Here is a 144,179-nt window from a genome sequence, read left to right as displayed (position 1 = left end):
AGTTTCCTCGGGGAGAGCTGCTTTGGGAGGGTTGCTAGCGAATGCTGTACTGGGCCCTGCATTTCACCCTGCTGCTCTCTCCTTCCCAGCCCAGAGCTGCAGCAGTGTGGTTTAAAATGAGACGTCCCGCCAGCTGACCAGCACCGCTAGCAGCACAGTGGGCACTTGTCCCGATAGCTGGCTTCGGGATAGCGCCTAAGGTCAACGCCCAGCTTGCGGCTGTAAGCGTCGCCTTGTGCAGGGCCAGATCAGGTAGAAGCTGCGGCCAGCAGAATGAGAGGGCCGACTCCAACTGCAGTTTTATCCAGGTTTTAATGACTCCAGGGGAACCAGCAGGAGAAAACAGGGAAGGATGGGATTACACTTAAAGGGCGGAGAAGCTAAGGGAAGTGCCAGACCTAGGACCAATAGGAACAGAGTAGGGAGTGGGATCCGAAGGACTGACACAGAGAGAACACCAATGGGGACAATACGGAGGAGGGGCCCCGGTCCCTGGACCAATCATCCAACTCGCTAGCTAGAAACTTCTAGCAATAAAGGTGGGGATGGAGGGTGACTGGCAGGGCACCGGGGAGGGGTTGAGAAAGGGATACATTACTAACTGGGGTGGAGTCAGGGTGACAGACATTACAGAAATGGGAGGGAGAACAGGGGCAGAACCATTGTCAAACAAAAGGGGGGAACAGAACAATCCAACTTTAACCGAACACAATGCAACATCTCCCCCTTTTTCGTTTTAAAAAAAGAAAAATAGGTGAAGGCCGAACAGGAATCAAACTGTTCTTGATAGTCAAGTCCCGAGTCGGCATAGAGGTCGCTAAACCAGGGGTGGTTCATCGGGACTGCTGCCCACTGTTCTTCTTCAGCATCTTGTAGCTCAGCTGACTGTCCATCTTCTAAAGCCATCACTTGATTGATGTGTGGGGAGGATGCCAACTTAATAACAAGTCTCTTAACTAACTTCCAAATAATGGACACAGCAACTGAGACTACAAATAAAATTAAAAGAACTAACAGAACTGTCCTTAAGATTGAACCAACCCAACCCGAAAGGCCCCAGTTTTTGAAAATGTCCCCCAGCCAGTCTGATGTTTCCAGCTTGATATCGTGGACGAGATCTTGCATCTTTTTGATGGAGGTTCTCGTGTCCTCAGACTTTGACGATAGGTTCAAACAGCAGAGGCCCTCGAACTCTTCACAGCGATGGTTGTGAAGGAGCAGTAGGAAGTCAATCGCTGTTCTATTCTATTTGCTACGCTTTCAGGGGGGTTTTATTGCCACACAGCATTGTGAGAAGCATCCCTGCAGTGTCCTTTGTGTGGTGAGAGCACAGACATTCCTCGGTGCCCGGGTCTGTGCCAGCCCGGCACAGGGCGCTGCTCTGCGGCAATGGGGACACGGGGAAGCGGTGCCCGCCGTGTGTGCCCCGTGTGTTGCCGTGTGTGCCCCCATGTCCCCCTGTGCTCCCCCGGCCAGGCAGCTGCTCTGGCCCGGGATGGCCGGGCCCAGCCGCCGGGCCTCGCCGGCAGCGGGCAGGAGCCGGCCCGGGCTGCGGGACACGGCGGGGGTGCCCGGCTGCAAAGCAGCTCTGGCTGCCGCCAGGGAGCTGTGGGCAAGGGGCTGCAGCCGTGCGCGAGCAAAGCCGCTGGGGCAGCCCCTAACGCTGCCCCGCAGGAAGGAAGGGCAGGAGGAAGCTGACGAATGAGCCGCGAATGTGGCAGTGCAGACATGAAGGGACAAGTGCCCTTGGGGGCCGGGGCCAGCCCTCGGGCACGGCTCCGAGCGGCTCCTGAGCCGGCCTAAGGGCCGCCTGGAAGGATTGCAGGCGGCAGCCGAGAGCAGCAGCACCGGCAGTGCCAGCCGGGCCCCACGGCCTTCTGGCCGTGCCTTGGCAGCCCGTGAGGGCCGCGGGCTCTGCAGCGCTGCTCCCGCTCCCACAGCCGGCCCGGCGCCTCAGGGCTGCCCCGCAGGCGCCGCGGCAGCAGCCGCGGCCTCAGGGCCCGGCCCGGGGCCCGATCTGCTCAGCCCGGGGCCAGAGCCACAGCAGGGCAGAAGGGGCTGAAGGAGCACCAGGGAGCCCGGCGAGAGAGACAGGCTGTCAGACAAGGCCTTGTCTGATTGGAACAGTTTTTATTCAACTAATACCACTAAATTACTATATCCAAATAAAAAGCCAAGTCCTTTATCACATTGTCACAGCCGCTTCTCGATTGTGGCCAGATGTCCCAGGTCGAGCACTGGGCGCTGAGTGCTCTCCAGCTGGCCGGGGTCCGTTGGTGTCTGGCAGGGTGGGACAGGCTGGATGAGCCCTCGTGCCCAGGAGACGAGCCTGGGAGCTGTGACTGGCCGGTGCTGTCGAGAAGCGGCAGGACCTGGGGAGGAAGCGAGGGTGAGCCCCACCTTCCCAGGGGCAGCCACTGGCTGGAGCAACTCTGCTGGCCCAGCACGCGCCAGCATGAGTGTCACCTGCCTAGTGACAGGCCGTCAGAGATCCAAGCTCAGTTGCCCCATGAGCCAGTCCTTCTCCATTCCGCTTCTGCCCCATCCAAAGCAGTCCAGAACCCAAATGCCCATCCCAGCCTCCCCGGCTGTGTACACAGAGCCCTACTCATCCTCCAGCCTGTACCTAGCAGACAATCAGCCCCCTATCCTCGTTAACGCCCATGCCCTAACAGGGCCATACCTGACGCATCCCGGGTCCTGATCACTGCACGATGCTGGTCATTACAGACCCTTGACACATGTCCCTCACCGTGCTGCAGCAGGGTCACACTGGGCTGAGGAGGAGAGGGCAGCTCGCTGCAATGCAGGGCCCAATCCAGCATCCCCCAATAATCCTCCCAACCCAGGTCTCCCTGGGGACTGAAGGCACAGATTGCCCATGGATAGTCAGCAATGCCATCAAGCCTCAGTCACCATTCTGTGTCCCCTCCTTCATCATATCTACCTTTTTCTGGGTTGTGGAGAAGGTCTGTGCCTGACCACTTCTCTGCAGGGAAGCCTTGATGTTCTGCATCGTGGAGCTGCTGCTCTGATGGTCCCCAGAGCGCTGTGGCACACGGGGGACACTGGCACGGTCCAGTGGCCCCCTGTGGGATGGGGCAGAGGACACTCAGTGCCCAGCCCTGTGGCATGCAGAGCATCACCCTGCTATGCCAGGGAGGGCACTGGCAGTGCTGCTTGCAGGGGCACGTCCCTGCCAGCTCCTGTCCACCTGCTGCAGGAGCCCCAAGCAGAAAGCCAAAGCCCATTCCACTCAGGGAAAAGCCCTCCTTGCTGTGTCAGGGCTACCCTGCTCCCCCAGGCGCTGGGGATGTGTCCTCAGGGCCCTTACCTTTGGCTGGGCAGTGGCTCCTTGCTGGGGGGCATTGGCTGCAAATACGGGAGTGTCTCGGGGTACCTGGGGAGGGCAGGAGTCACAGGTGTGTGACAGGGGACAAAGAACCTGTTCCTGTGGGAGGCAGCAGCCCCAAAGCCATGGGATTGTAGCCCATGGCATCCTGCTGCCTGTAGCCCTTGGGATGAGCCCCCACAGGCCCTGCTGATGGGCAGGGCTGCAGAGGGGGCTCCCCACATCAGCCCCTCCCAAGCAGACACTGTCCCCCTGTGCCCAGCACAGCGGGTCACTGCTGGCACCCATCTCCCCCCATGCCAGCCCCGCTGCCCCCGAGGCACTGGTGCTACTCACTGGCCAGGAACCTGCATGCTGAGCATGCGGTCACAGGACAGGCACGAGAAAGGGACTGGCAGCTGCCTAAGGAGCGGGAGGGAAGAGGGCTGGCTGAGCTCCTGGGCCCACAGCCCTGCTGCAGCAGCCAGGCAGCAGCTCCCTGCAGCAGCCAGCTGCTGGGCAGCTCCCTGCACAGGGCCACGGCCATTGCAGGGTGAACCGTGGGCTCTGGAGCCTGTTTCTCCCCATCCCCAAGGTGCTGGCGGGTGCCAGGTGAAGGGCACAGGCACCCATGCCACCATCCCAAGCAGCCCCTGCAGCGCTTTCAGGGCACGACCCAGCTCTGGGGCACTGCGTGTCACAGCCCTGCCTGGGAGCAGCAGTTGCCATCGCTGTCCCCAAAGCCATCACAATGTCCATTGCACTCACTTCTTGTACCCAGCAGCATTTTCACGCAACAGCCTATTCTCCATTTCCTCCATGTTCCTGTTCCATGTCTCCTCCATCTTGTTACTGAAAGTCTTCAGCTCCAGGCGATCCAGCTGTGAACAGGTGCACAGCCTCAGCCAGCTGCTCCAGGATGTGACATGGAGCTCTCCAGGGAAAAACCTGGAGGGGCATCCTCAGAAGGATGCTGCCTCAGGCTGCCAAGTCCCAAAGGTGCCAGATCCTCATGGTGGGGATGAGGTACCCCTCACCTTCTTCTCCTCCACAAGGCCGAGCTGCTGCTGCGTATTGTTCCAGTGCTGCTCCTGGCCTGAAATCTGGCTCTGCAACTCCTGCATCCTCTCATCCAGACGCTCCATATTTGCCTCAAATTGGCTGTGATTGACTTTGCTGCCCAAGGCAGCTTTGTCCGCCTTCTAGCAGAGGAGAAGGGCAGGAGAGCGGTGGGGAAAGGGATGAGCAACGCCAGGCAGGGCCAGCGTGTGAGGAAGGGCAGAGGGAGGAGTGCTTCCTGCAGGCCATCATGCCCCTTTCAGGCTGCTGTGGCCCCATTTGCCCCATCACCCTGGTGAGCCTGGTCCCACCCTGTGAAGGATGAGGGACCCCATGAGCTCGGGAAATTGTCCCTCCCCAGAGCAGTTCTGCCACCCAGCCCCCAAGGGACAAGGGGCATTTGTCACCCTGCCCGGGAAGCCCTGGGCTGGCACAGAGGCCCCCAAGGGACTGTACCACGTCCATCACTGCCAACATGTCCAGGTGATCTACTTTCTCCTTCTGCAGCTTCTCCAGAGACTGGAACAGCATCTTTCAGCACGGAAAGGAAGCCACATGATTACACCACAGCAAGGTTGAGGCTGCATCCTGGCCAGTAGAACACACCCCTCTCCCCCTGCCTAAAAACCTCAAGGAAAGGCACTTGGGACCAGCACAGGGCTGAAAAGGTTGGCAGGAGGACATTTTGGTGATCCCTGCCTGGAATCACAAGGAAAGCCTGGAGGATGATCTGACACCACAGGAGTTTCAGCCACACACCTCGATTGCTTTCTGCTTTTGTTCAGTGTCTTTCTGCAGGTTTCCAGAAACAAAGCTGAGCTTCTCACAGTCTCCTTTCATCTGTACAACTGTAGCCTCCACGTAGTGCAGCCGCTCCTGCTCATTCTCCAGCTCCTTGGAAGGAAAAAGCATGCACTGAGCAAAAGGGAGTCGGCTGCTCCACAGGGGCAGAGCCACATTGCTCAGCCAGTGGCCATGAGCTCTCAGTGCCAGCAGGACGTTTGCATCAAGGCTTTAATTTCTGTCCATGCTGCTGACTGGCCCAGGCCACTCTGGGGCAGTTTGGGTCGACCGCAGGGGATGTCCTCAGTCCCCCATGCTGCCAGCTGCCTACCTGGACATATTTCCTCATCATTTTGTTGCACTTTCCCATGGCCACCTGCTGAGACTCCAGGGATTCCACCTGCTCCTGGAGGTTCTCACAGCGCTTGAGGAGCTTCACTACACACTCTCTGATGTTGAAGGTGCAACAGTCTCCAGTCCCCTCTTCCTGCTCCTCTAGGCCCTCAGTTTCTTTTAGGCCAAGCTGCAGGAAAGGCAGAATTAATTGGCTCAGAGATGGGATGAATGGAACCAACATTTCTGGGTGGCCCCAGCCAGTTGGGGAATATGGCTGGGAAGCCCACCAGGGCTACTGCACCAAGCCAGGAGTGGTGGGAGTGCTCCCCCAGAACCTCACCTGCTCGTTCACTTTGTTGACTGTCGCAGTCACCAGCTCCTCCAGCATGGCACACCTCATCTCCTGCTGCTCTTCCATCTTGTGCAGCTCCTGCTTTGTCTCCTGCCGCAAAGCCCTGGCCAGAGAGATGGGGGCAAGGGCAGGGTTACCCCTGCAGGGCTGCTCGGGCACTGTCCCGTGCCCACAAGCCTGGATGCTGCCAGAGCCCCTGGGCTCCCTTGCAGCCTCACAGGGTATAAAACCCACTCCTGTCCCCTTACTCAAGTTGCTGAGAGATCTCGTTGCTGCTCTCTTCTTTCCACTTGGCTGCATCCTCCCTCAGCTGATTAAGGTCCTCTCCCATCTTCTTAATCTGGGAAGACCAGTGACGGTAGAGTCAGGGCACACAGACATCATGAGGGCCTTTCAGAAACACAGAAAGCTCCAGGGCCCCAGCCCAGTCCTGAGAGCCTGACCCCAAACCCTGCTCTTGGAGTCACACGGAAGTTCCCCATGAGAGCCCAAAGATTACACGACCCAACTCAGCTCACTAAGGCAGGGGTCTCCTTAAGCATCTTTACGTCTCCTTCCATGCGGATCTGCGTTGTCTTTATCCTGTCAATCTCCTCACGCAGATCCATGTCCTAGGAGAGAGCAGTGGTGGCAGTGAGCCTCTGGGAGGGTCAATGGGGACCCGCAGGCCCTTGGGCCCTGCTGTGGTTTGTGGAGCCCTGGGGACAGGGCAGGGCCGGGCTCAACCAGGCTGGCAGGGCTCTGCAGGCAGCACTGTCCGTGCATGGAGCAGGGCCAAGGGTGCTGAGCCTCCAGCCAGCAGAGCAGAGGGCACGGGCTGCGGTCTCAGACCCAAAACTTGCTCCCAGCAGCAGTTCACCTGGTCCTGGATCTTCCTGATTTCCTCTGTCATGTAGGACTGTAGGAGAAAGTGGTATCAGAGACAAGGAGGGGAGGCCACATGACATGCAGCACCACACTGGTGTGCACAAACCTGGGCCCTCTGCATCTTCCTAACATCCTCTGAGAGGTGGGAAAGTTCTGCCTTTATGCCACCAATCACATCATGAACAACCTGTGAAACATTCCCAGACACAGGGATGTCAGAGGTGATGGCCAGGGCAGCAACACCCCAAAGAGCCCCACCCTGGCACGGGCAGCCCGTGGCACAGCCAGGTGAGCAGGGAGAGTCCTGGTGCCACCTGCCCCAGGTGGGCTCAGTGCCAGAGCACTGAAGCCCAGCCAGAGAGCAAAGAGCCCCTGCCAGTGGCCCTGCCAGGGCAGTGAGGGCAGAGCCAAGCACGGCTGTCTGAGCAAGTGGGGAGGGGCTGTCTGCTGGGGGAGTGCCCAGGGGCCGGGAAGAGCTTGTACCTCGGACATCTGTTTCTTGTAGTCCTCCATCTCCTTCTTCATCTTCTCCATGCTAGTGGCCACATCAGCAAGTGAGGGGCCACTCAGGTGGCCTGGCCACGGCTCCTCACTTGTCAGGTACTGCATGTCCAGGTGCTCCAGCATGGCCTGCAGCAGTTTTCGCATGGCTGCAAAGTGAACAGTCCCCTCCTGGGGCATGCCGATGGCAAGATCCAGCATCTGGGAGAGGCTGAGTGTGTCCAGGGATGTTGCCATGTCTGCACACACTCTGTCCCTGATTTGTCACAAGCCTTCTGCAAGCCTTCTGCCCCTTCTGGACGGTCTGCCAGGGATGAGCAAAATGGATGACAAGCAAGCTGAACAAAAGGGTTGATAGTAACAATGAGCAAAAGTGACGATAAAAAGGACGAGTAGGCAGCAGGCTCCTTCTCCTTCTGAATCCCTTGCAGGACTGAGGCCGGCTCTGCTGATGCCTCTCCTCAACACAACTCCTGCTGCCAGGCAACGCACCCCACTCCACTCCTGGGAGCCAGTGGAGTCCCATGAAGTCATAGATTAATGGATTCTTGGAATGGCCTGGGCTGGAAGGGATCTAAAAGATCATCTCGTTTCACCTCCTGTCAGGGACAGGATAAGGAACATTTTCCACTAGACCAGGTTGCTCCAAGATCCCTTCTCACCTGGTCTTGGACACTTCCAGCAATGGGGCAGACTCTGTCAAGGCATCAGCATGCTCACAGGGAAGAATTTCTTCCCAATATCCCACCTATCTCTCCCCTCTCTCATTGAGCAGCCATTCCCATGCCCTTGTGCAAAGTCCACCTCCAGCCCTTCTATAGTCCTTTTATTTCCCAAAAAGTGCTCAAAGTTCTGCCAGCAGAGTACAGCCTCATTGTTTTTCTTTTGAGCAGTTTAAGATGTGTGTTACATGTGAGCCAGTTCCTCCACTGCTGCAAACCCACGGCCTGCTTTGGAGCATCCATTGGGATCAGCCTTTGGCAGGGGTGCTGTGCATGAGCCCGTGGCTGAGCTATGGGGTTGTTGGGGCACAGACTCCTTTCTCCTCAGGAGTTCATGGCAACGAGTCTCTGTGGCTGAAGCCTTTGTACATTTTCCTCCAAGTCAGGTTTTAAGTCAGCTTGACAGTCCATAAAGAAGACAATGAAATAATTTCTACTGCCAGTATCCCCAAGAGTGTTGGGGAAGACAAACCAAGTTCTTCCCTTCAATACCTGCCATTTACTATAAGTTCTACTTTAGGTGTCCACAGAGCCCCATAATTACCTTGGGCCGCCTCGATTTGTTACTGAGCTCTCAAGGTAGCAGTGACTATTCCATTAACTGCCACCTTTGCAAAATTTTCTATGCTTTCAGGGGGGTTTTATTGCCACACAGCCTTGTGAGAAGCATCCCTGCAGTGTCCTTTGTGTGGTGAGAGCACAGACATTCCTCGGTGCCCGGGTCTGTGCCAGCCCCGCACAGGGCGCTGCTCTGTGGCAATGGGGACACGGGGAAGCGGTGCCCGCCGTGTGTGCCCCGTGTGTTGCCGTGTGTGCCCCCATGTCCCCCTGTGCTCCCCCGGCCAGGCAGCTGCTCTGGCCCGGGATGGCCGGGCCCAGCCGCCGGGCCTCGCCGGCAGCGGGCAGGAGCCGGCCCGGGCTGCGGGACACGGCGGGGGTGCCCGGCTGCAAAGCAGCTCTGGCTGCCGCCAGGGAGCTGTGGGCAAGGGGCTGCAGCCGTGCGCGAGCAAAGCCGCTGGGGCAGCCCCTAACGCTGCCCCGCAGGAAGGAAGGGCAGGAGGAAGCTGACGAATGAGCCGCGAATGTGGCAGTGCAGACATGAAGGGACAAGTGCCCTTGGGGGCCGGGGGTCGGGGCCAGCCCTCGGGCACGGCTCCGAGCGGCTCCTGAGCCGGCCTAAGGGCCGCCTGGAAGGATTGCAGGCGGCAGCCGAGAGCAGCAGCGCCGGCAGTGCCAGCCGGGCCCCACGGCCACCTGCCCGTGCCTTCGCAGCCCGTGAGGGCCGCGGGCTCTGCAGCGCTGCTCCCGCTCCCACAGCCGGCCCGGCGCCTCAGGGCTGCCCCGCAGGCGCCGCGGCAGCAGCAGCGGCCTCAGGGCCCGGCCTGGGGCTCGATCTGCTCAGCCCGGGGCCAGAGCCACAGCAGGGCAGAAGGGGCTGAAGGAGCACCAGGGAGCCCGGCGAGAGAGACAGGCTGTCAAGACAAGGCCTTGTCTGTAATTGAACAGTTTTTATTCACCTAATACAACTAAATTACTATATCCAAATAAAAAGCCAAGTTCTTTATCACATTGTCACAGCCGCTTCTCGATTGTGGCCAGATGTCCCAGGTCGAGCACTGGGCGCTGAGTGCTCTCCAGCTGGCCGGGGTCCGTCGGCGTCTGGCAGGGTGGGACAGGCTGGATGAGCCCTCGTGCCCAGGAGACGAGCCTGGGAGCTGTGACTGGCCGGTGCTGTCGAGAAGCGGCAGGACCTGGGGAGGAAGCGAGGGTGAGCCCCACCTTCCCAGGGGCAGCCACTGGCTGGAGCAACTCTGCTGGCCCAGCACGGGCCAGCATGAGTGTCACCTGCCTAGTGACAGGCCGTCAGAGATCCAAGCTCAGTTGCCCCATGAGCCAGTCCTTCTCCATTCCGCTTCTGCCCCTTCCAAAGCAGTCCAGAACCCAAATGCCCATCCCAGCCTGCCCAGCTGTGTACACAGAGCCCTACTCATCCTCCAGCCTGTACCTAGCAGACAATCAGCCCCCTATCCTCGTTAACGCCCATGCCCTAACAGGGCCATACCTGACGCATCCCGGGTCCTGATCACTGCACGATGCTGGTCATTACAGACCCTTGACACATGTCCCTCACCATGCTGCAGCAGGGTCACACTGGGCTGAGGAGGAGAGGGCAGCTCGCTGCAATGCAGGGCCCAATCCAGCATCCCCCAATAATCCTCCCAACCCAGGTCTCCCTGGGGACTGAAGGCACAGATTGCCCATGGATAGTCAGCAATGCCATCAAGCCTCAGTCACCATTCTGTGTCCCCTCCTTCATCATATCTACCTTTTTCTGGGTTGTGGAGAAGGTCTGTGCCTGACCACTTCTCTGCAGGGAAGCCTTGATGTTCTGCATCGTGGAGCTGCTGCTCTGATGGTCCCCAGAGCGCTGTGGCACACGGGGGACACTGGCACGGTCCAGTGGCCCCCTGTGGGATGGGGCAGAGGACACTCAGTGCCCAGCCCTGTGGCATGCAGAGCATCACCCTGCTATGCCAGGGAGGGCACTGGCAGTGCTGCCTGCAGGGGCACGTCCCTGCCAGCTCCTGTCCACCTGCTGCAGGAGCCCCAAGCAGAAAGCCAAAGCCCATTCCACTCAGGGAAAAGCCCTCCTTGCTGTGTCAGGGCTACCCTGCTCCCCCCGGTGCTGGGGATGTGTCCTCAGGGCCCTTACCTTTGGCTGGGCAGTGGCTCCTTGCTGGGGGGCATTGGCTGCAAATACGGGAGCGTCTCGGGGTACCTGGGCAGGGCAGGAGTCACAGGTGTGTGACAGGGGACAAAGAACCTGTTCCTGTGGGAGGCAGCAGCCCCAAAGCCATGGGATTGTAGCCCATGGCATCCTGCTGCCTGTAGCCCTTGGGATGAGCCCCCACAGGCCCTGCTGATGGGCAGGGCTGCAGAGGGGGCTCCCCACATCAGCCCCTCCCAAGCAGACACTGTCCCCCTGTGCCCAGCACAGCGGGTCACTGCTGGCACCCATCTCCCCCCATGCCAGCCCCGCTGCCCCCGAGGCACTGGTGCTACTCACTGGCCAGGAACCTGCACGCTGAGCATGCGGTCACAGGACAGGCACGAGAAAGGGACTGGCAGCTGCCTAAGGAGCGGGAGGGAAGAGGGCTGGCTGAGCTCCTGGGCCCACAGCCCTGCTGCAGCAGCCAGGCAGCAGCTCCCTGCAGCAGCCAGCTGCTGGGCAGCTCCCTGCACAGGGCCACGGCCATTGCAGGGTGAACCGTGGGCTCTGGAGCCTGTTTCTCCCCATCCCCAAGGTGCTGGCGGGTGCCAGGTGAAGGGCACAGGCACCCATGCCACCATCCCAAGCAGCCCCTGCAGCGCTTTCAGGGCACGACCCAGCTCTGGGGCACTGCGTGTCACAGCCCTGCCTGGGAGCAGCAGTTGCCATCGCTGTCCCCAAAGCCATCACAATGTCCATTGCACTCACTTCTTGTACCCAGCAGCATTTTCACGCAACAGCCTATTCTCCATTTCCTCCATGTTCCTGTTCCATGTCTCCTCCATCTTGTTACTGAAAGTCTTCAGCTCCAGGCGATCCAGCTGTGAACAGGTGCACAGCCTCAGCCAGCTGCTCCAGGATGTGACATGGAGCTCTCCAGGGAAAAACCTGGAGGGGCATCCTCAGAAGGATGCTGCCTCAGGCTGCCAAGTCCCAAAGGTGCCAGTTCCTCGTGGTGGGGATGGGGTACCCCTCACCTTCTTCTCCTCCACAAGGCCGAGCTGCTGCTGCGTATTGTTCCAGTGCTGCTCCTGGCCTGAAATCTGGCTCTGCAACTCCTGCATCCTCTCATCCAGACGCTCCATATTTGCCTCAAATTGGCTGTGATTGACTTTGCTGCCCAAGGCAGCTTTGTCCGCCTTCTAGCAGAGGAGAAGGGCAGGAGAGCGGTGGGGAAAGGGATGAGCAACGCCAGGCAGGGCCAGCGTGTGAGGAAGGGCAGAGGGAGGAGTGCTTCCTGCAGGCCATCATGCCCCTTTCAGGCTGCTGTGGCCCCATTTGCCCCATCACCCTGGTGAGCCTGGTCCCACCCTGTGAAGGGTGAGGGACCCCATGAGCTCGGGAAATTGTCCCTCCCCAGAGCAGTTCTGCCACCCGGCCCCCAAGGGACAAGGGGCATTTGTCACCCTGCCCGGGAAGCCCTGGGCTGGCACAGAGGCCCCCAAGGGACTGTACCACGTCCATCACTGCCAACATGTCCAGGTGATCTACTTTCTCCTTCTGCAGCTTCTCCAGAGACTGGAACAGCATCTTTCAGCACGGAAAGGAAGCCACATGATTACACCACAGCAAGGTTGAGGCTGCATCCTGGCCAGTAGAACACACCCCTCTCCCCCTGCCTAAAAACCTCAAGGAAAGGCACTTGGGACCAGCACAGGGCTGAAAAGGTTGGCAGGAGGACATTTTGGTGATCCCTGCCTGGAATCACAAGGAAAGCCTGGAGGATGATCTGACACCACAGGAGTTTCAGCCACACACCTCGATTGCTTTCTGCTTTTGTTCAGTGTCTTTCTGCAGGTTTCCAGAAACAAAGCTGAGCTTCTCACAGTCTCCTTTCATCTGTACAACTGTAGCCTCCACGTAGTGCAGCCGCTCCTGCTCATTCTCCAGCTCCTTGGAAGGAAAAAGCATGCACTGAGCAAAAGGGAGTCGGCTGCTCCACAGGGGCAGAGCCACATTGCTCAGCCAGTGGCCATGAGCTCTCAGTGCCAGCAGGACGTTTGCATCAAGGCTTTAATTTCTGTCCATGCTGCTGACTGGCCCAGGCCACTCTGGGGCAGTTTGGGTCGACCGCAGGGGATGTCCTCAGTCCCCCATGCTGCCAGCTGCCTACCTGGACATATTTCCTCATCATTTTGTTGCACTTTCCCATGGCCACCTGCTGAGACTCCAGGGATTCCACCTGCTCCTGGAGGTTCTCACAGCGCTTGAGGAGCTTCACTACACACTCTCTGATGTTGAAGGTGCAACAGTCTCCAGTCCCCTCTTCCTGCTCCTCTAGGCCCTCAGTTTCTTTTAGGCCAAGCTGCAGGAAAGGCAGAATTAATTGGCTCAGAGATGGGATGAATGGAACCAACATTTCTGGGTGGCCCCAGCCAGTTGGGGAATATGGCTGGGAAGCCCACCAGGGCTACTGCACCAAGCCAGGAGTGGTGGGAGTGCTCCCCCAGAACCTCACCTGCTCGTTCACTTTGTTGACTGTCGCAGTCACCAGCTCCTCCAGCATGGCACACCTCATCTCCTGCTGCTCTTCCATCTTGTGCAGCTCCTGCTTTGTCTCCTGCCGCAAAGCCCTGGCCAGAGAGATGGGGGCAAGGGCAGGGTTACCCCTGCAGGGCTGCTCGGGCACTGTCCCGTGCCCACAATCCTGGATGCTGCCAGAGCCCCTGGGCTCCCTTGCAGCCTCACAGGGTATAAAACCCACTCCTGTCCCCTTACTCAAGTTGCTGAGAGATCTCGTTGCTGCTCTCTTCTTTCCACTTGGCTGCATCCTCCCTCAGCTGATTAAGGTCCTCTCCCATCTTCTTAATCTGGGAAGACCAGTGACGGTAGAGTCAGGGCACACAGACATCATGAGGGCCTTTCAGAAACACAGAAAGCTCCAGGGCCCCAGCCCAGTCCTGAGAGCCTGACCCCAAACCCTGCTCTTGGAGTCACACGGAAGTTCCCCATGAGAGCCCAAAGATTACACGACCCAACTCAGCTCACTAAGGCAGGGGTCTCCTTAAGCATCTTTACGTCTCCTTCCATGCGGATCTGCGTTGTCTTTATCCTGTCAATCTCCTCACGCAGATCCATGTCCTAGGAGAGAGCAGTGGTGGCAGTGAGCCTCTGGGAGGGTCAATGGGGACCCGCAAGCCCTTGGCCCCTGCTGTGGTTTGTAGAGCCCTGGGGACAGGGCAGGGCCGGGCTCAACCAGGCTGGCAGGGCTCTGCAGGCAGCACTGTCCGTGCATGGAGCAGGGCCAAGGGTGCTGCGCCTCCAGCCAGCAGAGCAGAGGGCACGGGCTGCGGTCTCAGACCCAAAACTTGCTCCCAGCAGCAGTTCACCTGGTCCTGGATCTTCCTGATTTCCTCTGTCATGTAGGACTGTAGGAGAAAGTGGTATCAGAGACAAGGAGGGGAGGCCACATGACATGCAGCACCACACTGGTGTGCACAAACCTGGGCCCTCTGCATCTTCCTAACATCCTCTGAGAGGTGGGAAAGTTCTGCCTTTATGCCACCAATCACATCATGAACAACCTGTGAAACATTCCCAGACACAGGGATGTCAGAGGTGATGGCCAGGGCAGCAACACCCCAAAGAGCCCCACCCTGGCACGGGCAGCCCGTGGCACAGCCAGGTGAGCAGGGAGAGTCCCGGTGCCACCTGCCCCAGGTGGGCTCAGTGCCAGAGCACTGAAGCCCTTCCAGAGAGCAAAGAGCCCCTGCCAGCGGCCCTGCCAGGGCACTGAGGGCAGAGCCAAGCACGGCTGTCTGAGCAAGTGGGGAGGGGCTGTCTGCTGGGGGAGTGCCCAGGGGCTGGGAAGAGCTTGTACCTCGGACATCTGTTTCTTGTAATCCTCCATCTCCTTCTTCATCTTCTCCATGCTAGTGGCCACATCAGCAAGTGAGGGGCCACTCAGGTGGCCTGGCCACGGCTCCTCACTTGTCAGGTACTGCATGTCCAGGTGCTCCAGCATGGCCTGCAGCAGTTTTCGCATGGCTGCAAAGTGAACAGTCCCCTCCTGGGGCATGCCGATGGCAAGATCCAGCATCTGGGAGAGGCTGAGTGTGTCCAGGGATGTTGCCATGTCTGCACACACTCTGTCCCTGATTTGTCACAAGCCTTCTGCAAGCCTTCTGCCCCTTCTGGACGGTCTGCCAGGGATGAGCAAAATGGATGACAAGCAAGCTGAACAAAAGGGTTGATAGTAACAATGAGCAAAAGTGACGATAAAAAGGACGAGTAGGCAGCAGGCTCCTTCTCCTTCTGAATCCCTTGCAGGACTGAGGCCGGCTCTGCTGATGCCTCTCCTCAACACAACTCCTGCTGCCAGGCAACGCACCCCACTCCACTCCTGGGAGCCAGTGGAGTCCCATGAAGTCATAGATTAATGGATTCTTGGAATGGCCTGGGCTGGAAGGGATCTAAAAGATCATCTCGTTTCACCTCCTGTCAGGGACAGGATAAGGAACATTTTCCACTAGACCAGGTTGCTGCAAGATCCCATCTCACCTGGTCTTGGACACTTCCAGCAATGGGGCAGACTCTGTCAAGGCATCAGCGTGCTCACAGGGAAGAATTTCTTCCCAATATCCCACCTATCTCTCCCCTCTCTCATTGAGCAGCCATTCCCATGCCAGGCCCTTGTGCAAAGTCCACCTCCAGCCCTTCTATAGGCCTTTTATTTCCCAAAATGTGCTCAAAGTTCTGCCAGCAGAGTACAGCCTCATTGTTTTTCTTTTGAGCAGTTTAAGATGTGTGTTACATGTGAGCCAGTTCCTCCACTGCTGCAAACCCACGGCCTGCTTTGGAGCATCCATTGGGATCAGCCTTTGCCAGGGGTGCTGTGCATGAGCCCGTGGCTGAGCTATGGGGTTGTTGGGGCACAGACTCCTTTCTCCTCAGGAGTTCATGGCAACGAGTCTCTGTGGCTGAAGCCTTTGTACATTTTCCTCCAAGTCAGGTTTTAAGTCAGCTTGACAGTCCATAAAGAAGACAATGAAATAATTTTTCCTGACAATGTCCCCAAGACTGTTGGGGAAGACAAACCAAGTTCTTCCCTTCAATACCTGCCATTTACTATAAGTTCTACTTTAGGTGTCCACAGAGCCCCATAATTACCTTGGGCCGCCTCGATTTGTTACTGAGCTCTCAAGGTAGCAGTGACTGTTCCATTAACTGCCACCTTTGCAAAATTTTCTATGCTTTCAGGGGGGTTTTATTGCCACACAGCCTTGTGAGAAGCATCCCTGCAGTGTCCTTTGTGTGGTGAGAGCACAGACATTCCTCGGTGCCCGGGTCCGTGCCAGCCCCGCACAGGGCGCTGCTCTGCGGCAATGGGGACACGGGGAAGCGGTGCCCGCCGTGTGTGCCCCGTGTGTTGCCGTGTGTGCCCCCATGTCCCCCTGTGCTCCCCCGGCCAGGCAGCTGCTCTGGCCCGGGATGGCCGGGCCCAGCCGCCGGGCCTCGCCGGCAGCGGGCAGGAGCCGGCCCGGGCTGCGGGACACGGCGGGGGTGCCCGGCTGCAAAGCAGCTCTGGCTGCCGCCAGGGAGCTGTGGGCAAGGGGCTGCAGCCGTGCGCGAGCAAAGCCGCTGGGGCAGCCCCTAACGCTGCCCCGCAGGAAGGAAGGGCAGGAGGAAGCTGACGAATGAGCCGCGAATGTGGCAGTGCAGACATGAAGGGACAAGTGCCCTTGGGGGCCGGGGCCAGCCCTCGGGCACGGCTCGGAGCGGCTCCTGAGCCGGCCTAAGGGCCGCCTGGAAGGATTGCAGGCGGCAGCCGAGAGCAGCAGCGCCGGCAGTGCCAGCCGGGCCCCACGGCCACCTGCCCGTGCCTTGGCAGCCCGTGAGGGCCGCGGGCTCTGCAGCGCTGCTCCCGCTCCCACAGCCGGCCCGGCGCCTCAGGGCTGCCCCGCAGGCGCCGCGGCAGCAGCCGCGGCCTCAGGGCCCGGCCCGGGGCTCCATCTGCTCAGCCCGGGGCCAGAGCCACAGCAGGGCAGAAGGGGCTGAAGGAGCACCAGGGAGCCCGGCGAGAGAGACAGGCTGTCAGACAAGGCCTTGTCTGTAATTGGGACAGTTTTTATTCAACTAATAACTATATACAACTAACTAAATAACTATATACAAGGAAAAAGTCAATTTTCTGATGACATCACAGCCGCTTCTCGATTCTGGCGAGATGTCCCAGGTCTTGCGTTGGGCGCTGAGTGCTCTCCAGCTGGCCGGGGGCTGTTGATGTCTGCCGGGGCTGGAGAGGCTGCTTGAGCCCTGGGGCCCATGACACCTTTTGAGCAGCTGTGCCTGGCCGGTGCTCTCCTGAGGCAGCAGGGCCTGGGCGGTGAAGGGCAAGGGTGAGCTGCCATAGGTGCTGGCCCCAGCGCACGAGGACTCAAGCTCTTGTCCCACACTGGGCATGGCCATTCTCCCACGTTACTCCAGCTCCAAGCTCAGTTGCCCCATGTGCCAGTCCTCCTGCTCCATTCTGCCCCTTCCTTCTTACTCCAGACGCAAAATACCCATGCCACATTACCCAGCTCTGTGCACAGAGCCCTACTCATCCCCCAGCCGGTAACCCTGCAGACAATCAGCCCCCTGTCCTCATTAACGCCCATGCCCTAACAGGGCCATACCTGACGAATCCCGGGTCCTGATCACTGCACGATGCTGGTCATTACAGACCCTTGACACATGTCCCTCACCGTGCTGCAGCAGGGTCACACTGGGCTGAGGGGGAGAGGGCAGCTGGCTGCAATGCAGGGCCCAATCCAACATCCCCCAATAATCCTCCCAACCCAGGTCTCCCTGGGGACTGAAGGCACAGATTCCCCATGGATAGTCAGCAATGCCATCAAGCCTTAATCACCATTCTGTGTCCGAACCTTCATCACCCCTACCTTGTTGTGGTGAACCAGGAGACTCTGCAGCTGTGCACTTGTATGTGGGGAAGCCTTGATGTTTGGCATCATGGAGCTTCTGCTCTGATGGTCCCCAGAGCTCTGTGGCACACGGGGGACACTGGCACGGACCAGTGGCCTCCTGTGGGATGGGGCAGAGGACACTCAGTGCCCAGCCCTGTGGCATGCAGGGCATCATCCAGCTGTGCCAGGGAGGGCACTGGCAGTGCTGCCTGCAGGGGCACGTCCCTGCCAGCTCCTGTCCACCTGCTGCAGGAGCCCCAAGCAGAAAGCCAAAGCCCATTCCACTCAGGGAAAAGCCCTCCTTGCTGTGTCAGGGCTGCTCTGCACCCCAGGCTCTGGGGATGTGTCCTCAGGGCCCTTACCTTTGGCTGGGAGGTGGCTCCTTGCTGGGGGGCATCGGCTGCAAATACGGGAGTGTCTCGGGGTACCTGGGCAGGGCAGGAGTCACAGGTGTGTGACAGGGGACAAAGAACCTGTTCTTGTGGGAGGCAGCAGCCCCAAAGCCATGGGATTGTAGCCCATGGCATCCTGCTGCCTGTAGCCCTTGGGATGAGCCCCCACAGGCCCTGCTGATGGGCAGGGCTGCAGAGGGGGCTCCCCACATCAGCCCCTCCCAAGCAGACACTGTCCCCCTGTGCCCAGCACAGCGGGTCACTGCTGGCACCCATCTCCCCCCATGCCAGCCCCGCTGCCCCCGAGGCACTGGTGCTACTCACTGGCCAGGAACCTGCACGCTGAGCATGCGGTCACAGGACAGGCACGAGAAAGGGACTGGCAGCTGCCTAAGGAGCGGGAGGGAAGAGGGCTGGCTGAGCTCCTGGGCCCACAGCCCTGCTGCAGCAGCCAGGCAGCAGCTCCCTGCAGCAGCCAGCTGCTGGGCAGCTCCCTGCACAGGGCCACGGCCATTGCAGGGTGAACCGTGGGCTCTGGAGCCTGTTTCTCCCCATCCCCAAGGTGCTGGCGGGTGCCAGGTGAAGGGCACAGGCACCCATGCCACCATCCCAAGCAGCCCCTGCAGCGCTTTCAGGGCACGACCCAGCTCTGGGGCACTGCGTGTCACAGCCCTGCCTGGGAGCAGCAGTTGCCATCGCTGTCCCCAAAGCCATCACAATGTCCATTGCACTCACTTCTTAATCCCAGCGGCGCTTTCACTCAACAGCCTATTCTCAAGTTCCTCCAGGTTCCGGTTCCAGGACTCCTCCAGGTGTTTTCGGAAAGTTTTCAGCTCCAGGCGATCCAGCTGTGAACAGGTGCACAGCCTCAGCCAGCTGCTCCAGGATGTGACATGGAGCTCTCCAGGGAAAAGCCTGGAGGGGCATCCTCAGAGGGATGCTGCCTCAGGCTGCCAAGTCCCAAAGGTGTCAGTTCCTCATGGTGGGGATGAGGTACCTTGTCTTCCATTGCATCGCTGAACTGCTGCTGCGTATTGTTCCAGTGCTGCTCCTGGCCTGAAATCTGGCTCTGCAACTCCTGCATCCTCTCATCCAGCTCCTCCATGTTCTCTTCAAACTGGCTGTGATTGACTTTGCTGTCCAAGGCAGCTTTGTCCGCCTTCTAGCAGAGGGGAAGGGCAGGAGAGCGGTGGGGAAAGGGATGAGCAACGCCAGGCAGGGCCAGCATGTGAGGAAGGGCAGAGGGAGGAGTGCTTCCTGCAGGCCATCATGCCCCTTTCAGGCTGCTGTGGCCCCATTTGCCCCATCACCCTGGTGAGCCTGCTCCCACCCTGGGAAGGGTGAGGGACCCCATGAGCTCGGGAAATTGTCCCTCCCCAGAGCAGTTCTGCCACCCAGCCCCCAAGGGACAAGGGGCATTTGTCACCCTGCCCGGGAAGCCCTGGGCTGGCACAGAGGCCCCCAAGGGACTGTACCATGTCCATTGCAGCCATCATGTCCTTCTGATCTGCTTTCTCCTTCTGCAGCTTCTCCAGAGACTGGATCAGCATCTTTCAGCAAAGAAAGGAACCCATGACACCACAGCAAGGTTGGGGCACACCCAGGAGCTGGAAGCACACCCCTCTCCCTCTACCCAAAAAACCTCAAGGAAATTCACTTTGGACCAGCACAGGGCTGTGAGGAGGTCATCAGGAGATTCCTTGTGATCCCTCTCCTGGAGTCATCTTGGGGGATGCTCTGATCCAAAAGGGGTTTGAGTCACACACCGTGATATCTTTCTGCTTTTGTTCAGAGTCCTTTTGGATGCTCTTGGAGACAAAGCGGAGTTTGTCATAGTCTCTTTGGATCCCCAAAAACTTGGCTTCCATGTCATGTCTCAGCTGCTGATCCTGCTCCCGGGATGAAAGAACATAAGGTGCTGACCAAAGGAAGTCTGGCTTTTCCACAGGGGCAGACCCACATTACTCAGCCATTGGCCATGAGCCCACCATGTCAAGAGGAAGTTTGCATCAAGGCTTTAATTTCTGTCCATGCTGTTGCCTGATCCAGGCCAATTTGGGCAGTTTGGGTCTCCCAGATGATTACAGCAAAGCACAAGACAGCACGAGGATGTGGCATGGACCTCCAGCAGGACTGAGGCAGGAATGGTGGGAGTGCTGCCCCAGGACCTCACCTGCTCGTTCAGCTGGTCGGCTGTCTCAGTCACCAGCTCCTCCAGCATGGCATTCTTCTTCTCCTGATACTCTCCCATCTTCTTCAGCTGTGACTTTGTCTCCTGCCGCAAAGCCCTGGCCAGAGAGATGGGGGCAAGGGCAGGGTTACCCCTGCAGGGCTTCTCGGGCACTGTCCCATGCCCACAAACCTGGATGCTGCCAGAGCCCCTGGGCTCCCTTGCAGCCTCCCAGGGTATGAACCCACTCCTGTCCCCTTACTCAATTTGTTGAGAGATCTCCTTCCTGCTCTCTTCTTTCCACTTGGCAAAATCCTCCCTCAGCTTTTTAAGCTCCCCCTCCAGCTTCTTCATCTGGAAAGGTCAGTGACGGTACAGTCAGGGCACAGACATCATGTTATTCCAGCATGGGGGCCCTTTAGCTGCATGGGCAGAGCCAGGGTCCTCCACCCAGTCCTGAGAGCCTGATCCCAAAACCCGCTCTTGGAATCACGTTGAAGTTCCCCATGAGAGCCCAAAGATTACACGACCCAACAACTCACTAAGGCAAGGGAGTCCTTAAGTTTCTTTATGTCTTCTTCCATGAGGACTTGGTTTGTCTTTAACTTCTCAACCTCTTCACGGAGATCCTGGGTGAGAACCATGTCCTAGGAGAGAGCAGTGGTGGCAGTGAGCCTCTGGGAGGGTCAATGGGGACCCGCAGGCCCTTGGCCCCTGCTGTGGTTTGTGGAGCCCTGGGGACAGGGCAGGGCCGGGCTCAGCCAGGCTGGCAGGGCTCTGCAGGCAGCACGGTCCGTGCATGGAGCAGGGCCAAGGGTGCTGAGCCTCCAGCCAGCAGAGCAGAGGGCACGGGCTGCGGTCTCAGACCCAAAACTTGCTCCCAGCAGCAGTTCACCTGGTCTCGCGTCATCTGGACCTTGTTCATTTCCCCTGCCATATGACGCTGGCCAGCCTTTAACTTTTCAATCTCCTCAAGATGCTGGGAACTCTCCGCGGTCTAGGAGAAAGCATTGTCAGACACAAGTCTCTGGTGAGGGTGTTTAGGAAACATGACCTTAGAACCACAGTGGCCTGCACAGACCTGGGCCTCCTGGAACTTCTTCAAGTCCTCTGATATGCGGGAAGCTTCTGCCTTTATGGCACCAAACTCCTCGCGAAGAACCTGTGAAACATTCCCAGACACAGGGATGTCAGAGGTGATGGCCAGGGCAACAACACCCCAAAGAGCCCCACCCCGGTACGGGGAGCCCGTGGCACAGCCAGGTGAGCAGTGAGAGTCCTGGTGCCACCTACCCCAGGTGGGCTCAGTGCCAGAGCACTGAAGCCCATCCAGAGAGCAAAGAGCCCCTGGCAGAGGCCCTGCCAGGGCACTGAGGGCAGAGCCAAGCACGGCTGTCTGAGCAAGTGGGGAGGGGCTGTCTGCTGGGGGAGTGCCCAGGGACTGGGAAGAGCCTCTACCTTGGACATCTGTTTCTTATAGTTTTCCATCTCTTTCTTAAATACTTTGACTTCAGAAGTAACGTCTGCAAGTGAGGAGCCACTCAGGTGGCCTGGCCACGGCTCCTGGCTAGTCAGGTACTGCACGTCCAGGTGCTCCAGCATGGCCTGCAGCAGTCTTCGCATGGCTGCAAAGTGAATGGCTCCCTTCTCTGGTGTTCCAATGGCGACATCCAGCATCTGGGAGAGGCTGAGTGTGTCCAGGGATGTTGCCATGTCTGCACACACTCTGTCCCTGATTTTTCACAAGCCTTCTGCCCAGCTGGGTCTCTCAGGGATGAGCAAAATGGATGACTAACAGGGTGAACTAAAGGGTTGATAGAAGCAATGAGCAAAAGCAACAATAAAAAGGACGAGTAGCCAGCAGGCTCCTTCTCCTTCCGAGTCCCTTGCAGGACTGAGGCCGGTATTGCTGATGCCTCTCCTCAACACAACTCCTGCTGCCAGGCAACGCACCCCACTCCACTCCTGGGAGCCACTGGAGTCCCATGAAGTCATAGAATAATGGATTCTTGGAATGGCCTGGGCTGGAAGGGATCTAAAAGATCATCTCGTTTCACCTCCTGACAGGGACAGGATAAGGAACATTTTCCACTAGACCAGGTTGCTGCAAGATCCCATCTCACCTGGTCTTGGACACTTCCAGCAATGGGGCAGACTCTGTCAAGGCATCAGCGTGTTCACAGGGAAGAATTTCTTCCCAATATCCCACCTATCTCTCCCCTCTCTCATTGTGAAGCCATTCCCATGCCAGGCCCTTGTGCAAAGTCCACCTCCAGCCCTTCTATAGGCCTTTTATTTCCCAAAAAGTGCTCAAAGTTCTGCCAGCAGAGTACAGCCTCATTGTTTTTCTTTTGAGCAGTTTAATATTGGTGTTACATCTGAGCCAGTTCCTCCACTGCTGCAAACCCACGGCCTGCTTTGGAGCATCCATTGGGATCAGCCTTTGCCAGGGCTGCTGTGCATGAGCCCCTGGCTGAGCTATGGGGTTGTTGGGGCACAGACTCCTTTCTCCTCAGGAGTTCATGGCAAAGAGTCTCTGTGGCTGAAGCCTTTGTACATTTTCCTCCAAGTCAGGTTTTATGTCAGCTTGACAGTCCATAAGGAAGACCATGAAATCATTTCTCCTTCCAGTATCCCCAAGAGTGTTGGGGAAGACAAAGCAAGTTCTTCCCTTCCAGAGCAGCCATTCACCCACCTCCTCTCCCTTTCCAAAACATGCTATCATCCCTAGTCCTTCCTGCTTCAAAGCTCTTCAGTGGGTTTCGGGGCTTTCAATATATACTTATTATTGATTTTTAAATTAGTCTTTAGCAGTCTAACTTCAATTCATAGCCAGCAGGTAGCTAAACTTCTCTTCAGAGGGTGCTATTATTAGAGTTTCATTGGGAAAATCAGGGAAACTTTCCATTTTGTTAAACTAACCCGTGATAGCTTCAGTGAACCAAGCTGAAAACTCGGCCATTTAGCAGTCCCTGATGGTCGGTGAACCCACAGTCATATCTGACCCCCTGGTGAAATGGTGCTTCTTTGCAAATGAGGAGAAAAGTTGGTATAGCTGGCCAGTCATTTAATTTGTGAAACCATAGATCAATGGTTTGTAGGTTTACTCCCTTCCTTGGTAAGTGTTTATTCTGCTTTTGATAGTGTGGCTCCACCAACTTGGTAAAATGAGCATAGGATGGAGCCCACCAGGAGCAAGCAATCCTTCATCTGGCAACAGCATGAGAATTGAGATATCAAAAAGAAAGAGAAGATAGAATATAAATTAATGAAGAGAAATCTGTAATTTATAGGCAATGAGCATTAATTTCTTTGCTAAAAATATGTAGTGAAAATGCAGTGTAAATATGAAAATGTAGTGAAAAATATGTAGTGTAGTTTAGGTAGTGGGTGAATTGTGAGTGGAGCTATTCCCATGCAGCCCAGTGCTGTTAATAAATTAATGCCTGAGTCCTAATAGTAATATAAGTGTAAGACAGTTTGAGTTATCCCAACATTTTCAGTGATAGTGGAGAAGGACTCTGCCTCTCTTTTCGATTCTTTGAATAAAAAGGTTTTTTTATTCAGCAAACAGAATGAAAATATTAATTTTCTGACAACAATTGTCACAGAGTTTTCTCTCTGCTGACAAGATGTCCCTGGTGGAGCACTCTGTTCTCAGTCCTGTCCAGCTACTTGAGGGCTGTTGAAGTCTCACGGGGCTGGAGTGGCTGGCGGAGTCCTGGTGTCCTGGTGCCTTGCTGGGGGACTGTGCCTGGCCGGTGATCCCGTGAGGTGGCAGGGCCTGGGGGTGAGAGGCAAGGCTGAGCCCCCAGTCCCCGGGGCTGCCCCGTCTGGGTCAGCTCAGCCAGCTCAGAACGGGGCAGCAGGAGGGTCACCTGCTTGGCCAGAGACCCCCAGGGAGCAGGTGCAGACCCAGCAGACAACCAGGCTCTTCTCCCCTGATCCCCGTGCCCTGACAGGGCCACACCTGGCTCATCCAGAGTCCTGATCACCACAGGAAGCTGGTCCCTCAGGATGTGTCCACCCCTGCCCAGCAGCTGGGTCACTCTGGGCTGGGAAGGAGAGAGCAGCAGGTTGAAATGCAGGGCCCAGTACAGCATTCCCTAGCAACCCTCCCAAAGCAGCTCTCCCCGAGGAAACTGAAGGCACAAATTCACCCGGATGCTCAGCATCGCCCTGCCAGCCCCCACTCCACATGCCATGTCCCCACCTTCATCAGCCCTACCTTGTTGGGGAGGGTCACAAGTCCTTGCAGAAATGCACTGGTCCGGGGAGAATCCTCAATTGGTGGCAATTTGAAAGTGCTGCTCTGATGGTCCCCAGAGCTCTGTGGCACATAAGAGCCACCGCCACGGACCAGTGGCCTCCTGTGGGATGGGGCAGAGGACACTCAGTGCCCAGCCCTGTGGCATGCAAGGCATCACCCAGCTGTGCCAGGGAGGGCACTGGCAGTGCTGCCTGCAGGGGCACGTCCCTGCCAGCTCCTGTCCACCTGCTGCAGGAGCCCCAAGCCCATCCCACCAGGCTGGATCTGCTGGCTCTGTCCCCACGGCCAGGTGTGCTGGCCATGGCACCAGGCAGGCCCCTGTGCACAGGGCACCAGCTGACAGGAGCTGGGCTGTCCCAGCTGCAGGGATTGGTTTTGGGGACTCCTTTCACAGGAGGCACACAACTCCCCAGCAAGCCTGAGCTCAGACTGAAAACAGACACAGCTCATCATATGTGCTTTCAGCAACCTTGCAACAGAGAGGTGGGCCAGACAGGGCAGTGCACGGCAAGGTATGAAAACCACCCAGCCCTGGGGCAAGCACTGGCCCTCCACAGCTGCCTTCTGCTCCCCTGCCCTGCCCAGTCCCCCCAGGCTTCTCTGCCCCAGCCCAGGTGCAGAGCCCTCCTTGCTGTGTCAGGGCTACCCTGCTCCCCCCGGCGCTGGGGATGTGTCCTCAGGGCCCTTACCTTTGGCTGGGCGGTGGCTCCTTGCTAGGGGGCATCGGCTGCAAATACGGGAGCGTCTCGGGGTACCTGGGCAGGGCAGGAGTCACAGGTGTGTGACAGGGGACAAAGAACCTGTTCCTGTGGGAGGCAGCAGCCCCAAAGCCATGGGATTGTAGCCCATGGCATCCTGCTGCCTGTAGCCCTTGGGATGAGCCCCCACAGGCCCTGCTGAGGGGCAGGGCTGCAGAGGGGGCTCCCCACATCAGCCCCTCCCAAGCAGACACTGTCCCCCTGTGCCAGCACAGCGGGTCACTGCTGGCACCCATCTCCCCCATGCCAGCCCCGCTGCCCCCGAGGCACTGGTGCTACTCACTGGCCAGGAACCTGCACGCTGAGCATGCGGTCACAGGACAGGCACGAGAAGGGGACTGGCAGCTGCCTAAGGAGCGGGAGGGAAGAGGGCTGGCTGAGCTCCTGGGCCCACAGCCCTGCTGCAGCAGCCAGGCAGCAGCTCCCTGCAGCAGCCAGCTGCTGGGCAGCTCCCTGCACAGGGCCACGGCCATTGCAGGGTGAACCATGGGCTCTGGAGCCTGTTTCTCCCCATCCCCAAGGTGCTGGCGGGTGCCAGGTGAAGGGCACAGGCACCCATGCCACCATCCCAAGCAGCCCCTGCAGCGCTTTCAGGGCACGACCCAGCTCTGGGGCACTGCGTGTCACAGCCCTGCCTGGGAGCAGCAGTTGCCATCGCTGTCCCCAAAGCCATCACAATGTCCATTGCACTCACTTCTTAATCCCAGCGGCGCTTTCACTCAACAGCCTATCCGCGAGTTCCTCCAGGTTCCTGTTCCAGGACTCCTCCAGGTGTTTTCGGAAAGTCTTCAGCTCCAGGCGATCCAGCTGTGAAGAGGGGCACAGCCTCAGCCAGCTGCTCCAGGATGTGACATGGGGCTCTCCAGGGAAAAGCCTGGAGGGGCATCCTCAGAGGGATGCTGCCTCAGGCTGCCAAGTCCCAAAGGTGTCAGTTCCTCATGGTGGGGACGATGTACCCCTCACCTTCTCTTCCATTGCATCGCTGAACTGCTGCTGCATCTTATTCCAGTGCTGCTCCTGGCCTGAAATCTGGCTCTGCAAGTCCTCCATCCTCTCATCCAGCTCCTCCATGTTCTCTTTAAACTGGCTGTGATTGACTTTGCTGTCCAAGGCAGCTTTGTCCGCCTTCTAGCAGAGGGGAAGGGCAGGAGAGCGGTGGGGAAAGGGATGAGCAATGCCAGGCAGGGCCAGCGTGTGAGGAAGGGCAGAGGGAGGAGTGCTTCCTGCAGGCCATCATGCCCCTTTCAGGCTGCTGTGGCCCCATTTGCCCCATCACCCTGGTGAGCCTGGTCCCACCCTGTGAAGGGTGAGGGACCCCATGAGCTCGGGAAATTGTCCCTCCCCAGAGCAGTTCTGCCACCCGGCCCCCAAGGGACAAGGGGCATTTGTCACCCTGCCCGGGAAGCCCTGGGCTGGCACAGAGGCCCCCAAGGGACTGTACCACGTCCATTGCAGCCATCATGTCCTTCTGATCTGCTTTCTCCTTCTGCAGCTTCTCTAGAGACTGGATCAGCATCTTTCAGCAAAGAAAGGAACCCATGACACCACTGCAAGGTTGGAGCACACCCCAGGATGTAGGAGCACACTCCCTTCCCGTCCCCAAAAACCTTGGGGAAATGCACTTGGAACAAGCACAGGGCTGTGAGGAGGTCATCAGGAGATTCCTTGGGTCCCTCTCCTGGAGTCATCTTGGGGGATGCTTTGACACCAAATGGGATGGGTTCCAGCCACACACCTCCATTTCTCTCTGCTTTTGTTGAGAGTCCTTTTGGAGGCTCTTTGAGGAAAAGCTGAGTTTCTCATAGTCTCTTTGAATATCCAAAAACTTGGCTTCCATGTTCTGTCTCAGCTCCCGATCCTGCCCCAGGGATGAGAGAACATAAGGGGGAAGGTCAGACCAAAGGGGGTCTGGCTCCTCCACAGGGGCAGACCCACGTTACTCAGCCATTGGCCATGAGCCCACCATGTCAAGAGGAAGTTTGCATCAAGGCTTTAATTTCTGACCATGCTGGGCAGTTTGGGTCTCCCAGATGATTACAGCAAAGCACAAGACAGCACGAGGATGTGGCATGGACCTCCAGGAGGACTGAGGCAGGAGTGGTGGGAGTGCTGCCCCAGGACCTCACCTGCTCGTTCAGCTGGTCAGCTGTCTCAGTCACCAGCTCCTCCAGCATGGCATTCTTCTTCTCCTGCTGCTCTCCCATCTTCTTCAGCTGTGACTTTGTCTCCTGCCGCAAAGCCCTGGCCAGAGAGATGGGGGCAAGGGCAGGGTTACCCCTGCAGGGCTGCTCGGGCACTGTCCCATGCCCACAAACCTGGATGCTGCCAGAGCCCCTGGGCTCCCTTGCAGCCTCCCAGGGTATGAACCCACTCCTGGTCCCCTTACTCAATTTGTTGAGAGATCTCCTTCCTGCTCTCTTCTTTCCACTTGGCAAAATCCTCCTTCAGCTTTTTAAGCTCCCCCTCCAGCTTCTTCATCTGGAAAGGTCAGTGATGGTACAGTCAGGGCACAGACATCATGTTGTTCCAGCATGGGGGCCCTTTAGCTGCATGGGCAGAGCCAGGGTCCTCCACCCAGTCCTGAGAGCCTGATCCCAAAACCCGCTCTTGGAATCACGTTGAAGTTCCCCATGAGAGCCCAAAGATTACACGACCCAACAACTCACTAAGGCAAGGGAGTCCTTAAGCTTCTTTATGTCGTCTTCCATGACGATCTGTGCTGTCTTTATCCTTTCAACCTCTTCACGGAGATCCTTGATGAGAGCCATGTCCTAGGAGAGAGCAGTGGTGGCAGTGAGCCTCTGGGAGGGTCAATGGGGACCCGCAGGCCCTTGGGCCCTGCTGTGGTTTGTGGAGCCCTGGGGACAGGGCAGGGCCGGGCTCAACCAGGCTGGCAGGGCTCTGCAGGCAGCACTGTCCGTGCATGGAGCAGGGCCAAGGGTGCTGAGCCTCCAGCCAGCAGAGCAGAGGGCACGGGCTGCGGTCTCAGACCCAAAACTTGCTCCCAGCAGCAGTTCACCTCGTCCCGTGACATCAGGACCTTCTTCATTTCCTCTGTCACATGACGCTGGCCAGCCTTTATCTTTTCAATCTCCTCAAGATGCTGGGAACTCTCTGTGGTCTAGGAGAAAGCATTGTCAGACACAAGTCTCTGGTGAGGGTGTTTAGGAAACATGACCTTAGAACCACAGTGGCCTGCACAGACCTGGGCCTCCTGGAACTTCTTCAAGTCCTCTGACATGCGGGAAGCTTCTGCCTTTATGCCACCAATCTCCTCGCGAATAAGCTGTGAAACAGGCCCAGACACAGGGATGTCAGAGGTGATGGCCAGGGCAGCAACACCTCAAAGAGCCCCACCCTGTCACGGGCAGCCCGTGGCACAGCCAGGTGAGCAGTGAGAGTCCCGGTGCCACCTGCCCGGGGTGGGCTCAGTGCCAGAGCACTGAAGCCCTTCCAGAGAGCAAAGAGCCCCTGCCAGCGGCCCTGCCAGGGCACTGAGGGCAGAGCCAAGCACGGCTGTCTGAGCAAGTGGGGAGGGGCTGTCTGCTGGGGGAGTGCCCAGGGGCCAGGAAGAGCCTCTACCTTGGACATCTGTTTCTTGAAGTCTTCATTCTCTTTCTTCATCTTTTTCATGTTAGTGGCCAGATCAGCCAGTGAGGGGCCACTCAGCTGGCCTGGCCACGGCTCCTCACTGGTCAGGTACTGCACGTCCAGGTGCTCCAGCACGGCCTGCAGCAGTCTTCGCATGGCTGCAAAATGGACGGCCCCATTGTTGGGCATCCCGATGGCAAGATCCAGCATCTGGGAGAGGCTGAGTGTGTCCAGGGATGTTGCCATGTCTGCACACACTCAGTCTCTGATTTGTCACAAGCCTTCCTGTCAGTTGGGTCTGTCAGGGGTGAGCAAAATGGATGACAAAAGGGATGAACAAAATGGTTGATGGAAGCACAGAACAAAATTGATAATAAAATGGATGAGAGGCCAACAGGCTCCTTCCTCATCCCTTGCAGGACTGGAGACTGCCCTGCTGATGCCCCTCCTCAACACAACTCTCATTGCCAGGCAACGCTCCCCAGTCCAATCCCAGGAACCAGTGGGTCCCAGACTCATGAAGTCATAGATTAATGGAGTCTTGGAATTATGCGATTTAGAATGGATGACCATTGATTCCTTTGTTTGCTAAATATAGATAACTAAGTCAAAAGTTGTGTGTGTGTGTGTGTGCCTGCAACTATCCCCTCTAAATGCCCTGACCAGAATAAAATAATGCCTAATTCTCTAATACTTGAATGTCAGTGTTTGAGGATTTCATTTATCCTAGTTTTGGTGACAGTTTCTAATGACCCAGATGGGACTTTCCTCCTTCTTTTGCTCCATGGATTCACGGGATCGAGAGGACTCCAGTGCACTCCAGAGATTTTTCAGGGAGATCCTCTGATGCCCTAATGCAGTGAGTTCAAGGCAAAGAGCCCTGGGATTTTAGTAAGGTAGTTTCAGACACACTGTTAACTCCAGGTGCAGGAATTCTGGTAATGGCAAATGTGGGGGAAAAGGCTGAGAGAGGGCATGCTCAGAATGTCAGCAGGGAATGCTGGATCAATCTTTACCTCCTGCACATCCCTGGTGGGAGGAGGTGGAAAACACTGTCACTGTCTTGGTATGGACCAATGGAATTCCAGGGAAATCAAAAGCAGTGGATCCAGTAAGGATTCAGTTGGAGCCTGAGAGAGGACTGGTTAGGCAGAAAAATTATTCATTGAAGTTAGAAGCTAGAAGAGGGTTAGAAGAATGAATTGCTAAAGTTTGCAAGATGGATCACAAAGGGAATATGAGTCCCAATATAGGACTGCTCTCCTGCTGGTAAAGGAAGCACAGACTAAGGAACACAGCCCAGTACAAGATGTCAGAGCTGCCAATGAAATAGTGTGAGACTCAGACCCAGTGGTAGCAAGTCCTTATACAAGTCCTTTTGACACCAGTTAAGGAATCTGATGAGTCCTGATGTGTCTACTGTTGTGGATGTTAAGGATGCTTTTTTCTGCATTGCCCTTGAAACTGAAAGTCAACTCTTGTTTCTTAAATGGAAAGTTCCTTGATAGGCCATGAAACCCAATTGGAGCAGAACGTTCTTCCTCCAGGGTTCAAAAATCACCCCACATTGTTTGAGAAATGCCTCGATTGGAGACAAGTTAGGAGGAAACATCTCCTCTAAAGAAAACAGGTTTGGGCACTCCCTGCCACCCACAGCAAGGAATTTTTTGGAGGAAAGTGAAAAAAGCTGTTTATTTACCACACAGAGTGCAGGCAGGCATGGGAAAAAGAACAAATAATGTTAGATAATCAAACCTTTTGCAGAGAAAGCTGGAGGATTCAGAGCTCTTTCTGTCAGTGTGGCTCAGCTCCTCCCAGCCCGGAGCCAGGTTTGCCATCCCAGGGCCTCCCCTGCGGCCGTGGCGCAGGGCTCCCGGAGATCTTCTGGTGTTTTGGACCAGGGAAAAGCTGCCACAGTCCTGGAAAGACTTCTTGCATTATCAAAGAACAAGAAGCCAGCAAAAAGCCAAGATGTACTCCCTCTGTCTGTGCTGCACAACACAGCTGAGCAAGCCTGGGGGAGGATGGGTGAACACCACACCAAAAGAATTCCACCGCTTTCCACCCCTCTCTCAGACCTAGCTTAAAGTTACGGGACCCATGTCTGGGCATAAAGCAGACTCCTACTGTCACCCCAAGACAAGAACCAATTGGAAAAAGATTTGGAGTTATGGTGTTGCAATTCAAATTTATTTTATCGATGCCTTGTTAAGTGGTTCATCCTGTTGTACCCCCATGTTCTCCCCGAGTTGGTTTACCCCTGGGTTTTACCCTCCCTCAAAGCTGTCCCTCATGCCATTCCCCACCCCTTGTTCCAGCTCTTTCCCTGCCTGTCAAGGTAACCCAGCCCTTGATTCCTGGGCCTTCTCTGCCACTCAAACCTCAGGCCAATCCCAGTCTGCAACGCCCCTTTGGAATTCCCCTACTCCTCGAAGCCCCATTGGCCCATGTGGCCCATCCTCTCCACCCTCCTACCCAAATTGGCCCCAAACACTTGATGGAATCCCCTCCCTCCTCCCCTGAGGATTCCCTATTGGTTAGCTGTTTGTGTCCACCCCTGACTTGTATCTGTATAAAACCCCTGACTCAGGAGTGCCCAGGCCTCTTTGCTTCAGCTCTCTTTGTGTTCCTTGTGGGACATCAAGACAGAAAGCCTCTCCCTGGTCCCTGTTATGTCTGGTATGTGGCACCTTAGAGCAAGGGGTGTAAAGGATCAGCCTCTGGTAAATCCCCATACTGAGGCAGTTCCCCACTCCTGGAGAGGCTCTGGAGTTCAAAGAGCTGGCCAGGGCTGCAGCAGCCAATTCAGTGTGGGAAAAGGAGAATGAGGATATTGTTTTGCTATAGTATGTAAGTGATCTTTTCCTTGATACGGAAACTCAAGGGGATGCACGGAAATAATTCCAAGCTTACTGACCTTTTGGGGGCAAGCCAGTTACAGGGTATCCAAGAAAAGGCCCAGAGTGCCAAAGAGCACGTTACCTATCTGAGGTTCACCATTTCCCAGGGCCAGCAAAGCCTTGGAACCAAAAGGACAGAGCCAAACTCCAGAGCTAAGGTCTGTTTGCAAGTTAAGAACATTTCTAGGAATGGGTGGTTGGTGTGGGCTCTGGATTCCTAATTCTGGCCTATGGGTAAGACCTTTATATGAGGCCCTGAGAATTGCCCAAGGAGGTGCTACAGTGGACTCCAGAATGGCAGAGGCTTTCAGAGACCCCAGGAGAGCTCTAATGTCAGCCCTGCACAGGCATTGCCTGACTTGACCAAGCCTCTTGAGCAGTTTGTTCATGAACACTGGCATGTTGCACTACGGGTGTTGGCTCAGAGGTTATGGACATGGGAAGGGGCCATAGGATATTTTTCCAAACAAGTGGGCAGTGTCAGTTAAGGGATGTCCCTTAACTGCCTTTGACTTGTAGCAGCAACTGCCTTTTAATGCAAGAAGTGCAGAATGGACCATGGGCCAAAAGATGACTGCTCATGTTCCACCCTTGGTCCTCTCAGTTCTAGGACAAAAAGGAGGCCACTGGTTACTCCCAGGTCAAATGCTCAAGTGTCAAGTTGTTGTGCAGGGTGATGTGGAACTGCAAACAACTCCTTTGCCTTGCACCCAGCCACGTTCCTGGGATCTGTACCAGAAAGAGGCCTCACAATGTGGCTGTGTTCATCAGCTTCACTCCAGCAGAGGAGATTCTCTGGGAGAAGATCCAGACTGGGAATTGTCCAGAGATGGGAGCAATTTTGTGAGCAAAGGAAAGCAGCAGTTTGGGTGTGCAGTAGGGCCCAGTCCAAGCCATCCCGTTACCTCTTACCACCCCTGCACACAAGGCTGAGCTGCTCAGTCTATGGCAGCCTGGAATTGTCATAGGGAAGAAGGGGAACATATGGGCTAATTCTAAGTGTGCATTTGGAGCAGTACATGCCCCAAGTTCTTCCCTTCAAGAGCTGCCATCCACCCACCTCCTGCCCCTTTCCAAACTCTGCTTTGTTCACCCTTAGTCCTTCCTGCTTCTTCAGCAGCAATGTTTGGGTGAGGGGAAACAGAGCTGAATTATGAGCCAGAGGAGAAAATAAACCATAGAGGACTCTCAAATCTGCTTTCAAGCATTGGGAAACCTGACAACATGGATAGGAAATATATTTCCTGCGCCTTGACCTTTTCAGCCACTTTCTGCTGTTGCTTTGTCAGACGTGTGAATATGGGAGACTCCAGCAAATCCTCTCTGGCACATCCTCTTAGCTTTAATGTCTCTAATCATTATTGCCTTGGTTTGTTTTTTTTACCTTTTAAGATTTTTTCTTATCCCTAATTTCTTGAGCTTTTTATTGCATACAGTATGAGAAAGAAAACCAGCATCAAAGGCAGCTGTCTGCAGTAGTGATCAATCAAGTTAATTTCCAGTGACATGACAAGGCTCGTAATAAGGAGCTCATCTAGGGAAAACTATAGCAAAGTAAGTTCCTTTCAATGCTGTATTGTTTATTGTCCAAATATGTCTTGCAAGAGATTGGAGGAAGATGAAATAAGAACGATGAAGAAGAACAAGAACAGTAAATGAGCAATTAATCACGAACTTGAAATAAGAACCGTGAATAAAGAACAATGAAATAAGAATAGGAAGTTAGAACAAGAAACTATTTAGAACATTACTACAGAACATGAATGAAGAATGAAGAACATGAATTAAACTGGAGAATGAAGAACATTAATTAAACTGTCTTGTCTGCCTTCTTGACTTTTTTCATTGGAGGCTCCATTCCAGCTGGAGACCTTGGCTGTGGATGTTGTCTTCTGTATGGGTGAAAGAAGAACATGATGAAGTTAATTCAAAACAGTTCCTCTCCCCACTTGTTTTCCTCTGAAATTTGGTTTATGTGTTTTCTTTCCTCTCCATATGCTTGTGTGAAAGCATCTCTCAGCTGCTGCCATAACACTGCTGCCCATGGAAGAACTTGGTGCCATGGAGAAGTTCCTGCTGCCAGGGCAGAAGAGCAGCTACTGTGTGAGTGCAAAACATCCAGGAGGGTCCATCTCTCTCCACTCTTCTGTGCCCAATGAACTTCCAGAGCTATGGGTGGATTTTGGAGACTCTGCATTGCTGCCTCAGGATAGTGGACTTGTCCTGTTCTTGTCCTGCAGTTATTTCCTTGCTTACAGAATCTGGGGTTTTGGGGTGACCTCTGGGATGGATCAGCTACAGAGGCAACACTCCCTGCCCCAAAGGACAGGTGGTGGCCAGAGTGGTGGCTTTGCCACTCAGACATTTCCCCATGGCTTCTCTTGGTCACTTTTGGTCAGTGCAATTAAATCCATACTTACAAATTAATAATTGGGATGGCATATTTCCCACTGGGAGTAAGCATTGCTCCCTTTGTGTTGGGGTCCTTCACCTCCACCATAAAACTCATGGGAATTCCTGAGCTCCTTTTAAGCCTGGGAACAGGGCTGGTAGATGATGATGGAACAGGACCCAAGGGTGGCTTCAGGTCACTGCAAGTTTTTGGGGGTAAAAAAAGAGGAAGGTAGGAATGTGTGTCCCTTGTCAGAACAGATCCCTTGTCAGAGATAAATGTGATTATTCCATGTTCTTCCAAGACCAGCTCTGACCTTACCAACACTTACTTGAGGGGCTCATAGTAACGGCAGGACTGGATCATCATGGCTTTGATCTTGTCCTCCTCTGCAGCATTGGCCTCAGCCAGATTTGGGGTCTGTGTGACAGGGGAGGGTTGGACATACACATGAAGAACACATTTGAGCCTCCACAGCCAAAGACAACAGCCTCCATGCAGCCTAGGAGAGATCAGCCTCTGGAGGTTTTGCTTTCACAGATATTCCTTCACAAAAGCAACCATTTCAGAGATTTAATAAATGGGTGTTTCATTGACACGGTGTTTTTGTACAGGGACATGATCCAGAGCCACCTCTCTGGACTAATGTCCATCAACATTTACAGAAAAATTTGCAGACACTTCACCAATGTGTTTGAACCCAAATGGTTTACAAAACACAACCAAACCCCACCTAGGAATGGACCCAGATTCAAATATGGCACTTTTTACAAAGTAATGATGATACCAAAATCATTTACACTGTCTGCAATCAAACAAAGGAGATTGTGTTATCCACTGTCCCCAGACCCCAATTTATGAACAAGTGCAGCAACCAAAGAATAGATCTATAGCTGTCATGGCCAAAAATTCAAAACTCAAGCCTCACAAGTGTTCTTGTTCCAGAAATGTTTGTTTTGGCTGCTGCAAACCTCCCTGAAATGTCCATAACTTACAGCCAGTTCAATTCTTCTGTACACATTTGTACAACACAAACTGTTAGTTTCCAGTGCAAAACTGATGATACAAAATGGGAAACAGATGCTGAAGTGCTGCTGCTTTGGCTCTTGAAAAGGAGTAATGCTGCAAGATTATGTTGGGGCTGGTAAGGTGCTCTCCTTTCCTTTCTCTTTCTGGGATAGCATCACAACATACATGCATTTTAAACTTAAATAAACACCTTAAGTTATTAAAAATACAGTTTTGATCACATCACCACAATTATCCAGCTGTAGATCACAGTATAAGGTTTAAAAAGACTAAGCAAATGATTTTTTTTTCAAGTATTTGACAAACAATATCTCTATACCTTAATGAGCTGGGCCAGAGAAAGAGGGGCAGAAGAGTCAGAAATCTGTTCACAAAATAATTAAACCATATTCATGTTCAATCTCCAGAAAATTAATGCAAGGCTGCACTGTTCAGCATAAAGTGCAGAGTGTAGGGTAAAGTGTGTAAAGTGTGAGGCTGGGGTTTTACGTACTGCCTTGGATGTTCCCCTCACTGGCTCATTTTGGTTCCTGGCAGAAGAAACAGAGGTGATCAGAACTTAAAATGAAGCATTTGGACCCAGCATCAAGCAGTGAAAACCGACAAGAACACCTGAACCTCAAACCATTATGTTCTCATAGTTGAGTGAATGTGGGAGTTTATTTGTCTTCATAAACTCTTCTCTCTTGGTACCTCCAATGCAACTAAAGCCCCCAAAATCTCATTTCTATTGCCACCAGTTACACAGGAGTGTAGTTTCTTAGCCAGAACAGTGACATGGGCAATGCTCAGGAGTGCAGGTTTCTTACAGTGAAAAATGATCCCTCCTCTGCCAAAGCAATACCAGAACTGCCAGCAGCTCCATCTCCAGAGTGGTGTTTCTCTGTGAGGGCCCTGTGTTCACATCTCTGCCATCCTTAAGCACGACAGAGCCAAGTGCCCAGTGCCTTACAGATGCTACAGTGACTACAAATACTGGTAGAAAGGTCACCTGGAAGCCTTTCCTAGGGGTTGATGCAATTTAGGAGCTCTGTGGGGGAAAAAAAAGAGTCTTAATTGGCAGAATTTCCTTTCAGGTGATCTTGAAAATGCAACAGTATTTTGGGAGCTATTTATTACATTTGCAAACTTGCTGAGATTCCACGCACTCAGAGATCTGTGTCTGATTCAGGTGCTCAGGAACCAGACACACAACCCCTGTGAGAGCAGATCCTCATCCCTCCCACACATCAGCCACTCTGCCAGGTATTTCTGCCTTGTTTCCAGCTGGAGGGACAGAAAGCTCCCCTGCCTGGGAAACTGCCATCACTGCAGCTGCACAGCCATTGTCATCACACACAGGAGCTGATGGGATCTGAGCACTGCCTGCATCCATCCTCCCACTGCAGGGCAGCACCACAACACCAGGGGAGAGCCATCAGCCAAAGGGGAGGATGCTGTGACAGGCCAGCATGAAGCATCCATATTTGCATTAACCCCAAACCAAATGCTTAGAAGCACAACACTGAGGCCTCCAGAATTCTTGGTCTCTCTTCTACAGACATAGTGTAAAAGCCCCAGATTTTGGGTGCAAGATACCTGCCAGATACCCCAGAGTTCCCAAACCCACCTTCCCCAGTGCAAGAAATAGTCAAGTACTGACAACCAGACTCTTCTCAGATGGGAACACATTAAAAGTTTATTTCTAATAATATGTAATTGTTACAGTGTGTACCCGTCATTACTACAAAGCCAATAAAAGCAAACACATAAAATCTGTAATCTCCTCATGCAGAGGAAACAGGATCTGTGACTTGGCTCTCAGCCCAATCATCCCAAGAACAAAAGCAAGAATCACCATAGAATTTACCACTGTTGGAGTTTGAACCCTACATCCCCACAAACCTAACAGAGTGAGTCTGCTTTGGAGCAGACGCATTAAAATCTACCCCATGAAAAAGGAAATTAGCAGCAGCTTTGACCAGATGCAGTCCAAGTGCCTCTGCAAACCCATATCCAGAAAAGAAGTTCACAGCCTGACATCCCTCCCAGGGAATCCAGAGCTTCATGGATACTCACGTGGCTTGAGCTGGGACCCTCTTCACAATCACTGAGACGTTCTTGGGGATCTGTGCATCATCAGAGTATTCTGAGAACAGCACAAATGCAGAACAAGTGTGAGTCAGTTGGGAAGAATGGATATAGACATGGAATTAGATGGCACATCACAGAATCCCTTTAGAGCTGTAAAAGTCAGTTTATATGCACCACTGTGGTTTCCCACCCTGGCTTTTGTCCCCAGGGCAGAGCAGGGCTCCCACAGTCTGTGGCACTGTGTGGCTGATCTGTGCCACTGCCCCTGGGTGTGGTGGTGTTTGAGGGCCCCCAGGGTGAGGGAAGAGATGAGAATCTTGACTCCATGTTTCAGAAGGCTGATTTGTTACTTCATGATCTATATCGTATTAAAATAAAATTATATACTAAAACTATACTAAAGAATAGAGAGAAAGGATTTCATCAGAAGGCTAGAAAGGGAATGAATAATAAAATCTTGTGACTGACCAGAGTCTTGACACAGCTGGACCTGTGATTGGCCATCAAGTAGAAACAATTCACATGAGACCAATCAAAGATGCACCTGTTGGTAAGCAACCTCCAAACCACATTCCAAGCAATCAGATAATAATTGTTTACATTTCATTTCTGAGGCCTCTCAGCTTCCCAGGAGAAAAATCCTAGCAAAAGGATTTTCATAAAATACATCAGTGACACCTGGGTGGCCCCGGTGCCTGAGCCCCACTCACCTTCATTGGTCTCAGCTTTGAGAATCTGCAGGTCACAGTTGGCCACCTTGAGCCTCTCACGGGCCATGATTAGGCGCTTGAGGTCGGCCAGGGAGATGCTGTGGCCATGAAATGTGACCACATCATAGCCCAGCTTGGAGGAGAACTTGTAGTGCACACCCGACATGGCCCTGAGCACCAGCCCCGGCTCCTCGGCACTCGCTGCCCCCCAGCCTGAGCTGCCAGGGCAGCCAGGACAGACCACAGAGCTGACAGAGCACTGGGCACCCAGCCAGAGCATTGTGACCTCGTGGGGTGGTGCTGTGGAGCCATGGAACCCCAGAGCTCTGCTCAAAAGGACCCTCATTATCCTCAGCACACACAGAGAGCAGGCACAGAGCACCAGGGTGGGGCACTGAGGAAGGCTCCCTGTCTGCCTCTGTCACCCTGTTCTTCTAAAGTTCTTCTAAGCCTTCTGATGTTTACATTTTTGTAATGGTATTTTGTGATGGTGTTTGAGTGTCCCCAGGATGAGGGAAGAGATGGGAATCTTGACTCCATGTTTCAGAAGGCTGATTTATTATTTTATGATTACATTATATTAAAAGAAAATTATATACTAAAACTATACTAAAGAAAGAGAAAGGAGACATCAGAAAGCTAGAAAAGAATGAATAATAAAATCCTGTGACTGACCAGAGAGTCTGACACAGCTGGCTGTGATTGGTCATCAAGTAAAAACAATCCATGTGAGACCAATCAAAGATGCACCTGTTGGTAAACCATCTCCAGACCACATCCCACAGCCATCAGATAGTTATTGTCTACATTTCATTTCTGAGGCATCTGAGCTCCTCAGGAGAAAAATCCTAGTGAGAGGATTTTTATAAAATATGTCAGTGACAGTGTTTCTCACACACTTTTCATGTAAATAATGATTGTTTTGCATTCCTTTCTGGAGGAGGAGAGAATTGATAGACTGGTGGTTTAACCAGTGTGGTTGGAGAAGTGGCAATTTCATCCTCCAATCCATGGTCACTTTTAGAATTCTATAAATATCAAAGTCCAGAAATAAACGTGCCTTTTTTACTTTAGACATCTCAGTGTGTGAGTGTCATTCATTTTGTGTTGTATTGTGACATTCCTCAATGGTCCTTTCTGATGAAGGCTGGACGTCCTCCTCACCGTGCCCTTTCCACCTCTCTCCTCCAGGCATGTGCAGCCTCCTTTTGGCTGTTTCAGTGATTTTCTCACTGCTTTCAGCAAACTCTGCCCTTCATTTCTGCAAGTTCTGTTCCCTGTTTCTTGCCATGTTTCATCCTAGGTCTCTAGCTTGTGACTAAAATTTGGTGGCTTCTATATTGGTTACCAGGTATTTTATGCTTTTCCCAGTCTGCCTAGGCACAGTGCCTTTAACCCTTTCAGTGCCAAGACCCTGCACTGCACAGGGTCAGGGAGCTGCTGGAGACACAAGAAGGCCTTACCCACCTTGAAAAAAAAAATAATCAGGTGGTATCAGGGATATCTGCACAGACTCTGTGACAGCTCTGGGATAAGGCTGCATGGACAGGTTTCATGGTGTTGTCATCAGGCACCTGTAATTTTCTTGGGGCTTTGCTCTGGAATAAAAACCAGCATCTGCAAACCTCAGCTGCTCTTGAAAAGAATTTAAAACTTTCAGGCAATCTTGGTAGAAGAGAATTTTATATCCAGGAAAAGCAGGAGCCAGGAAGCAAGGGGAAAATCATTCCAGCTTTTCCCTATATCTTAAGCACTTTTCTATGAAGGAACTACAGCCCCTGGATGCAGGAGAACATGGCAGGAAGAGATGGATGTTCCCTTGCTATATAGGCAGTGCTGAGCCAGGGCACAGGCCACAGGCAGTCAAGGAAATTCCCAGCTGAGAGGTTGTACCATGAAAAAACCACCAAGCCCTGGCATAAATCCATCCAGTCCTGCCTCAGGGGGACAGCAGAACTCTGTGATGCTCAGAGCATCCCCGTGGACATGGGGGGAACAAGGGACAAGAGAGGCAGGGGCTGAGGGGTGGCAGCTCCTCCTGGACTGATTCACTGCCATCCCCATTTCCATGTGCTCTGGAGGGCTGTGCTGGGTGACCTGGAAGGACTGAGGATGATCAATCAGTCTGTGCAAATTGAAGGTGGCACTGCTCAAACACACATGGATCAATGCTGAGGTGCAGGGAGGTGGGTCTGGCACAGCACCCTGCAACTCCTCACCTCAGGGTGTTGTGGAAATGTCAGTGAGGGACTGGGGAGACAGAAAATAATCCTGGATTAATAAATGGCACAACCACTCTGAGGCTTGGGAGACACTCGATGGCAGGAGCTGCCCAGCCAGGAGATGGTGCTGGGCTTCCTGTCCCCACCTCTGGCATGGGGTGCACAAGAGCAAACACCTCTGTGACCAGCTCAGCTCCTCCCAGGACAGCTCTGCAGCCTCCCAGGCACCTGCAGAGCCCAAACACAGATGGCTCCCGGTCACTGCTGGGGCCCAGGGCAGAGGGATCAGTGCCACAGCCCTGTGGCCCCAGCCCCTTCCAGCTCATGACACTTTGTGCTCTGCAGAACACCCTGAACACGCCCCAGCAGCCCCAGGATGCCCAACTTCAGCCACAGAGTTTATTGTTCAGTAGGAGCTCACCACACCAGCAAGCCAGGACAAGGGGGATGGTACATGAATACAGATGTGGAGGAGTTACACAGACAGATTTGTACAGCTTTTGTACAGAGGAAGAAAATGAATCAAATAACAAAATAGACATTAGCAGTCAAACATTTTTTTTTGTCTTTTTTTTTGTATCATACTAACAAAATCTGATAGCCAAAAAATGACTAAGCTACAAAATTGTAATACATACTGTATGGGTAAAAGGTTATCATCCATTTATACATCTAGTATCATCTTTTTTCTGGTAACTTACAGGAAGCCTATAGGATCTTAGTGTATTAATAACTCCCTACAGATAGTGCTGAGCTGCTAAAGCTGCTGAATAACAGAGTATTGGAATTTTCATTAAGACTTTTACAGTGCCATTTTGCATTGTTTTGTTTAATGAAACCCTTATGCATCTCTACTGCAAGTCAGAGGAGCTGCTGGTGGCTGGGGGGAGGCAGGAGCTGTAAGGCCTTGGCTGGCAGCTTGGCACCTGTCATTGCAGAGCTGTGACACCCAGGCAGTTTGGTGCCATCGTTCCACAGGGCGCCAGCACGGTGCTGCCCTTGCTCCAGCTCTCTGGATGCTGCAGGAGGGAAAGCTGACATTCCCAAGCAAGACTCATTCTTTTCCCCTTTGGTCTTGAGAAATAGAGAAGAAATCACTCCATAGTAGGTAGTCTCCATCCCAAGGGCTGTTTTTGCAGTGGGTAAGGGCTCAGCTCCCAGCAGAACAGCAGCACTGACTGTCAGAGCAGTGCCCCTGGCTGTGGGGGCTGCTCCTTCCCTCGGAGCCCAGCTCTGTGTCACCCCCTGCTCCCCACCCTGCACCCCTGCTCAGGACCCACCTGCAGCTGGGAAACCAGCATGGCACTCTCAGGCTGGGAGAAAGGCTGGGGAAAGCACAGCCCTCCCTTAGCAGCTCCCAGGGATCGAGGTAAGAGCAAGGCTGAAGCCAAAGGGGGAGTGAAGGCACAAACAGGAACCAGCCCGGATCAACAACAGGACAAGGGGACATCACCACTGCTCCAGGGCCCCAAAGTCTCCCAAAGCCAGCAGGACCAAGGATTGTGAAGCACTTTATACACCACCACATAGGTAAAAATAGCACTTAAACTTACAAATAAATAGAGGGGATGGGGAATCTCCCCCTTGTCCTTTCCAAGTTTGTCCCTAGTGTGGTCTCTTACCACCTCAGGAGGGCAGCCAGAGGCTGGTGCCCTGGGGAAGCCTGTGCTGATTTTGGACAGGGAGGAAGTGAGTGAGTGCAATCCCTCCTTACACAGGGCTGAGCTGAAGCCCACATGAGCACACAAATATCTGCTGGCATTTTGGATGGTCCTGTTTGGGAGCAGCTCCCATGGACCTGCACCCCAGAGAGGCTCCAACCCTCAGCCCTGCCACACAGTGACCACAGAGCCTGCACAGAGAGCCAAGCAGTGCCAACAGCTCCTGGCTGATCCTCAGGGAGCAGCAGAGTCATTTACAGCCAGAGAAGGCCATCAGCACTGGCTCTGAACCTGCTCTGAACCCCTCTGCTCCTGTGCTGCATTGTCTCCTGAGCTGAACAGGAAAAGCCCCAGGTCAGGGAATGGTGCCTGGGAAGAGGCAGGAGCCAGAGATTCTTCCAGCCTGGCAACTTTGGATCTGATCAACAGAACCAAAAACATGGTCCCCATGGGGACTCCCAGGGGATCCCACTCTGTGCAGAGCCAAAGGGAGGTGGAAAGCAGAGATATCTCTGCTGCAGGTGAAGGCAGCTGGTCACGAGTCACTGGAAGACCCAAACAGGAAAATAAATTACAAACCAGAATGGGGCCTCCCTCTTGCAGGTGCCCAGGGAAGCCCACAGGGTCTGCAGACATGACTTCAGAGACCATCCAGCCAACAGGAGCATTTGGGGAACATCAGCCCTAAATTCTTCAAATCAGCAGTGAGGTATTCACTAATGAGGGCTGTAACAAACAAAAACTCCCTCTGGGACTTTCCAAAATCACTTAGATGATGAATACTCAGCCAGAAGGGTTTTGGAGACCACTCCTACAATCCCTTGGGAAACTGCCAGAGCTAGGCAGAGATGTGGCAATCTTCCTGGTGATTTGTAAGAGCTGAAGAAACACTTCTACAAGGCAGGATGGAATCCTACATGAATTCTTTCCAGCCAGTTCCATCCCACGCTCTGCCTCCTGCTACCATGAGCAGATTGCTGCTGTGATTTCTGACCTGTTTTACTTCCCCTTCCTCTCCCATCGTCCTCTGAAGGACAGGAGATCACCAATCCTGTATCAGGTGAGAAGGGTCAAGTGTTCAATGTCATTCTCTTCATGGCAGAATCACAGTCCTGAAGCTCAAGTCTTTCCCAGGCTGCTCCTGGCTGCCCATCCTTCAAAGAAGGAGTCTGGCAACCCACAAAGAGGAAGTGACACAACTTTGTGGGAAATCAGGGCAAAGAGGAACAGAGCTGATGTGCCCTCGTGTTCACCTGCTGGGGTCTGGCTCACAGCTCCTCTCCCATCTTGTCCTGTCACAGGTGCCCCATCATAGCAGAAGGCTGGAGGAGGTGGCACTAACTGGGAGAAGCCTGGAAAAATATTGCTGTGACTGCTCCCTGTGCTGCTGAAGAGTGACCCTGAGCTGGGCTCTTTCACACCTTTAAGAGCATGTTGTCACCTTCCTCTGCCTTATTATCACTTGGGAGCCATGGTGCAAAGCTGGAGTAAAGCCTTGGGAAGAGGGAACAAGATCCTCTGCTGGTACAGACACAGGAGCTGTGTGGGCTCTGCTCTTGGATTGCCTCTGCTCCAAACACTCACACCCAGGTCATGCACAGAGGATTGCTGAAGCCATCAAAGGCTCACAGCAGCACCTCCAGCTCATCCATCTCGGGCAGCAGGGGCTGGGCATCACACTGGAGAGCCAAGGACAGCTCTGGAAAGCACCAGGCAATCACAGTGAGCTGTTAAATTGCACAGGCAAGGAGGGAACCTTTTGTTCAGAGCATCTGTCCCACACTGAGCGCCCCCAGAATGGAGCTCCAAGGCCAGCAATGCTGGGATCCAGCACCTGTGGAGTCCTGAGCTCAAAACAGAGCCCAGGAACCCCCCAGGAGAGAGGGGGACCAAGCTGGACAGATGGCTCTGGCACAGACTCCAGCAGCCTGCTCAGAGATCCCACTGCAGGAAAAAGGGCCAAGGTGTGCCTGACCCCAGCTCAGAGCCACCACAGCTTCTTCCCCAAATGCCAGGGGAGAAGAAACAAAATAAATACCCCTCTGAAACTGGGTTATTTCCCATGTCATGCTATAATACAAGAACTAAGTGCAGGTTCTGCTCTAAACCAGTGATGTCTTCCAAAAGGGAGGAGGGGAACACGTCCCCAAACCTCACATCATCAGCCCAGCAGGTCTCACTCACTTGTGCAGGTCCTCAGGACACCAGGGAGTGTGGGAGGGAAGGGACAGACCCCGGTGGGAAGGGTGCAGCCTGTGGGCACATGCTTTGAACACCACAGGCAAATCCCTCTGCAGCTCCTGTGGGGTCCCACTGACACCTGAGCCACAGGTCAGGGCAGCTGTCATCCAAACCACGTCAGCTGGTGGGACAAGGGCAGCTCAAACAATACAAATTCCACAGTCAAAACCAATACAAGTAAGAAACCAAACCCAGAGAGGTCCTTCTGCTCCCTCCTGGAACAATGGCTGTCTTGGAAAACTGGACTCTGGGATTGTCCTGATTACATCAGTTAGTTTAGTACATTATAAACATTGTCCTGCTTTAAAGTGAAAATACTGTGTGTGGTCTTTTGGAGGTGCTAAAGCCAGATGTGGTGTTGTTTTTCCTGACTGTGCAGAGGAGCTGATACTGGCGTGAAATGATCCTTTCCACCTCTTCTCTATCAGAGCTTCTCCTGGAAAAAAACAGAACTTGTTAGGCAAAAGCACAGAGGTTTTTTTGGAAGAGGTGTGGAGTAGAATGCCCACTGCTCTGCCCAGTATGGGTAGCTGAAGTCTGCTGTGGGAGGCCAGCACAGCATGTCCCACCAATGTCACCCATGCAGTGGGGACAGCAGAGAGCTGAGGCTGAGCAGGTTCCAGCAGGGGCTGCCAGGGCGAGTGTGACACAGCACTGACCCAGGAGGCTCCCTTTGCACTGCCCCTCTCTGTGTGCCCCTCACCACCACCTTGCCCATGGCTTCAAGGGGTTTCTAGTGAGGTTCCCACCACTCTTGGGAACTGGAGTTGTGCACAGCCTCTTGCTTTTGCTGTGGGAATGACACAGTCAAGCTGTGCTGGCAGAACTACCCCCAGCCAAGTGCTGTCCCCACCACAGCAGGCAAGAAACCACACAAAGCAGATATGGTTTAAAATAACATTCTGCTCAAAACTTACCTCTTGCTTGTGGGATTTATCCTGCTGGTGAATCCCATTAGCAGACCCAGAATTTCCAACAGTCTGCAATGGAAAACAGACAACACTTACTGAAGAGGGACACAGATCCTGGTGGTTTTGCTTACAAGCACTGAAATCTGGCAAGACTGCCCTGTCCTTCCTTAGCTGCCCACTCCACACAAGGAAAGGAGGGAGGAATTATGAGGAGGACTAATTTATTACTTTATTATACTATATTATATTAAATAATACCATACTATACTAAAGAATACTGAATTACAGAATGCTAAAAAGATAATAATGAAAACTTATGACTCTTTCCAGAGTCCTGACACAGCTTGGCCCTGATTGGCCAAAGAGTGAAAACAACTCACAGCAGAATGCAATGGAACAATCACCTGTGGGTAAACAATCTCCAAACACATTCCACAGGAGCACAACACAGGAGAAGCAAATGAGATCAGAATTGTTTTTCTTTTCTCTGAGGCTTCTCAGCTTCCCAGGAGAAAAACCCTGGGTGAAGGAATTTTTCCAGAGAATGGGAATGTCACACACAGGCACAACCTGCTGGCTGCCTTCCTCAAAGCATTATTGATTTTAGCAGCATTAGCTGAACAAATCTGCATTCTGAGACAGGAGAATTTTCTGTGCTCTCTATCCATCAGAGTTTTTGCGTGCCTGCCAAAGGATGGGGAGTTCAGCAAGAGGCTCAAGCACTGGCATGGTGCAATGTGACACCCGATCCTGGCTTCTGGGTGAAGGAACCACGTTCAGAGAATGCAATTGCCACAGATGAGGCTAAGCCACCCAGTTTGCTGACGTACCTGTGTTTTCTCAGAGGAGAGCCTCATGGCTTCCATGAGCTTCTCCATCTGGTGTCCCTGCTCCAGGGCGTTGCGCAGCACGTCCTCGGTGCTGACGAGCCGGTGCTGCAGCCGGATCACCTCGGACTCCGAGGAGGGGTCGATGAGCGAGAACCGCCGCTGCTCCGGTGCCGCCTTCTCCTTGTCCTGGGGCAGCAGAGGGGAGATGGGAGAGTGTAAGAGCCTGAATGAGGGATGGGGGGCTCCAGGCAGTCTCCAAAATGCAGTTTATTGGATCCAAGACATTACAGCAGTCCAGGGTCCTGGGTGACAGAGCTGTGCCCACAGCTGTCAGCTCCAGCTGCAGGCAGGCCTGGAGACCCTGAGTTTAGGTTACAATGCATTATAGACTTTTCTTTTGGTTACAATGCATTATAGACTTTTCTTTTGGTTACAGTGCATTGTAGACTTTTCTTTGCTGAGCATCTTAATGCAGTAGAACCAATCTGTACCTTAACTATTATCTACAGCCTATCATAACTACTGTAATTACCATATTCATGTTAACGTTCTCCAATCACTAAAAGTTGGTACATTACAGTTTAAGCTAGAAGTTGTGTTTCAGTTTTCTCGCAGTGGAAAATTCTAAGACCTTTTTTCTACTGGCAACATTGGCAGACTTGTTTGCCTGGGCTATCCTTTCTGCTTGTTAAAAACATCTTCTTGTTTGGGGTGGGTTTATCCTTTGCTCTAAGCCATACAAACCCCTTCTAACTAACACACCCTTTGCCTCCTTGGTTATCCAGTGAGACTGGCTCAGCAATTCTTTTCTTCTATATCAAAACTTGCTTCCATTTCTATTTTTCTATTCCTTCTTCAGATTCTACATTCAAAAATCTTTCTGCTAAGCACACATATCTGTGAGACTTTCTTGTCAAACTTTCATCCTTCCCAACAGGAGATGTTACAGAAAAACCAAGTATTGCCAGCTGGGGGCTGTGTACAAATCACAAACAGGACAGGACAACAGCTGAGCTGTTTGATTTTCCAGCATCACTCTCATTCCATGGTTATGGCAATGGGAAGATGCCAGCAGCTCACATCCCAGGCAGCAGACCAAGAACTCAATTTTACAACTCACTTTAAAAGTTTTTTGACCAATTGTGGAAACCCAGGGCACTGGGAATGTTTCTCTGCTCTGGGGTGCCCTGACTCCCAGGGCAGCACTGACTTTGACCCTCATCCATGGAGAAAGTTTCCCAGACTTCAAGATAGACTGGAATCCACAAAAGTGTGAAATAGATTGTAGAGAGCAGTGTAGGTGTATCACTTGGTGAGAAATTGAGGTTTTGGGGTTTTTAGTATGTAGTGGATGGAAGCAAGATGGAGGGCACAGGGTGTCATCCTGGGCTTCTTCTTCCTCCTTCTCCATGGGTTTAGGTGACATTTTGTAACTGGGCAGAAAAGTCTGCATTGTGGGCTCTTTGGGATCAGTTATTGGGTTAAAAGGGAAAATAATCCAGGTGTCAGCTCTTAATTGGATAGTTTAGTCTTAAAAGACCTTGTAGCAAGAGATTGTTGGCCATTTTGTGCCTTCTAATGAAAAGCTGCCACACTCACAGTAGTGAGACTGTTTTACTGATACGAAATAATAAACACCTGAGTCTGAACATGAACTATCATCTCAGGTGCCTTCAATCCAGACCCAGAGAAACCCACAGCTGGAACCACCACAACCAATCAACACAAAGCAAAAGCACATTGACAGTAGTTCTATCCAATCACTATAAGCACAGGTACCTTTGGTTAAAACAATGCTTGCTTATTTCAAGTACAATACCTGCTTGTGAGCCCTAAAACTCAATGCACAGAACTCCATTATTAAGTTTAGAACTTCCTAATATCTCCCTAGATAAACTTTTCTGCAGCTTTGGGAGTTATTCTAGACAAGCATTAATACACAGACCATTGTTCTATTTGTCCTTACTTTTCTACTTACATAATTTTTCTGCTGATAAATCTCATGGCTACTGCTTAGCTCTAATCACAGTTCTGCTATCTCTGAGGCCTGCCTTTTGCAGCTTTCCCAAACCCCTCTGCTTTTAAGGATTCCCACAGCAGGAGCTGCAGAAAGTCAAGGTATAAATCCATATAATGCCTAGAACCACGCTGCAATTTCAGCAGCAGATGGATCAAGTCACCAGGAGCAGCTCCAGTTTGTTCCCAGCACTTCAAATCAATTATTCACATCTCAGCCACTGGAGGACGTTAAAGTACACGGGAATTTGAGGACACTGCTTATTCTTGGATCAGACAATCTGTAAAATGTGGGGTGGCTGAACCACCTTCAGTTCCTCCCACAAACTGTAGCCCTATTTAGCCATGGATCTAAAACCTGAGTGAACAGAAGAACACTGGAGGAGGACACAGGAGGCTACAGCTTCCTCATGAGGGGAAGCAGAGAGGCAACACTGACCTGTGCTCTCTGTGACCAGGGACAGGAGCCAGGGAATGGCCAGAGCTGTGCCAGGGGAGGTTGGAGATCAGGGAAAGGTTCTTCCCAGAGGGTGCTGGGCACTGCCCAGGGTCCCCAGGGAATGGGCACGGCCCTGAGGCTGCCAGAGCTCCAGGAGCCTTTGGACAATGCTCCCAGGCAGATGTGATTGTTGGGGTGTCCTGAGCAGGGCCAGGAGTTGGACCTGATGATCCTTCTGGCCTTTCCAACTGGGATACTCTGTGATAAATGACATGGGGATATCTTTGCTGCATAATGAGGTGCTGCTAAGCTCAGTCACTGTCAAGAGAATTCCCATCAGATGCTCAGCAGCACAAAATAAAACACAAAGACCTGGAGGAAGAGTGAAGGACTCAGATCCCCCACTCTGCTCAGCAGTACAGAGCCCTCCAACCCCTAGGCTGTTCCCAGGATTGTAGGAAATAAATTTATAAAAAGTTTTTAAAGTTTAACCAAAGATTATATAAGTTTATACAGAAGGTATATAAGGTTACCTTATATACTCACTATACACAACAAATAATAAACAAAACCATCAAAAAAAGATCTTTCTATCCAAGAGGGAGGGGGAAATGTAGGAATTAAATACTACAAATAAAATGTAATAAAATATAAAACTAATCAAACAAAATATAAAACTAATAAAACAAGCTACAAATAAAACTAAATACTTTAGAAAAATAGAACTACAAAACACACATTGTAGTGTGACCCATGAAAGATAGTTTTAAATAATTTAAACATCTACAGCATGATGTAAGAAAAAACTAATAAACCAAGAAACACTTATAGTGTATTGTAATTAAAAAATAGTTAACTTCTAATTATAACATAACATCTATAGTATCTCACCCTTCTCATAAAACAAAAAATAAAATAAAACTTCTTAAAAACCCCTCTCAGCTACCCCAACTGTGGCTCAGGAAAAGAGCATTATCCAACACAGGATGGGTTTCAGAGCCCTCACCAGCACAACCAGCTTCTCCCGCAGCCCCTTGATGTCGTCCTTGAGCTTCTGCTCCTTCAGCCTCCACTCAGCCTTGTGCACCTCCCGGCTGAGGTCGCGCTCCGGCCCCGGCGAGTGCCGGTTCGCCTCCAGCAGCAGCGCCCGCAGCTCGTTCAGGCTCCTGCCACGGGAGAAACCACAGACTCGGGCTTTAAAATGTTCAAAGTTCAATATGGTTATAAAAATAGTGATACAGATAGAGCAGTAAGAATTTGGGCGATCAGAGTTAGGAGGATAAAAGCAAAGAATTACAAATGTTCGGATGCTTTCCTCTCGAAAACAAAGGATCCTCACTAACAAAGGACTAACCCTTAAGAGCAATAGCCTGTTGCATATTCATACATGATTCAAAAATTCTTTTCAAACAGGGTGTTTTCTGGTTATTGTCAACTTCCCCCTCCTTCATCTTGTAAATAAACCATGGTCAGACTCCGTGGAGTCTGTAAGGAGACTGGTTCTTCACCATCAGGAGGCAGTAATTCCTCTCTTTGAGATCTCAGTGTCTTGTTGCTGTTCTCTATGTGCAAAGAATTTCTTTATTATCACATCCCTTTCTTGAGCTAGTTTTAAAGTATCTTACATAGCATAGTTTCTATTTTAACATTATGTTAAAACTTAAAACTATATTTAAAACACTGCTTAAGAGAATTTATACAGCATAACTTTCTAACATAACACATATAATATTCATTTTAATATTTGCAAAAAGCCAATCATATAATAGACATTTTTCACATGCAAGCAGCAGCAGGAAGAGATGAAAACATTCCCAGAGCCCAACCACCACTGGAGCCCTGCTGTGCTCCCTCCCACCTTTGCTGCAGATCCAAAGAAAGGCCAGTGAGCAAATCTGACCCAGCTCCCACCACTTTTCTTGTCCCACTCTGCCAGCTCTGAGGCTGGCACTGCACAGGCCCTGCTGAGCAGGGCAGCAGCCAGCCTGGCTGGCCTGCAGTGACTTCATTCAGCATCTCCTCTGAGCTCCCTGCAGCTCCTGGCAAGCAGTGAAAGGTCAGTGCCTTTTGAGAATTCACAGCCTCTAATTCCAACCAAATTCACACATCAGCATCTCTAAAGAAAGGGAAAGCTGTGGGCTGGACTTCAGCAGTGCAACCCTACATTTCCTCTGGTGGTCATTACAGTACCCAAAGAAACATGAATATTCATAATAGCTCTGACACTGACCTTTCCTTCTTGAGCAGCTCCTGGCTGATCAGGACCAGCTGCCCTGAGGCATCATGTGTTTTCTTGGTCAAGGCCTCCAGTTCTCCTTCCAACCTCTTCTTTTCTTTGAGCACTGAATCAGCCTTCTTTTCTGCTGTTTTGCATTTGTTTTCCAAAGCTATGAGAAGCAGAGGATTCAAGGGAAGAAAGGTCACTTAGTCCTTTACTTATATCCCTACTTTTTGCCTTTTCCCAATTCCTTCTCCTAAAAGCACAGACATAATTAACCCTTGACTGGTTGTAGCTAAGGGGACACACCCAGCTCTACTGACTTATGCTTCATTAACTTTACACATAAACAAGCCTGAACCCTCCCTCACAGGACACAAATATCTGCTGCAGTTTGTGTTCAGTTCCTGAATTCATTTCTACCAGCAACAGCCATTCAAAAACCAGCAGCATCATGTTTTACCTCAGCCTATTTCAGCTCTGGGCTCTTGTTCAGCACCAGGCTGTGGGACAAGCAGGGAAACATTTCATTCCCACCAACACTGGATTAGGGAAACTTACCACTTACTTGGGCCCTTAGAGTTTCAGTCTGGGTCACCAGGGATGACACCTCTTTGTCTCTTTTACTCAGCTTGTCCTGGAGGTCTGGGGGGGAATGAAAAGACAAGGATGAGAGGGCTGGAAAATGCTTTGTGCAGATTGGGAAGGTGTCAGGAGCACAGCACAGGCCAGGGTGCAGTGGCACCATGGTGGTTCACTGCTGCTGGCAGAGGGACACTGCATCCCAACACTCTGGGAGCTGGGGTGACTCTGGGAGCTTGTGTCAGACAGGGTTAGGAAAGCAACCTCAAAGGAGGAAGAGGGGAAAGGCAATAAAACATTAATTAAAAAAAACCCAACAAACAAAAAGCCAAAAGGAGGAGGGGAAAAAGGCAATAAAACATTAACCAGCACATTTCTTTGTGTCACCTCCTACAGTGGAAGGCAGAGACTGTTTCAAAAGACATGTTTTCTGGAACTGATGCATTTCCATGCTCAGAGCTGCAGATCTGAAGTGTGATGCTTTTGTGGCTCAAATCTGACCTGGGTGTTTTCAGAATATCTTTCTGGGGTTTATTCAGTGTGGAAACAATGCACACCTGGACTGAGTGGCCATTCAGAGCAGTGGCTGCTGGATCTAGTTAAGGCACTAGGCAGGAATTACCTGTCAATCAGCAAGCAATTTAGTGTAGAAACATAGAATAGTTTGGTTTGGAAAGGAACTTAAAGTTCATCTTGTTCCACACCCCTGCTTTGGGCAGGGACAGTTCCACTCTCCCAGGCTGCTCCAAGCCCTGTCCAACCTGTCCCTGGGCACTTCCAGGGATGGGGTAAAACCTCAATGTGTTCTACAGAATCCCATATCTGCAAAGACAGATGAGGCTTCTGGGGAATGCCTGGCTTGCACCGAGGGCAACAGAAATAGGACAAAAATACCTCTGAATCCAGCTCTGCTATTGCTCAGACTCAGTGTTACAGCTCACAGTGAGGGGGCTGAGTGCAGTTCAGGTTGAAATACACTTTATACAAGTTTCCTGAGTGTGTAAGTCTCACATTTTGTTAAAAGGATTGACTTGATTTATAGTGAGCTTAATAAAAAGTATCATTATTTGAAGCCAGTCACATTCATATCTAATAACTCCTCTCCTGTGAGCAAGTAACATTTAATTAAGGTCTGAATTTTACCTGCTGTGAAAATCAGTGATGGGATGGAAATGCACCTATTTCCCCAGATTTGTCTCCAACCTGCACCATCTGCATAGAGAGTCTCTAACACAGGTAAAACCATCCACCCCTGCATATGCTCAGCTTGATTAGAAGGAAAAAACAAATCCAGACAACAAATGTCATTTGTCAAATTTGACAGATGAAATGTCCTCCTAAACCCCTGCCATGCAGCCATCCCTGCAAGAGCAGAAAGCTGGGAGAAGAGAAAGTGTACAAGTCACTAGGACAGAGTAAAAATAAGTTTCATACCTTCCATAGTCTGCTTCATCTTTATCTTTTCTTCTGAAATATCATTAGTCTCAATCATCTGGAATAAATGTAAAATGTAAGACATAAACTAACCCTTTACCCAAAGATAAGCAAAAGTTACCAACCACAAAGCCCCATCCAAAGCAGAAGGTATCCCATGTCCAAGTTAGGATGTTTTACATCCTTCCCAAGAGGGAAATAAAGGTTTTTTTGAGGAGCCACTTGTCCAGCTGGGCACTCCAGAGTGCCCACACACAGCCCCCAGGTGAGCTCACCTGCAGGATTCACCCAGGAGGGAGCAGAGCTCGAGTTTTCCCCACAGGTCCTGGTTCAGCCCTGCACACACAGAGGGATGCAGGAGCTGCTGTCCCCCAGACCAGGCACCTCTGGGCAATCTCAGCAAACACCCAACTGCAAATGCCCTCCAGCATGCAGCTTGACACCTAGCAGTCAGCAAGTTCTCAACTTCTGTAGAACCTAGCTGTGCCCAAAGTTATAAAAACACTGATGAAATATTAATTTATTAGAGAACTAATGCGTTCATAAAAATAATAACGAAGCAAATGCCATGCCCATACAGGGGATTCTGCTTTTTCCCATCCTCTTTTCTATATTGCAGTGAAAATCCAGACACTGCAGAGCTTCCAATGTCAAGCTTTCTGTGGCAGAGGCCACAGCTGAGCCCTTCACACCTCTCCCCATCCAGCAGCCTTTGCTGGGACCTCAGCACAAGCCCAGAGCCAGCAGCTGCTGTGGCCACCACAGTCAAGAGCCCCAAGGTCAGTTCTCTGAACTCTGGGCTGTGGGACAAGTCAAACAGAAGCAGGAGAATCCCCAGAGCAGAAATATTTTTCCTGATGCACTTTTGGTATGGAAAAAAACTATTTAACTGCTCCTGGGAAGCAGTTGTGGCTCTCCCTTGAGGGTCTAGGAAAGGCTGTCACAAGAAACCTTTGCTTGTTTAAAATAACTTGGACAGTGAATACTGCAGTTACTTTAAATTAACTAAGAAAATTTTAAATAGAACTTGCTCCATGATACCCAAAGGCTTTCACCCATGCATTTCTTCCCATATTCTCCTGATTTTAATTGACACATAGCTGAAACAATTACTTCAAGACTTCCCTGGTTTTAATCCAGTACCAATATCCCCCAGAGCCCTTCCATTTATCTAAAGGGCTCTGGAACAAGGCTCCAGCTCCTTCTTTTCCATTCATTCCTGTTTGAATATTGGCTATAATGGGTTACATGTTGTGATAACACTCCTTTTTCCCAGAGTCCTGGCTGTACTTATTGTTCCCAACTGTCCTTACTAGATGAAACATCCTGGAGCAACCCTTCAAACACTATTAATGCTGGGGATTCCTCCTTGGCCTTTGCCTCTGTTGTCCTCTGTGTGCCTGTTTCCAAGGTGTGGAGTTCTGACTTGGACAACATGGAATTCATGGCTTGACTTTGCTCCCTGGAGGTGCAACTGCTTTCAATGGGGCTGCTCATGTTGGGAAATTAAACACAGGCATTGAATTCATTTCATTGGCATCTCTGTCTGGAACAGAAACTACATCACCAGTGAAATTTCAACACAGTATTCTTAAAATGTGCACATTTTACAGCTTATTTTAATTTTCTGCACCCCTACAGGATGTGAATTGGGTTTTTCCTCATTTCTCATGCAAAATCCAAACACAAATAGGGGCCCAGCCCCCCATGAGTAGCAATCTCCCTGCTCACTACAGTGCAGAACCAGCCACAACTCCTTGTGCCACACACAATGGCAGGATGATGCATCCTGTGGCAAATATAAAAAAAACCCAAAACAAACGTGACTTAGGCACAAAGGCCACAATAAACTGACTTCATATTACTGCTCTTATTTCAGCTCTCCCTGGTCTCATATTCAATCAGGCCTTTTATTTCCCCAGCCTGGTGCCATTCTGACCCTTGCTGGCAGTTTTTCCACTCTAACCCTCAATTGCAGCATTTCCCTGCCTCCCACATGAGCTGTGGAGCCCCTGCCCTGCTGCTGACACAGCCCCACCCCATCCCACAGTGCTGCCACTCACTGCACCTCTCTTGCTCCAGGTGCTGAGCAAGGCTGACTCTTTTTCCACTCTGTCCTTCCAGAGCCCCCAAAGAGCCTTGCCCAACAGCACACCAAGGCTGCTGCAGCCCCTTGCAGGAATTTATTAGAGAATAAATTCAACTGCATTGCAGGAGTGATGGTTTTCCAGCTCAGAACACTGCCTGCTCAGCATGGGAGCCCACCCTGACAAACCATGACAGCCCTGGTCTGCTGCCACAACAGCCTCCAAACCCAGGTGTGGCCCCACTTGCTCCTTTTCCTAATTGTCCCACTGTCCCATTGGCTTTCTAGACTGGATTGACACCTTCAGCCTGGACATGCAGGGCACTGTTAATGGAAGAAAAAACATCCAGATATTTGAACCCTCAGGAAACTGCAAAAGGCAGTGACTGAGGAGTTATCAACAGTGATAATAAACAGCAAAATGACCCCAAAGTCATACATTTGCATGCTGAGAAGGATGCAGGGCCTCCATGGACTGCAGCTTGTTCTCTAAGACAAGCACTTTTTCCTGCAATCTTTGGATTTCCTGTTTGCTGTGGGCTTCTGTTTTCTGTAATGTTTCATAGTCCAACATCTTCTTTTCAGCCAAAGATATCTGCTCTTTCAAGAAAGCTATTGCTTCTGTCTGATCTGTGTATTCACCATGAAGTTTCTCCAGTTCATGCACCCTCAGCTCAGCATCTCGACACTTGTCCTTCACATCCTGGAGCTCAAGAAGGTGCTGACTGCTTTTGGTTTCCAGTTGCATTTTCCAGTCGCTGTTGCTTTTTTCCACCTCATCCAAAGCCTCCTGCAGCTTCAGCTTGAGACTCTCTTTCTCCTTTATATGGACAGCTGTCTCGATGTCGTGCTTTGCTTTCAAGTTCTCCAGCTCGAGCTGGTGCTCCAGCTTTATACTCTCCACCACTGCCTTCAGCTCCACAATCTCCTTGTGCTGGGTGTCAGGGCCTGAGTTGAGCGTGGCTTTCAGGTCCTCCAGAGACTTCTGGTGGTCAGAAGCTAACGTGTCCAACTTGGACTTCCAGTTGTCCATGAGCCCCATGTTTTCATTAGTGGCCTGCTGAACTTTATGCTTCAGGTCAACAATCTCCTGCGAGTACTTCTCATTGACAGACTTCAGCTTCTCCATCTCCTGCTGGTACTTCTTCAGTGTCTTCTCATACTTCTCCTTCAGCTGGCTGCTCTCCTTCTGGTGCTCCTTGTTGGCAGAGAGCAGCTGATCCCTCAGCCTCAGGGCCTCGGAGTGCAGTCCCAGGCTGTGCTCGGGGCTCTCTGCCTGCTGCGAGCTCTGCAGGCACTGCCGGAGCTCGTCCACCTCGCTGCGCCTCAGGCTCAGCTCCTCCTCCAGCTGCAGGATCCGGGACTGCTCTGCCACCGTGGTCAGCTGCAACACCACAAACACAAGGTCAGTGCACCCCTCATCGCCACACCTTCCCCCGAGCAAGAGTTCTCCAGTGGAAATAGATCCAAAGTGCATCACTCAAAGTTCAAAGGAAGAGGTGGAGAGCACCTGGTGCCCTCCAGCCTGTTGCCCTGATTTTTTAAGATTTTCTAAGCCTTCTTAGAAAAGGTTGACATTCTTGTAGCGAACTTTCTCACACACTTTCTGTAAATAACTCATTGTTTTGCATTCCTTTATGGAGGAGGAGAAAGCTGATGGACTGCTGGTCTGTCCAGTGTCATTGGAGAGGTGGCACTGTCACCCTCCAATCCACTGTCACTCTTGGAAAACTATAAATGTTGGAGTCAGAAAATAAACCTCCCTTTTTTCTTCACCTTGAGAACAGCGCTGTGAGCTTGTGTTCTTTCATGTCCCATAACGACACCAACCTGAGCACAGTTTTGCACCAGCATAACTGTCACCCTGATTTTTTAAGATTCTCTAAAATCATAGATTCTGATGTTTGCATTCTTGTAACACTTTCTCACACACTTTCTGTAAATAGCTTACTGTTTTGCATTCTCTATGAAGGAGGAGTGTTGTTATAGGACAGGAAACAACACAAGCACACACACTGCTGCTTTTAAGGTGAAGAAAAAGGGAAGTTTATTTTCTGACTCTAACATTTATAGTTTTCCAAAAGTGACAGTGGATTGGAGGGTGACAGTGCCACCTCTCCAATGACACTGGACAAACCAACAGTCTATCAAATTTCTCTTCTTTTATAAAAGAATGCAAAACAGTAAGTTATTTACAGAAAGTGTGTGAGAAAGTTCATTAGAAGGCTTAGAAAATCTTAAAAAATCAGGGTGACAGAGGAGAAATTTGATAGAATGTTAGTTTGTCTAGTGTCATTGGAGAGGTGGCACTTTCACCCTCCAATCCACTGTCACTTTTAAAAATCTATAAATGCTGGAGTCAGAAAATAAACTTCCCTTTTTTCACCCTGAGGGCAGCAGTGTGTGCACGTTGTGTTTCGTGAACTACAGTGACAGGTAACCAGCACTGACAACTCACAGTTATGTCTGTGCCAATTGCAATTTATTTTTCCTAATACAAACCTCACAGAAAACACCTTGGAAATAACCCTTGAAATTCACTAGGGAGCAACAGTGGTTTATGAAAAATAATGTCCTGGAAGGGCATTATGTTTCCAGAGCAGGCATCTTGCCAGATGATGCACAGAGGAGATGTGACTGCACATGCAGGAATTTCACAAGCATCAAAACCAGCATTAAGCATATCATGTTTCCTTTATTGCTCAGCAATCCTCAGCCTGCAGACCTCTCTTCTGTAATGGAATTTGTTTACCCTGGTGTAAAAGGGAAAAGGGATTTTTACACATGAGTACTTGTTAAGAGTTTATTAGCAAAGTCACAATAACAAAGGAGGCTAGAGGATGCAAGACAATAAATCTGGCCATGGTACACATTGAGCTTAAGGGCTATGGATCCATGTTTTGCCATCTGAATGCAACCTGGCAGGGCTGAACTCCCTGCACGTCACAGGGAGTACAGGGTGCTGCCACTATGGATGGGGAAGAGAATGAAACATTAGAAAAAGGCAAAAGAAAGAAGGAAACCGAGCCAAACTCCAAGAGATCAATTTCACTTCATTTCAGTTGCCATTTGCCCAGCAGCCACCAGCCCAGGAGGCTGCTGGTCATTATTTCAGATGGGCACAGGGGGCTTCAGACCATCCAGACCTTTTGGAGACCCTCCCATCTGTGTTTTCTACAGCTCTCAAACCCATTACTGCTCACTGCAGCAAGTTTGCTGCTTCCCACACCACACCAGCATGAAAAAGCCCTCTCCACATCTGGCTGCTTTTAGGATTCCTCTGGGCAACCTGTCCTGCTGCAGGCACAGCCAAGGATCAGAGTGGGCCCACCTGCATCCACCAACACCTTCCCCTTCAGATGGCAGCTCCCACAGCTGGCAGGGGAGACTGGAATGTTGATTGCAATGTTATTTCCTCTTACAGCCTGGGGGGCCTCGAGGCAGAATGAACTGTGCAGGATATTATTGGGATATGTTAATTGAAAAATGAATTGTAGGAGCTCATGTGTCAGATGGTGGCGCGGGGCAGAGAAGCAAGCTCAATCTGAGAAACAAGCTCCCCACAAGAGAAGCAAAGCTAGAAATCATATCATACTACTATTTCTGGGAAAGAGAGCAAACAAAAAACCAAACAAAATCAAGGAAGCTTAAGTTCAAGCCAAAATCAATCAACCCCACAAAAACCAAAAGAAAGAAACCCAAAGCAAGGCATGATGAGCACCAGGGCAGTGCAAGCGCTGTCTGCAGGCAGGGCAGGTGAGGGTGCATTACCCTGGTGTCCTCTAATTCTCTGAGGAGTTTTTCAGCCTGTGCCTTCTCAAACAGCAGGCTCTGCTCGAGCTCCCGAATTCGGGCATGCTCCAACTGCGTCTGAGTCTGCTCACACAGAGAGAAAAAAGAACAGTGGAGAGGGGAGCAGGGGAAGGGAGAGAGAGAGAAAGAGAGGGAGGGAGAGAGAAGGCTGCAATATCATCTCCAGAGAACAAGACAAGGAAAGGCTGTTCACAACAGGAAGAGAATAAAAACCCAGACAGGGAGGGAAAATCCAACCAAACAGGAAACAGTCCCTACGGGATTTTACGTGGTACTGGTAGTGGCTCTTCACAAGAAAAGTGAATTTGTGATGGGAAAACATCCTTCTGCATTAGAAACCTGCCCCAGTATCTTCCTGCATCAGCTGAAGACACTTCCTAAAAAGCAAAGCTCCCACCAGTACAAGGCCCTTGTACACACAGACAATGCAAGGACATTGCAATGATTCTCCACATCTTTCCTCAAGAAGAGTCACAAGGTAGACTGAAAAGAGCTGGAAGTTCCCATCCTCTTTTTGCTCTGGAGACAGTGTGAATCCTACACTAAGTGGGGGAAAATCCCAGGTCATACTGTACATGGCATGTTGTAAAACAAAAAACACTGCACCAAAGAGATCAGGGAATTGAGATCCCCAATCTGTTCTGTAAATCAGTGCTTTCAGTTTGAGCAGCCTGACATGAATTTCAAAGTGACTTCTGTACAGTAGGACTCTGCTAGTAATTTTGGCACAAGAAAACAGAACTTTTTTGGTTGGTTGGTTGGTTTTGGGATTTTTGGTTGGTTGGTTGGTGGTTTGTTTTCAAGGTTGGGGTTTTTTTTGACAAATGATTCAGCTAAGCACAAGAAGTTCATGTTATCTACCCAAATCCAGGAGCACTGGCTCTGGGCATTGCTTCAGTGCCCTTCACTTTTAAAGCTGAAATACCATAAAGCTGCACTTTGTAGCAAAGCTCAGCACGCCACAACCACCACTGTAAAATCATGTAAAATTCCCTATAAATAAAAGAGGGGATGAGACATGGGAAGGTGCATGCACACTCTGGCCTTCACATTTTTTTAGCTTACAAAACCCACATTTTCCTTAGAATTAAACTTAATTAATCTATGAAATTAAAAAATTAATCTAGCAAAAAAAAGCAAACAAACCTGCTCAGGACCATTTTTTACCCTTCATTTTCCATGTAATTATTTGCTTCCCCCCTCTTTCTATTAGAGCCAGTTTTAAGGATTTTCTGCCCTTCCCTACAATAAAGCAAGTTGTATACAAGTTATAGAAACAGAAGTTTTTAATAAATCCATTTTTTATGCTTGCAAAATATAATTGTACATGTATTCATAGATGGTGACATAACTGCCATTTATATTCAGATAGCTCTGTATTTTATGTGCCTTATTTAACCCCTGAAGGAGGGGAGAAAAAGATGTGGATTCAAAAACCCAAATCTTATCAGAACCCCAAATTATATAACTTAAGTGTAGAGGTTGGCTTATTGCATCCTCATTAAAAAAAAGAGGCATTTAATTCATTAAATAAAATTAATTCTGCTCCCTCTAAAGCCCAAAGATTCACATCTTGAGAGGGAGCTTCTGGATTGATTTTACTAAAAAGAATAAATATTCTGTTGATACCAATTAATTTTAACTGGTGGCAGCACATCAGATATTTGTTGACCTATTACAAAACTCATCTCTGACTTCTCACAGAGATTCTCTCCAGGCTCCTGAGGTTAACACAACTGCCCAGTCAAGCTCTCAGTTCCACCTGATATTCTTGCTCAGTATCTATAAATTCTGCTATTTTCCAACTCTGGTAAAATATATGAAAATAGAGGGGGAAAAACCAAACAAAAACCATGGAAAAAATTAGATTATCTGTTACAGTCCTTAAACCTTAGGTTTACAATCAATCCTGTGTTATTTTATGTAAATTGGTTTGCTAGTACTAACCAGTATGAGTCAGAACCTCACATCCAAAGTTTTCTTGCACTTTGAGGAAGCCCAGATATGAATTTCAGATTTATTTGTAGCTATTACCCTTAAATTACTGTTCACAAATTATAAACTGACTTCCCACTGGCATTCAAGGCAGGATGCAGGAGATGAGCATGAGAGAGTTCCTTGATGAGGATAATACTTCCTGTAAACTATGGTTTTCCACCACAAAAAGTCGTTCCTGAAAGCTTTTCCTGCATTAGCTTTTTAACTTTCAAAGCTCTTGAAAGCTTTTCCCGCATTTGTTTTTCATCTCCCAAATCACTACAGGATCAGCTGCCAAGCAGGATCAAAACTGGCTTGAAATCACAACTACATTTCAGGGCTAAATCCACAGCTGCTCTATCAGAGGTCCTAAACCTTGATCTCTCTCTATCTTCAGGCCACCAACACATTTTTTCTCTCAAGTTAATTGCTTGCTTCTGGAAAGCTTAACTGTCTCCACAAACAAGCAGGAAGGTGAGAATGAACTCTAGTGGGTCAATCATTCAGTCTGGACATAGAAATTAGGCAGACAAGATGTAAAATGTGGCCCCAGCCAAGCCCTCTGCCAGAGCCTGTGCTGGGACTGATGCTGGGCTCATGGAGAGCATGCCAGTTCCCTGGATCAGGGGAAATCAAGCATTCCTAAATGATTTGTCCTTTTGTACAGACCAGCATGGAAGTGAGGACAGGACCATAATGTCCTGCTGAAAGCTTGGCCACATCCCCATTGCAAAACAATTCCTTCCCAGCTCAAAGGAAAATTAAATCCAAGACTGTGAGTCCCAAATGGACTGAGAATGGGAGCCCTTACCCATAGCAGCTTATCATCTTGCTAAGCATGGTGGCTTTTTAAAAAAAATAAAAATCAAAATATTCCAACCCTGGTCCCATTGCCATAATTACACAGCCAGGCTTAAACACTTGGAGCTTACAAAGGGACAATTCACTGCTCTCAAAGGGAATGATGCATGCACCAACCACCCTTCTCTAGGGCACTGTGGGAAAGCTGTCAGCTCAGGGATGAACAGAAATCTGATTTTGCTCCCACACAACAGGCAAAAACTGCACTTGTTGTGCTCCCACAAAGGTCTGCTAGCAGTGCACAGCTAATTTAAACCCTGTCAAACATCTCCTTCAGCTTCTGGATGAAGAAGAGAGGTTTATGCCAACAGGATCACAGCCACAGCAACATATCCATTTCCTAGTTCTCCCATTTTCCTGGGCTTTTATTGCTATGAGTGACAGTGAAGCACAGGAGCAGGGCCCTTGACATTTCTGGCTGTTACTAACCTGGCACTGCAGTTAAAGAGACAGAAAACTCCTTTGATTTACATTTGGAGAGCAGAGCCTTGCTTCCACAGAAAGATTTTCTGTTCCCTTTTCCTCATGGAAAAGCCTCCCCCTCAAGGGCCAACATCACTTCATCCCAACATCCCTTCCAGCCTGCACAATGCTCACTGCAACAGCATCCCTGAGCAGCAGCCCTTCCCAGGGGCAGGGTGTCAATCCTGGTGTCAAACCCACACTCCAGGCAGTGAATTCCACATGAGGATACCTCAGCATAAACAGCATTTTGGCTGGAATTAAACAGCATCCAGGCAGGAGACTCCATGTGCCCATGAGCTGCTGAGAGCAGGACACCTCAGGGACAGGAACTGAACTGTCAATTCATTTCTAGGGTGGAAAAAGGTAAGTTCAACACATTCAGACACAGATTTTCACATGGCTTGGCAACTCAGAGTGACAGATGAACTCCAGGCAGCCCCAGGTGTGAGCAGCCATTGGGCACCACACCAAAGAACAATCCTCACAGCTCACAGCAGTAAATCACACAGCACGTCAGTAAAGTATTGTGAGAGGGGAGCAAAAGGTGGCAGAAATTACTCAAGTGAGTAATTTCTACCACATCCAGAGTAATTTTTGCAACTCTGGATCCCACATTTTGGCAAGATCATAAGGAATTACCTCCAGATCCCCTTTTGTAATGGATTCCTCCTCCACACGGAACTGCAGGTCCTCCACTTTCCTGAGGAAAGAAAGGGACAACAGAGCAATCAGAAGGGACACACAGAGCAATCAGAAGAAAAGGGACACACAGAGCAATCAGGAACTCTCAGCTCAGCACCTCTGTCTCAGCAGCCACTGTACTTCAGCCTTTCCATGGTTAACCAAGTTCTATGGATCACTGCAACCATCAATGGAGAGGTCATTGCCAACACATGGAAAAGCTGCCCTAAAAATTACTGATAAGCTTTTATCCACCCAATTAAATTTATAAATTTATTATATAAATAAATAAATAAATAAATAAATACATAAATAAATAAAATTAAAACCACCCACTCAGTATGAAAAAATCACATAATGGCCTGCAGAATCAAAGTCTGAGAGGAATACAGATCACTTTTGGATACAAAAGCTCAGCAGAAACTGAGCTGCAAGCCCCATGGAGCAGTGTTGAGTTTGTGAGGTTTTTAGGATGAGGTGAGAGATGAGGAATTTGATTTTATATTTTTAGAAGGTTGATTTATTATTTTATGGTTATATTATAATATATTACATTATATTAATACTATACTAAAACTATATTAAAGAAAGAGAAGGATATCAACAGAAGGTTTAACAAGAATGAGAATGAAAACTTGTGACTGATTCTTCAGAGTTTGACACAGTTGGACTGTGACTGGTTATTCATTAAAAACAATTTGTATGTTGAATAAACAATTTCTATACTACATTTTAAAGCAGCAAAACACAGGAGAAGTAATTAGATAATTCTCTGAAGCTTCTCAGCTTCTTAGGAGAAAAAAATTTGGTGAAAAGATTTTCCAGAAAATATGACAGTAACAACCCAATATTAAAAAATCACATCATAGCCTGCAGAATCAAAGTCTGAGAGGGATGCAGATCACCTTTGGATAGAAAAGCTCAGTAGAAACTGAGCAGCAAGCTCCATGGAGCAGGACAGTTACAAGCAGCTTTCCACACACAAAGGTGGCCTTTGTGTAAAGTGCATCCCCTCAGACACACAATTACTGTTCTCTGACACAGGATCCTGAAAACAAGCAAAGCACAACCAGGTTTCACTGGATTATTTAAACCTTGTTATCCAAGCACTGGGCAATTCCTGTGCCAAATGCACAGGGTCCATACAGAATGCCCCAAGGGAATGGGATCCTCATTGGCAGAGGGTGGGGAACTCTGAGCTACCCTGGCAGACAGAAGAGCCTTCCCCACAGAGTTCACAGGCCAGTCATGCATAAATGCAATAAAACCACACACACTAACACAGACATGCCAAGGAAAGTCTTCTCTTTTGGAAGACAGAAGCCAGTAAGAATAGAAAGTAATTCCATTTTCTGCTAGAGTCATCCCTCTTTTTACTGATTATAAAGAAAAAGGCTGAGGATGTTTAGTTAGTAGCCAGATGTAAGGACTATGATTCTGTAACAGATAAAAATAGCTGTGAGTGTACATAACTAACTTCATAAACAAGCTTCCTTGTCTAAACCTCCTCTAATTAGAGGAGGGAGGCATCTGTTTATATTTAGAGGAAAACTCAGCTGTCTGGGGTTAAAGGGCCTCCTGGAGCTGGGAAAATCAGCTGGCTACCAGGACTATGGGGAAACTTATGCATAAAGAACATTTCATCCTCAGGAGGGGCATCAATAATTGAAATCAACACTGTTTTCAGTTATTTAATACACAGAAATGTTTTCCTATTCCCACTGAAGAGTTTAATTATACACATGGAGTACCTGGACTCCAAGAATGACATGCAGATCACTCTGATCCACAGGGGAAATGTGCACCAGGAGATTTGCATGGATGGGGGCCTGTGAATCATGGCACTGCAGTAAGGCTGCACTCCAGTTTGGCTTCCCTTCCTCACAAAGAACATCCTCAAGATCAGCCCATCATAAATGGAAGAGAGGAAAGGGACCTCAGCAAATCCAGGCTGTACAGGAGGGTCTGTGATGGCCCAAGGTGCACAGGCCTGTTTATGGCCCAATTTTTGTTTCACACTGTATCCTTAAGGCAAAACCACCCAAAGGCTTCAGCACTGTCCACACATGACTTCACCCCCTCACAGCCATCCACTCCTGCTTTACCTCTTCTCCTCTTCCAGCTGGTTCAGCAGCTCAATCTTCTCCTTCTGCATCCCATCCACCAAGGCTCGTGCTCGCTGCAGGTTTCCTTCTGCCTCCGTGACATACTGGAGCAAAAAATGAGCCCAAGACACAAAGTTAGCCTTGTCTGAAGTAGCACAAAGCTGTTTAAGAAAGGGTCAGAACCAGGGAACAGAAAGTTTTGATGATCTGTTTCAGAGGATGCTCTGGTAAGAGCACATTTTCCAAAGAGCTCAGGATGTAGGGATCAAGACAACAAAAACTGCTCCATCTCCAACAGCTGGAAGGGATCTGTGTTTCAGTCCCTCTCTGACCTGACCCTTTTGGAGACTCCAGCTCTGATTAGAGTTAAGAACTTGAAGCCTGAAAAGTTCTGAAAATCTGGTCAGAGGTTACCAGTGCAACTCAGCCCCAGTCATGAAGCAAAAGAGATATTTCAGACTTCTGTTAATTAAATTGTTACTGATAATTACTGGGAAACACAATGCACAAGAGGAATGTCAGCTTGCAGCTGATTTCCCAATTTCTCCTGCATTTCTGACAGGCAGGTGGGACCCACCACTCAAACATACAGAGCCATCCCTGCTCCTAGGTAGCTCACTTGGCTTTAAAAGCATGAGTAAAGAATTTAGGACAACAGCAGATGATGAAGAGCCATATACTGACAAACAGCACAGACACAACTCTCTTTAAGCATTTTAATACATAAAATATCCTCTGTACAAATGTTTGTGCAAAAAAACCAAACAAACACCAACCTAATATGATCAGCCTGTTTTCCTTCCAGATTTCCTGCCTTTATTAATGTTATTAAAGCATCCTCTCTGGTGGGAAAGCAGTGGCATATGAACTGGGCTGATGCCCTCAGCACCATAAAATCACTGCAATGCAGTCCCAGCCACAGCCAGACTCAGGGGCTGAGGGGAACAAATTTGCATTTCAGCATTGAAATGTATTGATCCACCAGACACAAACTGCCTCTGATCTGGCACAGCCCTTTCCCTGCTCCTGGCTCAGGGCAGAGACAGCACATGTGACACTGGGAGGGTGGAGAAAGAGCCTCCATAGGAATGGGGTTTTTGTTGATGGATTGACAAAACTATTTTTATTCTTTCAAAAAGAAAAGAAGCTCAGAAGTTTCTCTTTTTGATTAAGTGAAAAAGTCACTTTATAGGCCTAGGGGACTTCACTTCAAACTTAAGGATAGCTAATTGGACAGAAGGTAAAACGTCCTGCTTGGGCAATTTACTAGAAAAAGAAGTGAAAAAAGAAACTAATTGCTTTTATGAAGTGTTTTATAAGGATCAAGAATCTTTGGCACTTGGCAAGGGTTTTTTTTTGTTTGTTTGTTATTTTGCCTTTTATTAAACTTTTTGTTTCTAACACTGCAACAAAAGCCATCTTGCTGATTTTTATGCTTCTAAGGGTAGCTAAGCTATCTTGGGTGTGTTATAGACCTCCAAAAGCTTCTAAAAGCTGGCTGAAGGAGGCAACTATAACACACCTCAGCTTAACTCAGCACATTAGAGGCAGAAATTCAGAGCCCCAGTTTCACACAAGTGGTAATGAGACATAAACTTTAAGGAATTTAGAGATTTTAGAGGAGCTGAGATTTTAGTTAGAGATAAGCTTTACTAGAGTTAATTAAAGTAAATGGGTAGGCCTTGATGAAGTTAAGAGTTAGTAGTTAATTAATAATTGATTGCTTGTCAACACAGTGTTTGGTTAGCTGGGTTTATAATGAAGAATATAGAAACTGATAAATGGCTTTTAGGAACATAAGACAATTGTGGCCTCCTCTGTTCTGAAACCAATTGAAGACAGGAATGGGAGTTCTACCAAGGGTTCATTTGTCATATTTGCATTGAGAAGGTAGAAAGGTCAGAATGAGGAAGACTTCCTTTACTTCCTCATTTTGGGACCCCTCCCCATGGAAGGGACCACAGACCCATTTCAAGGAACAAACCACTCATGCTTAATGGCTTTTGAACTAATTACCATACAGAGTGGGGAATGGGATGTACCAAAGTTATGAATATGTATTTGTATTTTGGGTATTCAATGCTTGTATAGATAAAAGGACTCTGTAATCACCTGTAAATTGTGGTGTGTATTTGGGAGTTATCCCACAATAAACATTCACTTTCTAGCTCTAAACTGTTAGAGAGTTTTTATCCATCAGAGTTAGATATCAGTACTAGATCAATATCCATATTTTTTTAATGAATCAGTAACATTATGATCTGACACTTCCAGGGCATATCAAATATTCAGACATTTGAGAGCCATCACCTCCTACCTGCTCGTGCTGGGCCTTCATGATGGCAATCTCCTTCTCCACCTCACAGATGTGGCTGGTGGCCTTGGCCACCTCTGCCCTCTCCAGGTCCCGCTCTGCCAGCAGCTGCTCAATGTGCTGCTGCTTCTCCTTCAGGGCCTCCTGCAGGGCTGTGGTGCCAGAGATCTTCCTGGCATAGCGAGATGAGGTCTCTGTCAGCTGGGAAAGAGTTAAAAAGAGATGGGGTAATGTGGTGGTGTTTGAGGGTCCCCAGGATGAGGGAGGAGATGAGAATCTTGACTCCATGTTTCTGAAGGCTGATTTATTATTTTATGATATATAAGAAAATGATACATTAAAACTATACTAAAGAAAGAAAGGAGACATCAGAAAGCTAGAAAAGAATGAATAATAGAATCTCATGACAGACTCAGAGAGTCCGACACAGCTGGCTGTCATTGGCCATTAATTAAAAACAATTCACATGAGAGCAATCAAAGATGCACCTGTTGGTAAACCATCTCCAGACCACATTCCACAGCCATCAGATAGTTATAGTTTACATTTCTTTTCTGAGGCTTCTCAGCTTCTCAGGAGAAAAATCCTGGCAAAAGGATTTTCATAAAATATGTCAGTGACAGGGTAAAGCCGTGTCCTTTCCAGCCCAGAACAGCTGAAGTCCCCTGTTCAACCTGGGATGCTGCTCACCTAATGATCATTTATTCATCTAAGGAGAGCTGCAGCTCCAGCTCTGGGCCCTACAGGGGAGGGGAAGTCTGAGAAACATCTGGACAATGCTCACAAGCTCAACTGCTCTTCTGCACTGCAGTGAACACAGCATTTCCCAAAGGACACAACATGGGGTGGGAACTGGGTCAGGGAAAATTATCATGCACTCTATCATCTGCCTTCTTAGGTGCATTTTATTGATGGCCTGCACTGATGAAATCCCAAAGATGAGCTCAGCTGGGTAGACTCATCTCAAGTGGAGACCAGTATGGGGTTATTGGATCCACTCCCAGGAATAACACTGCACCCTTTCCCCAGCCAAGAGGGCTGTGGGTGTTCTGCAGCAGCACCACAGCAGAGCCAGAACTTTTAATAGGATCACTGCCTGCTCTGCTTTCTGCCTGCTTGAGCACCTGCCAAAACCCCAGGCATGTGACCGAGGACACTGTCACTCTCCAGAGCAGGAGCTTTGCACAGCTGCTCAGTGGAGCAGCATGGCCATGTGAGACTGGAAGGAATGTCCTTTTTCTGCAGGGATCCCTCACAAACCTGCTCTTGACAGCAGAACTGGGATTCATCCCACTGCAAACTGCACTCCAGCCTCTTCAGTGGTCACAGCTGCTTGGTGTCCCTTACTTGGAGGGAGACTGTCTCAGAGTCTCTGTGGTCAGGACAACCCTGAGATGTGTTACAGAGTCTCATTTTCCAGCCTCGCAGCCAAAGAAGGAGTCAGGATTCTTCTGTTCTGGTTCTCAAGGTTGTTTATTTTCTCTTATATATAAGATTCTTTTTCTGACCCACTGAGGACTGTCCAGCAGGTTGGGTTGTGGCACACTGACACCCTCAGGGCAGTGTTATCTTTTTATACTAAAAACTACGTGTACTTTATTTACAATAATTTTCCAATACCCATCACCTATGTTAGACAGTCTGGCTCTACTCTCAACCAATCCAAAAGTGTCACCATCACAGCAGAAGATGGAGGCTAAGAAGAAGGAGGAGAAGAAGGGCAGGGTACACCCAAATTCCTCCATCTTGCCTCCTGAACCCTCATTCTAAAACCCCCCAAATTCTACATTTTCACCCTGTGACAAATTCACTATCATTCTACTCAAACCCTTCTGGCTTGTAACCCCTCACACAAAGTTGGTAATTGTTTTATCCAAGGGCTAAAATCAAAGGCACAGGTGTTTGTGACTCTGTGCCAAGGTCTCTGAGCCCCCTGTCAGGGTCTTGAGTCCTCCAGGGCAGTCAGAGCAATGTCCTGGGTTCTGACAACTGTGAGGTGGGTGACAGTCCCACACTCCATTCCCCTCACCCCATGAATGGTGAAGGAGCAGCTGCACTGGAAGAAAACCCCAACCCTCCTGTTTTGTGAGGCTGGGTCACAGAGGTGGAGTGAGGAGGAAACCCCCAGCAGGTACTCACCAGGCCACTGCGGCTGGGCCTGCCCCCGACCGAGGAGGCCACGGAGCTGACGGAGCTGATGGAGGAGCTGCTGGGGCTGTGGGTCAGGGCTGACACCCCCATGGCCATCCTCTTGCTCTTCTTTGCCTTGGCAGGGCTGGTTGATGGGAACCCAATCCGGATCACCTTGTGGATGGGAGCAAAGAGGCCAAACTTGGGTGGGCACTGGAAATACCTGGAATACAGGAGATGCACCAAGTGAGGAGTGGCAGAGCAGCCATGTCACCCAAGCCTTGCAGAATGGCACTGCCAAGCAGTACAAAACCCACAGCTCATCTCTGGGTGCTTTGCTGTGGCATTGTTTCATAGAATCACAGAATCACTGGGTTGGGAGAGACCTTCAAGATCACTGAGTCTCACCCAGCCCCAGCACCTCAACTCAACCCTGGCACCCAGTGCCACATCCAGGCTTTGTTAAACCCACCCAGGGATGGGGACTCCACCACCTCCCTGGGCAGCCATTCCAGGACTTTATCACCCTTTCTGTAAAAAACTTCTTCCTAATATCCAACCTGTATTTCCTTTGGCACAGCCTAAGGCTGTGTGCTCTGGTTCTGTCAGTGCTGCCTGGAGAAAGAGCCCAGCCCCAGCTGAGCACAGGCACCTTTCAGGGAGCTGTAGAGTGATAAGGTCACCTCTGAGTCTCCTTTTCTTCAGGTTAAGCAACTGCTTTCCTGTGTACAAGCAGTTGGATTATTCTCCTTTCCTGCTTGTAGCACTGGCAATTTCCATGTTTGCATTTGTGGTGCTTTAGCAGGGGACCCTGAGGTTACTGCCAAGCACCAGCTGCTGTGCACTTTGGTAAGATGCCAGGAAAGACACAGCTGGTAGCCTGGAGAGCACAAATCCCAGAACATAAACACAGCCACAGCACAAGCACTCCTTCCTCACAATCAACCTTCCCAAAACTTGGGTGTGCTCTTTACCCTGCTTTGAGGATGGTGATGTAGTAAAGTGTGTCTGCAGGAGGTGTCAGAAGGTGGACAAAGCTCTATTCTGTGAGCTCAGCAATGAGACAAGAGGCCATGGGCAGGAAGTTCCAGCTAAAAATGAGGAAGAACTTCTTCCCTGTATAGTGACCAAGGCCTGAACAGGCTGCCTAGAGAAAGTGTGGAGATATTCCAGAACCTTCTGGACACAACACCATGCCATGTGCTCTGCAATAACCCTTCCTGAGCAGGAAGGTTGGACTAGATGACCAACTGTGGTCCCTTCCAACCTGACTCACCCCGTGACTCTGTCAAATAAAAAGATCTGAATCACACAGCTCTGTATAAATGTTCACAGGGTAAAAATCTTTCCTCCCAAACCAGGAGAAAACAGCAGTTCAATCCTTTGAAGCTAAAAATACAATTACAGCAAACTCCAGCGTGTGCCACCTCCTTTGGGTGGCAGAGAAACTGTTTCCTATGCCATCAAACTTGGAAAGATGAAAGCATGGAAAAGGGAGGACCAGATAATTACAGTGCATGGTCTCTTCCACAACTGAGCCCAAAGATTCTGTCTCTCCAGAGCCCTCTTCCAGAATAAAAATGAGCCACAATTCAGTGTCAAACCCTGGAAACTCCTTCAGGTCCTTGGCTGAGCAGCAAAGCCAAAGTTCATTTGCTGCTGGCCAGCTGCACTGCAGCAGGAAGAACCAGATCACCTCCAGCACGGTGTCCCCGAGTTCCAGGGGAGCAGCCAACACAAAAAGCTGCTCTAAGAGCTTCCTCACAGGCCTCCCAGCAAGAATAGGGCTAAATACAGGCTCATAAAACAATCTGTCCTATGTTAATATAAAAAAGCAGGTTCTAATGACTAAATTACACAAATCCAGTTTTACTAGCACAAGTTTTCTCTCTCTCCAGATGTGAGCAGCTGTTTCCCCAACTCCCTTTTATTTTTAAGAGCTGGCAGCCATACAGCTGTGTCACAGGCAGACCCCTGTGTGCTTGGGAGGCCAGGGAACAGCCTAATCTCCAGCCAGATGAGAATAAAATTAAATTTTAAACATGAGCTCAGATCCATGTTTTTTCTATAACAAACTTTAAACAACCCCTCTATAACCCCAAATCTCTCAGCCTCCTTGACTTCCTGCCAACACAGGCCCTTGGGTTTTAAAAACCAGCCACACCACAGGCTGACCTCTTGCAAACCTGCCAAAGCCCTGCTCAGCATCATTTTCCCAAATTCCAGTAGGCACAGGCAGGCCAACAGCCCCTTCCACAGCTCTGCCTGCTGTAAGCACAGCCTGGTACTGGGGCTGCACAACAATCCCAAATGTTAATTCCCTTAAAAGCCTCTGACAGCTCTGAGCAAGTTCAAACTTGCATCACTATGTCTGCCCATTTTCTTTCAGTCCAGATTGAAAGTGGTTGCAATTAACTTTTATAATTCAGAAGCAGGAATTGGGTCCAAACCACTTGGCAGAAAAAAAAAAATCTACATGAAAACCAAGAGCTGCTCTCAGTGAGTGTGGAGGAGCTCTGAACTCACATTACAGAGAGGAAATAGGGCAGAAAAGTCATTGCAATGCAAACTGCAGGTGGAAAACAGCACAGGAAATGTTGAAATAGATGGAAAAATCTTCAGTGTCCAAGGCTGACAAACAGTGCAAAAGTAAAAGTTCTGGGGAGTTTAGTGAGCAAGGACTCTGACTGGAGCAGAGAGAGGAGGGAGAACAGTAAAATAAGCAGGTAAATTTAAATTACTAGAGATGAGTGCATGGAACTGGCTTGGCTTTGTGGAACTGACACCAAACCAAACCACACCAGCACCTCTGCAGTCTCCTGTGCAGACAAGAGAGCAGATGCAGCAAAGCTCAGTGCAAATCAGCACCATCTGATGCAAATCTCACCATCTGATGTCCAGAGGGGCTCCCCACAGTGACACCCTGTCCCCTGGGCCACTGCCACTGATGCACAGCCTGCCCTTGGTGCATATCCACACCTGGACCTGCAGGAAAATCAGTGACCCACTGTGGGAATTGAATTTATAGAGAACTCTCCATGCCTGGCAGAAGTCCCACACAGTGTGCATCTGTGTGCAAACCTTGAGATAAGAAATGCTGACTTAGAAATGCCATGGAACAGGACAGACATTGCTGAGAGAAATGAAGGAAGAAAAAAGTTTCAAAGGATGGTTTTACAAATAAGACTAGATACTTTGGAGAAATAGAACTATGAAAGATGCATTGTAGTAAGACCCATGAGGTGTAATTTTAGATTATTGGCTTTAAGGCATTTACAGCATGGTGTGGCAAAAGCTGATAGGCCAAGAAACACTTACAGTGTATTGTAATTAAAATACAGTTGGCATCTGATTGTGATGGTGTGAATTTTCTGTATTGTCCCACCCTTCTCAGGAGACTGAAAATGTTTTAAAACACCTCTCAGTTACCCCACCTCTGGGTCAGAAAAAGATATAATCCAACAAGCCACCCCAAATTTCAGCCAGTTCACCACCAACTCATGTCACCAATGTCACCAAAGGATCCAGGCTACCTCTGCTGCTTCCACCAGCCTCAGTGCCTTGAGCTCCAGCTTTGGGTTTATTCTCCTGCTGCAGCAGGCAGTGCTGGGCTTGCTGGCCAGTGCTCACTAGATGGCAACCATCACCAGAGCACAGCCTCTGCCCAGGCTGATCCTGGCAGGACAAGATCAGCACAGCCTCAAGAATTCCAGGCTGCCAGAGCACACAGGGAAGGCACTCAGGGGTGCCTACATGCACCAAGGGAGTTGGTTTGACTCTGCAAGCTTCTCCACACACTGCTGCTGAATGGGCACCTGCTACAAGAAAATCAAAGGCTGGATGAAGGCTGGACATGGACAGTGCTGCAGCCTTGCTCTGAACAGTGTGAACCAAAGGAGGAGCCTCTGCAGACAGGGCACACACCAGAACAGCCTCAGCCAAGATGCAGCAGTTTCAGAAGACAGATGACTTCCAAAAGCTGGGTTTCCAAACCACAGCAACAGAGGTGTGAGGATGAGAGGCAGACAGCACTGCACCCACATCTGCCTTTCACACCTTCCACATGCACAGAGACAATAAATACTTCCTGAGCATCATGAAGATTAATCTTCCAGATAGTTTGAATTGTATGATAAAGAAAGCAGAGCCTTGCATTCACTCCATGATTTATTCTCTGCCATCCTGGTTCTTTTATTTTGAGAACAGGCTGAAACTCAGCCATCTGCTGCCAATCACTTACTGCTTTCTTGCCCTGACATTGAACAAGACAGCTTTTCTCCTAATTTAAATGAAAGCACATGGCTGCTGGACAAAAAGCTGACCCAACATAAGAAACCTTTATTCCAGAACCTGAGATCTAACAAGGCAGGAACTCTTAGCTCCTCAGTTTCAAAGTTCTGGGTTAGACTTGATGATATCAAAGGTCTTTCCCAACCTAGTTAATTCTGTGAAAGATAAATCTCACCTCCAAAGCCAGACTGCCTTCAGAAGCTCCAAGAAACCAACAGTATTTCCCACTTAAGGAACTTGTGTAGGACAAGGAATCAGTTGCACCTGTATTTGAAGCATGGTCAGAGCTGCTGTGTAATTCAGATTTGAACACCACCAAGCTCAAGATCCAAGGCCTGGGTCATTCCACAACTAAATTCCACAAGAACAGAAAGAGCTTCCCAGCAAGCCTGTGAGATGTCTCTGCCTCGTTTTATAGATACTAACAAGGGCTTTTTTGGAAAATAAAAGAGTGGAGGTGCCTAGGGAGTCAGAGGTGGTAAGATCAATCAGCAGACACCTATCCCACTACAGAATTAGTACAGGGACAGAAAACAACCACCAACTGTTCTTTCAGTTCTCTGGAAATTTGTTCCCAGAAAAAACAGAATAAAACATCAAGTGAGAAGAAAAGAAAGTAAAATCTTTGTCTTTTGCAGTACTGACAGGGTGACATAGCACAAGAAGAAAGTTTATGACAGGAATGTGTGGTAGAAAGCAGAGCTAATACAATCAACAGAATCAGTTTCTTGCAAAAATTAAATCCCACTGTAAGTTATCTTCTCTCCCTACTTTCTCCCGTTTCCTGAAGCCATTCAGGTTCCTCCTTACAGAAGTTATCTGATCCTGCTTTAAAATGGCCCAGTGATGAGGTTTGTATTGATCTCCCTGCAAGGCTATCCAAAAACCTAAAGGACTCAAAATTACTCTTCCTCCCAGTCAACAACATCCAACCAAGCACAGCCCTAACTCTCTGTATGAATGTTGACAGAGTGATCAAATTATCCTTTGTCTCCTTAAAAAAAAAAAGAAAAAAAGCCCAGAAGTTTCTCTTCTCAATTTGGTAAAAAGGACACCTCATAAGACCTTTGAGACTTCACTTCAAACCTAGGGCTACCTAGTTAGACAGAAGACACAAAGTCCCCCCTAAGGAGAAAAAGAAGAGAACAAAAGAAATAATTGCTTTTGTAGAGTGTTTTTAGCAAGAGCAAGAATCTCTTGCCCCTAGCTCAGTTTTTCTCTGTAAGAGCTTTGTTATTTTACCTGTTATTAAAACTTTTCTGTTTCCAGCACTATCTCAGAAGCCATCCTCCTAATTTTATGCCATTCCAAGTAGCTGAGCCATCTCAAGTCTGACAGGTTCCTCTAAGAGCTCGTAAGACCTAACTCAAAGAAAAATACCCAACTCTCCTCCTGGGGCTGATGGCATTTGCCCCCCAGGCACCCCAGGAGCTGTGCAGGGGTTCAGAGCAGCCAGTACCTTGTGCCAGCAACTGCCCCATCGTTCTTGCCCAGGGGCTCATCCAGCTCCACTCCACACCACTCTCCTTTGGCAAAGTCCGTCTCTCCCACGTAGCGCACCACTCCTGTCTTCGTGCCACCGACCTGCAGAGAGAAGATGTTCAGAGAGAAGGGGTTTAGAGAAGATGTTCAGAGAGAAGGGGTTTAGAGAAGATGTTCAGAGAGAAGAGGTTTAGAGATGGCAGCACTTGTAGCATCCCATGAACTCTCCTCCCTTGGTCAATCCCCAAGCCCTCAGCCCTGGAAACATTAATTACTTACCACAGAGTCATCCCTCCCAAAGGGAAAAACAGTCTCCCCATGGACTTGGTGTCACAACTTCCTCTGGTTTCCCCTGTCACTGGCTTGGTACCCCTGGTGGCCATCCCCCCTACCCCTGGTGGCCAGGCCCCTCTGCCCAGCCCTTAGCTCTGCCCCCCACCCCTTCCCCTTTATAAGCTGCCTGCTCCACGTGGGTTTTCTCTTTTCCCCGGGTTGGTCCTTTGGTGACTGTGTTACTCTGCTGGAATAAACCTTGCAAAAGAGCCTTTCCTGCCTCTATTGCTGAGCCAGCTGCAGTGAGTGTTGAGTGGAGGTTTGACTGCATTGCCTGAATGACAACTCAGCCCTGCCTTTGGACAGGAGAGGCTTGCTGGGGACAGGCAGCAGCACCAACCACTGTAACACTGCATTTTTAACTGGCGCCCAACGTGGGGCACACCACTCCTGTCTTTGTGCCACCAACCAGCCAGAGAGAGGATGTTCAGAGAGAAGGGTTTAGAGAAGATGTTCAGAGATAAGAGGATTAGAGATGGCAGCACTGTCGTAGTAACAGGCCCCCCAGTTGGGTAATAATTATTATAGACTCTATGTATAGGAGTGTGCTTTCTGTTGGCAGAGTGACAAAACTATTCTTTATCCTCTTAAAAAGGAAAGAAGCCCAGAAGTTTCTCTCCTCAATTAGGTGAAAAAGCAACCGCATAGGCCCAGGGGACTTCACCTCAAACTTAAGGATAGCTAATTGGACAGAAGCCAAAAAGCCCCACCTGAGCAATTTAGTAGAAAAAAGTGAACAAAGAAACAAATTGCTTTTGTGAGGTGTTTTACCAGGAGTAAGAACCTCTTGCACCTGGCTCGGTTTTTCTCTGTTTGTTATTTTGCCTTTTATTAAACTTTTTTGTTTCTAACACTGCAACAAAAGCCATCTTGCTGATTTTTATGCTTCTAAGGGTAGCTGAGCTATCTTGGGTGTGTTATAGACCTCCAAAGCTTATGAGACCTAGCTCAAAGAGGCTGCTGTAACATCTATGATTCACAGAACGCTGATCAATCTCTGTTTTTATTAAGAAACCCATTGTTTTTATAGACAGTTATGATACAACTGGGCTTGATTGGTCCTTTAATCAAAACACTATCACTAATTAAGAAACCACCTTTTGGTAAACAAATTTTGGTAAACAATAACACATTCCATGTGTTCACATCAACAGGTGCACCAAGCTAAGAATTGTTTCTAATTCTTTTCTCTGATCTTTTCACAGCCTTTTTCCAGCACAATGCCTGGGACAGTTGTGTGTTGGTCAGAGAGCTGCTGCCACACTTCCACTGACACAGGGGGACTGAAGCTGGCACAGGTATTTAGACAGAGGGACAAGACATCTGTATTTTCTTTTTCAGATCTGATGAAATCAAGCAGATAGGTCTCACACTGAGTTCTATCTAATTGTTATAAAAGCAATAACATCTTATATTTTACCAAATATAAAATGTCATTGCTTTTATAGTTGTTTTGGGAAAAACAACAACAACAACCAAGCATAATGCAGCTAAAAGCAGCTCTTTCTGGAAGTTCCAAAAAATGGGAACAATATTGAATAGCTCTCACACCAAGTTCTCCCAGCACTTAAGTTGTCTTTCCAATAACTGCAAAGTGATTTTGGGACTGCCTGCCTAGGAGATATCAGAGTAAATATAATTAAAACTTATTTCAAGGTGTCAACTAATTACACCAAGTTACTTGTGAGGCCACAAAGGAGTTGAAGCCCTGCAGGCACGGCTCATACCTGCCTTGCCTGAAGAGCCATGACCTGCACTGCCAGGTTTTCCAACAGTTCTGGGCAATACTGGGACATGACAGCAAGAGCACAGCAGATCCAGGAAAGCATTCCCTGCTCCTCAGCTTGCTCCCAGGATGTAGAAACTGCTCAAAATAGAGGTGTTCCACTTTTATCTTCACTTCCTGCAGCAACAGTGCTGACAAACTGCATGGGAGTGGGGCTCAGCTCACTGCCAGGCATCCTCCAGCACAGGTTTCTTCCCCCACCATGCAGAAATAAGAATAAATCACACCTTTTTCTCCTGAATTTACACTTTAGGTTCTTAAAGTTTGCATCTTGCTGAGGAGACTCAAGGAGGGCAAGTCAGGGAGCTGTGTTTTGATCATGCTTGAGAGTCTGTGGCACTGAGCAAGAGCTGCCTCTGCTCTAAACACTCCCACTTAGACACTTGGGCTGAGAAAAGGAAGATAGAAGAGGAGGAGGGTGGTTCTAAAGGGTCATACTTCGAGTAAATCAGCATATGATGTAAACCTTTCTAGCCTAAATTCAAGGAAGAAAGATTAAAAATAAGTTTAAAATTAAATTTGCAGCTTCATCCCAAATGACTTGCAGTTATTCATTTTTCTTAATATTAAATTTAACATTAAAAGGTATCAACAGAGTATTATTTTCCTACAGAAAACAGTGAGAGCTGAATGCAGAAAACTCTGGGTTTGTGTATTTTAGAGTAGCAATGTTAGATTTACCAATTCTAAATCCCTAAAAAATTACTTATGTAAAGGAAAAAGGAGTTTTCCTAGACTAAAAATAACTGCACCTTTATGGACTAAACAGCACAGCTCTGAAGTCTGGGTCCAACCTCAGGTCCTGGGAGGCTGCAGCACACAGTTCATCCCTTCCCCAATGAAACATCCCCAGTAGTTTCAAGGGACAGTCTAGGGCTTGACCTTCACAACAAAATGAAGGCAAGGATATTTAGAGAATATTCAGCAGGTCTGTATCTACTGGTGAGTCAGAGCAGCACCATGCAGTCATGGAAGGATGTCCACACACCTTCCCTGCTGATTGTAGTATCATTGACATCACATTTTACTGTGCTTATCCCATCAAATGGACAAAATGGGATGCAGATCAGTATCCCAGGGCTGGAAAGACAATGATGCTAATCCTTCCTGACACTGGCTTCAACAGAGCTAAATTATCATTTAAACTATTTACCAGATGAGCAGCAGGACAGATCTCACTCAGTGTGGCTGCTGAGAGTGACACCCCCTCCAGCCTGTGTCTGCTCCCTGCTCCTCATGGCCCTGCTCGTCCCACAGCAGTTTCCTGCTCTAAGCAAGAACCTCTTGGGAGCTGCCCTCACCCTATGGCCTCTGGGCATTGCTCTGCTTGCAGTCCTGCTCAGGAAGAAGAAAAAAATAAAATCCTCTGTGCCTTTCAGGCCATCAGGGACTGTCCCCAACCATGTCACACACTCAGGGGTCAGCAATGGCTGAGACACCTGCTTGATCATATTCCCATGCAGAAATCCAGAGATAACACTGTCCTTTCTGTTTAACATTCTAATTTACCCATTTAAATTGATTTTCAAAGTGTTTCCATAAGACAGGACTGCTGAGCAGAGGGTGAGGTGGGAACACAAAGTGCCCAGCACAGGGACAAACCTCCTTTGTAGAGTTCCCATGTCCTGTGCTGGGGACAGGCTCAGCAGAGCCCTGAGACTCCTGCTGCTCTCCTCTGGGAAGAGGAAGGAAGGAGGTGGGGGAAAAGAGCACACACAGGACACTGGCTTCACACTCTGAGGACCTTCAAGTACTTTCTATGTGCAGCACATCAGCTTATCCCACCCTGCTACTGGGTGATGCCAACAAGAACTTGGTAATCACCTTTACTGGACAAATGAGGCTTGTTCTGATTAGAGCTGTGCCTGCAGGCTCGACCCAGCCTATAAACTGGAGCAACCATCCTTTCCTTGGGGATGAATGGCTGGGTTTATTTCCCCCTCCCCATACTCATCCACCCACTAAAGGATCCTATTTCCACCCAGGCTGAGAGAGGCAGGAGCTGTGATTTCCCATCGTACACAGTTTAGCTCTCCCAAGCATTGAAAATCACTCTACAATAATGCTTGATTTACAGAGGGTGCTTTTGGCAAAGGCACAGGATGAGGATCCAGCTACTACAGACCCCCTGAAATAATGCAAGGGGGTAAAAGTGGCCATTACATACTGGGGCTGTGTCCCAGCTACAGCCAGGGCCAGCATTCAGCAGCTGGTGAAAGGTGGAGAGCTGGCTTGTGGTCAGGTTTATCTGTAAATACAGCTTTACCTCCATGTGCAATCTAGCCATCAGCAGCTTTATCTGATTGAATAAATACCATGTCATCTGAGAATGCCAGAACTGGCTTTTAAGGTAAAGGGAGAAACAGACAGCCAGGAATTACAGGCCAGCCCTCCCTATGTGATGCGACAGGAATTTTTGTAGTTTCTTTTCATCCAACCACTGATCTTTGTGCCTACCCATCCCCACAGCACAAGTCAGCATTGCACAGCAATGAGTCTGACAGCACTGCTGATGCAAGACATTTCTGTGCATTTATCTGTCAGGCACCAGGGAGAAAATAATATCCTAGGGAGGTGGTGTAAGAGGAAAGCCTGGAATTACAGCATCTCCTCCTGGGGCTGGCTCCAGTGCCAAGTCTGCCCCTGTTATTAACACAGTTTGCTCCACCACACTCCACTTACAGCTCCCATTTAACTACAGATACTGCACAAGCAGACAAGGGCCAGGCAGTGGCTCAGCCCAAATGAATGGTTAGGAGGGTGTGCACAAAGAGCCTTTAAGGGTTAATGTGGCAGCAGGGCAGGCCAGTTGCTTTGGGCTATTTATTTCCCTCTTTGTTTCACTGCATAGAAACAGGATGGTTTAGGTTAGAAAGGACCTTAAAGTTCATCTTGTTCCACCCCTGCCATGGGCAGGGACACCTTCCACTATCCCAGGTTGCTCCAAGCCCTGTCCAACCTTGTCCTGAACACTGGCAGGGATGGGGCAGCCACAACTTCCCTGGACAGCCTGTGCCAGGGCCTCACCACACTCACCAGGAAGAATATTCCCTACTATCAAAGTTAACCCTACTCTGTCTGAAGCCATTCCCCCTCATGCTGACACTACACACTCCTGTAAAAAGCCCCTTTCCAGCAACAATCCCATACAGTGAGCAAAGAGCTCTAACCAGGAGTCCCAGATGTTTTCTCATCTCCAGAATCCTGCAAACAGCTGGAACACTGCACTTCCCATTGCCTGTCACAAGCTTCCACAGGGACAGAGATCCATCATCCCACACTGCCATTCTGCTGCACTCTTTAGCCATGACACAGCAATTGCTGGAGCTCTAAGCAGGCCGTGGAACACTGAGATTCCTGCCTTGATAGAAATGTAGAATGAGATCCTTCCTTCTTTTCTGCCTGGTTAGCAATAAGGGAATATGCCTGGTGACTGTCTGAGAAAGGAGCATTGCTGCACCTCTAGGACTTCACAAGCTGGGAGAGCTTAACCAGGACAATAAAGAGCAGGAATCCTTCCTTCATGTGAAAAAGGTGTATTATATGATTGGCTTTTAGAAAATATTAAAATTAATATTATATGTGTTATGTTAGAAAGTTATGCTGTATTAATTTTCTTAAGTAGTGTGTTAAATATACTTTTAGGTTATAACATAATGTTAAAATAGAAACTATGCTATGTAAGATACTTTTTTTTTAAAGAGAGGAATGAGGTATTCTCACTGAGATGGCAGCCCCAGGACACCTAAATCTTTCAGAGAAAGAGAATTTATTGCTCACTTATCGAGTTCTTCCCACCTTGCTCAGCCCTGGAGATGTCTCAGGATTCAGAGGAAGAAGTTGACACTGACCAGACTGAATCCTTTGTCTGAATGGAATTTATGCACCATGTATGAGATGTATGAATATACAACAGGCAACAGCATTAAGGGTTAAATGTGGGTCCTTTTTCGGGCTTATTTTGCCCAGAAAGAGGTACCAGGACTGTCCATAACTCTTTGTTTTTATTGTCTCGTACTGTCCTAATCCTAATTGTCCAAATTTTTATTACTGTAATTTTATTACTATTTTTATAACCATTTTATTACTATTAAACTTTTAAAATTTTAAAACCAGGTGATTGGTGTTTTTCACACTTCATGCCACCTTGCACACCTTTCCAGCAGCGAGGCTTCAGTCTCAGGCACTGAAACAGCTCAGGGATTTTGGCAGCAGAGTAGTGAGTTGTCTCTGCCCAAGGAGAAGGGCTTAGGCTGCAATTCTCCTGCCCAGGGAGCTTCTCAGGAAATTATTTCTCACTCAGGACGTTCAATGCTTTCTGCAGCCCCAGGCTGGCTGAGCAGGGCTGTGGCAGGGACAGGTGGGGGGTGAATACTGAAGAAAGAACTTGATTTGTTTATTCATGAGTGCTTCCCATCATTTGCCAGGAGCTTCAGCACACTGCAGGCAAAAGCAGTTTGCAGCAGACAGACAAGATGATTAAAACCACAGGCTCAGGGGGAAGGCCTGGATCCATTTCCAGCAGCCCAGGCAGGCTCCACACAGCCCTGCCCAGGCTCAGCTTTAGTGCTGCTTCACTGACTCTCCCTGTAAATGTTGCTGTTCCAGCATTTGCAGAGGCTTTGGAGACCTGCAAGTTCCAGCAAAATCACAAATCTAGCATCCATCCAGAAGGTATCTGGGGCAATACCCCTCAGCAACTGAACCAGCCACTGGGATGGATATACCCTGGCCCTTAAACAGCTTTATTTATCACTCTATTTCAATGCTGAACTGCATAATTCCAGTTAGGATATACAAGTATGGCTGAAGGGCAGAATACCTACTCTAAGAGGAATCTTTTTAGTTTAAATTATTTTTTATTTAGGCTGACATATAATAAAACCACCTACTTGCCCCACTTCTTCAGAAAGCAATGGCATCTAAAGGGGAATGATTTCAGTTGCTAAGAAGGCCTCTCCACAAAGAATGCAAAATACATTTTCTTAGGCAAAAAACCAAGCAGAAATTCCTCCCAGGCAGAAAGTGCTCCACTGCTGTTTCCAGCCCTTCTTTCCCTGCAGAAAGGCAATAAGCCAGCCTCACATTAACAGAACTTCAGCAATTATCCCATTTCAGGAAGCTCAGCTGTCACCAAAGCAAAGGTTAATTGTCCCACATTTATTTGCCAGACCTCAAGAGATGAGTTCTACAACATTAGGGTGGATTTTTCATCTCTTTAATGCAATTTTTACATCTCTGGGAAAAAGTCCTAGTGCCAAAGGCAAATATTATCTAACTCTTCTAATGGAAAGCTTCTAATGGAAAGCTGAAAGTCACTTTCTGCAACTGCTGGAGAGTCATGGAGGGTCTTGGAACAAAGTAACTGAAAAGCAAAAATGTCTTCAAGCTATAATGGACTTTAATGAAGTTAAAGAAAGGCACCATCAGGAAATAGCCTGACTGCAGAGAGCCAGGTGTCCATCTGGCTGACCTGGAAGGGTCCCTTGCAATCTCGTGCTCCATCACAAGCACTCACTGAAAACGTGTCCTCCCTCATTTGAAAAGCCTTTGGTGGATCCCATACATCTAAAAGCCACTGTCAGATAAAAAGATACTCTTTCAGAAAAGGAAACACTAGGAGTAATAAAGACAACTAAAACTGTACCAATCCATAGAGGATGAGCAAAGATTGGCTCAAGGAATTTGAGGCAACTCAGGTTAATTCAGAATTATTGTTTATGTATTCCAATACCCAACATGATTAACTGACTCCTCCCATAAATAACATAAAAGCTGCCAAGCCAAGCAGATGTGAATGAACCATAACAGCAAATTATTTCTTCTTGTCATTATCTGTTCTTTTCCTGGATCTCTATGACTGTGTGCAAACAATGCCTCATGTTTCTGTATGCTGAGCATTCCTGCTAGAACCAGGGAGACACTAGGCTTATTCCAGGCTCACTCTTTTGGAGCTATTTATTACACTAACAAGTCACAGCACAAACTTCATCTAGTGACATCTGAGGGGGATAAATTAGCAGGCAGGGAGGGCAGGCTTTTAAGGATGCACCCTCATTTAAAAAAAATTAAAAACCCAAACCATTCCCAAAACACAACTCAACAGAAGCCCAGGGGAGAGATGCTCCCATTTTTTATTCTGTGGCTGTGCCAAAATTCGCTCTGGGTGGGCCCCACTGAGGTGAGCAGAGTGTTCAGGGAACAGGCCCTGTCTCAGAGAACTTATGGTCAGGAGAAGAAAGGGGTAAAACAAGTCTGGAGAACATCATTGCATTGCTTGCCTGCTTCAGAAAGAACAGAGCCAGGTTTACCATAGCGTGCCTTCTATGGCTGCTGCTTGTACAATCATAAGTTCTCACCTGAACACTCCCCCCACGAGGTAAAGGAGAAAATGGGAGCAAACAAACTCATCAAAAGAGAGCAGATCCTCAGGTTCACTTTCCCCCATGTGTGGCTGCTGTACCACACTCAACCTAAATTTCCCACCTGAGTCATACACCTGCACTACTCTCTGCAATCTAATTCACACCCTAGTGGATTCTAGTCTGTTCTGGAATTTAGGGAACTTTCTTCATGAATGAGGGTTAAAGTCTGTCACAGACACATTTTATGAAAAATCCTTTCCTTAGGATTTTTCATCCTGAGAAGCCTCAGGAACAAAATGTAAACAATGGTTATCTGCTGCTGTGGAATACAACAGGTGGATCTGTGATTGGTCTCATGTGGTTGTTTCTAATTAATGGCCAATCACAGTCCAGCTGTCTCTCTCTGGTCAGTCACAGGATTTTGTTATCATTCCTTTCTATTCTGTTCAAGCCTTGTGATGAAATCTTTTCTTCTATTCTTTTAGTATAGTTTTAATATAATATCTATATCATAAAATAATAAATTAGCCTTCTGAAACATGGAGTCAGATCCTCATCTCTTCCTGGGACCCCTGTGAACACCACCACAAAAGTCAGTGCTCCCCTGGGGGTCAGAGCACCCCAGAGCAGACAGAGAAACACCCCCGGTGCCCTGAGTTTCCACAATTGGTCAGAAAAACTTTTAAAGTGAGTTGCAAAATTGAGTTCTTGGTGTGCTGCCTGGGACGTGAGCTGGTGCCCTGTGTTTCCACACCGATAGCCCACAGCCAACTCACCAGCACACGATCCCCGAGGCGCAGATCCTTCTCCCCCTTTTTCACCGAGCCGCTGTCTGACAGGTTGGACCCGGACTCGTTGCCCGTCTTCATGGCGCTGTTGAGGACGCTCTCCCGCAGCGGGATCACGCGCGTGGACAGAGGCGGCGTGGCCGTCCCTGAGTGCAGGGACAAGTTCTGAGCCGTCAGGGAGTCCACGGAGGGCGCGTCGCTCCCTGAGCCCTCGGCCACCGGCTGCCGCGTCAGCTTGGACGGACGCGTGAAGATCCCCTGCAGCGGCTGGCACTCGAAGTAGCGCACTCCTCCCACGGAGCCGTCATTCTTACCCACCGGGTCATCCAGAACAACCCCTGCCCACTGGCCCGGAGCAAACTGCGTTTCCCCGAGGTACTGGATCACTCCTGGCTTCACTCCGTTCACCCAGACGCGTTCGCCCACCACGAAGTCTCCCAGGAAATCATCGCCCACCTCGGCAACCTTCGAAGCTGACTTCTCGGTGCTGGCGGTGGATGTGGTGCCCTGCTTGTGTAAAGGTGAGCCTGTGGATCAAGGGAAAAGATGTTTTGGTAAAAGGAGAAGTCCTACAAGTCCTAGAAGGAAGTCAAAACACAAACAGAAAAAGGCATTTACAGAAAGAAAACACCTGGGACAACAACTTAGATTGTAGGTGTACGCCCTGCGAGGACTAAACCTGAGTGATGCCATTACTTACACACCTTCTTCAGTGTAAATCTGCACAGATCCTCCATCTGCTGCCCAGTTTCTGCAGGTCTCACACAGAACATAAAGAAATTACCCCATGTTTTCATCCCCTTTACAGTACCTCAGCCCCCTCACAGCCCCAGAGTGTGGATAAGCTCAAAAGCACAGGAGTGGTGCTAAGTGCTTAAGGACCAAAGGGAGCCCAATGAACTGCTGCTTTGCAGGAAGAAGCTAAAGTCATCCTTTTACTCCAAAAAAGAAATCAAAATATATATATTAAAACAAAAAAAAAAGTGTGAGGTACTGATGTTTCAGTACTTGGCACTATGGGAACCCCATTGTGTGTTTCCCACTAACAGCTCCTGTGGGACCACACAGTGGCCTCCACAAATTCCCCATTTTTCCCAGCTGCTGCTGTGCCCTTTGCTGGAGCAAATGCAACAGCAAGCAGACATCTGGGCTACGTTCAATATTAACACCATCTCTCTAAACAGGAATCATCTACAAACCTTCATGCACAGCCCTGCAGGGTCACACAATATGCTTGGAACTCTAACAACTGGCAATAAAGAGTGCCTTTTTTCCAGCACCAGCCTTCCAGCAACTCTCTGCTGCCTGGGGAAGGAGAAGTGCAGGTGATGCTGGTATTCAGTGCTCTGCTCACACTCCCCAGCAGAATCTTGATTGGCCAAACTCTCCATAATACAAAAGGAGACTCTTAGACATGTGACAGGTGCCTGAATGGGAACAGAGTCAACCCAAGCAAATGAGACAGCAGTGACCCAACTCTTGCTGACCCCATTGTCAAACCCTCCTATCACAAACTTTGGGCTTTCAGCCTGGGCCCCAGGCAACAAATGACAAGGACATGAGAACTTCATTAAAACTTCATTAAAACCCTCTGAGGGTTAAAGAGGGAGGTTGAGTAAAGCCCTAGAAGAAACCACAACAGAAACTGAGGAAATAAGCTTTTAAAATAAGATCCAGCAAGTCACATACCATGGACCTTCAGCCTTCCTCAGCTCTCAACAGCCCTGAGGTGCCAAGTGTGGCTCTCCCACACAGCTGGTATAGGGGGTGTTTGCATGAGGCTTGGTCCCACATATCCTGTGCTCAATGAAAGCTCCCCAGACTCTTCAGCCCAACTTTCAGCTGAAGTTTCTGGGTGCCACCAATCAGAAAACTCTAAATCACAGCCAGGAGAAAATTTTTATTTGCTACCAGAGAAGGCTGGCAGAGGACACCCTGAGCAGCTGCAGAGACAAGCCAAACTTGATTGCTTATGTGTAATGAACTGTGAAACTTGTTCAGCCTCAGCCATCACTATGGCTCAGTCCACAACACTTCTACAGCTCTTCCACATGTAATGGGCTTGACAGATCAGGCTCAGCTCCTAGAAAGAATGAAAAATATAAAAGCTCTCAAAGCAAGATACTTCAAAGCTTTGCTAGAGGTCTAGGAAAGAGGAAAGAAAAGAGCACCAAGGAAATAGCATGAAGAACTTAGTTTCTGCTTGTTCCAGATTGCAAGGCAAGATGTATTCTATTACCATCTCTATGGCAGCTGTCTTCTGTTCAGTGGGCATTTTGCCTTATCTCTTCTACACCCACTCCTCCCTCTGGGGGGACACCTGCTGATAACAGCGATTGAATGTCCCTGCATGGCTGATAAGAGCTACAGCATCCCATTGGGAGATGTGAGCCCAGAGGGAGGAGCCAAGCATTCCTACCTGGATATAATCTGGAGATTCTGGAACACCAGCACGACTTCTGCACTGGATTCCCCAGAAGAACAGCAGCTGCCCCTTCCCCTGGATCTTCAGAGGAAGAGACTGCACCTTTCTCCAGGATCCCTGCTCCAGCAGAACCAGCCCTGACACTGCAGGAGGGCTGAGCCACAATTCCAATGGTTCTGCTGCCAACACCCTGACCCACAGGGTGTCAGGTTGGGTTCTGACTCTGTCAGTGCTGTTTTAGTTTACTGCATTGTTTATTTTATCCTTTTATTTTCTTCCCTATTAAAGAAATGTTATTTCCTGCTCCCATATTTTTTGCCTGAGAGCCCCTTAATTTAAAATTTATAGCAACTGGGAGGGGTGGGGAGGGTTTACCCCCTGAATTCTCCAATTCAGGGGAGGCTCCTGCCTTCCTTAGCAGACTCCTGTCTTTCCAAACTGAGACACTGCTAAATCATCTGTGTTACAAGGGATCAATTTTGACATTTGAGTTCTTATTAGACTCCAGAGTCAACACTTGACGAATTTCTATGTTCACAAGTTTGGGGCCCCTGGAAGCAGTACCTCTGCCTGGTCTGAGCCTTGTCTGAACAAGAGGAGAGCAGCAATTAAGGGGTGATTGTACAAACTCCTCTCACAAACAGAAGTATCTCCAACCATCTCACTGGGCTGGAATAGCTCTTGAGAAGATCAGCCAAAAGGAACATAACACATGAAGAATGTTCAGGAAAATCCCATGATGGGCACAGGAAGGACAGTAAACATTGTCCCCGGCTGTGTGAATACTGTTCCCAGCTGAAAATGTTGGTGGCAACAGAGACCATGGAGCTCCCAGCAGAGCTCAGCCAGCCCCCAGGGAGAGCCTTCTCCTGGCTTCTGGACCCTGCCTTGGAAAGTTTCCTCAGCCTCATGTGTTCATCAAGAAGTTTTGGGGGCTTTTGGGCAAATTTCTGGCATTTAAGCTTGTGTCACTCTCAATTTTGTAGGACAGTACACCAAGATGAGCTCCATCAGATGGGCAGCATTACATCCAAGAACCAGTTTCACCTTAAAAATCTTAAAACTAAAGACTATAAGGATGCTTAGAGCTTTTGATCTTTACAGAAGACTTTAAATAAAAAGAAGTGTGGAGGAAACAGGGCTCCATCCATCTGAACTATAAAAACAATCACAGGCAGAAAATAAGGCCACTTTGTGATTTCAATGCTTAATAGCACAAGATAATAAAGCAGTCAGATTAACAAGTTACATTTTAAGAAGGCTCTAAGTTAAAGAACCAACTCTAGCTACAGGGGTTTATCACCAAGAAGGTCTGTGATGGGTAGGAGAATAAATTAAATTAGAAACACAACTTACACCTTGGTTTTGTGCTTGGCAGAGCACCCTAACACACAAAGATTGTGCCACTGACATGTCTGTGCACACATACCCACCACGTCAAGGACAGCCAAACTCAACCTCCTGTACAGGGAGCTATAAGCACATAAAATCTGGGGGGCTCTGCTACTGTACTGAGAAGACATCAAAACTGTTTTTCTAGACTTACTGAGCCTGAGTTTCAGCACAGCTCTTGATTTCAGGTGTCAGTTAATGGTCAAGGTACAGGTCACACTGACTCTCACAAGCACCTCTGCAATGTGGCTGGGATAAGCAAACCCTTCAGCAGCAAAGCTCAAGCAAAGAAAGGCAGGAAGGCTGCCCAAGGCTGAACAAACAATGCAGCAGGATTTAAAACTGCATTTAGACTCACCGTATTTCACTGCAAGAGCAAACACCTTCAAAACTGACTTGGACCAGCAAAAAAATAAAGAACAGTTCATTGGATTCCTGGTACAACACTGTCCTCCCCGAAAAGCCAAAATTTTAGTGGAACTTTACACATTCTTGTTCATTTTAGGAGCCTGTCTGATAGGCAGGTATGCTGAACTACAGTAATTACATCTCAGGGCAACAATCTCATCCCAGGCTCCTGAGCAGTGCAGGCAGAAACATCATTATTCTTGAGCATGAGGTGAATTATTCAAAAGCACAGGATGTAAATAAGCAAGTGCCTGAAGGTTCACCTTGTTTATTATGGCCACAGTGTAGAAACTTGTGTTTTACATGGCTTTCATTACCCACATATGAAATAATAACCACAGAGCAGCTAATGGGCTTTGGTGCAGCAGGTTTTCAGAGTAACCATGATCAAGCTGAACTCATTTCTCTTGGCTTTTACTAAGCCACTAGCTAGATGGCCAGACAGCATCCCAAGCAGTCTAAGCTCTGATCCTCCCAGGTAGGTATCTTGTCACCAACCTTTCAGAAGGCAAATGGAGCAATGAGTAACTTGACTTCAATCCCATAAGTACCTTAGGACAGCCCAAAAGTGAGAGCAGGTGGTGGCACTGCTCTCAGAGAGCTGACATTGGCACTGCCACTCTCCAGGTACCTCTTACAGCTGAAGGGAAAGCCACCCAAGAGGATTGCCATGAAAGGGTCCTGAGATTTCCAGCCTACAGGCACCTAAAGAGAGGTCTGTTGGTCTATGTCACTTGGATTTGCTGTTTTGAAGAAGAAAAGCCTTCTTGTTCTAGGCAGACTCCCCAGATAAATGCAAACAAGTTCCAAAAAACTCACTAAGAAAAAAGTTCCAAGAAACAGCAAACCAAAGGTACAGATCTCAGGTATGAAATTGAGAAGAGTTACACAAGAGAAACACATCCAACAGAACAAACTGGGTTCTTTCTACTCCAGCCCTGGCAGTTCCTGCTGATGCCAACCAAGAAGCCACAGGAACTCTCTGAAGGTCACTACTGGGCCCCAGCTCAGCAGCTCACCTGGAAGCCAGGGGTGAGGAATGCTCTTCTTGCTCCATCCAAGAGGATCTCCCTGTGCTGCTCTGTCCAGAACAGACCTCACCTGCTAGCAGGACTTCCACAGCAGCAGCTGCCCTCCTCCTCTCACTGGGACCAGGCTCCAGGACACAACAAGCAGAGAGCAGGATCTCCTGCACTCAGGCTTCCCAACTTTACAGCCCCATTGTGTTCATTAGCTGCCTCATTCTTTCTGGATTAAATGGGCTTCCTGTAGGTCACAGCTTCCAGGGCTGAGCAACAACTTGTAAATCAAAGTCACACAGAGCATCCACTGCATGCACATCTTATCCAACTCCAAATCTCTGCTTTCCCTTTCACAAAGCCTGCACATCAGCCACCACTGTGGCAAACCTGGTGCTTAGAGCTCTTCCTGCATCCCACCAGTTTTAGGGACCCACACTGACAGGGCACCACTACTTCAGGAGTCAAATTCCCACCAGCCAAGAGCTGGAGAGGTTAAAAGTTTAACTGAAGTCTCAGCCTGTTCACAGGGCTGTTGTTACCGTGTCAATGAAAGCCATGTGTCCAAAATCCCTTGAAGCACAAGGACTTCTGCAAAAAGGGCATGGATTCTTCCAGCTCTTGGAAACTGCTGCAGGAAGGAGTGAACAGAAGCTTTGTATAGTATAGAAGCAAGAAATCCCCCCTCCCCTCAAGAAAGCCCTGGAAACTGAAGTTGGGAGGAAGAGAGCACTTGCTCTGCAGCAGCAGCAGGAATCCTTTCCCTGCAGGATCCCTGACATGCTCAGCCTGGTGCTGTGTTCCAGTCACATCCACTGAACCCATCCATCCCCTCACTCCCTGCACATCCTTCGCCCTCCCACAGCACTCCAGTTGCTCATTTCTTAACACCAGGCAACTGAAACAAAGGGGAAAGGAAACTTGTATGTAAAGGGGAGGAGGGAGAGGAAGGGAAGAGCAGTTCAGTGTGAGAGGCAGTGCTCAGTGAGTGCTGCCCATGGATTTCCTACTCCCTGCAGAACCCTTTTGTGGCCTGGCTGCTCCCCAGCACCACATGCCAGGCACCACCACTGCCAAAGGACTCAGAAATGCAACAGCCTGTTGTGTTGCCATGGGAATCAGGAGACAAGCAGTTAATTGATGAAATGGAGGCACACTAGATTTAAAAGAAACAGGAAAGAAAAAATTACAACAAAAAAACCCAAAACCCCAACAACAACAACAAAAAAAAACCAACACAAAACCACACACACAAAAAACCCCAACCAACCAAACAAAAAAGCAACAAAACAGCAAAAACAAAAAACTAAAACCACAACCAAAGAAAATAAAGAAGAGGGATTCCAGAGTAGTGTCTCATGTCAGGAAGGAGGGAGAAATAAGCACAAACATTACATTTACAGAAGAGCTTTACAGTGCCCCTAAAAGAGGTCATTTTCCTTTTCTATTTTAATTTTCAGAGGTTTTTACCCTCAAACATCACCACATCACAAGACATGCAGCACAGAGCTACCCACCCAATCCCAGCTGTGTTCCCTCTCCATGGGAAATCAATAAACCAAAAGTGCCCCAGCCTGGCAGAGCTGCCACTGGCACGAGACTGAAGACACTTCACCCTCCTGTCACTGGCCCCTGCTGTAGATGCCACTGACCTGTGATGGGGCAGCAAGTTGTGCAGTCTGTGAGCATCTCAAAGTGCAGCCTTGCAACCAGACTGGTCAAAAAAACCCCTTTTGGTACCAGCTCTGCTCCTCCCAGCCCGGGCAGGGCTTCAGGACAGTCCTGAGACCAGGGGACTGTAATGCCCATTTGAAGCCAAGATTTTGTCACTTGGAAAACCCTACTGCTGGCCACAGGGGTGCCAGCTCAAAGGAATAAGGTCTGGTTTTACTGCCACAGGGATGATGCAGAGCCTTGGAGCACTGGGGCAGCCTGGCTCACTGCTCAGCTGGGGATGACACTCAGACTCTGTCCCTGCTCAGAGCACCAAAGAGCTGTGGTGGATGATAATACTCCATCCAACAGCCCACCACCCCTGGAAACCCAGGGCACTGGGAATGTTTCTCTGTCTGCTCTGGGGTGCCCTGACCCCCAGGGCAGCACTGACTTTGACCCTCATTCATGAAGAAAGTTTCCCAGGCTTCAAGATAGACTGGAATCCACAAAAGTGTGAAATAGATTCTAGAGAGTAGTGTAGGTATCTCCCTTGGTGAGAAATTTAGGTTTTGGGATTTTTAGTGTGTTGATGATGGAAGCAAGATGGAGGGCACAGGGTGTCATCCTGGGCTTCTTCTTCCTCCTTCTTCTCCATGGGTTTGGGTGGCATTTTGTAATTGGGCAGAAAAATCTGCATTTCAGCTCTTTGGGATCAGTTATTGGGTTAAAAGGGAAAATAATCCAGGTGTCAGTTCTTAATTGGATAGTTTAGTCTTAAAAGACCTTGTACCAATAGATTGTTGGCCATTTTGTGCCTTCTAATGAAAAGCTGCTGAACTCATAGTAGTGAGACAGATAAGAAATAATAAACACCTGAGTCTGAACATGAACTATCATCTCATGTGCCTTCAATCCAGACCCAGAAAAATCCACAACTGGTACCCCCACAACCACCCTCCACTGTGGGCTGGAGGACAGCCTGGTCTTGTCCCTACAGCCACAAAGCTGTCAGCTCCTGGTGCAGTGGGTTTTACTCATCCTTTACACTGCTGTTACTGTGAGCTTCTCTGGCTCTGCAGTTCCATTTCATCTCCAAGCACAACCCTGCAGAACTTCACTGAGGGAGAACAGAGCTCATCAGAGCTTCCCCTCAGAGAAGGGCAGTGCAGAGCACCTGCTCCCCACCACCTACAGCAGCTTGTCTACTGGGCAAGAGAGGAGGATGCACAACCTGCTGCACCTCCAGGAGCTGCCACCCAGGCAGGGCTCAGGGATTCTTCCCTTGGCAGCAGCAGCAGCAGCCACACAGGCACAGACTCCTGTGGGAGAAGGGCTGGTGCCTGCTGCCTCCACAGCTCTCACTGCTGAGCCCTTGCCACATGGAATTTCTAGGTTACCACATGGGGATTTGAGCTTCTCAAAGCAACCTGGATTACATAAACATGATGCTGTTGGCAGTCAGGTGAAAGCCAGCCCATTGCCACACGGAAATTCCAGTTATAAAGCACAGCAGCTGTTTTCTGCAGGATTTATCACAGCCCTTTCTCGCTGCAGGATGAGGCAGAAACAGAGAGGGAAGAGAGAGGTACCTGTGAGAAAAAGCAACACTGTGCAGACAATAGCCAACTGCCTGGCAGCACACTGTGGGAGGAAGGAGCCCCAGAGATTTATGGCTGACTGGAAACAAGAGCTGAAAGCTCTGCAAGTTCAAAGCTGAAAAGTTGGGGCCAAGATCTGGCACAGAGGCAAGCTCTGCATCTGGCACCCTGGAAATCTACTGCCCTGCTGCTCCCAGGAATAACCCATGGTGTGGATATTAATACCTGATACACCTTCAGCATCCCTGTGTTTAGCTCCTCTGAAGGGAGGAGGCACATCCAGAAATAAAACTGCAATGAGGAGGAAGACAGTAAGAATGAGAATTATGAATGAGCAGCAAAACCCAGTAAGGACCACTGCAGAGATGTCTTGCACTGAATGGAAGGGTTGCCCATTGAGACAAATATTTGCCTCCCAAAAGGCAGCTGGGGAGGGCAGTGAGCCTCACTCAGACACCCCAAACAAAGGCTTTCTTATAAAGGTCTCATTCAAGATGCTGACTGGCACAAAATCTGCTCTGCCACTGGCAGGAGGCACATTCCTGGTGCCTGCTAGAGATGGAGGAGCTGGGGGAGTTACCAGCTATGCTAGATCAAATCCACTATAATTCTGAAAAGAAACAACAGCAAAGCTATATATTTATGTGTGAGGATTTAAAGGTTTGTTGTTTTTTTTTTTTTTTTCAAATAAACAATGGTATTCAACAAAATATGCAAAGCAGATTGGTTTTGGCAGTACAAGGGAGGCAAGTGACTGGTAGAAAATGCACAGGGTTTCTTTCACTGAGGGATAATTACCTTGCAACATATGGATGGATCTATTCATCTCAAAATTGCAGCCTTAATTTTTACATAATTATTATTTTTAAAACCATATTCTTTCAACAGTCACTTTTCAATACTCTAGTTAACATTTTTCAGCCTTAAAACAGGGTCTATATATCACACCTCTGGAGAAGCACCCTGTTTTCACCAGAAATAATGAAAACAAAAATCCCACAACTTTAACAGCTTTGCAAGTTTAACAAAGACTGGAGCACCCATATCTTCCTCCTCAGCATGTGCCACCCCTCATCTCTAGAAATAACATGCAGACACATTTGCAAAACTAGAATTGAATAAACACCAGGTTAGTATGTTAAAGGGTATATTACAAAATAACAGTTTCCATTCTTCCTTAAACAAACAATAAAATCACTTCAACTAGAGAATATTCCACCTAGAAGAAATTATTCACCATAAGTTATTCACCATAACTTATTCTGACAAGAAAATAGTTTTCTATTCAAGCAAGCCCTTAGCTCTAAAGCGTCACTCAGTTTTGTCCCAGCAGCCCCACAGCCAAACTGGGTTACCTCCCACTGACCGCTGCAAGTAATGAAAGACTTAGGGGCAGAAAGGAGCATTAGAAAGCAGCCCAGGGTAACCTATGAGACGACCTTGAGAATAAAAGCAGCAGCTGGGGAGGGGATACTCACAGGAAAGGCTCCTGCCCTGCACAGGGAGCTTCCTTCCAGCAGCCCAGGGAATGCCCAGCTCACACTCACCTCAGCTGCAGTCTCACCCTGTGTTCACTTCTCCACAAAACTAGCACAAAGCTGATTTCTTGGAGTCTTTTCTTTTCAAAGAAGCATGGAGAAGCTCGAGGAGGAGCTCAGCCTGAACCCCCATGCCCACAAAGCCCAGCACACACACGTGCACAGCTGTCTGCTGTTCTTTGGCTGTGGGAATCTGCAAGGCACAAGTGTGGTTTGGGGCTGCTGTGATGGAAGTGAGGACAGCTGCTCTCACTGAGCTGATCCGATGACAGAGAGAAAGAAAAGGAGGCAGACCCAGGTCTTTAATAAGACATTTATAAACGATTTCCCAGGCAGAACACTGGCACTAGCACAGAGAGAGAACAGCAGTCTTGGGACTGTTCTGAACTGGAGAATTTTTTCTTGAGCACCAAACACTGTAAAGAGCAGCCAAGTAAAGCATAGTGCTTTCCCCCCACCAGAAGAACTAATTGAGCAGCAGGGGTTTGAAATTTCACAGCCTTTTTACGTATTGGAATTTTTCTCAGGCATCATTCCCACACAAAACCCACTTGGATGGACTCTGGGACCATTCCTGCAGCACCAACTGAGAGGAGCAGCCAAGCAGTGCACTGCCCAAGCAGGTGCACACAGAGTAACACTGCCTTAGTCATTCAGAAATGACAGCATTAGCTCAGTCCCAATCAAAGGGAGACAAGAAGGCACCAAAAAAGAGCCTGGCTTTGGCTGGAAGCCAATTATTACTTTCTGATTAGACTGGAGCCAGTTTAGGGTGTCCCTGTACTGGGAACAAGATGCAGGAGAAGTTGCTGTGTGTGCCTAACTCAGGGTATTTACTCACAGGGCATAACCTGAGCAGCCAAGCACAAGCAGATTCACTGTACCTCTAACAACCCATGGGAAAGAGAAGCTAAATGCCAGGAGAGAGTCTAGTTTGACTCCAGCTTTGGCACACACTGCCTGTGGGCACAGGACTCACTCCAGCCATGGAACAAGCACTGTAACCTCTGGTGTATGTTCAGAGTGCTCAGGGATTCACTCCAGCCATGGAACAAGCACTGTAACCTCTGGTGTATGTTCAGAGTGCTCAGGGATTCACTCCAGCTGTGGAACAAGCATTTTAACCTCTGGTGTATGCTCAGAGTGCTCAGTGACCTGGCTACCCCAGGCAGGTCAGATTAGCTCCAGAGCAGAGCAAGATTTTCCCTGGTGGGACAGGTGAGGAGCTGTGCCACTCACACCTGAGCTCCCACTGCACTCTGAGCACTGCACAGGCCCACAGTCCCCCAGCTCAGGCTCAAAGCATCCTTTATTTGGTGCATTTGTGCAAATGGAAGCTCAGGCAGGGAGGGTTCTGCTGGCACCATGGAATCTCCCCTGATAAGGGCCAGACATGTAGCAATTCAGCACAGCAGTAAGATCCTCCTCACTCCCCTTCTCTTGACAGAAAACCACTTCTCATTTCTACCTGCTGAATCTCAGAAATATTTCTTTGGTACAGCCACAAGCTTTTCTCTGACTTTCTAATTTTACTTTGCTCTGCTTCCCTCTGGCAGGAGTTGGAATCTTCACAGCTCTTTACAAGAGCTACCAGCCTGCAGCCACATTTCCTCATGCCCTGTCTGCAGCTACTCTTGAGGGGAGTAGAAAAACTTAACACCTGACATATAAGAATGAAGGAGGATGCTTTTTTAGCTCCTTATCTCTATGCTGAGAGGCTGGTTTTCAGTGTGACCAGCTATGCTGAGAAACAGCAGAGTTTGAGCCACTGGGATGGCACCAGCAGACAGACAAGCACATTCTTCCTCCCCTGGATGTAGATTTTTCCCCTCCTCAATAGAAACATGACATCAGTACAATTGCACCATCTCTCTGAGTCATCCCCCTGAAAGAGGGAGATTCCTGCAGCACCCCAGGATCCCAGAGGAAACACAGCAGAGGTAAAAATGAGCACTGCCAAGCAAGCATGGGCACCAAACACTGTGGGGCTGCAGTGTGCTAAACACAGCTTTGATTCATCACTCCTTCAGCCTTTATTCCTGCAGCCATACACCCATGCACTGAGCAGGCTGCCCAGCACACAAAGGGCTGATTGTACACAGCTCCACAGAGTGCAGGGTGTGCTGGGCTGCCTGGGCTTTGCCTAATCTAATAAAAAGGATATTTGAGAGCAGATTAACACTGAGTTATCGACTTCATTCCAAATACCTGGCTTTAACAGCTAAGTATCCAACTCAAAAGGCAATGAGCTGCACATGAACAGGCATCATTGGCAGAAAAGCCAAGTCACCTGTTTGCAGTGGATGTCTTTTTTGTTTGTTTTTTTTTGAAAGTAAACATGACCATGACCCAGATCTGATCCTAAAATACATGAGCTATGACATAAACACAGCAAGTGTTCTCAAACCCAACAGGTCTAAGCCTCAGTGACCACCAGAAATGACATCATACACCACTTCAGGAGTGGTGGTGGGGAAATTGATGATGTGAAGTGAGAGATCACAGATACAGCTTGGGAACTGAGGAGCTGGGCTGCACTGAAGACTCAGCACAGGCCCAACTGGGCACCCTAAGCACACACTCTGCACTCATTCCCAGTACTCCTTACTATTAGGAAAGACTCACATGTGGATTATGACTCTCTCTCATGCCACTTCTTCATCACTTTATCAGATGATCAGTTTTAGGCTTTCATCTTCTGAACACCCAGCCAGGACAGAGTCAGTCCCTGAGGACAATACCCCCAAGCCCTTTTGAGGTTCAGAATTTTCTCAACATCATACCACCTTCACCTGAAATTCTTCTCTTCAAATCTCCATCAAACACTTCTAATTTCTGGCAATTTTTTTTTTCTGAGCAAATACCTCCAAATAAAATATTCTGTAGGAAGTATTTCTGTGAAATAAGTTACACAGCAATACAAAGGGCTCCTAAGGTCTTCAGGGACATGAATCCTAAAGAACTGTGCAGATTTAAGTGTGAAATAAGGCAAGCATGTGCAGGACAGAAAGTTACCCTAGAGCTCAGTGTCTGCACACCCTCAGCCAAATCCCAAAGGCAATGATGTTTACACAACACTTCACTCAGTGGAAAGGGTGAGGGGAAGTGGCATCAGAGAGGGAAGCTGCTGCTCCTGTGCCAGGACTGGGAGGACAAAAAGCCAGAAAAATCTGCTGGCCAAGATAACTTCCACTTTCACCTCTGACTTACAGGATGACATGGGCAAGACCTCCTTCTTTAAGTTGTCTTTGGTGTAAAACATGGGTAATACTTGTAATAATTTGTCACAGCCTTCAAGCTTTACAGGAGGTGCTGAAGCATTCAGAGAGGTTTCATGTGTGCATAGGAGCTTATAATTACAGAAAGTGAGAGTGACTTGGAGCTCCTGCTTGGCAGGAATTCCTCAAGCAGGCTGGGAGCAGTCCTGCAGCAGAGTTAACTCCTGCTGCCCTACAACTGCTCTACCCCACACAAATTAACTCCTGAACCTTGGTGCAGGTTCAGCTTTTAAGAGGCACTCATGGCTAACTTCATCACTGCCTTCCTCTGAGACCATTTTAAAGTCCCCATTTACAAACATTTCCTTTCTCACAAAGACTTCTGCAAACACATGCAGGGAGTGAAGGGCTCTGCTGCATCCTCTGGTCCACAGTGCAGATGCAGCACACAGGACACACATTTACTGTGCTGGAAAACAGCATTGCCAAACACATTTTGTAGCAGAGAGACCAACAACTGTATTTTTAAAACAACTGTATTTTAAATAGAGCTGCTGAAGTCACAGACAGCTCAATTTTGACAACTCTTCATTATTTTAGAGTGAGTGTTGTGATAAAACAGTGTTTTCCTACAGTTCTCACTCCTGCATAAAAAAGGTTTCTCTCTTTTATGGGATCAGGATATTAATTTACTTACTAGCATCTTCATTAAAAAGTAAATATCCTACTGAACTTAAAATAAATAGAGAATAATATTTGTATTCTAAATGTTTTAAGGCTTTTGTGGAGATCAAGTCACCTACTAGACTTCTTGCAAGGAAGATGCTCACATGCAGGGTCAGCGTGTGCTGGTTAATTCCAACCTCTGGGAAATTTTATGTACCAACAGTCTGATGCCACTTTAATTCTGCAGCCTCTCATCCCAAATCCATCTATGCCAAAGGGAATCTTTCCTTTAATTTCAATGAATATTGGCTCAGGGCTTTAATGATTAATCTGCTCTAGCTGGATTAGTGCAATTTTTGGAGGCAGCACATGCAGGAGCTGATCCCACCCTGAAGCTGCATCCCCACTCTGATGGGCATAAGCACAAGCACAGTGATGCCACTGCAGACACCCCAGCCCAGCTGAATAGGATTCAGTTCATTATATTCCAACCTCCATAAGCTGAACATCTGTGAGAAGCAGATTTTCTCTCCCTGCTGTTCTGTGAAGAGCTACAGACAGAGAGAGCAGGAGGGTGTCTGACCTCCATATGTCTTTGCTGTGTGCTCATGCCTCACCCACAATGAATGAGCTGAATATCAAGGATTAACTACATCAAATCCTTCTAAGAGTATCTAATCATTAAGACAATTAAAATCAGACTCACAGTTATCTCTATATGTTACCTGTAAAGCTGATAAAACTAAGATTGATTCAATGCCCTTTTATATTGCTTGGAAAGTACTGAATCACTTATTGGGAGAGGAATGCCACCAAAGGGGGTTCTTCCCTTCAGGAGGGGAGCCAGAAAGGGTGGAGGAACCCCCACCTTCAAAAACCCCAGTACAAAAGGTATTTCAGGGTGCAGGATGGGAGGCAGAGCAGCTCAGGAAAGGCACATGAGCTGAACACAAGCCCTAGGCAAACAGCCACGTGGTTGGTCCACAACCAAGCCAGAAAACTTTGGCACAGGATGTGCCATGAGGATGAGAACAGGCATGCAGGGTCTCAGGACAGCATCTGTGTCCAGGAGTGACTGGTGGATGGAGGGCCATAACCCCCACAGGGCACTTCAGCCAAACCCCAGCAGTGACAAGGGGACACACTCAGGCCCTAATGATCCCTCAGCAGAGCTGCCCCCATGCCTGCTGCAGTTCCCATTCCTCAGCTGTACCTCAGCCCTGGAGCAGCAGAACAGCAACTCTCAGTTGCAGTTTTTCCTGTTCAGCCCCTGAAAACAATGTTGTTTCCTTTTAGATACCTGTGAACTCCCTGACCAGGTGATTGCCTGTGCAGACTGGATCCTGCAGCTCTGGCTGCTGATCTGCTGACACTGCAACAGAGGCATTTGATCCTCAAACACCTCACTGCCACCTCAACCTCCTAATTCCCCAAGGACCTGAGGACACTGTGTACACAGAGCCATTGACATAAATCACAGAATCACTGGGTTGGTAGAGACCTTCGAGATCAAGTCCAACCCATGCACTAACACCTCAACTCAACCCTGGCACCCAGTGCCACATCCAGGCTTTGTTAAACACACCCAGGGATGGGGACTCCACCACCTCCCCAGGCAGCCATTCCAGTATTTTATCACTCCTTCTGTGAAAAACTTCTTCCTAATATCCAACCTGTATTTCCCTTGGCAGCTTAAGACTGTGTCCCCTGATTCTGACAATTGTTGTCTGGAGAAAGAGCCCAACTCCACCTGCCTACAGCCACCTTTCAGGGAATTGTACAGAGAGCTCACCAAACTTCACCAATGACACATTTCCAGCAGGATCACTAATCCAGGCTTGCTGTGTGCATTTAATTGAGAACAGCACTCAGATGGGAGCTGACAATGCCAATCACTCCATGAGGCCTGATGCAAAACAGCAAAACCAAATGTTTGCTAGAAATAATAGCAGCCTCTGGCCCCATGATGTGGGGTCTCCTCTCTCAATTCACCAGCACACAACACCCCAAGTTAATATTAATCAAGAGGCACAAAGCCTTTGAACAGACAAGAATTAGGTCCCTATGTCTGTGCCAGTCAATCAGCTGCTCTGGACATTACAATCCTATTTCTTTTGTCACAGGCAAAACAGTGGTTTAGTGTCTTTAATAATTATTTGGGAAGTAGAATTAATAGAGTGATACAAAATCAGAGAGCCTCAGCAGTTTCTTGCAGCTTTATAATAAAAGCCTATGTTAAAATGCCACCAAACCATCAATAATTACCTGAGAACAACCTCCCAAAGTTCTCTCTTTATACTAAAGCATAAATTCCCCAGGAAGGATACCATCCCTCCCTCTTTTTTTACCACAGAAAATTCTAGAAGCAACAGAAATTGCTTCTTACTGCAGTGCATCCAACCAACTTAACTTAAAAACCATGCTGAGAAACTCAAGGGGCCAACAACTGATCTCCAAGTTAATTCACCAAGATGTTGCTGCTAAGACTGTGGCAGATAAATAAAAAGGAATGAAGATTTTCCACTGGGAAAGGCAAGAGCAAGGCAGTAAATGCACAAGAGAGCCAAGGTGGTGGTGAGATTGAGGATCCTCCAGCAGAATTGAGGCAGGTACAGATCAAAAGAGACTTGGCCACAGAATTCCTGAGTCTCAAACTAGAAGCAGCCCTCAGAATATAATCACATTTCTAGAAAAGAAACTTTAGAAGAAAAGTTAACCCCCTCATGCAAACTCAGCCCTGGGGCACAGCAGTGACTGCCCCCAGCAGGGACCAAGCTGAGCCCATCAGCACCCAAACCCCAAATGCAACCAACCAGGATCCAATACCCAGCTCAGCCTTACCAAACCCTCATTACAGCATATTTTAGTTTAATTACCCTATGGAGCCAGTCATCCCATTCTCTTTAATGGCCTGGGAACGTTCCAGTCTGCTTCACTTTTCTTTTCAGTGAACAAAAGCAACACACAGTGTTTGCAGAAGCAGACACTATGCCAACATGGTTAGCCTTGTGCATTTATTCTTCATGAAAAATAATGCATGTACACTTACATGAAAACAAGAAGGCATTGCCAGGCTCCCAGCAATATGCTGTATAGTTTAGCTCTCAAAGCATAGTTTTTGGCAATAAAACTAGGTAACTGCTGAAAAACAGTTTTGATATTGTTAGCCATGCCTAAATATGAAATTCATGTGACAGATATTTGCACTTGCCCATTCAGAAAGACAGGATCCATCTGTAAAACCCAAGGTCTACTCTGGATTCTAACTGGATGCACATAAGTCTCACAGAAAACTCAATAAGTTTGGGCTTTTTTGCCTCCAGCACTGAAGTCTCAGTGTTGCCCAGCCCCATCTGCAAATACAAGTATTTCTGTTGTCCTCTGTCTTTTGCTAGATTTTTTAATTGAACAAGAGATTTAAGAACCATAAACAAACACTAGAGCCAGCTGACAGCCAAATGAAGTATGAAAGGCAAATTTCTCCTCCAAACACGTCACTCTAACACTGCTCTGAGCAGACAAAACCCACTCTGAAATGTGAATGCTTCTTTTCCCAGCAACTTTCACCTGTTCCACCAGCTGGGAGGGCTCTGTGGGCCCATTCATCACAGCTTCCATTCTCTTTCCATCTTTTTCCAGGCTTTTCCAGGAGGAGGGTTGGAAAGGAACCAAGACATATGAGCTTTGTAACAAGAAATCCAAATATTATTTTGAGCTCTTTACATATGACCCACACCTTTAGCACAGAAACCTGTCTCAAATGTGGGGTCAAGAGCAGTGACTTTATTCACTTGAAACATGGGAAATAAGCCAACACATTTGTGGGAAATGCTCTCCTAAGGCAGCTAGAGAAGAATTTTCAGTCTGGTTAAGGAAAATAGTTACTGCAAAGCAGCAGAACTTATTTTTTCCATTGTTTCAGCTTTACAGGAGAGGAGGGAGGGGGATAGCCAGCATGGACATTACTCAAGGCTAATTTCTTCCAGGAGTCCATGTCAGCTGCCAGTTCCCCACTGACTTTCAGAGGAAATGGCAATTTCTGTTCTTTTAAAAAAAAAACACAACCAAAGCAAGCCAATGTACCTAACCCAGACTAAAGCTCTTATTCCTCATGGCTCTGTGAAAGCACCAGCTCAGGTAAGGAGACACAACAACTCTCCACTCAGGACATTCCATGAGCAAATTCTGAATGTGTTTTCAGGAGAAATAACTCTGATACAGCATGTGTGACAAGCTGGCTCAGTGTGACTACAGCACATTTGGCCTCTATAGAAACCTCCAGCCATGAACTGTGAAATTCTATAGAATTCACAGCAGCTCCCATCTGCATTCACCCTTTTTCTGGTACATAGATGTGAGCTGTCAAGAGTACATGGAAATGTTGAAGAGGAATCTCCATGCCTGGGAAAGGAAGAAAGAAATAAAAGACAGATAAGAGACACTTGACTTTCTACAAAAGAATATGAACAGGACACTGGGGAAAAGAGAAAGGAGAAATCAAAGCAATTTGTGTATTCCAGAGTAAGAATAAAGGGGAGTAGCTCCACTTGCACTTGTGCAGACAAGGTTGATAAACTTATGGGAGGGGAAGAGGATCAAAGTGTGAAGCTTTTAAATTTCATTTTCAGCTAATGGCTCTGACATATCTCAGGTACAACAGGAGAGCAGGCATCTTCTCTTATCATGCAATCTGAAAGATATAATCTCCTTTTGGGGTCTTTCCCCAAGCTCCCAGAGCCAAGGAACATCTCAGAGGCAACAGACTGGGCACTGCTGCAGTTTAATTCTGTGCTTTGTTAGATTTATGGTTCTCTTCTGCAACTACATTTCAGGTTTTTGAGATTTCTATCCTCCACCCAGGTAGAAAATTGATATAGATGAGTGTTGCAGCTCTGAATTTTGTAACCCAAATCACTCTGGCTTTCTTCCATCCAGCTCCAGAAAATGCAGACATCTCCTTTGGCTGGCAAAGACGAGGGTAAGTGCAGAGGCAAGGAGTAAGGCAGCAGTTCAGGAGCATGTAATGAATTTTTGTGGAGTCAGGAAAACCTTGTCAGCCTCCCAGGAAGCACTTTGAATGCAGACACAGGTCATGGAGCTCATGGTGTCTGCAGGGCTTCTCAAACACCTCACACAGAGACTCCTTCTTACAACTTCAAGACCTCATATAAAATCCAGTGGCCCAGATCTGACTAATCCCAGGAAATGTAATTAAATTAAACCCAGCTTCCACAGCCATCTACCACCAGATTCTTTGGCTGCAGGCATCCCCAAATTCACATCAGTGCCTGCTATGGTTAAGCTTTCAGTGATGTGGACACTTGGCTCTGGAATAGATTTAAACCACTTTAACACACACAAAAAAAGAGTATTTTCTCTTGTAGTTTCCCCCTACCAAAGGCTGAATGCTGGGACTATGCTGGGGCTGGGCCCCACAGGCAGCAGAGATGCTGCTGCTCTCAGCAAAGGGCACACAGGCAGGGCAGCAGGATTCTGGGATGCACACTGCTCACAGCAGCAAGAGGCAGCTGGCCAGACTTCTGGAGAATTCTGCAGGAGGAAGAGCAGGTGCAGGCCATGCAGGGACACAGCTCCTGAGCAGGACCCTGGGAGAGAAGGTGCCACAGACAGCACCACAGCCCAAGCACTGCTAAACACCCAGCCCACGTTGTTTAAACAACCCCACTGTGCTCTGTTCTCATCTTCCAGCTGGGAATGGCTCAGGAATGGCTCAGGAATGGCTCAGCTCAGGAATGGCTCAGGAATGGCTCCACCATTTCCAAAAGCCCCCTGCAGTATCCTGAGAGGCAGAGGAGCAGCAGTACATCTGTCACACAGCACCAACCCACCATCTCCAGACCTCTCCCCTTCTCCATGCCCACACTTTTCCAGGAATAAAACTTAGAACTCCTCAAGCAAAGGTCAGAATCCATTTGGAGCCTCCCAGGGCACTTGGCTGCACATCCCCTGGTGGCAGATGGCTGGAGCTGAACAAGGCACAAAGGAACTCCAGCAAACAGGAGCTGCATTCAGCCCAGAGGTTGCCTTGACCCTGCCACTGCCTGACCCTTTCATACCACAAGACACACACCAACTGTGCCTGCTGAGATGCCACTACAAAGCCTCTGGGGGGAAGAGAGGCCTCAGATCTTTTGCCTCATTTTGGTGTTTTTCATGTGATTAAAATCAACTGAAAGCAACTCCACAACACACTGCAGTTATAAATCCAGACCAAAGCACCTCGAGGGAGTCACAACAGGGCAGATACAGCCTTTTTTAACAAAGTGAAATGAAAAACATGACATACAAAACTCCCATCTTTAACAACAGAGGCACATCACTGGAGTTCAGGTTCATTTCTCAATCACAGCTGAGGGCATGGAGAAACAAGGGGGAAATTCAAAAATACAGGGTCAGAAGAATAATTTCAAAATACACAGCCCAACCTATCCAAACTATGCAACCTATCCAAAATACACAACCCAACCTATCCCAAACTTTTCCTTTGTCAATTCATGCTTCCCTCTAGCAAACAAATAAAAGGATACTTCACTATCTTAGATTTGGGCACAAAATAAAGAAATCAGGCTTTCTAATATTGAAAGCCCATTCACACTAAACTGCAATCCAAACATTTGTTGATATCCACACACAGGGCCAAGTCCTCAGCAAGGGAAGAGCAGCTCCTTGGCAATCCCTACAGGGCTGCATCACACCAGAGGATCTGGAACTCTGCCCATGACCCCAAGCAGGGATGGGCCCCTCAAACAAGACCTTGCAGATGTGCAAAAAGCCAAGTTGGAGCTGTGGCTTTTACAAAACTGTTTGGGGAAAGAATCTACAGTGGCAGAGGTTACACCTACACTATTGGTCACTGGAAGAAGAGAGAGCTCAGCTGGAGGAATCCATGAGCAAAGCCCCTGATGTGCAGTGAGGGAGCAGAGTCAGTGCCTCAGCAGCAAGCAGAGCCTGTGTGAACATCCTGTGCAGAGGTTGTGCCTGAATCACCATCCCAATGTGCCCAGGAACCTCAAAACCTTTTGTTTTGATTAAATAATTAACATTTCTGCATTACTCTGACAAGAGACAGCATTGCCTGGTGACTCTCATTTTGCAGCATTATTATCCCAGACTAATTTGTCCAAGCATGCTAAAGCAAATTTTGACCAATGTGATCAAAAGGCTTTCCTGATTCTGCTAAATGTTCTGTATTTTGGAGACTGAAACACATAGCAAAGTAACCAGGCATGTAGGAAGTGGTCTGAATTATAAGGACAAGAGATTGACAGATCTAAAGAAGCAACCAGTGACCTTCTGAAATGAAAGTGTAATATAGTGAAAGTACAAGTTTTGATAGGACATACATCATCCTGATGTGTTTCCCCAGAAGCAAGAAGAAAGCCTTTTTTAACAAAGTGAAATGAAAGAAAATTACCTACAAAACTCCCATCTTGAATATTTACTAAATTATATATAATTTAAAAAAAAACCACCAGTCAATAAGCCATAAAAATGAATCCTAAGCAAAACACACCCCCAACTGCTTTTGAAATGTTAATTATACTAATGACAGTCTGCATAGCTTTTGTATACACTGGATATAGATCAACAACTGCAAGATGTGGAGGTGTGTGAAGGTAAGTCATTATTCAAATCCTAGGGCTTCAAGTGTTTCTGTTTAAACAAAGGCATTAATTTGACATAAACAGCACAGGCCAAATCACCTGAAGTGCTCAGTTATTGCTCCTACATCCTCTCAGGCCAATAGCAATGGCTGCAGGGCAGTGTTTGAGGTGATGGGGAGGTTCCCATCTGCCCAATTAACAGCCCTTCCCTTGTCAGTGTCTGTACAGGTACCTCTGCCAGCCCTGAACACCAGGGGATCCATCAGGAGATCCATCAGGAGATCCACCAGGGGACCTATCAGGGATCCATCAGGGGATCCACCAGGGGATCCATCTGGGATCCACCAGGGGATCCACCAGGGGATCCACCCTGCAGGAGCATCAGGGGCAGGACAGTGGGGATGGACAGAGAGCAGAGATCTCTGCAGCCAGGTCAGGAACCTGTGGTTTATTGCACAGGGCCTGGGTGCAGGGCCCTGCTGGGAGCTGCCAGCCACAGCTCAGAGCAGGCCCCAAAGAGGGAGAGAGAGGTAAAGAGAGAGGTTGTTTGGTACCTGTTGCCAATTCCCTGACTTCTGGGACTCAGGCTGGGCCCTCCCAGGGGGCTCCCCTGTCTGGGGAGACCCTTCTGGAGTGGTTTTGTATCAGGAAAGAGATGCACTGGATCTTTTCAGTCTTCAGGTTCTTGTTTATTGTTATCTTATCTAGAGTTTTGCATGCTGCCCACACCAGGCTCAGTGCACTGGAAAAGCACCACAAAAATGGCCAACAATCTCTTGGTATAAGGTCTTTTAAGACTAAACTATCCAATTAAGAACTGACACCTGGATTATTTTCCCTTTTAACCCAATAACTGATCCCAAAGAGCCCACAATGCAGACTTTTCTGCCCAGTTACAAAATGTCACCTAAACCCATGGAGAAGGAGGAAGAAGTAGTCCAGGATGACACCCTGTGCCCTCCATCTTGCTTCCATCCACAACACACTAAAAATCCCAGAACCTCAATTTCTCACCAAGTGATACACCTACACTGCTCTCTATAATCTATTTCACACTTTTGTGGATTCTCGTTTATTTTGAAGCCTGGGAAACTTTCTCCATGAATGAGGGTCAAAGTCAGTGCTGCCCTGGGGGTCAGGGCACCCCAGAGCAGACAGAGAAATATTCCCAGTGCCCTGGGTTTGCACAGTGGTAAAGAGAGAGAAGGCAAGAGTGTGGTGAAGAGGATGAGAGAGTGAGGTTCCCGTTACAATACCATAAATCTTCTTCAGTGTTGAATATTCTCATTCCCACTAACCAATCTAGTACAGGATACAAATCCTACTGCATTTCCATACAGCCTATAAGAATCATTACATTACCATACTGTGTTACATTTTAAACCCTAAAAACTCCTCTTTGGGCCCCTTCTGCCAAGCTGTGGGGTCTGCTCTGAGCCTTGGGCCTGTCTGCAAGCAGAGGGTGTTGTTCCATCAAAAGGGGATCACCTTCAGCTGGCCATGCCATTGTTTTCCTGTTGTTCAGTAACTGAGGTATCTCAAAGCTTGCTTTCATTTCAATCTCACTTATAGTTTCCATATTCTCAAAATCTTTTCCCAGACAATTATATTTATAAGGCTTTACTGCTTCATCTTCCCCAATAGCACCGACTCCACAACTTGCCAGTTCTGTGCATTACCTGGGAGAGGGAGCCCATTTATTCACCCTGGTACATTTGTTTTGATCCCTCAACCCACACACAGATGGGAATTTCACATCCCACAGAACACTGGCTCCACCAGCCCAGTGCCTCCAGGCCAGGCAGTCCCTGGAGCAGCTGATGCCCTGCATGGAGGCCTCACTCACCTTCCTTGGAGCCAGTGGTGGCAGCAGCTGTGCTGGTCCCTGATGCCCGTCCCACGGGGCTGGAGTGCTTCCCAGCCCTGCCTGGGATTTTAAGTCCACTTGGTTTCAGCATGATTCCTCTCTCCTGTATCTCAGGCTCCTGCTGCCAGTGTCTCCAGAGCTGTCCTGGTGTAACTGCTCAGGCTTCTGGATGGTGCACCTCTTCTTCCATGGTCACACACCTGGGGGAGTAGAGCACAAAGAAATCAGATTGAGAATGAGCAGGAGAGCATGGACCAGGCTCCCAAAAAGCAGTGCCCAGCCCTGTCCTCACAGCCCTAGGGGAGTCAGAACCTTTCATTTCTTCTCCTATAAAACCAGGGTGATCACCTCCCTCATCTCCTACCTTCATGTTACATTTTTTTTCATCAAAGTCCTGGTCCAAAGGTGAAACTTCCCAGAGCCATTAAACAAGAATTTAAAACAGTTTGGGATTTGAGTAACTGAAATGGTTTTGACTGGTTTTAAATCCTAAAGCCTCAGTTCAGCACCTGCCAAGCCTCTGTGGTGCTGTCAGAGCCCTGACAAAAGGCACCACCCTTCATGCACAGCCCAGGGGTTTCATGCATGCTAAAGCAAATTTTGCCCAATATTATCCCCCTTGACTAAAAGGACTGTCTGAGAGGTAAAAAGCTTTCCTGATTCTGCTGAATGTTCAGGGCAGCCTCTCCAAACTGGCAGGGAAAGGAAGGATGATGCCAGTGTCTGAGATGGGGTTTTCAGCTCCTGTCCTTAAAGACAAATCCAAAATCTTATCACAGAAAAAAGGGCATTTGACCCTATGGATTTACAAGAAAATTTGAGGGGAAAAAAAAAAAAAAACCAAGAAAAACAAAACCCCAAATTTCCTGAAACTTAAGCATAACTCTACCAAGTATTCATTAGTGAAGTCACAACCCTTCCTTATGTCATGCCCTTCCCAGTAGGCAAATGGAATAAAACCTCCAAATTCCTTGCAAGGATGTTGCATCAGCAAGCACATTTTATGACAAGAAAGGAAAAATAAAGGAAGTGACTAAGTTGTTAAAAGAAAAAAAAAAAAAAAAAGCAGTAACATTCCTAATGGATAAAGAAAAATAATAAAAAAATTGAGCCTATCAGCCAAAAGGAATCTTGAGGCTGGGAGTCAGCAGGCTAGAATGTGGAGGAAAAAGGGTGGCAGCAGAGTAAAGCAGGGACAATGCCAACCTAAGAGCAAGGAGAGCAATCCAAGCAGGAGCCAGGAACTGGGGACACTCTTTCCTGGCAGCACCCCTGAGAATCAAAGATTTACAGATGCTGCAAGGAGGAATTGCAATAATGGGATGGGAAATGATTGAGGCATGAGTAAGGACTTGAACAGAGGCTGGGGCAGAGCAAGCAGAGGGCTGGCAGGGCTCCAGGAAAAGCTGCAGGCAGACACAGAGGAGGGAAAACCACAAGGAGAATTCCAAAGCTGTATTCCTGAGGGCTCACAAATATCTAAAACACCAAATGCAGTAAGAGTCAGTCATCCTACATCAGCTTAAAGAGACAGAGAAAGGAGGGATCAGCAGAGACATCCTGGGGAGGGAGCCTGAGCAAAAAACTGAGGGATCAAAGCCTCTTCCCCATGTGCCCACCAAGGTGTTCAATAGCTGGGCTGGGTTCAGACACCTGCAGATATTCAGGGCTGGATGCTCCAATCACATCACCCACAGCAGGAATAACAGACAAGAGCAAGAAACTCTTCTTAAGGAAGAGAAAAACCCAGCCTTTGTGCAGCAGAGCTGGTGGGAACAGCTGGCAGAGCTGGACAGGAGGCTGCAGCTCCCAGCTTTGGTTAGCATAAAACAGGGAGACAAGGAACTGAATTTAGAGGTGAGAAACATTGATCAGGCAGGTTCCTGTGATCTGTCAAGCCATCAGATGTGGCATCTCCCACCCACTCCATCTCATGGTACACATTTTGCCCAGGGCTGGCTTTGATTTTACAGACAAACTTGATTTCTAACTCTTCTGCTGGCAGGTGATGTGCTCTACCTACAGATCTGCATCCATCACCTCCAGCCTGAAAGTCTGCCCTCTCCACACCATGGCCTTACTCCTGAATTTATTCATTTTTTGGTCATTTTGGTTACAAGGTTGGATGGTGTACTCAGGATTAAGCAACTTGGGGCTGCTGGTGCTTCCACACAGCTGGCTGAATTAACCAGGAATGTGGATAAGAAGATAAAAAGACACAGAGAAGGAAAAAACAGCAGTAAAGAAGAATTTAAGTAGGAAAAGGTGCCAGAAAAAAAAAAGGATTTTACAGTTTTTCAATTTTCTGTTAGAGAGCACCTCTGGATCCTTAACTTTGCAGCTAGGACCATATAAACTTTAGGGAACAGTGAATTTAGTGTGTTCCTCTATATTTAGTGTGTTCCTCTATTTTGTGCTCATATTTGAGGAAACAGGAACTTCAGTTCATCCTCTCTCCACATCTCACTATCCCTAAAGATCAGCTGTCGCCTCCCATCACAGGATATTGTGATTTTCTGCTTTTTCTCAGGACAACTGGATATTTTTACACTGGGGAGAGAAACAACAGGAAGTGTATTCCCACCACATAAATATTTCTGCCAGGAATCTTTACACAAACACATTTGCTTTCAACACACTGATACTAAAACCAAATGAACTCCACAGGCTGCTAATCATGCTCCCCTTGGAACAGACAGATGCTTTTATCCTGAAATACAGCCAGGTTGTGAAAAACACCAATCACTTGGTGTTTTAAAATTTTAAAAGTTTAATAGTAATAAAATGGTTATAAAAAGAGTAATAAAATTAGAGTAATAATAATTTGGACAATTAGGATTAGGACAATATGAGACAATAAAAACAAAGAGGGACAGTCCAGGTACCTCTTTCTGGGCAAAATAAACCCAAAAAAGGACCCACGTTAACAGAGGATTAACCCTTAAAAGCAGCAGCCTGTTGCATATTCATACACCTCATCCATGATGCATAAATTCCATTCAAACGAAGGATTGTGTCTGGGCAGTGTCAGCTTCTTCCTCTGAGTCCTGAGGCATCTCCAGGGCTGAGCAAGGTGGGAAGAAGTTAATTTCTTCTGATAATGCAGCAATAAATTCTCTTTCTCTGAAAGATTGAGGTGTCCTGTGGCTACTGTCACAGTGAGAATACCTCATTCCTCTCTTTAAATAAAGTATCTTACATAGCATCGTTTCCATTTTAACATAATGTTATAACCTAAAACTATATTTAACACACAATTTAAGAAAATGAATACAGCATCACTTTCTAACATAACACATATAATATTCATTTTAATATTTTCTAAAAGCCAATCATAAAATACGCATTTTTCACACAGTTCACGGCCACACTCACTGGGGTCACAGATTCAAAACCTTCTCCAATGGCCCTGGGAGCCAGAGCAGATGCCCTGCCAGGCTGTGCCCACAGCTCCTGGGGAGGGTCTGATGCACAAACCCCTCCAGCTGAAGGGTCACTGTCACGAGCTGCAGGCTGGCCACAGCCAGGGACAGCTGCCTCAGCACACCCTGCACATCCATCATCACACAGGGAAATAAGGATGAAGTGGAGTAAATCTTACTAGAAATGCAGTTTGTCAGTGCTACACAGATAAAAATAAACGTCTGGGATGCTTTTAAAGAAGTCTGTACGTGCTGCTAGGGACAAATACTCCTCCTCTGTCACCAGCTTCTCCCCCACTGCAGCACAAATATACATGAGCTGATTTTTAGGAAGCTCTGAACACTGAGCTCTTCCAAATGACACCATTAGGTCATCTCCACCACCCAGAGCAGTGCTGCCTGAGCCATCCCAGTCCCACATTAGTTCCTGGCTGAGTGATGCAGCTTTTATGCTGCAGAAATATCCCTGGCCTGGGACACAGGCCAGGATCTCCACAGGGCACTGCCCTGCTCCATTAGAGGTAACAACATGCTCTGAGCTCCTATACAGAACCCTCAGCTTCCCAACAGGCTCTATTAGCAGAGCCCTCCTGAATAACCTATTTCCAGCTCTTCCAAAAAATCTGCTTCCAGCAGTAGAGGCTGAACACAGGCAGATATGTGGTGTAAGAAACACATGAGCCATCCCTCTTCCCTGGTGCTGAAACCAGCCATAACAGGCTTCAAGCTCTATCCAGAAACTTTCAGGGGAACAGAAAATTTCTATTCTCTATGTGATTTATCATCCCTGTATTCCACCCCATATTACCTGCACAAGCTGCACACTTTGCCTTCCTGCAAAACTTCATGGAAATGTGACTTTCTCCAGACACATTGTAAAGAAAACCCCATCTGCTCCTATTCTCTGTGTTATTTATCATTCCTACTCCCCATTTACCTGCACAAGATGTACATTTGCCTTCCTGAAAAACTTCATGGAAATGTGACTTTCTCCTGATAGACTGTAAAGAAAATCCCATCTGCTCCTCTGAATACTCCAATGCCATCAGCTCTGCTTATTTTGTTTTTATTTCCTTTACAAGATATGACAGACAACAAGCATTTTCTAGATCTCTGCTAGATTCTTCCTGCAGTCTTTCCATGCCAGGATGAATGGTCCTGTCTGTTCCCACAACCAAGAAAAGCATCCCAGGAATGCACAACACCAAACCCAGCTTCAAACAACCAAAATATTCCCTTCCCCATCTTTCCACCAGAAAAGGGGACAGCTGAATGTCAGTCACATTGGCTCAGATTCAGAAAGGGGAATTGTCTGGGGGTGATTTTATGATGATATTTTATTTACTTGTCTGCTTTATGCCCAGGATATTGGGGGTATCTTTAAGAGGAGCCAGGGCAGGGTTGCAGCCTGGGATCACTCTGTTCAATCTCACTCCAGTGTGCTCCCAGGAACGTGAGTCTCATAGGCTCACATTCAAAAAGGGGAATTGTCTGGGGGTAATTTTATTATGATGCTTTATGTACTGATCTGCTTTATGGCCAAAATGTCAGGGGTATCTTTAAGAGTTGCAGCCTGGGATCACTCCCTCCAGTGTGCTTTGGGTGCTATGGGCTGGGGAATGTGAGTTATATGGGCTCAGATTAAAAATGGGAACTGTCTTGGGGTGACTTTATGATGATACCTTATGTCCTTGTTAAAAATGGGTTAGAAACTGTTGTAAAATAGTTGATAATTGTTAAGCATGTACTGTTAGTTTGGTTATTATATTGTAAAAGGGGTTCAAAGGGCAGTTATAAGAAATATAGCACCCAAGGTACATAACACACCTCAGTAAAGTGCACCAGGAGCCAGCCTGGACAGAACTGTCATGGGCCAATCAAGGCCTAAAACCTTCATGCAAATGAAGGATCCAAACAGAAACCAACCCAAAGGGACAAAAAACAGGATAAAAAGGGGCATCTGATCCAGGGAAGGTGTGCTGCTCCACCTGGAACATCGGGGCCATCTTTGGGGCCATCGCTGCTAAGCAGCCCCAGCGCTGGAGCTGCTCCATCCTCAATGGGAGCGCTCCTGCTCAGCCCGGGCCCCCTGCTTTAGGCCTTTCTTTTTATTAGAATAAATGCTGAAATCACTTTTAGTACCAGGAGTCTGGTCTAGTTTTTAACATACTCATCTGCTTTATTCCCTGAACTTTGGTGGTATCTTTAAGAGGAGCCGGGGTCGCAGCCTGGGATCGCTCTGTTAAATCTCACTGCAGTGTATTCCAGGGATGCTGCCTCATTCCTCTTGTTGAATTGGGTTTTTTGCTAGCTTAAAACAAGAGTTTTCTTCTCTTTCCTTCCCCTAGCCTGCAGGCTGTACCAGGAATCCTCCTTTTTGGTTTTTTGTTCCCTTGAACTCTTTCTGCCTTGGCTTGTTTTATTTTTCAGCCCGGCCAGGGAGCAGCAGGGCCACTCTGAACTGGAGAGCTTGGAGGAGCTGAACCACCACGAGAAAGGGCATTAAACCCACCAAGAGAGCATTTAACCCACCAAGAGAGCATTAAACCCACAACTTCAGCTGCTGTGAGGAAATTCAGCAGCTCTCCCATCTGCTCTGCTCCGAGCTGAGCTCCTCTTCCCTCACACAGACAAAGGGACCCATCACCATTATCCAGGCCATGTGTCAGCCCTGTCCTTTTCTTCCCTGGGCATTTTTGGCTTTTTTTGTTCTGCTGTAGGTGGGTAAGTTCCTAGGAGCTCATATCTAGCATTTATGCAATCCTTTACCCCCCCTCCCTTTTTTTTTTTTTTTAATAAACAGTTTTTAAGGATTTTTTCCCATTAGTATCAATTTCTCTCAGTGGCAGAAGGCAGTTGCTGAAGCCCTTTTCTCTTTAGAGGAAACACTCATTCCAGAGTATAATCTCCTGAAATTTGTCTCCAAAACTGAGACAGGAACTGTTCTCAACTAAGTACAGACATACAGCCAAGAAATACCTTTCACCAGGAGCAATATATCTGGATATACCTGGCCAGCACCATGGATAATTACATGAGAGCAGCACACATTAAAACAAACAACTGGAGGTGCTCAGGGTCAATTATTTCATAATTATAATAAATAATTATATTATAAATAATAAATAATATATATAGTATTATATATTTATTATTATATAATAAATAATTATATTATATCAATTTTTTATTTGATATATATTTCAATACTATATTTATATATAAATATATTTTTAATACTATATTTATTTCTATATTATTCTAATTGATATAATTGAATAGTTTCATAATAACACAAACCAAGGACTGGAAGAAAAAGTCTTTGGCCATACAGCTTATCCACAGACAGCTTCTGTGCTTCATCCATCCCTGTTACCCTGAGGAAAGCACAGCAGTACTTGGCAGATGGAATAACATCTACTCAGGACAGCAATAAGTTACAAAGCAGACACCCAGACCCAGCACACTTCCCCAGAGGAAAGCCCTCATGGATATACACAAAATAAGGATCTCTGCACCTCGACTCACAACAACTGCAAGACACAGGAACATGTTTCCAGACACCAGACTGAGCTGGCCTGAATCTCATCCTGTGCCTGGTGCTTCCTTCTGCCTGGATCTGGGTGGAAGAAGTGTTTACCCAGCAGGACACCCTGGGCATTTCACTGCAAGAGCAGACCCATGTGGAATTCCAGCCAGCTGGATCTGAATACTGCTCTAACAGTTTGGTCTGGACTTAGGTTTCTGGTTTTCTGAATTTGAAAATTCACAAGGAAGAAATTAAATTTGAATTTTTCAATCAGCCAGAGATGCACAGACCTTTTTAGGGATGGGGCCCATAGGAAAAAAGGTAAAGAACAGCATTTAATTATCAGACTGAGGGAAATCAACATTATTATGTTGTCTGAAATGTTAATGATAACAACAATACAGAGAAACAGAACAACACTTTTTTTTAAAGGACTTTTGACTTATGCAAATAATCAGTGGCTTCAAAGACAACTATTTGGATGGGGAAAGGTTAGCACAAGAAAGTATCTAAGACAACTTTTTGGAATCAATTGCTTGTGCCATTATTTAAACACTATTCCATCTTTCCTCATGTTCATGCTACAGATGAGGAACACCAGGGTTTGGGATGCAGCACATTTGCAAGTGGAATTTCAGCCCTTTTCAGGGCTATCATGGCTCAATGTACACAAAGACTCTTGCATTAGCCTCCAAGAGATTTCAGGGTATCATCCCCTGATATTCTGTCTGTCATTGTCTCACAGTCACTGGGTTTCATCCCCTGACTTCTGTCAGAGCCTGTGGGACTCTGGGTGAGAGCAAACCCACCTGAGAACAGCCCTGGAGCCACCCCTGCTGCCCCTCTGAGTCAAACACCACCACTGAGGGCAGAAACCTCCAGCATCAGGCACTGAAAATGTTCAAAACAGGAGGTGAAGCTCAGCATCTCCCTGAAAATAAAACACCAGAGAAGAATTTGAGCTCCTCATCACTGGAGTATAAGCTCACAGAATAAAGGCGAAAAGCTTTCAAAGCCAAATCTGGTGTTCTTTTATTAGGCCTTATATAAAACCTTTACTGGCCTAAAGGTACTGATTTTTTTAAAGTTATTTTATGTCTTGTTTCTGAGCATTTGGTTGCATCCACTCCATATTTCCAAGCCTTTCTGCACCTTCCCCACTCCCAGAAAAATGAGATTTTCAGGCAGCAAAGCCCCATCTCCTGGAGTTCTTACTCCTGGATATTTTACTGCCAACGTCCCACACCAGGAACAAGAGCAAATAAAGATTTGGTGCCCCAAGCACCCAACACTGATCATGCTGCAAAGGTGGGTTAGGGATTTCAAGGACAGAATTTTGCCTTGAAATCCAAATCCAAGAGCCAGACTTGTGTGAAAGGGTCAGGAAATGAATCCCATCAGAGACAGGATATGATAATGTCAAACTGCAGCTTTGCTGATAGAGACAGAGATTATGCTGAGAAGAAAAGGCCATTTTATCTTTTAATTCCTTAAGATGCTCCATCCCATCCAAGGTAATTGTGCCATTCCCTTCTCACTTCTCTGATTAGTTACTCCTGACAAGCCAGCAGAAACCCATTTCTGAAGCACGTGGCAGATTAGGAGTAAATCCTTGCACTTAACTCAAGTATACAGGAAATGAGAAACACTCATTTTTAATTAAGGTCAGACTCCTCTCCCAAGAAAACCTTTCCTTCTCCCATAGAGGGAATGGAGATAGAGCACTGCAAGAATGAAAGGTGTGAAAAATGCATATTTTATGATTAACTTTTGGCAAATATTAAAATGAATGTTGTATGTGTTATGTTAGAAAGTGATGCTGTATTCATTTTCTTAAGTAGTGTGTTAAATATAGTTTTAGGTTAAACATAATGTTAAAATAGAAACTATGCTATGTAAGATACTTTCTTTAAAAGGAGAGGAATGAGGTACTGCCACTGAGATAGGACACTTAAGTCTTTCAGAGAAAAAGAATTTCTTGCTCCATTATCAAAAGAAATGAACTTCTTCCCACCTTCCTCAGCCCTGGAGATGCCTCAGGATTCAGAGGAAGAAGCTGACACTGACCAGGCAGAATCCTGTGTTTGAATGGAATTTATGCATCGTGTATGAGATGCATGAATATGCAACAGGCTGTTGCTTTTAAGGGTTAATCCTCTGTTAACCTGTGTCCTTTTTTGGACTTATTTTGCCCAGAAAGAGGTACCTGGACTGTCCCTAACTCTTTGTTTTTATTCTCTCGTATTGTCCTAATCCTAATTGTCCAAATTATTATTACTCTAATTTTATTACTCTTTTTATAACCATGTAATTATGATTAAACTTTTAAAATTTTAAAACCAAGTGATTGGCGTTTTTCACAAAAGGAGCATACTGCTCACAGTTACATGTAGTGAAAATCAGGGAATTCTATCAGCCATCAGCTTTTTTTCTCTCCTGCAGTTAGAGAATTCAAATAGGTTTTCAGCCATAAAACTCCATTGTCATGACATAATTTCCCTGACAAGTGTGAAGTGTTGTTAACCTCTAGAGAAGGTGTGTTTAGTCTTCTTGCTCATTCAAATTTTGTAACAACTAGCACAGAATGCCAAGAGAAAGCCTAGAGGAGTTTTATTTAAAAGCTCAGGTATTTTTAAAACTAATTCTAACCTCTCTGATAGACCAAACACCTTGTGATTTACTTCTAAAACAAGATTTTTGAAAGGAACAATATGCAAACCCCTCCTATTGCACTCTAAAAACCACAATGCAAATCCTGAGGCAAAGTGCAGAGAGAAGAAGCCAAAGTACATTGAAGGAAGTCATGACATAACCTGTGGAGCAATTTATGGGCTGGATGAGCCTGTGCTCCTCACACTGGCAGAATGCCTCCTGAGGACTGATACAGCAGGCAGCAGCAATTCTGTACTAATTGCAGAGCACAACTATCTCTAATTTGTGGGAAAAATCCTGGACATGGTGTTGGTTCTGGAGGAGTTTCTGCTCCCTGGAGTTCATCCCTGCAGAGATTCATTAGGGGCACGACACCAAAGTTGCAGGAAGGGAACAGAATGTACACAGAGGTTTCACAACTGCTGTCCTGCAGGTCAGTTCAGACTTGATTTATCACCACTCTATTCCATTAGAGAAGGAGGCTTTGATAAAATCCAAGTTCCCTATTCACAGAAAGTCTTATTTGTCAAAAACAGCATCTGGAAGAGAAACATGAGGAGAGCAAGCCAAGTGCAGGAAACACAATGATACATGACATATATATTCCATTATAATGGCTTGGCATTTGTCTGCTGGAAAAACAATTTCTTTAATTAAATATGAGCTATACAACAACCCAGCCATGCTATACTGTGCAGAGCTGCAGAAGGATCTGAACTTTTGCAATTTCCTCACTTTTGACTGCTGATTTAGCACAGCACCAAAGTTCACTCTGGCACTTTATCTGTTACTAACTGGAGTTCAGATGAATACAGATATTGTAACTTGTGCATTTCTATAATCTAACCTCTGTCCTGAACTTTGATTATGAAACAAAACCAGGACCTGGGTCCCTCCTGCCCTTATTTTCCCCCCTTTCTACAAGGCAGGCTCTGCAGGCCAGCCTGTCTGATGGCACTGCAGTTGCACCACTTTAAACTTGCAGATGATTTGGTTAATACAACTAGGATACAACAAGTTTCTGGTGTACCTTGGGATACACTGGGCTTGTCCCTAAAGTCCTCACTGTGCTCCACTAATGCTGTCCAGTGCCCACACACACCCTCAAGTGCACCAGGAAAAGGCACCATTGTTAATGCAATCCTGTTTGTGATGGAGACCTGGTCATCCCAGGATGAAACAAAGCCTTGCCCTGGGCCACTGCAGGTGTAACATCTACTACAGAATCTCCTCAGAACTGCCCCAGTGCAAACACCAAGGGAAACCTGGCCCTGCCTCTCCACAGCTGCCAAAAGCTCAGGCAGGGATGCAGGATAGGAATACAAACCCTGCCCCCTGCTGCAGCCCCTTCCCAAGAGTTCTGAAACCACTGTACAAGATAGTTCATTCCTTTATCAGCCTTTGCTGCCCAGGAAAGCCCCAATGTCAGCCCCAATTTATCCAAGCCAGCCTTCTGCCCACCTGTGCCCTTTGCACAGCTCTGACCCCCTCCCCTTGTGCCCAGCTCCCAGCAGAGCCCTGCCCTTGCTCTGCCTTCTCTGTGCCACTGTGAGCAAGCAATGCTCTCCTTGGAGGAGTCCTCACCAGTTCTGAGTCATCTCAGCTGACTGCTCCAAGCCTCCTCACTTGAACTCAGCCTGTGCAGGCTGCATCCCAGGCAACCTCACCAGGCCAGGGACAAACTTTATGCCAAATACTGGGAGCTGACAGAATCTCATCCCTTCAAACTGCTCCCAAAAGTTTAAAGAATAATTAACCCATCTTCACACTCTGGGTGTTAAGATAAAGCAGTAGGGAAGCTAAAAAGTAAATACAGACTATGGTAGAACCAGTTGGGTTGGAAGGGACCTCTAAAGATCCAATCTCTAGTGACCCATAGCTAAGATCCAGCACTGACAGGCAGGACTCCTGCTTCCCTCTGCCCCAGGGGTCACTGATGCCCTGGCTGCACACTGAGGGATGGTAACAGTGCCAATCTGCCAGCTGAGGGGCAGAGCAGGGGGTTACACCACTGGTACCACCTCCTGAAAGAGCTGAGGTCACCAAACCCCCTCTCCCTGTGGGACAACAAATGCAAGCCCCATCCCCTGTCCCCACACAAGCATCCTGCTTGCTGTGCTGATGGAACAGAGCAATGCTGGACACCACTGTTCCCAGCAGCACCCTCCTCCTCCTCCCTGCTGATTCACCAGCCCAAACTCAGCCTTCCTGTTCAGCAGATGACCCCTGGGCTGTGTGCATCAATTGCTGCTTTCTGTACAAACACTGCTAACCCTCACTGACACTGACATACCCACACAGCTCCCACCACAGCCAGTGGTGCAGACAAGGAGAACAGTAATCTGGAGAACTTGCTTTCAGTCATTTTGTGTTAATCATGGAGTTTCTTAATTAACCACCTGTAACCTCATTCATGTCATACTCCTCACACAAAAGGAGTGTGGATAGCTCATGGACCTTAAAGCACAAGAAGGAACATATCTCATTCAAATTACACCCCTGTCATATTCAAATTACATCCCTATCAATGACCAAAATCATAGTTTTGGCAAGTTATAATACTGACAGATAGGATCCAATTTGAAATGTGATCTCCTCCTGCCACACGGATCCTTTTTCCTCACACCCTGCCTTGCAAAATCCAACGTTTACTGTGGATTGCACCACATGGAAAGAGGCAAGATCCCAGCTCAGCCTCTGGGCACTGAGCAGCACAGGATGGCTCCCTAGGGTGAAATGCATGGGGAGGTTGGGACTGCAGTTTTAGGGAGGGAGAAGATAAATCCCCACCCTTTGCAGTCAGATTGCACAGCAGGTGTGCAGACCCAACATGCCCACCCCACAGGACCTGCAGGGCTGGCAGGAACAGGAGATGTTGCCCCATCTGGGCCAGGCTGTCAATGCCAGCCTCCTCCCAGAGCAGCAGAGAGGCAGCAGGAGCTGGGGTGCTCCATTTCTGGTGGCTTCAACCAGCAGCTCTGTCCAGACACTGCCATGCCACTGAGGAGCACACACAGCAGTCTGTGACGTGTCGATGCCAACAGCCAAAAGGAAAGGGTCTGCACAGACAGATCAGTGCTAAAAATGAGATTGAATTGTTCATATCTCTGGAGATAAGAGCTTGCACTCAGCCTGCAAGCAGGTAGGCAGGACAGATGGAGCAGCCCACCCTACTCCTGGAGCACCATAGCACTACCTGTTCCAGCTGGAGCTCCAGAGTCACCACGTGGCCCTGGCTGCTCCCTCACTTCCCACAGAAACAGGCTGCTCCTGTACCACTAGTGCAGGCAAAGCCACCATCAGGATTTGTGCAGAGATCAGATATAATCTCACCTAGCCAAGCAAGCACGGTGCCCTTACAACAGCAGCCTCCCTACATCACAATGCACAGCAGTGGCACAACATCTCTAACTCAAACTGGTCACGTTTCAGCCAAAAAGCAAGAGCAAAAACTGAGTTGTCACTCCTAACAATGGCAATCAAAGCTGCTGGCACCCTGAGGCACAGTGCATCACAGCACTCCATAAACCCGAATCATATGATCACCAAAAAGTACCATTTAACTTTGACATTTCCATGTCAGTGTGCTGGAACTGCTCCTACACCTTCCCAGCAGCTTTGGGGAGATTCAGAGATAAGAAAAGAAATAGTGCTTGCAGATGCTTCAGAGACATCAAGATTAAGCCTGCAGGAGGCATTGATATTGCCAGTATTTACTAGAAATATACATAAATATATGTACACATCTAAACAAAGTTTTCCTATGGATGAGACTCTGCAAGTTCAAAAAGCTACTAGAGGGGCCCCAGTAAAAGGCCACATAAACAGACAGGTAAAAGATGAACAATGAAAGGCAAAACATCCTTCCTCCAGCAGGCATCCTCTGTCTCAGCAGCATTTCCACACAAACCTGCATTTTTGTGCCATACTGCCCATCATTAAATCTCCATTAGGGATGGCTGGTGGATCAGCTCAACATGCCAAACTTACCAGCTGGGAAACAAGAGTCCAGAGGGGAGAAAAAAAAAAAGAAAAAATAAAAAGGCACTTATGCAAGGTTGCAGACTGACCTGCTCCAATTTGCATAGTAAGGATTTCAGTTATAAAACAAATAGCTAAATGTTAAATATAGCCAAGGAGGAGGCTTGATTCACCAGGGCCAGCTTCATGCTGCTGGGAGCCACAGAGGTAGCACAGGACACAATATACAACAACAAATATGAGGCTACAAAGCTCATTAAACACAACTGGAGAGGCCTCTTTTTCTAGGGAGGTTTGTTCTGCAGCCAGGACAGTCCCTGCATCCAGGGGAGGCACCTGCAGGTCATCAATGTGAGTGTCCACAAAGGATGGGAAATGCTGTTGGTTTCAACAGGCAGCTGCTTTTTGTGCCTGTCAGGCTGCTGAGGAGTTTCCAGTACCAATTACAGGACACAGGAGTGGTCAGAGCGTGATGCAACAGGGAAAGAGGGGAGGAATACGCCAAAGGAAGAAGAAGAACAGAAAATGAGAAATCCTTTATCAGTGACTATGTGAGGAGTGGTGCCTCAGGCTGGAAACCTCCCCTGCCCCAGCAGAGGATGTGCTGCTAAAGAAGTTCATGCTGCAAAAGAAATTGTGTTGCTTTTTGTCAGTGAAACTTAGTACAGACACAGGCAGATAGGCAAAGTGACAATGACAACAACAAAACAAAGGGGAAAACACGACAGAAAACACTTCACACTGAGCCAGACTGCCCAGAGAGGCTGTGCAAATCCCTGCATTGCTATGTTAGTCTTTAAAAATAAAAATCTTCAAACCTCTGCCTTGACTGACAGGTGAAGACAGATCCAATCTGGAACAGACAGATGGATCAGATGATTTCTTGAAGTTCCTGTGAAATCTTCCCAGTGTAACCAATATCCACGTGATCTTTACTACACTATGCAAGTTATTCAGTAAAATAAAATAGAATTAATTTTGACCAAGAGCTCTGGCACAGGCAATACAATTTAATTTGCATTACCTTTTTAAATGAAGCATGTGTAAAAGCACAGGAGAGGGATTTATAAGGAGCAGAAAGGGATTTAAAAGTTCCAAGATCCACATACCCAATATCCCCAGAGCATTTCATTCACAAACCACAAAGGAGGTCAGAATTACACCACCCTTTTTGGACCTGGGAGGAACAGATGGAAAGAAATTATTTTGCTCAAGACTTCTGTAAAAACAGTGGCAGAGATGGCACCACTATTTCCCTGAATATCTAACCCATCAAAGCACTTGGGAAGTCCTTCTGAAGTGTTTATTTTGTAGACACAAAGTATAAATATTTTCAAAAATAATCATTCGGCTTTCACAGGCACAAATGGAATTATCAAGGGATTCAACAGCAGGATTCAGAGCATAAACTCTCAAAATAAACCAAAGTTTAGATTCCCTTTGTGCTTTAGCAGACATGGAGACTCCATGACAGGCTCAGAAACTGCAACATGGAATTTTGCCAGTCTGTGCCACATTCCTCTGCAACTATGCAGGTGATGAAACATTAGCTCAATAGAAATTAATAACTGAAATGAAAATATCACTTAATTTCAGTGCCAGTTCAAGTCAGCATCATATTTAATTCCATCATTCTGAAGTAAAAAAAAAAAAAAGGCAACAAAAATATGAAAAAGTTGGCTTTATTTCTTCACACATCTTTCTTTGCTTATGCTGCATCTGAGCCAGCCATGGCTGTTTTATAGACAGCTTCACTTATTTAAAATGGGATAATAAAAACTGTACCAGTGTATGGGAATGATTTCCAAAAAGTCTGATGCAGAAACATTGTAGTTTGCTGTAAGTTTTGTTTAAAAGGGGTTCCTACAGGATCTTTTTTTCAAGAATAGCAGAAAGTATCAGTCACATGCACAGAAGTCATTTTTCCACAACAAGAGCTACTGCACAACCATATAAAAACAAGAAATTAAATGCAGCTATGAGGGAAGTGCATTTGCTTTGTCCTGTTCAGCATCACCAGTGCTCAGAGCACACAGGCTGCTCTCAGCAGAGCAGGGAAAGGCTCCAAGAGCACGGGGGTGCTGCAGAAAGAGACTTTGTACAGTGGCACACTGAGAATTCTGTGTGTCCCCATCGGTGTCAGCCACGGAGAAAGAGCTTCCACGTGGATGAGATAGGGAGGACCCACATGGAGAAAACAGGGCACAAAAAACACCAAGCCCAATTCCTTACTCTAACCTGGAATTCTGGAGTGAGCATGGACAGTTCATCTTCATTCAGCAACTTAATGTGGTTGTTTTACAAAACTGACCAGTAAAACAAAGCCCAAGTCATGCTGGAGTCTGACATCACCAGGACCATCATCCAAGGTGCTCTCCCTGACCAACAAGACCTGAAATTCTACCCTAAACACCACAAGAACAGTGATAAAAGAATAACAGCCAGAGACTGATTACTGGGGGCATTTAAGTCAGCAAGAGAAGAAAAAAATAGTGCTCTCAACCCATGTCAGCAACTTCCTTGGTCTTTCTTGAGCCCTTGGGAGATGGGGAGGGAAAGAATCACAAGGTATTTATAAAAGGCATCCATGAAAAAAATAGATCTCTCCATAAATATCTGTAGATATCTCTATAGATAAGTGCACGCCAGTGTCTAACACAGGCTGGCAACAAGTCACATCCAGGTCTAGCTACCCATACCTGGCCTTTCCCAGAGCTTTAAAAGCATCTAAACCTTGCCATGCATTGTACTCTCTGCAAAGTGGTACCAACATCAGGTACCTGGGGTACCTGGGCTTTATATATTGTCTCCTGTCCTCACCAGAATTATAAAACACCCTCTCAAAAAAAGAAAAAAAAAATTTCCCCAAGTTTCATGGACAGAGGCAGCATTTTGATAGATAAAATCAACAGCCTCAATCAGGAGGTGGAACACACACCTTGACCCATTTTAACCACCCAATAACACAACAATAAAGAATTAACCTGGATGTCCTTACAGAGCCACATCCCTTGGTACCAGAAACCCTCTCTGGGTTCTCCATCACTTCTTCTGCCAAACCAAAAAGCACAAGTGGGGATAAAGAGGAAACACACCAGGAACTGCTTGTAGATTATGGCAGCCTCCAAGGCTCGAGGAGCCCATACCAACCCTTGGCCTCAGCAGATAATCCCATCCATACTGATTCTAAGAGCATCTCCTGAGAAAACACATGAGGTTTCCCTTAACTGGAGGCAGCCCCACATCTCTGCTCCTGAGACGACAGACAGGCTCCAGCACAGCTTCTCCCTGCTGTGCTGCAGTGCCTGGTGCTAACGTTGTCACTTGTGCCATGTCTCAGAGCTGAGCCTTTGAAGTCCTGTACTCCCAGAGATTTCTGGTAGGCAGTGACAACTTTCATGAGAACACAGCTGTTTGATGCAGACTCCCTCCTTCCTAATCCCTGGCAGGCTCTAACAGCAGGCAGGTAATTTCTTAAAATGCTGTATCGCAGACCCAGCTGTAAAATCAGGAGCTGCACAATGTTCAAAAGCATCGCCACACCAACAATGACAGACCTGTGCTGATTGATGGGGCTCTCTCAGAGCACTGATGGGGACAGGAATGCTCTGACCAGCAGCTGGGCAGAGGCTGAGGCCAACAAGCCTAGCCAGGCACCCCAGATATCTGTCCACACGCAGACCAGTTCTTGAGTTGCAAGTCACCCTCAAGGAAACACTTCTAGCCAGCAGGAATGGATGGACGGGTAAAAGTTGACATCCATTCCAGCAGGATGAGTTTCTGAGACAAGGTTTGTAGGCCTGTGAGACTGATGCTCAACAGAGCAGCAAATAACACTCGGTGCTGACACAGTGCTTTGTCTCCCAGCGCTTCCAAAACGCCGCTGCAGCCTCTGTGGGTGCTGTGGAGATAACAACTCCTGCCTCTGCCTGCATCCCTGGATGCTGCCCCCAACTCCCTTTGCTGCTCGGTGTCGGGAGATGCAAGGGGCAGAGCCCTCCTTCACCTGCCTGGCTGCTCGTGCCAATGTCAGCAGCTCAACCTGGGCCTTCCTCAGAGGCACATCTTGCACCAGACAAAAACCCACATCAGATCCTGCAGGATGTGCTTAATGTCATATCTGGATCGTTAAACAAGAAAAACCGAGCGAGGACACTGAGCCCAGCAAGCAGCCAAGCCTCCCACAGACAAAAGACAAATTTCCTCCCGTTCCAAACCCAAAACTCGCTGGGCGCCGAGCCGTGGATGCTGACACCCACTCCCACCTCGGTCTCCATGGCATCAGGCGGCTCCAAGGCGCCGTTCCGGTGCCCCAGGAGCGGGGAGCGCACCCCGCACCCGCCCGGGGCTCTGAGGGTGCGCTCACGGCAGGCCCGGGGCTCTGAGGGTGCGCACCCCCGGCAGGCCCGCACCCCTCCCGCAGCCCTCCCGCCGTGCCGAGGAGCCAGCCGGGCTGCCGGGGATGCTCGGTGCCTTCCCCAGCCCAAGGACAATGCCGCCCATCGGTACCGAGCGGCGCATCCCCGCTGCCCGGGCTCCTCCCGCACCCTCTCCATCCATCCCTCCATCCCTTTGTTGTGCCGTCCCTCCCGCTGTCGCCCTTACCCTGTGCCGCCCTGCTGCGGGGCAGGGGGCTCGGAGCCGCCGCAGGATGCGAGCCCGGCCGGCAGCCGCCCTGCCACTCCCTGCGCGGCCGAGCCCGGAGCCGGAGCCGGGAGGAGGAGGAGGGAGCTGGGCGGCGGCTCGGGCAGCGGGGGCGGAGGAGGATGCGGGGCCGGCACCGCCGCTCTGCCGGGCCCACACGAACAAAGGGGCCGGTCCGGGGCCGCCCCGCGCCGAAATCCTCCTGGTTGCCGGGCCCTGGCGCCTCCCGGAATGGGGTGGGAGGGTGGAAAGGCAGCGCCGAGGCTCCTCCTGGCTGCCCGCAGCTCCGAGCGCTCCTGCTCTAAAATCAGGAATAATCGTAAAAATCGCCTTCTGCTCGCTGGAGCCGCCGCCTCCCTCCCCGAGGCACTGGGATGGGGCTCTGGGAAGGAGGAGCTCTCCAGGCGCACCTGAATTTAGGTGGTAGCGATTTTGATTGATACAAGAAGGGAAGGGCAGGAGGTGCTTCCCGTAAAAAAAAAAAAAAAAAAGGTGAGACCCCTAATTATCCGGGATTTAACGGGGAAAGCAGCAAAGAGAACACACCTGCAGCTTTGGAAACTGGGCACACCTGAATTTAGGTGGTAGCGATTTTGATTGATTAAAGAAGGGAAGGGCAAGAGATATTTCCCATAAAAAAAGGGGGAGACCTCCTAATTAGCCTAATTAGATTTAACGGGGAACGCAGCAAAGAGAACACACCTGCAGCTTGGAAACTCGTTGATTCAAAGCAAGGATGGCCGGGCTGAGGTGGTGACCATCACTTGGCCTTCACCAGTTCCTGCTGCTCCCTCCCAGAGCCGTGCCTGGGCTGACATTGCACGGAGATACAAGGGAGCAGGGCTATACAATCATTTAGGTTGGAAAACCCCTTTAAGCTCATGGAGTCCCCAGCACTGACAAGGCCACCACTGCTCCGTATCTCCAGGTGCTAATTCTGCACATCTGTTAAATCCCTCCAGGGATTGTGACTCCACCACTGCCCTAGGCAGCCTTTGCCAGGGCTGGACAACCCTTTTGATCAGGAAATTTTCCACAGTGTCCAATCCAAACCTCCTCTGGTGCTACTAGAGGCTGTTTTCTCTTGTCCTGTCCCTTGCTCCCTGGGAGCAGAGCCTGACCTCCACCTGGCTGCTCCTTCCTGTCAGGGAGTTGTGGGGAGTGAGAAGGTCCCCCCTGAGCCTCCTTTTCTCCAGGAAGAGGAGCACCCCCAGCTCCCTCAGCCACTCCTCATCAGACCTCTGTGCCAGACCCTTTGCAGCTCTGCTGCCTTTCCCTGTACATATTCCAGCACCTGTCTGGTGCCTGTGCCCTCAAACTGCATCCCTAATTTAGACAGGAGTGGAAGTGCTTTGCACAAGGGCCACAACTCTGCTCAGTGTACTTCATTACCTCTGCAGACACCCACATCACCCAAGGGGCAGCCCAGGATATTTTGCACATCAGATGCTGTGGTGGGAGGCCCCAGGGTATGCAGAAAGAGAGGAGGCTCCCACCCAACAGCAATCCCCAGATTTGTGGCTGTGACGTTGCTCTGATTTGCCTGTGGGAGCCCAAAAAAAGCAGAGATAGAAAGGAAGGAGGTGCAGGCAGCAAAGCAGAGAAGAATGGAGCTGAGGTCAACTGAGCATCACCCAGAATATGAGATTTGACAGTCCTGGCTTTAGCAAGATGATCCAGTCCCAGGAGGCAGCTGTAGGCATCCTCATTTTTCATCTTGCAGGGAGGAAGCCAAAGTCAGAAGGGAAATGGTTGGTCCAAGCCAAAAATAGAACCTGAAGCACCTGACTTCAACGCCTCTGCTTCAACTGCTAGTTACTGTATTTCCCTGACATTTTCCTACATCCAAGCTCAAGTCATTGCTTTACAGACTGTATACAAGAATTTTTGTCTCCTCTCCAATCTGTAGTTGCCTAGGGAGACAGTATGGCACCAGGAGAAGAGTAAGATGAGAAGGTGCCTATTGAATCAGGCTTGGGCTCCAACAGGACTTCTCACTTCTCCATCCAGCTCCACCCCTGATTTGCCAGCTCACTCAGTCCCTATCCTTAGGTCCAAGTCTCTTTCCTTATCCAAAAGGTGGCAGAGCAATGATGGTGACCTCCCTTTGTGAGACTAACAAGAAGCATTATATGCATTTGGTAAGGAGGAGTATAAATTTAAAGAAGTTCTGAAAAAAAAATTCCTCTTTAATATTTTCAGGTGCTTTGGGGTAGGATTTCAAATTAGGAATTGCTTCAAAGTTAAACCTCATTTTTGATCAATTGTAAAATTTTATGCTTGATTTTATATACACTAATTTGTTATCAATACAAATAACTTCTACATAAATGTTTAAATTACAGCCCTGTTCTACATGACAACGAAGGTCAGCAGGTCTGGGGTTATATTTTGCCTGCAAAAAGTATGTGGCTCTGGGAGGAGAATCAAGCCCCTCTTGCCCTTCCCTTCTTTTATCAAGCCCAATGAAGCTAGAAAAAAGTTTCACAGCTCTTGCAGTCATTTCCTTGAATCATTTTGACAAATCTGCCTCTCTGCTAAACTTTCTCTGGGGAATTTCCAGCAGTGATGTGGCTGAAGTGCCTGTAGACTTGAATTTGTGTCTTCTATCAAGTGCTCTCCCACAAAGCTGTCCCTCAGCTTGTATTGTACCTGCTTGTCACAAAGCTTCAGGATGACTATAAATGTTGAAATGCCATCACCCCACAGACACTACTATTTCCCAATTACCCTTTCTTTATTCACAGGGGCTTATGTGCAGGCAAAGAACCCCTCACTGATGTCCCAGACATGGGAGAGCACAGGAGACACTTAAGTTTCAGCCTATGGAGATGTGTGGACTTGTTAATTTTACACAGGTGAGCAGAATAATGACTTTAATTAAACCATTATGTGTAGAGAGCTGGTATGTAATCTGACATCTCTGGGCTATCACATTTGCCTGATAATACTCTCTACTACCCTCTTGTTTTCTATGATATGATATATATCTTGTTTTGAAAAGTGGCTTCTCACAGATAGGCAAAACTGTCTCCACTTGACTGATCCATTACTGGGATTTGACAAGTATTTGCATTAGCTGTTGGGATCTCTAAAAAATTTCACTGCTGTTTTCTTTTAAATTACTCTGACAAACAGAAGCATCACACAGACAATGTAACATAAAAACCAAGGGAATACTCATGCCTGCATCTAGGGAAACAAAAAGAGCAAATATTTTGTGTTTTGCTGTTATCTATAGTGTTTAAATAAAGACAGCCAAAATGTTGAAGTACCTTTCCATTTTATTCACCAGCATCAGAGATAAAGCACTTCTCTGCAAAGAGCTGATGAGACACTCAACTTGTCACATAGCAATGCCCACCCTAATGCCCCAATCCTTCACTTGTTCCCCAAAGACAGCAACATTTGAAAGATGACAGTTCACATAAAGGCCACATGAAGGGGTGGCACCAAGACCCCAGGTGCCAACAAGGGTCATGAATTGAATCCCTTCATTCTTTTCCCTACCACAGGCCTAGAAATCCCTGCCTCTGTATTGTGGGAACTGAGTGGTGGCAGAAACTGTATTTGAAAATATTGCACAAGTTCATTACTGTCAACTTTCAGTTCTGTGATTTCCAGCACCTCAAAGGTGCAGCTGCAATGACAGCCTCAGCTCCTACTGTTCAGTCAGGCTGACACTATAAAGAGCCTTCTGCATCTGGGGGCAGAACACAAAATTCCAGCACTGGTGGGAGGAACAAGATTAAAGCAGTGATCTGAAGAAAAGCTGTTTTTTTCCTTTGATTACAGAGCTGCTGAAAGACCTTCTTATCTTGAGGATCAGTGGCTGCTTTAGGCCTTACTCATTCTAGGCCAAGACTAAAGTTCAGAAACTTCTTATAAACAGTCTTTAAATGAAAATTAAGATCTTGCATGGTTGCAATGACTCAGCCAAGTGGCAGCATGATTTCAGGTATTTATCTGACCCAGAGCCACCACAAGGCCTCTAATATCCAGCAGATTCTGTTGTGTCTAGATAGGTGAGAGAAACCTCTCATCTTCAGACATTTATATCCAAACCAGCTGTCTAGGCTTTCTATATAATGAGTGCAGAGAAACAGGCATTGGGGTAGAATTCCCCTTATGGTACTGCAGGCACCTAAAATGGATGAATTGCTCTCTAATGATGCTCTCCTCCATCCATGAATTACAGAGATATTTGAGAACTAGCCAAATGAGATGTTTAAAGTTAAGTGATGAGAATCCCACTCATCTCCCTTCCAGGAACACTCAGCACAGCTGATGGTTCTTATTTGGGTACACACAGCTCAGAGGTGTGTGCTGGGTGCACTCTTGTCTGGAGGCCTCACTTTGTTCTGTTTCACTGGAAGAAATGAGACTTTTGGCCAGGATTCACATGGGCAAGGTCTGGCTCCAGGACCCTTTAGGGGAACACACATGGCTTGTGCAGTGTGCTGGAAAGTGCTTTGGGAAAGGCTTTCTACAGCTGACTTCTGTGAGTTCCTGTCTATTTCTCAACATAAAAGGAAGTGTGGGTAGAAATATGTTGAAGGATCATGGCAGTTCTCATTAATTATGAAGATCAAGAGGAGCTCTTACTGCTTTTTTAGTGTGTTTCCTATACTGAAATTAGTGCATTAGCTGTTACTTAAACTCCCACCACCAGTATAATTTAATGATTAACACAGCCTAGTTCCTGTTGTTCCACATTTTGAAAGTAAACTACCTTGCTGCAGTAGCAGTGATTCCAAGGAATGTGGGACAGCACTTCACACAAAAATAAAACAACAAGATGGATCATGCTGCACAATTGAAGAAATACTGCCATTTTCATGTTTCCTGCCCATGAGCCCAAAGGCAAGTGGCTGTTCAGAGAAATTCAGCATCCATTAAGTGGAGGCCTTCTGAAATTCTGTGTTTGTCCAAATACCCTATGCAAGTTCACACTGGCAGTGGAGAACTTGGAATAGCTCTTTTATTAAGTCAGTAGATTATTGTCAGTCTTTCATCTGAGGATGAAGCTCCTCTTTACAGATGAAGTAAATGAGTCATAGAGAGAAGAAATAATATCTGTGAACATAGCTGTTCATTCAGCTGAAACAGAAATGTGTTGGTTGACATCTGCATTTCAGAGTCAAACATCTACAACTAAGCATTACTGAAAAAAAGCAATCCAGGAGGATCAGAGCATGGAGAGACTGAAGGGAGATTTGGCAGTAATGAGCATAACATCTTATTCATGGGTGGCAGGGAACAACACAGCAAAAAAACAGAGGTTAAGTAGTGAACAAACCATTCCAGCACAGTACCACATATTTATTTTCCCTGTTATGTTTGTTTTCCCTATCTCCACATTGCAAAAAAAACCCCATATTGCTATATGTAAAGACCAGATTTTGTCACTGGTAGATCTAGAAGTACATAAGCAGATCAATCTGGGCAGCAGATGAAAAGAAAGTAGAACCTTGTTGGAACCACTCCATCATTGCCCTAAAGGCCCTAAACCTTGTTGCTTGTCTAAATCAAGACTAAAGAGCACACTGTCCTTTACTTAGTTCATTTTCAAAGATCAGGGCAACTGCCAATTGCACTTACCTGGGCTGCCCTAGAGATTAAAGAGACTTGCAAGCCTCCTGACCTCAAAGGTGAGCAAAAACCACCTTATTTTGTAGGCTTGGAATCAAATTTGAGAGGGATAAGTTTATTGTTCAAGGGGCCCTCTAATACACAGAATCCAGGTAACCAGATCCTGGGCATTATCATGTTCTTCATCCAGCTCCTGCACTTCTCTTTATATACATTTAATCCAGAGAAGAAAGCCAGCCTTAGGGCTCCCAGTGTGGTTCCTACAGTCTATTTATTAGGGGAACCATAGCCTGTTTTATAAACCTCTGATAATTCCCTGTATAGTTCCATGTGTCCTCCAAAAAGCAGGGAGACAAAGATCCACCATAATGGGGCAACTCTGCATTTTCCCAGTTGTCAAAGGATCACGGGCATGCCTGAAAACTGTCCAAGCTCAGTCTCAGTGCATTGCAAATCAAAATTCCTTCTAGATCAATATTTTTCATTAGATGTCAAAAAATTATTCCCCTCTATATAGCTCTTCTTGTTGTCACCAGGGGTGTCAAGATTTATTGTGTTCTCTGACCTTGTCAAATTCTGTACAAAATCCTCATCAAATTCTCAGCCTCAAGTTCTGTAACAAACTGGAGCCAGCCTGTACTTTGTGAGAAAAAAGAAAAAAGCTGTTTATTTCCATGTTGTTTGGGCCTTGCCACAAAGACTGTTTTAAACCCAAAAGAAGCACCAGATGTTTTCTAGCAGAGCTACAGAATGTACTGTGAGAGGCAGGAGAATCCTGTTTCCTTTTCATGAACTGGAGCATGTTAGAGGATCAAAGCTGAGGGACAGGAGCCAGTATGAAAAAGTTTCCTATCTCTGTCCAAGACTTCAAAAAATATTTCAGTACCTACAACCAAAGCTGTGTTTAATGGGGAAGGGGAGGGAAATGAGGCTTCAATTCTGTCATTTAAGCCAGGATTTTAAAATGTCATCAGCAGGCAGTGCCTGGACATGGTTTGGATTGCTGCTGTGGCTGTGGGCACTGAAGCATCCAGTTCAGTTTCTCAGCCTTTAATTCACCAGAAAAGCAAAACCATCCTTAAAAAGGCTCTGACACTGTAATTTAACATAGGGAATGCTTTTTTCAGAAGATCCCGAGGCACACAAGGAACAATCTTTGTAACAACTTGCAGATGAGAAAAATTGGAGCATGAAGGCCCACAGTCCCATGCAGGATCACCTCCAGTCCACTGATTCCCAGTCACTAAAGCAGCCAGCTGGTCCCAAACAGGTTTGTGTAGTGGGTGTGATGTAAATCTCACAATAAGAGCTCTGCCAGAGCTGTAGGTGAGATATGGAATAGTAGCAATTTTCCTGTGTAAGGCAGGAGGAGTCTGGAAAAGGTAGGAAGCTGTTAACAGTACAACTAACTGCCCTCTGCTTCCTGCCAAAAAACGGATATTTTTAATTAAGGAGAGGTTTCAACCAAAGACCATGTCTGACCTAATTTAAAAACCTCGGTATCAGGCAGAGCATGAATAAATAAATAAATAAAAATATATTGCCCACAGTAATGGGCAGAGCATAAATACCCAGCCCAAACCCTCAGCACACCATGTCTCAGTACTGATGGAATAGGCTGTTATCCTGTCACCAGGAGAGCACTGCAGAACCATCCCCTGATCCCTGCTGTCAGTTCTCAGTAAGATGCTAAAAGGTTTAAAGAAAAGGGTTATAAAAAAGAGGTTATTTTTTAATGCAGAAATATTATTAAAAGGTTTATAAAAGGAGGTCATTTCTTTGTGGAGAAATATTATGTCCTGTGACAGGAGAGTAGCAAGATGCCCCAAATGACCTCGCTCACCAACTGGATATTGCTGCAGGGATTGCCAGGAGCTAAGGGCAGCCTTGACTCCCAAAAACCCCAGCCTTACTAAAACAGATGTAGAAAGGCTGAGAAAGCTTGATCTTTTGCCAGGTGCTCATTTTCATTTTAGAATGTTTATTACAGAAAATCCTTTATAACATGGATTTTGGCTGTCAAATGCTGTGATATAACCCAGATCCAGGAACGTGCACACACTTCTTCAGTTTCCTGTCAATTTAATTGTATTAATTGCACTACATGAACTACATATGTTCCAGTAAGAAAGAATCACTGTCAAAATGCAGCCAGTGTGATGTTCTGTAGAGCACTGTACAGCAACACATGAGAATTGGATCCTAATCCATTTTTTGGTTTTACTGCTGGTGTAAAATGGAAACTCCCTCCATGTCAACAACTGCTTTCACAACAGCAAAAGAGAAACAATGATACTAACCTGATCTGTAAAGTGCTTTAACTCATCAGAATGAATATGGAAGGCACACATTAAAATGCTAATGCTGCCTTCTCTGTTCCAGCCCTAAGTACTGACAGATGAGCTCAATGTAATATACAACAAATATGAAGTTAATAAGTGAAAAAACCCCAAATATAAAGCTAACAAGTGGGAAAATACAATTAAGATAAATTATCCTGTGGAATTCAATGCCAGAATATATTAAAGGTAATTAGCATAGTTATATTGCAGCAGTAACAATGGTAATTCTAATTAAAATTTAAAAGTATGAGACAACTCAACTCTTGAAGAAAAGCAAACTTCTCTGAACAGGTACTGTGATTGTTGTATATCACACTTGAGGTTTGTTTCTCTTTTCTTTGAGCCTGTGGTAACAGTGAGCTTCTCAAAGGGGGTGTTTGCCTGAACAGGCATCTGGCCTGTTCCAGTAATTCACCTGTACCTTCCATTTCACATCCTCTGCAAAACTTCTAAGAATGTTTGTGGTAACAGAACAGAAACAGCAGGTTACTATCTGAGGTGTTTATTGAAGAAACGAAATAAGAAATTAATAGAACCTTCTTTTTGGTATGCAGAACACAAATATAAATTAAGCCATATAATGCCCATTTAGCATGCTAAGAATAGAGATGAAGATACTTCCAAACTGGGCTCAAAATGTCATGGAAACAGCTGTCCTCCCAACAGACTGAAATTTGTTTATCTATTGTATCCAGGCAAGTTTGGCAGAGAAACCCCCTGCATTCACACCTATGTATCACACCAAAAGCTGTGATTTTTAAGCAGACTACAAATACCAATCCAAAATCCAAACAAATGATTGTACCTTGTTGGGGTTTTTTTGTTTGCAAGTGGGGTAGATTTAAGAGATTATTAATGTTTTGTGACATCAAGGGCATTAAAAAAAAGCCATATTGCACTTCCAGAGAGAATTGCCTTGCAAATGACACACTGCTGTGACTTTCAGGTCCCAATAGTCAGGGAGTTGAAGTCTAACAATTTCCCCACTTAAAATACCTGGCTCATGCAGATCCTTCTTCACAGGGCTGATGTGACTGAAGCCCTGAAGTTGTTTCATGGAACATAAAAGGATATTAGAGATAACCCCTGTAAACAGCACTTCAAACTTGCAGAGCAGTTTCACTCTCCCTATCCCCACATTGCAAAAAACTCCATATTGCTGTATTTAAAGGCCAGTTTGTGTCCATGGTAGATCTAGAAGTACATAAGCAGGTCAATCTGGGCAGCAGATGAAAAGAAAGTAGAACCTTGGATCCACTCCATCATTGCTGCCTTGGGACTGTGCTGTTTTGAGAGGTGCCAAGTGTATGAAAAATCTTGTAAGCCTATATCCCAGAAGCAGATAGAAGAGTGAAATACTTCTCCTGTACCAGTGTGGGCTTGCAGGAGACAGGCATCATTCCCAACACAAAACAAGACCTGTCCCACAACAATTGTGCCATTTGTTTTCACAGGAAATGTGCCTGGAGCCTGCCAAAGCCAAGGCCTCAGCAAGGACATGCTGCCACCCATCTCTCCTGGAATCCCTGATCTTTGCAATCACTTCCCAATTCCAAAACCCACATTTCTGCCACCCATCTCTCCTGGAATCCCTGATCTTTGCAATCACTTCCCAACTCCACAACCCACATTTCTGCCACCCATCTCTCCTGGAATCCCTGATCTTTGCAATCACTTCCCAACTCCACAACCCACATTTCTGCCACCCATCTCTCCTGGAATCCCTGATCTCTGCAGCAGCAGTTTACAAAATCACTTTCCATCTCTACATCCCACAGCTGGCCTGTATGGGCTTGTCTCAGTGACAGATGATTTTGTCACCATTGCCATGAAACTTCATCCAAGCACCCAGTGCTAGGAAGCACATTGTGCTCCCAGCCTGATGAGTTCAACAAGGAATAGCAGCCCAAATTTACAAAAGTCATAAATCCAGGTTTAACTCCACCTACAGGAACAATCTCCAGGAAATCAATTAATCAGCTCCACAGCAAGTGTGCACTCTGTGCTGTGGCTTGCAGGTGCAGTTCCCTAATCAGGATCAGGCCTTTCCCTGTGCTGTATTTTTTGAGGTGCAGTGGGATGTCATTAAGAGACAGCACAAGCTTTTGGTTTCTAAACCTTTCATTTCTTCAATAAAGATCCACTTTGCTGCAGCATAGGATTTTCTAATTATACTCTTCCTTTCTACTCTGTTTTTCAGCTAAAGAAGTCAAATACCTTGCTTACACTGACTGATGTATTGGGGAAATAAAGTCTACTTCTGGCAATTACCTTTTCAATCATTCATTTCCATAAAATTCCAGTTCTAATAAATTGATTTATAACCTACAATCTAGACCAGGTGAGGTGTATCTTGTTCCTCTGTACACCTTTCACTTGATGTGCATGTGTGCACACAACATGCTGTAGCACTGTACCCTGAGGTTATTTTCTATAAGTAATATTTCCATTCTGAAATGAGGTTTACTAAGCACAGTTGTGATTATTACAATGCACTGATACAAGGGAAGTTCATGAGGGGGATTTTGCTGTATTCTGGTTGTATTAGGTCAAACCATCCACTCACAGTTAAGCCCAGTGAAGCTTCTGGCAGATAATCTCTACAAACAATCCCATTTTTAAAGCTGCTATAGATGCATTTTACAACAAAGATTGTGTTTGCAGCTCTGCCTTTCTCTATTCCACTCCAACAAGTCTCCTACAGTGAAAGAACTCAGTGCAGGTGGCATCAGTGTTTGTATCACCCATCAACAGATCAACCCTGCAAGGCAGAGAAAGCGACAGCACAAGCCCAGCTCATGTTCACCCTAATGACAATATGGAACATTTTGTGACCTTTCAGCACCTCTATCACCTTATGCCATGGCATTTCAGGAGGTTTTAAAATAGGAATTCACTGATGAGACAAAAAGGGGTGTCTCTGAAGAACAGTGTAGTCACAGAGGACTTGAGGAACACAGTTTATTCAGCCCTACTGTATAAACTGGGAAGCACCTTGCCTAAGAGTCCTTCTCTAACGCAGCAATAAACCATATTTTACATTAATAACAACTGAAATATTGAGCAAATGCCTTGAACAACTTTGTTTAATTTAAGAAGTGAATGAAATAACCAAATAATATCCATTGTACGAGTGGAAGAATCTGCATTTCATGTCTAGAGATTAACACTAATATTCTTCAAAATGTAAGACCTTTTTCTGAGCTATTGGTCAATTTGTATTTAATCAAACCTATACAGTGTCCTACACAAACACCCTGCATGTACAAACATGTAAATACATGCCTATAGACTTGCTTATTAATGTACATATACCCTGCACAAATGTATTTGTTTAAGTCATTAAAGGAGGAAGTCAAATGTGCTCAGTACAGGGAATAAAGGCCAAACCTCTCTCTTCTTGGGCAAGGCATTTCAAACTTTCCTGGTTTAGTTTTGCCACATGTATATTGGCAGCATCTTTTTTTCCAGTGAATGTTCCAGCTGGATGAAAGAGGTTTTTAGTCATTCAGGTAAAGTTTCTATCAAAATGTCATTAATAAGCATAGATGCAGAACTGGAAAGCTAAATCTCAGAATAGACTTGGAAACAATTATGAAAATATTTCTACCAAACTGACCTGTTCTTAGCTGATATGAGTACTGAGTTCAGGGACTCTCTTAGGAGAATTATTAAGGAGGATCCAGAAATGGTGTGGGAATCAGTGTCAAATCTCAGCTCTGGTAGCAGTGTAACAGTCAAAAGAAATACCTACATGAAAAGCTCTGCTTGGCAGCCTGGAAGTCTCCAGGACAAATGATGTTTAGGGGATAATAGTTCCTAAAGCCCAGAAAAAAACCATATAGTAAATACTTTTGGTATGGGTAAGAAAGTAGTATTTGACATCCCTTCACTTCATTAAGTCTTCAAAGTAGGAGCTCAAGCACAGTAACCAACAGGGTAAACATTGTTATTTAATATTATTGTTTGCATATCCTGTCTATTAAATCTGAATAAAGTGCCAAGACAAGAGGAGCTGCAAGAAAAATTAAGCTAATGCAAAAGAATCTTGATAAACTCTTGAAACTCAGAAAAATCAAAGTGTGATTCAGCTATGACAAGAGATTGTAAAACTCTACATTCATCTGGACAAATAATAAAAAAAGGTGGGGAAGAGACTGAAAACCAAGCATTAGCCATCAGAAATTTCAGTTCAAACTGAAATGTTTTAATTCCTTAGTTACAAACTGCTTGAAATAAGGTACTACAAAGTCAGCTGTTCCTCAGTACTGGCTCCAGGCAGCACAGCTCACACTGCAAACAGTCACTGGACTAAACCCTCTCCTCTCTCCTCTGTTCTCCTTGTCAGCGAGGCCAGAGGCATCAGCAACCACAGCAATAAAAAGCACTGGCAGTGGTTTCCTCCCTTCATGGCTCCAGGAGAACAGCTCATATTTTATTCATGAAAAACGAGGCCTCTGGAGGTCTCAGCAAAAAAAACAGGAAGCAAATATTTCTTGGGGACAGTTGGTCACAGGCTGGCAAGTGTCCAGGACATCGAGGAGGAGGGGCAGGGGTGCAGGGTGGAAGAGTGAAAGCTGCTTTCCCTGCAGCCTTCCTGCCAGGGTAAGGGTAGGAAGGAGGCTCACAAAGGGCAAACTGCACCCAGAATGTCTCCTGTGCTGACCCAGGGGGGAACACACTCAGCTGCTGTCCTGCACTGGGGATCCTGCAGGAGTCACTGCCTCAGAGGGGCAATCCAAGATGTGCAGTCAGCACAGATGCACTACAGGATGGGATCCCCTCAAGGTTTAGTTAGGAGAGCTTAATATTTACCCCAGACACTTGCACAAGTTTTTGTTTTGAATTCTCTGGGTAATTCCTCTCCCCACTTTGCCACGCTTCACTCATGTCCCAAAATTACATCACTCTAAAGGTTGTTTTGCAAGTGCCTTTAGAATAGAAAAGTGCCTTTCAGAACAGGACCACACCTGAGCCCAGAATAAGCACCTTCATGGAAAAGAGATCTCTTCCCAGACAGACAGCCAGACAGACAGCCCTCTTCCATTTCCTTGTGCCCCAATAACAGACCCCCCTTGTTACCAGTACACAATCCTCTGCAATGCTTTGCTTTCCTGAGATGATGACATGGAGGTGCAGATGTCCTTTGTCATCTCTGGTTGTGTGCAGAGGAGCAACCATCAGACCCTCACAGATCAAACCCAGCACTGGCTGTGCCTCCCCTCAGGAGCCTTTCCATCACCACTGACTGGTTCTGACTTTAATTATTTTGCACAGGACACTAACAAAAACTTTCTGAGATGCCTGAGCTTCCTGTGAGTTCTGGAATCTTAAGGGAAAGAAAGATGCTACTTGTTACTTTCTGAGAGATTTCCTAAAAGATGACAGATGCAGAAGAGTTATTTCTTGAAAACTACAGAAGAAATGTAAATGTTTTACATTAACATGGCTCCTCCATTGTTTTAATTACTGCCTAATGAATTTTAGCCCTCAGAATATCTCCCTTGTATGGCGGAGCAAATGAGAAATAAGTCATAGCAGAGCAGTCAGAATGAAAGGAAAAGGAAAAACCAACACAAAAACCCACACACATGAGGAGAGGCAGAAAAAAGCACACAGAGATCTGAAGATAATAACTCCTTTTTTATTTTTGTTATTTTTCTCACATTTTCTATCATGAGCATTTTAAATCAAACCAGACTCGACCCTTACCTTGACCTTTTGCTAAATTCATCCTTTATGCTTTAGGAACTCGATGCCTTGGAATACAGCAGCTTTTCCTTCTGATACTTCTAAATCCATGCTCTGCAGACTTGAATGAATCTGGAGTTCCACAGCCTGGACTGGAAGTTAAATCCTGGACTGTTGATATTGATATTGCATTTCCATCTGTGACATATACAGAATGAGTGTAGATGAATGTTAGGATTTATTCTGTTGCATTCAGCCAAACAAGGTCTCTGATGAAGTTTTGCCCAGCATTTCAGAGACTAGAGGCAGCTGAAATGGGTTGCATAATGTCATGCAGTACCAATTAGGGGCAGTCAGGGGAGAATGTTCCCAGACTGCTAATGCAAGGAATGAGCTCTAGAAAGTACAAATGCTGGATGCACTCTGGCAGGTCTGTGCTGTATCATGGCTACATGGTGTCTGACCAAAAGTCAAGCAATACTGGAACATTAAAAAGTACAATTCACTTGATATCAGATTTGTTGCAAATTTCTTTTGAAGTTTCTGGTAAACATAAATCAAGCCAGTCCACATTCCTGTTTTTATGGGAAACAGAGACCAAGTGTTACATCTGAAAACACAAAGAGAGTGGCACACTGGTAAGAGAATGGATGAACCTATATTGCCTACCTCCATTTCAAACTCTTGGATTGCACCAATCAGAGCCCCCAAATCATTCCTCTGGTTCTGCACCAGCTTGGGGCTGAGTCTTGAAGCAGAAAGCTCACAGATCCATCAGGTTCCTTCTTCTTCTTCTTCAGGATCCTTCCCCTTACACAAGGGAGCCCCAGCAAACACTGGCTCTGCAGGATGCTCATTACAACATCTACATTTGGCAGTGAGTCATGCACACAGCCACTCCCTCAGCTTCCTCAGTGAGAAGGTGAAGGCTGTGTCCTCCCTGGAGGCAAACAGAACCCTGCTGCAGTCACTAATGGTGACAGAAGGTCCTGACACAGAGGAGCAAAGGTGATGCTCCAGACCAGCCCCAGCTGCAGGTGCTCCCAGGGAGGCTGCACCAGAAGAAAAGCGTGGCAGGCACAAAAGATCATTCCCCTCTCCTACACTTTCAGCTTCATCAACCCTGTTAGAAGCCAACAGCTGCATTTTGGTATCTAGGAAAAAAAGTATGTGTAGAGAATTCACCTGGTTTTGCAGACCAGAGAGGAATTCTAGGAGAAAGTCAATTCTCTTGGATGTCATGGGTGACCTATGTGCCTTTAACCCAGGTTTCCATACTCCCTCTACTGACTAAAGCTGTAACAATGCAGCTGGACTTGGTCTGGACAGTTGTTGCTCTCTATTATGTGCTTAAAGAATGAAAAGAAAGGAACTTTCAGTCACATTTTCAGTCTTAAGCATCCAAAGGGCAGAAGAGTAGGACTGGCTGGTCACTGCTGCTGCATCCTTTTCTTGTAACCTAGTGTAAAGCTCTGGACAAATGCCTCAACACATGCAGAAAAAATCATAATTAAGCTTCTCTGGCTTAAAACAGAGAAATATTTTCAGATGCTTATAGAAAAAATTGTAAATATGTGTAACTTTAGAGTCTCCCAGTAGCAATAAGCTGAACTTGATCTTTCCAGCTGCTCTGTCACCACAACCTGTGCCTTGCCTAACTTCCAGCACTATGAATTTCCTAACTGCAGACATTGGTGGCACACTGCTTAAAATTTTGTGTGGCAGCATTTAAAAAAGATTTAAAGGTACCTAATGAAAATGTAAAAAGCAATGAGATGCTGCAAATAAAAGTGCTCAGGTGTCACTTTGTATTTACCCAGAATGTGTTGGTGAGCTGCTGTTGCTCTGCAGCTCTTGGAGATGCACAAGAGTAAGGATGAGGCAGTGGATGGGGAAATAAAAAGGGAAATAAATGTGGGACCTCATCCATTACACTTAGCAAGAGATTTTAAAGGGTACCCATAAAATTAGCTCAGCACAGCTGTACCCCCAAGGCCATTGTATGGATAAACACATGAAGAATGGACAGGGCTGATGATGCTACAAGGACAAGTTAATACCTGTATATACTGACAGCACTGTCCCACTTTGCTCTAGAGCTCAAGCACAGGAATCAGGGCCCCTGTCAGTCTTGGCTGCAGGCACGTCAGGCTCAGGAAACCTCCTAATGTGGTGATGCCCCAGTTCATGAAGCACCAGCCCAGCCTCCCTTCTAACAGCCCCATCATTACTTTCACTCCCACTATTTGTTCTCTGCTTTCAGCCTCAGTAACCACAAGATGAAAAGATTGGTAGCACGAGAATTCATTCCCCTCTCTCCTGCCTAGCTGTGTGAAAGGGAGAGAGGACAGAGCTGCAGAGTGCACAGTCCCTGGCAGTGAGGTGATCTGTGCTCTGTCACCCACCTGTGGCTGTCAAACAGCAGCAGCTGCAGCTGGAACTGGAACTGCAGCAGTGGGGCCAGCGATGCACAGCCCAAGGAACTCTGCACTTCTCTCAATACTGCAGCTTAAGATCTCAGCCTTGCACACCTGCAGCACAACATGCATGAGTGTTAGCCCTAACAGTAAGAGTAAGCTGAACTCACAGATTTAACCCAAAAGCAAAACAACCTTGAATAGTAAATGGTTCTCCCCTCCCTCCCCAAACCACTGCACATAAGAAATTTTTATTACTGAATATACAGATCCATATTTTTTGCTAACAATTGCCTGAAGTTTCCTCTCATGCTTTATTTCTGTTGATTTCTGGGTTTTACACCTCACATCACCCTTGCTCTTGCTTTTCACTGTCTTCAGATACTGCCTCACTTTCAGTGTGTTCTAATTTCAAATTGTTCAAACTCCAAACAAGCCACACTCACTTTCACCAACCATAGCATGCAAAGCAGCAATTCTTTTGCCACAACTTCTGCATTTACCCAATTTTCTGACAAAACATGTAGTGCTGGGCTTCAGTTTCCCCATGGGCACTAGAGCTGGTCTGAGAGGAGCTTCCATATGACCTGTTCCCCACACCTCAAGAATTTGCAGCTGGGACTTCCTTGCTGCTGGGCCAAGATCATGATTTATTTCTCTGATGGGGATCTCCACTACTAGTAATAGATGCTGTTTGAATAGACTGAAGAGGATCACTCCCACTGATGAATAAACCATCAGCAAAAAGCCTTTCTCTGTACTCTGTGCTGATTATGAGTACTTAGTAAGCTTTTCTGTACATCTTTTGGGGTGTGAGGGAGAAAGCTCTGAAAGAATCATCTTAAATTCAGGAGTATTCTCCTTTCAGGATAACACAGTACATCTGCATACACATGTATTTAGGCATTGCTGATGACACATCAAAAGTTCTGCTATTTCAGCACTGAACTTGGAATTCATTTCACTCTGGATGTACCCTGTGATCTCAACTGCAGGACTACATTAAGAACTGTTTGGATTTGGGGACATGATGGGTTTTAAAGCTTTCAGGTCACATGTGCCTGTCCACCCATCCCTAGCAATACTGTTGTGCCTTCAGGAAATACTTGTCCTGTGTTTGATAAACCACTGGGAGAGCTCCTGCCTGTGCTAGGGCTGCAGCTCCTCAGGAGACCATGCTCAAAACCACATTTCAACTGGTAGCAGAAACATATCACCATCTGTCATCAGGCTCTCTGCAACACTTCTTATCATTAGCCTTGCTTGTTGTCCTTTGAGTGCTTATCAGCAGCAATTCCACACATAGAGTGGTAGAATTAATGCTAGCCAGGAAAGTGATATCTTATCTAGGAGCTGGTACTTCCTAAGAGCAGAACTCCTGTTTAATTTGGCAAAAAATCAAAGCATGCCCAGGGTGCTGCACTGCCAGGCTGTTATGACCAACAGCATTTCATTGTCTCATGTTGGGTTCTGATGAACACTGCAGAAAATGAAATCTAAAGACAAGAGTAACACAGTGAGTGTGAGAATTACAGGAAGAAGCAATCCAAATACCAAAAAAAAAAAAAAAAAACCAAAACCAAAACCAAAAAAGCAAACTCTTCCCCTCATATGCAATATAATTGTTGTGTTATTTAATTATCTTCTTTACCTCCACTGGAGGTGGTCAATCCACTGCTGATGTTAATTCAGCCGGGCACATGAAGGGTGCAGAATAATTCCAATTTTACCCTTAGCTAACAGTTATCCCACAACCACTAGGAACTACTACAGCTATTAATAAAAACAATGTGCAAAACAAGATTAAAGCACTTACCATAAAAACTCAGATATGAGACTGCACTTTGCAAAACAGAAACTTCACCCTCCAGAGTTTTAGAGTCTTGGGAGAAACTCATTAAACTCCATCACTGTCAGGCCATAGGCAGAACCAGTTTTACAGGCTGAAGGCAAATGCTCATATGTCAGCCTCAAAATACCAATAACAGGCACTGACAGTAACACAGGAATACAAATGTTGTGATGAGTAAGAGGAAGTTACTCCCTCAGAGGAGCATCACTGCTCACACTGAGCTGCAAATATGGTCAGTTCTGAGTTCCTGCCTCACACCAATCTTAAATTAGAAACACTTCCCAAGGAACCAGGGCCCAGACTGAAGGACAGATGCTCTGTGCACTGAGCTAACACAAATGTCATTAATTATGTGGAGCATAAACAGAGCTGAAAGATGTACCAAGGCCCCAGTAACTACTGAGGTTGAAAATCTGTACTGATTTCCAAATTCTAATGCTATGGAAACAACAATCCAATTCTCTGTCAGGGGCTGGTAGCATGTAGGGGCACCAATTAGCTTGGTACCGTAACACCTCATCAAAATTATAAATTAAGAAAAAAAAAAAAAGAATCTTGACTTAGCTGGATGAGCCACCTTTACTTAACCTGGAAAAGAACATTTAGAATCATACAATCTCAGAATGGTTTGGGTTGGAAAGGATCTTAAAGCTCCTTTTATTCTACCCTCTGCCATGGGGACACTTTCCAGTTGACAAGATTGC

General features: G+C 47.8%; 1 protein-coding gene across 5 annotated transcripts; it reads right to left on the bottom strand.

The window, feature by feature from the left end:
• Positions 1–40,518: 40,518 nt before the first annotated feature.
• On the bottom strand, positions 40,519–139,493 carry CLIP2 (CAP-Gly domain containing linker protein 2). 5 transcript variants are annotated; one of them, XM_071448122.1, is made up of 18 exons: positions 125,543–125,844; positions 115,114–115,235; positions 107,333–107,553; positions 83,930–84,468; positions 74,647–74,771; positions 68,907–69,120; positions 66,771–66,968; positions 64,454–64,557; positions 62,307–62,367; positions 58,323–58,427; positions 54,991–55,935; positions 52,466–52,523; positions 51,011–51,094; positions 50,462–50,618; positions 49,238–49,397; positions 45,777–45,962; positions 44,953–45,015; positions 40,519–44,471 (listed from the first exon to the last, which is right to left on the bottom strand). In XM_071448122.1, exons 3-18 carry the CDS (start codon positions 107,442–107,444, stop codon positions 44,460–44,462), a joined length of 3,123 nt encoding a protein of 1,040 aa, XP_071304223.1. In that variant the 5' UTR covers positions 107,445–107,553; positions 115,114–115,235; positions 125,543–125,844; the 3' UTR covers positions 40,519–44,459. The 5 variants fall into 5 exon arrangements, 4 of the variants coding, with proteins under 4 accessions (XP_071304223.1, XP_071304222.1, XP_071304221.1 ...); XM_071448121.1 differs by lacking the exons at positions 115,114–115,235; positions 125,543–125,844 and adding an exon at positions 139,228–139,493; XM_071448120.1 differs by lacking the exon at positions 115,114–115,235 and having other exon boundaries at positions 125,543–125,843.
• Positions 139,494–144,179: the final 4,686 nt, after the last annotated feature.

Source organism: Agelaius tricolor, unplaced genomic scaffold (genome assembly GCF_023055355.1).
Source record: "Agelaius tricolor isolate 1412-34295 unplaced genomic scaffold, bAgeTri1.0.p SCAF_25, whole genome shotgun sequence".
Lineage (NCBI taxonomy): Eukaryota > Metazoa > Chordata > Aves > Passeriformes > Icteridae > Agelaius > Agelaius tricolor.
The sequence above is the reverse complement of the archived record's forward strand: the minus strand, read 5'-3'. Positions and strand labels throughout refer to the sequence as shown.

Excerpts from the sequence above, each read along its gene's own strand:
- CLIP2 (XM_071448121.1), bottom strand. The coding sequence starts at position 107,444 with ATGCTGAAACCAAGTGGACTTAAAATCCCAGGCAGGGCTGGGAAGCAC. Across the intron at positions 64,558-66,770 it reads TGAAGGCCCAGCACGAGCAG|TATGTCACGGAGGCAGAAGG; the intron begins GTAGGAGGTGAT and ends TTTTTGCTCCAG. Across the intron at positions 49,398-50,461 it reads GAGCTGCTCAAGAAGGAAAG|GAGCCTGAACGAGCTGCGGG; the intron begins GTCAGTGTCAGA and ends CTCCCGTGGCAG.